The sequence below is a fragment of the Muscardinus avellanarius genome (genome assembly GCF_963383645.1).
Source record: "Muscardinus avellanarius genome assembly, chromosome: 8".
NCBI lineage: Eukaryota > Metazoa > Chordata > Mammalia > Rodentia > Gliridae > Muscardinus > Muscardinus avellanarius.
The window spans coordinates 71,067,996-71,189,891 of NC_137794.1; the positions used below are offsets into that span (position 1 = coordinate 71,067,996).

A 121,896-nucleotide genomic window follows, 5' to 3' on the forward strand; every position below is an offset into this window, starting at 1 on the left:
ATTTCCTCTTTCAAGAGTTCCTCCTATGACCCATTTCTCCCTAACTCTCACATATCAGGGAAAGCATCTGTTTTCTTATTTTTTGTGCCTGACTAGTCTCACTTAGCATAATGTCCTCCAGTTCCATCCATTTCCCTGAAAATGATGTCATTGAGTTTTTTTTGATGGCTGAGTAAAATTCCATTGTGTACATAGCCCACAGTTTTGTAATCCATTCATCTGCTGATGGACATCTTGGCTGGTTGCATCGTTTGGCTGTGGTGAATTGTGCAGCTATGAACTGGTCTTTTCTTCTTTACTGGCAATTGAAGCCAAGGGCATTTGCCTCTGAGACACACCCCCAGCTCTCTTTACTTTTCACTGTGAAGCAAGGGTTCACTAAATTTCTGAGAGTCTTGCTAGATTGCCGAGGTTATCCTGTAACCTGCTGTCCTCCTGCCTCAGCCTCCCAGGTACTGGGACTGCAGGCATGTGCCGCTATGCCCAGCTTGTTCTTGGTTTTTAGATAAGAGACTATTTATTACTCTAAACACTTTAGAGAGCATTTGATTTTTTTTATGGCTAAACGGTCCTAGTATTTATTTATTTATTTTTATTTTTTATAACAATTTTTATTGAACTTAAATAGTCTACATTTACACTATATTTGGTGCCATCTCCCCCCCCCGCCCCCATCTTCCCTTCCCACCTCCCACCAATGGTTGTCCAGGTTAACCATGTCTTATTCATAATTTTACACATGTTCAGGTGTAGACCCTCATTAATCAAGACCAGCCTTCCTCCTCTCCTATCTTACCATCCAAACTTAGCTAATATTTCCCCTTCAATATCTGGAGTCCCACTGGTATTCTTTGTGTTTCCTAGTTTGGGCATGTTAGAGGAAACATATGTATCTTCTTCTTCTGTGCTTGGCTGATCTCACTTAACATAATGTTCTCCAGGGCTTTCCATCTTCTTGCAAATGATATAATTTTGTTCTTCTTTATGGCTGAATAGAATTCCATTGTGTGTATTTCCCACAGTTTTGCTATCCATTCATCTGTTGATGGTGATCTGGGTTGGTTCCATATTTTGGCTATTACAAATTGTGCTGCTATGAACATAGGTATGCATATGTTGCTGTAGTTCTCTGAATTCAACCCCTTTGGAAAGATACCCAGGAGTGGTATAGCTGGATCATATGGTGGATCTATTCCCACCTTTCTTAGGAATCTCCACACAGATCTCCATAGTGGCTGAACTAGTTTGCATTCCCACCAACAGTGTAAAAGAGTTCCTCTTTCCCCGCATCCTCGCCAGCATTTGTTGTTATTTGATTTCTTTATGCTTGCTACTCTGACTGGGGTTAGATGGAATCTCATTTGATTTTTAAAGTTTATTTAATGACCATTTCAAGGACGACTAATCACAAAAGAAAATATATAATACAATATATCCAGAAGACATGGCAACCAGAAACGAGACAAAAACAAATACTCATATTAATTAAAACCAAAAATGGATAGGTATAGCCAAGCGTGGTGACACATTCCAGTACTTGTGAGGCTGAAACAGGAGGATCACAGGTTCAAGGACAGCTTCTTCAAGTAGTAAGACTCTTATGAACCTAACAAGACCCTGTTTAAAAAAATAATAATAATGTGGTGGTGCACACTTGTAACTCCAGCATTTGGGAGGCTGAGACAGGAGGATCGCTGTTTGCAGACAGCCGCAACTACTTAGTAAGGCCCTTTGCAACTCAGTGAGACCCTGTTTCAAAATAAAGAGTTAAAAATAGGGCTGGAGGTGTAGCTCAGAGGTAGAATGTCCCTGAGTTCCATCCCCAGTACTGCAAAAAAAATAAATAAAATAATAAAAGGGGGCTAGTAATGCAGCTAAATGGTAGAATACCCCGGGGTTCCATCCCTAGCACCAAAAACAAAAAAGAGGCTGAATATATAGCTCAGTGGTAGAATTCCCTGGGTCCAATCCCTAATACTCCAAAAAATAAAAACAAATAAAAATAAAAATGAACAGGTGGAAATAAGGAAATTTACAAATAATTATTTCTTTTGAAATAAAGTGTTATTCTACAATGCCCCTGTACCTGCTTCCTTGGCTACCCAACCCCCTACACATTAATTCATCCACAATAGATATACTACTATTGGTCTGAAACTAGAAGGTTTACCCTGCAGCCAACCCCATCTCATATCTTTAGACAAATATTAATGACTTTGCAATCAGTTATGTTAAATGGAATATTTGTAAAGTGTGAAAAATTGATTCCATTTAAGCCTCCTTTACCTAATCCCTGTACTCTCACCCCCCCTAAAAAAATATATGACCAGATAACAAAGGAATGAAACAGCCTGCCTTATCTTCTGCAACTAGGAATATGTTTAACTTACTTCCTAAATAAAACAATCTACCTTGCCTTCCTAATAGTTCAACATGAGGAACGGCTTCATGAAGACAATTCTATCGATTATAACAAGCAGAACGTACGCTCTACTTCCTGCAAAGACAAATATTAGACCAGTGAAACTTACCAGGTTGGTCACACAGGACTTTAAGCAGCTGTTTAAAACTGTGCACCGAGCCTCGGGAACCCATATGCAGCCCAAAGTCACGAAACTGGCGAGTTCCAGGATCAGCCTGTGGATGTTCCTCATCCCTTCACCAATGGCGGATTTTCAGAAGGCTGGTCTTCCGATTTTCTCCATTTTGCTATATAAATTCTTTAGGCTTCATCACCTTGATGGCAAAAGTGGCTAGCGGGTTGTTGTTGTTATTTTGCAATGTAAAAATGTAAAAATTATTGCCTTTTGAAATAATATTTAGATCTTTTAGTTGAGACCTTTGAATCCTACTAGCGGGGAGCAATCACGTAACAGCTATTCCATGACTTAGCTTCCGCTCACTCCCTGAAGGAGAGTCACTCGCTGACTAAAGGTTGGATATTGGAAGAGCGCTTCTCATGGAAAGCAAACAAAGCCCAAAACGTGAATTGCGCTTCAGCAAGCCTCTGACACACGCGCAGTCTGGGATCAGAGTGCTTCAGTGGCCGTCCACACTTTTCTTCTTTGGGGTTGGTTCAACTATGCGGGAAACTGGGCTTTGACCATCTATGCTTTAGCAAACAGTTAACACTATCATGATAAAGAATTGCTGAAAAATCAGAAGCATCCAAATCAAGTGATGCATGAGAGAGGGGAAACAATGCTTTGAAACCATATATATACTTGAGAATTGAAGAGCGGGCAAAACTGAAATTAATTCTCTGAGGGTGAGTTAAAGACAAGGAAGTTCATTAGAGCACTCAAACTTCACTACATATTAACTGAAACACTGTCTTATCAGGTCTATTGAGACAGAACCAGCCCCCAGAGAGACCTAAGATACACACGAGTGTAGCTGCTCTGACAAGGAAATATTGTACACAGCTTCAATTAATCTAGCATCAAGATAAAGTTAGGCTGAAGCATAAATCAAAGAATTTCCCATCTACAGGGTACAGAAGGGAGTCTGGGCAGCTTCTCTTTGAATTGCAGAGTTAGCCAGGCGTGGTGGCACACACCTGTAATCACAGTATTTGGTGAGACAGAAGGATCACAGGTTTGCAGACGGCCTTAGCAAGGACTGAGGCTCTCGTCAACTTAGTGAGACTCTGTTTCCAACCAAAAAATAAAACAGGGCTGGGATAGAGCCTGGAGGTAGAATGCTTCTGGGTCCCATCCCCAGTACCACAATAAATAAATTGCAAAGGCTTAACTCTTTAAGACCAGACTTTTTGTGATACTGTTCATTTTAATGACAAGATCTCAAATAAACTTCCTTGTTTTCTTAAATAAAGGAGAGCATATATAATTTCACTTTCATGAGCCTCTCATTCTAACACATGCATAAGGTTTGTCTTGATCAAACATGGTTTAGTAAACACTGACAAATGGAGTGCAACATGCGCATGAATGTATGCAGAATTCAGACTTACCCTTAACTTTTATCTCCCCCTCAAAAAAACTTGTCTTAGAAAAATTTCCCTGCTGTCTACCTGCCTTTTGTTTACTTTTTGCATTTTGAAAAAAGTAGATTAAAGAATATACAGCTATTTGATGCCTTAATCAGAGGTATCTGGACATCTTTTTACAAAATACACCTTTAAGTCAGAGAAACAAATACCTTGCCTAAGGGATTTTCACATTATAATAAAATATATCTTCTTTGGAGGCTGAGACAGGAGTATCTCAGGTTTGAAGTCAGCCTTAGCAATTTAGTAAGCCCTCCGCAATTTAGTGAGATCTTGTTTTAAAATAAAGAATAAAATGAGGCTCAGGTGTAGCTCAAAGGTAGAATGCTTGGAGGTTCTATTCCCACTACCACAAAAAAGAAAAAAAATTATCTTCTTCACTGTGGTTGTCAGTGCCTTCTGTCCTGTTAGCATGAGTAATGTCTGTAACTTTTGCTTCACTAACAAAATGGACCAACAGATATGCTCCGTGATATTTAAATACATTCTTTTATCTCACTTATTTTAATTTTATTTTGGTGGAGTGTGAAAAAAAAGTAGCCTTCCAATTTCAAGATTTTATAGCTGTGCATGGTGATGCACTCTTGTAATACCAGCACTTGGGAGACGGAGACAGGAGGATCTAACGTTCATGGCCAGCCTTGGCTACTTAGTGAAGCCCTCCACAATTAATGAGACTCTGTTTCAAAATGAAGAATAAAAAATAGGGCTGGAGGTATAGCTCAGAGGTAGTATGTCACTGGATTCGATCTCTAGTGCCACAAAAAGATTTTCCATTTATTTTGGTTTCTAAAACTTAACCAGGACATAAATTTGTATTTGTGCCAGGTGAAATATATTCAAAGATATTTGTTGTGGAATTATTTATACCAGGAAAATATTGGAAAATCCCCAAAATACAACAATGTAATACTGGATCAATCTATTTGCATAATCTTCATAAAATTTCCCCATGTGAGCTCCTTTGAATTTCTTCACAGTGTGATGGTCTCTGAGCAATAAGACTGCTTCTAGGGTGGTATAGAGCTAGGTGAAAATGTGTTTCAGCTTTCAAAACATGAGCTGAATTGTCTTTAGAAATCAGTGTAGCCAAGTGTGGTGGTGCACGCTTGTAAGCCCAGCATCCACAAGGCTGAGACTGGAGAATCGCAGTTCCCGAAAAGCCTCAGCTACTTAGCGAGGCCCTCCATAACTTAGTGAGACCCTGTTTCAAAATAAAGAATAAAAAATAGGGCAGAGGGGTGTGGCTCGGAGGCCAAATGCCCCTGGGTTCCATCTCCAGACCTGCAAAAAACAAAAACAAAAACAAATCAGTGTAGCCAGGCATGGTGGCACACAGCTAGGAGTGGCACACACTCCTAGTTCTTAGGAGGCTGAGACAGGAGGATCACAGGTTTAAGGACAGCCTCAGCAAGTAGTGAGACCTCTATAAAACTAGTGAGACCCTGTTTCCAAATAAGAAATAAAATAAGGCTGTAAGTATAACTTGAAGGTAGAATAGCTCTGAGTTCAGTACCCCCCCCAAAAAAAAATGTCATATCTGCTGCATTCTACTGGCTTCCAGGGAGTTTCAAATCTGCCTGGTTTCAAGAAGAGAGAGGTATCCCTTGATTTGGGAGGCAAAGTTCTAGAAGAGCATGTGGGTTGCAGATTATTGGAGCCACTTTTGGAAAATCTCATCTGCCATCATAAAAGCAGTCATCATTTGCATGATTCTCATACGCAAAAATCTTAGTCATAGTTTTGTTTTAACACCAGTTTCCCAACATTTCAAACTTTGTCTTTTTTTTTCAGGTTGGGGCTAGGGATTAAATTTAGGGGCATTCTACCTCTGAGCTACACCCTCAGCCCTTTGAATTTTTTGTTTTGAAACAGGGTCTCACTAGGTTGATGAAAGGCTTGCTGTATTGCTGAAGCTGGCCTTAAACCTGTGATCCTCCCTCCTATCTCAGCCTCCTAAGTACAGAAATTACAGGTGTGCACTGCCATGCCTGACATAGAACTTTTGTGTGTGTGTGGTACCGGGGATGGTACCCAGGGGCATTGAACCTCTGAGCTACACCCCAGCCCTATTTTTTTGTCTTTTTTTTTTTGAAACAGGGTCTCACTGAGTTGCAAAGTACCTTGCTAAGTAGCGGAGGCTTTCTGTGAACTGCGAACCTCTGGTCTCTACCTCCTGAATGCTGGGATTGAAAGTGTGAGCCAACCATGCCCGGCCTCTTCAAACTTTTATTTTTTTTTTTTTTTTTTTTTCATTTGGAACAGGGTCTCACTGAGTTGCAAAGGGCCTCACTAAGTAGCTGAGGCTGTCTACAAACCATGTTCCTCCTGCCTCAGCCTCCTGAATGCTGGGATTATAAGTGTGTACCACTATGCCCAGCTCAAACTTTCTTAACTGTAAATAATTGTTCAAAGTGCAAACCTTTCAGTTATCTCTTCAGCTCTCAAATCAGACATAAATCACACAAATAGCTATCATGATCAGAGACGATCATGTCAGTGATTGATCATCGAACATCTGCTAGTCTCTTCATTCACAGGGAGCAAAGCATGTAGTTGTGTTGCCTTTTCCTCTCCTAGCAGTACCTATTACAATTTGCAAAATGACATTTAGAGAAATGGGTAATTGATGGCTGGGTGTGGTGGTATACGCCTGAAATCCCAGTGCTTGAGAGGATGAGACGGGAGGATTGCAGGTTGGAGGCCAGTCTCAGCAACTTAATGAGGCCCTCAGGAACTTAGCAAGACTCTTTCAAAACAAGTCTAGCCAGGCACGGTGGTGCACGCTTGTAATCCCTGTGCTTGGAAGGCTAAGACAGGAGGATCGCACAGGTTCGAAGCCAGCCTCAGCTACTTAGTGAGGCTCTCGGCAACTTAGTGAGACCCTGTTTCCAAATAAAGTATAAAATAGGTCTGGGAGTATGACCCAGAGGTAGAAAGCCCCAGTACCACCAAAAATAAAATAAAATAAAATAAAACAAGTCTAGAGATATAGTTCAGAGAAAAAATACTCCTGGGTTCCCTTCATATTGAAGGGAGGAAAGAAGGAAGGTAGGAAGGAAGGAAGGAGAGAAGGAAGGGTGATCATCATTATCATTATTAAGCTCTGAGTAAGATTGAGAAATTCCAACAATGACCTTATTACAGACACTGCAAAACCATAAAAATAAGAAAAAAAAAAAGCTGGGCGTGGTGGCGCATGCTTGTAATCCCAGCATTCGAGAGGCTGAGACTGGAGGATCGCGGTTCGCAGACAGCCTCAGCTACTTAGTGAGGCCCTCTGCAACTCAGTGAGACCCGGTTTCAAAATAAAGAATATAAAAAAAAAAAATAGGGCAGAGGGTGTAGCTCAGAGGTAGAATGCCCCTGGGTTCCATCTCCAGACCCGCCAAAAAAAAAAAAAAATGAAAACCCTGCTAATTATATCATTTATGACTGTGTACCATGTTTATTTATTTATGTGTTTGTGGGAAGCCATTAAAGTTTTCCCCTAAAAGAATATTTCTGACTCAGCTGACTGTCCTTTGCCCAGAGTCAACAAGGTTTGGGGTTATGGAAAGTTCAAAGTAAAAGGTTTGAGAGAAGATCAGGTGGTGACGGCACGAGGGTACTGATTAACCTACCTGTAATGTATGTGCTTTGGATTGGTCTCTATTGTATTCCGGTGGTGATAGCACGGGGATGTTGATTGACCTGTAACTGTATAAATACCCCAGGAGTGGAGAGGCCAGGGGACAGAGATGATATTGACCCAGAAGTAGGTCGGCCAGTAGGTCGGCCCGAGAGATGATATTGACCAAGGAGTAGGCGTCAGCCAGTAGAGATTTTGACCAGTAGAGATACTGACCCAGGAGTAGGGGTCGGCCAGTAGAGATGGTAGGCTGGCGCACCCCCACACACATAGAATAAATAAAAATTTCTTGGAATCAAATTCTTCATCCTCATGCCTCTCTTTGGAACCCATACTTTTGCCGGCTAGCTCTGGAATGTGTTTATTTATTTATGTATGTATTTATTTTGGTACTAGGGAATGAATCCAGAGGCATTCTACCTCTGAGATACCCCCAGCCTATTTTATTTTTATTCTTTAAAACAGGGTCATCCAGGTGTGGTGACACATGTTTGTAATCCCAGTACTTGGGAGGCTGAGACAAGAGGATTGTGGCTACCTAGTGAGGCCCTCCTTAACTTAGTGAAACCTTGTTTCAAAATAAAGAATAAAAAATAGGGCTGGAGGTGTAGCTTGGAGGCAGAATGTCCCTGGGTTACCACAAAAAATGAATGAATTAATTAACGAAGCAGGTCTCACTGGACTGATGAAAATCTCACTACTTGCTATGACTATCCTTGAGCCTGTAATCTTCCTGCCTCAGCCTTCCAAGTACTGGGATAACAGGCATGTGCCACCATACAGGGCTAACTGCACTATTTATGACTAATTGGCCTGAGCACAAAACAAATTAACTTTTTTTTTTTTTTTTTTTGGTGGTACTGGGGTTCCTGGAAGCCCTTCTACCTCCGGGCTACACTCCCAGACCTCTTTTTACATTTTATATTTGGAAACAGGGTCTCCTAAGCCAGCGCGCGCGGCTGGCTTCGAACCTGCGCGATCCTCCTGTCTCTGCCTCCCAAGCGCAGGGATTACAAGCGTGCGCCACCACGCCCGGCCTACAAATTAATATTTTTTATGTGTGTGTGGTCCTGCAGATTGAAACGAAGGGCATGCTACCTCTGAAGTATACCCCCAGCCCTATTTTACTTTTTAAATTTGAGTCAAGTTCTCACTAAAGTTGCAGAGGGCCTCACTAAATGGCAGAGGCTGGCCTCAAACCTGAAAGCCTTCTGTCTCCATCTTCCAAGTACTGTGATTACAGGCATGCCCCACTGTATCTGGCTATTCGGGAACTTTAGTATGTATGGAGCGTTTATTCAGAGGTAGAACATGGTGTTAGGTGCTTCAGTGAACTTGTCCCTCTTATCCCACACAGCAGGTCTCTAATGTCAAAGTCCTTTCCCTTTCTACTGTTAAATAAAAACTTAAGCCAGGTGTGGTGGCGCACGCTTGTAATCCCTGCGCTTGGGAGGAGGAGATAGGAGGATCACAAAGGTTCGAAGCCAGCCTCACTGGCTTAAGAGACCCTGTTTCCAAATAAAAAAATATATAAAATAGGTCTGGGAGTGTAGCCCAGAGGTAGAAGGGCTTCTAGGAACCCCAATACCACCAAAAACAAAAAAACTTAACCATGTTTTGTTAATATATTTGGCGTTGGGGAGTTGAACCCAGAGGCATTCTACTTCTGAATTACACTCCTAGCCCTTTTTTTTTTTTTTCTTTTTTAAATTTTAGAGCAGTGTCTCTCTAAGTAGCTGAAGCTGGCCTCCAACTACTATCCTCCTGCCTCTGCCTCTCAAATACTGGGATTGCAGATATGTACCACCACACCCAGATAGCTATTTATATTTAATGAAAAGATTTCTCATTAAGTCTAAATACTTTTAATGAGAGCACTCTGACCACTCGAAAGTTAAAACCAGGAGTGAGAACAAAGTGCTGGATTTTATTATTATTTATTATTATTATTATTATTATTATTATTATTATTATTATTAGTGGTGGTCCTGGCGTTCCTGGAAGCCCTTCTACCTCCGGGCTACACTCCCAGACCTATTTTATATTTTTATTTGGAAACAGGGTCTCCTAAGCCAGTGCGCGCGGCTGGCTTCGAGCCTGCGCGATCCTCCTGTCTCTGCCTCCCAAGCTCGGGGATTACAAGTGTGCGCCACCACGCCCGGCCAAAGTGCTGGATTTTAGAAGTTCTCATTGCTATTGTCATGATAGAAGCACTGTTAAAATCCAGAAAAGATGAAGAACCAGGGCGTACCAGAACAGAAGATTTGGAAAAGATCTGCCTTTCTTCCTTCAATCAGCTAATCTGCATTTGCAAATATTGCAATGGCAGGTTTCAAAGTTTCCGATTGTATCCTTCAGTACAAAGAAATTTCAGAATGTAAAACATTTGCAAAACCCTTCTGCTATAGAACAATGCAGTGTTTACTTTGCTATTTCAAAGGCTGTCCTTGGAGAAGCAGGTTGGTTCCAACCACAGGCCGCAGAACACTAACAAGAATATACACAGTGCAGAGCCAGCACTGAGGGGTCACCTATGTCAAGGTCAACGAGGGGAAGGACCTGCCCTTGGTTGCGGCTAGTTGAGCAGAAAGTGAACTGGTTTGGGGCCTCTTCAAGGTTCCCGCTTTTTTTCTTTTTCTTTTGGCGGTACTGGGCATTGAACTCATTCTACCTCCAAGCTACACCCCCAACCTTATTTTTTATTCTTTATTTTGAAACAAAGTCTCACTAAATTGCAGACGGCCTCACTAAGTAGCTGAGACTGGCCGAGAACCCGCGATCCTCCTGTCTCAGCCTCCCCCAGTACTGGGATTATAAGCGTACGCCACCACACCCAACAAGGTCCCTGATTTAAAAGATTGTCATTGTTGGCAAAAAAAAAAAAAGAGTCTACAATAGTTTTTGAAGATAAACTATTTGGACTGTCATATAATACATCAAAGTTTAATTCTTCTGTTTGAGGATACATATAGCTTAAAATTATTGTGATGGCTTCTACCCAGAGCTCTGGGTAGACATGGAATCACAACTTGAAACCCACATACAGAGGTGGGCTTGATGGCACAAGCTTATAATCCCAGTATTTGGGAGGCTAAAACAGGAGAATTGCAGGTTCTCAGCCAGCCTCAGTTACTTACTGAGGTTCTCAGCAACTTAGCAAGACCCTGCTTCCAAGTAAGAAATAAAATAGGTATGGGGGCCTGAAGGTAGTAGAAAACCTCTGGGTCTCATCCCCAATACCATACACAAAAAAAGAAAGAAACCCCACTGATAGTAATTTTTCTTGTAGCACTAGGGATTGAACCCAGGGGCATTCTATCTCCAGGCTACAGCCTACAACCCCAGACTTATTTTATTTTATTTTATTTTATTTTATTTTATTTTATATACTGAGGGTTGAACCCAGAAGCATTCTACTTTCAAGCTACATCCTTCAGTTCAATTTTATATCTTATTTGGAAACAGAGTCTCTCTAGGTTTATTTCATTCTCACTACTTGCTGAGGCTGTCCTCAAACCTGCAATTGTCCTGTCTCAGCCTCCCAAGCACTGGGATTATAAGTGTGTGCCACCACTCCTGGCTCAGCACATTCATTTAACTATCACTTCATGAGTGATAAGTTGGGTCCCTCCCCCATGTGATCTCGCAGTGAGAACAGGAGTTAGAACCCTGGAAGCCAGAAGCGAAGATACCACGAGAATCCGCGAGAAAATCGGCATGCCTATAAAAGATCGGTGCCTCTGATCCACCATGTGACTCAGCCGGCTGATCAGAACTATGCGCAACTCTCCAGATGCGTGGCCCATTGGTCCCTTCCCCCACGGCCGGCTGACTCTCCAGAGGGGCCGAGTCTGAATAAAACAGTGGTCGCTGATAACCCGGTTGGTGTTTTTACCTCCCTCCTAAACTCCTTAACTCTATTTTTAACCATTCAATGAGTACTGTGTGCTATATACTGGAAAATTCTTTATGAGTATTATCATGTTCCATTATCTTAAGACTCAGTAAAATAATTGTCAGCAGATACAGTTTATACTTGAGGCTAAAGCAGTTACAGACATTTCTCAGGTTCACACAGATAGTAGCAGCAGGATGGGACTAAAATGCAAATTTCAGTAACCCCCAAATGGATAGGTTATCCTTAACACCAGCACAGAACTGCCTTCAGCCAATCAATGCTGTAAGGGGGTCAGCAGCACTCCTTTCATCTTTTGGGGTTGGTATGTATCAGTAGGATATTCCTGAGCCTGGCGGTGTGATGGCCCGTGCTGAAATCCAGTACTTGGGAATCTGAGACAGGAAAATTACAGGTTCAAGGACAATCTCAGCAACTTAGTGAAACTTTCAGCAAGCTAGCAAAAGACCTGCTGCAGGTGCCGCAGACACAACCTGGCCGCACACCGGTGCCAGCGCGGGTTGCCAGCCCAAACTACATTCCCTGGTCCTGACTGACATCACCGTGGCAAAATAATCCAAGAGTCTGAAAATGGACATAGAGCCTCATCTTAAGCAGTGAGCGGCACCCGAGCCAGAAGCCTGTGTGCTCACCAAAGATGGGACCACAGCGGCACAGTGAGTCCTTCAGCCACTTGGATCAAGGAAGCCAGGTATCTGAGTGCATACAGAGAAGTTGCAGGTCTTAGCGTGCGCCCCAGGTCCGGCACTGGCCCTGGGCGCCTGTCCCCTACCCCAGAACCCAGCACTGTCCTCGTGCGCCCTGCCTGTGCCCCAGGACCCCCGCTAGTTGCCTGTGCCACCCACATCCCTAAACTCAGTGCTCACCTTGTGTGCCCCGCCAGAGCCCGGGCATTTACCTCGCGGGCCCTGCCTGTTTCCCAGGCAGCCATAGCTCTGTGTGCCCGTGAGATATCCTGGGACTCCCAGCCCATGCACCAGGTCCAGCATCAGTGTGTATGCCCACCACACGCCCTGGGCCCTAGTGCTACTGTCGTGTGCCCTGCCTGAGCCAGAGACCAGTACTGGACCCTGTGCTATGCCTGCACCCCCAGACCCGTGTGCACCCTCCCCGCACCCCTGACCCACTGCTGGCTGTCTGCGCCTGCCCCGCAGCTGGAGACTCAGTTCTAGTCTAGAGTGCCCAGCCCACAACCTGGGTCAGGCTCCAGCCCTGTGCAACCTGCCCGAGCCCAGGACCAGGCACTAGGTGTCTGCTCCCACTCAAGCTGCGGTCCAGTAATAGCAGTTCACCCAGCCTGTGCCCTGGAACCTGGCAGCGCTCTGGTGCTGGAGTCCAGCCCTAGCAGAGTCGGGGTTCATGTGAAGGTGAGGGGGAAAACCGAGGCCGATGAAAGAAGATGACACACAATTCAGATTCAATCTTCTCCCTTTTATTCAGGATTTGTTACAGTTTTTATACTTTATTTTTTGGCAGAAAAGCAAGAGCATAGTCATGCAAGCAGGATTGCCAAGGACAGTAAAAATTATTATTTTCTATAAAGTTTAGGGCAAGGGTGCTGGACATAGTATATTTTGTCTCACTTCACAAGGCTGTCTCAAACTTAATTGTATACAGTGGCTCTAACTAAGGTCAGTTTGAACTTAATATTTGGCCCAATATTTTTATCCTTGGGAAAATATCTTTGCCACCTGAGTCTCTCACAAGCCTCTCCCCATCAGTTTTACTTATAATGTTTATACATAAAATTCCAATTATACACATATTAATCCAAATAATCCTAAAATAATTTTATGAAAGAAAGGAATGCCAGACATACTTCATGGGGGATCTACGCCATTGCGGATCCCCTGATCAAGCTTTCTCAAGATCTGCATGAAATTGCTGTGGCACTCTGGCAGTAATTGTGTGTGCCCTAGGACCCTACAGCATCCCTTTGCCCAGGGAGTATCTTGGAACCCACGGGCCAGCCCAGTTAGAATTTCCAGAGACACAGGAAAAGTCATGAAGAAGCAATACCTGCACAGGATCTCAGGTGGAGGTTACAAGTCTACTTCGGACATCCTCCACCCCTGCTGTAGGGAAGCACAGGCCAGAGTCTAGGGTGGTAAGTGCAGAGGTGCTGACTACAGGCTGGAAATACACAGAACCTGGGAATTGTACAGAATTTATTAACAGTGACACCAGACATCCTGACATCTAAACCCAAAGCTGTCAAAGGAAAGAAAGGTGTCCAAACACCCAGAGAGTGGCTTAAGAAGCTGAAAATAGAGTACAGAACAAATTAAGAGACATTGGATTATATTCTGAAAGCTACCACAGCAATCAGACATTCAAATATTTATGGACCCGACCCCATATTTGTAAATAAGTAGGACTGTTTTTTTGTTGTTGTCATTTTCTTTCTTTTCTTTTATTGCTTTTGTTTTGTTATTGTTGTTGCTGTTTTTTTTCCCATCCTTCTTTTACTTTTATTTGATGATAGTTTGCTTTGTTTTTTGGTTTCACACAGTCACTAGTTCTTTTTATTTTATTCTTATCCTTTTCTTTTTGCCTCTTTCTTCCTCTTTCTTTTCTTTTTTCTTTTTCCTTTTTTGGTTGGTTTTTTCTTTGATTACATAATAATTAGGCTTTGTATCTTGTGTCGATACTTTATTTATGTTTGTTTGCTCCTCCCCCCACCCCTCTTACAAACTTCCCCACACTAACCTATCTACTCTTTTCCCTCAAAAACTTTTTCCTGTACTATACCTCCTTGTTTAATATTCAAAGTACTTCATATCTCCATACTTAAATATTCTACTAACTATAAGAGTCCTACTAATTAACTCTCTCTCTCACTCTCAACAATATTACCTTATCATAATTCTTTCTCAACCTAAACATTTCCTATACCTAATCCGACTCCTATACCCATCACCCCAGCTCCTCCCCCATCACCCAACCATCAACATTGGAAAAGCACTGCTGACCTGCTGATACCTCTAAACTCCTAATACTAAGATTGGATTAAACATAATACTCACAAACAATGGGTAGAAATCAGAAAAACAGGGCTGAGAATGCTGAAAATAGGAGAACCAGGAATAATGAAGAGTCAACAGAAATCACGAATACTGACCTACAAGAAATGCAAGAAGGGGAGTTCAGAATCTTGATCTACAATATGATGAAAGACTTTAAAACACGTCTACAGGAAATGAAAGAGGAAATAGAAACACTAAAAGAATCAGAAAGAGGTCTGGAATGAAATGAAAGAGTCAATAAGTGAAATGAAGACAGCAATAGAAAGAAATTCTGGAAGATTAGATGAAATGCAAAGTACAATATCACTGTTAGGAGACAGTTCATTCAAAACCAAAAACACAGTCAACAGCATACAGAAGTCAGTACAGCAACAAAACCTAAGCATCCAGTAACTTTGGGACAATATGAAGCATCCTAACTTATGGATAAAAGGCATTGAAGAAGGGATAGAAGTACAGACCAAGGGCATCTGTAATCTCTTTAAAGAAATAATTTCAGAGAATTTTCCAAACATGGAAAGAGACCTGGATCTTCACGTTCAGGAGATATACAGAACACCACTAAGACAAGACCAAAGAAGAACATCCCCACGTCATATAATAATCAAAATGACCAATATAGACGTCAAGGAAAGAATCTTAAAAGCAGCGAGAACAAAAGGACAGGTAACATATAGAGGCAAAACAGTAAGAATCACTCCAGACTATACACCCCAAGTCAGCAAGCTAGCAAAACTCTGTTCAAAAATAAAAAATAAAATAGGGCCAGGGGTGTATCTCAGAGGTAGAATGCCTGAGTTCAATCCAGTAAAACACACACACACACACACACACACACACACACTCCACTCCTATTAATGAGGAAATATGTTTCATTTTTCTTTCTTTTTTTCTTTTTTTTTTTTTTTTGTGGTACTAGGGATTGAACTTAGGGGCATTCTACCTCCAAGCTACTACCAGCTCAATTTTTTTAGTTTTTATTTAGAAACAAGGTCTCGCTAGGTTGATGAGAGTCTCACTACTTGCTGAAGCTCTTCATCAACCTAAAATCCTTCTGTCTCAGCGTCCCAAGTACTGGGATTACAGGTGTGCACCACCACATCCAACTTGTTTCATTCATAATTACCAATTTAAAGTATAGAATAAACTCTCCATTGAAATAAACAAACTCATAATCAAAAAAAAGGAGAGAATAATCCCTATGGCTAGTCTAGGTATATGCACCTGTATTCCCAGTACCTTGGAGGCTGAGACAGGAGGATTGCAGGTTTTCAGCTAGCCTCGGCAAGTTAGTGAGGCCTCCTCAACTTAGTGAGACCTTGCTTCAAAAGTAAAAGTAGAGCCGGGCATGGTGGCACATGCTTGTAATCCCAGCATTTGGGAGGCTGAGACAGGCAGATCGCAGTTTGCAGACAGCCTGAGCAACTTAGTGAGGCCCTTTGCAGCTCAGTGAAACACTGTTTTAAAATAAAGAATAAAAATAGGGTTAGGGGTGTAGCTTGAAGGTAGAATGACCCTAGGTTCCATCCTCAGTACTTCTGAGCTACACCCCAGCCCTATTTTTGACTCTTTATTTTGAATCAGGGTCTCAGTAAGTTGCAGAGAGGCTCACTAAGTAGCTGAGGCTGCTGCAAACCTGCTGTCTCAGCTCCCAAGTACTGGAATTACAAGCGTGTACCACCATGCTGGGCTAAGCTTTTTTATTTCATTAGGTTTCATAGAGTTTTATTTTTTAAAAGTAAAATACAGTAGCAACTGGGGTTCATAGACATTTTTTCAAACTTAATTACAATAGCAAATTCCAAAAACAAGTCTTATTAGAAATACAAGTTCAACTGGTTCTTTCCATGGCTTTGATCTTAGGTCAATTTTCTATTCTGCTGAATTTTTTATTATTATTATTCTGGAAAATTAACCTCAGAAATCTCTCAAGTTCTATGCCTCCCTGGCAGGAAAGTTTGCATGACTTCCTTGTGACCTACGGAAGGAGAAATCAGGACCACATCTAGAATTTGCACTGCTGCCACCACAGCCCATTCCTTGGCTAGAAGTGGACAGAGCCCCTCATTTTCCCTCCTCAAACTGACTGAGCCATTTAAGACTGGTTGGTTCTCTCACCAAAGAACTCCTCTCAAAAAAAGTTCCAAGTAGCATGTCTAACTCCACAGGACTCCTCCAATTCAAGCACAGCACACAACTGGTGGTTTGGTGATTCTGAGTCCATGGTATCTGAGCTGAGACCATGCTAAAGTGTTTTAAAACATTTGATCATATTCCTCCTGTAGATTTTCCACCCAAGAGACTTTGAATGAGGGAAAGGTTAAAAAAAAAAGGCTGAGCATGGTAGTGCATGCTTGGAATCCCAGTACTTTCAAGCTTGAGACAAAAGGATCTCAGGTTTGCCGCCAGCCTCAGCTACTTAGTGAGACCCAAGGATTGAGGTTCGGGGACAGCCTCAGCTACTTAGTGAGGCCCTCCGCAACTTAGTGAGACTCTTTCAAATAAAGAATAAAAAATAGGGCAGGGAATATAGCTCAGAGGTCAAATGTCCCTGGGTCCCATACCCAGACCTGCAAAAAAATTAAAAAATTAAAAAAAGGAATAAAATATAGGGCTGGAGCCGGTCATGGTGGCGCACTCTTGGTGGAGACCAGAGGATCGTGGTGACTGTTCCTGGGTTTCATTCCCAGTACTGCAAAAAAATAAAAAATAAAGCAGTGTGTACACCACTCTCTTATTTAAAAAAATAAAAATTAAATTTAAAAAGTTTTAAGAGAAAAAAAATTTTAAATAGAGTTGGGAGGGTGCAGCTCAGAGGTAGAATGACCCTGGGTTCCATCCCCAGTACCACATGTTGAATTTTCAACATGTATATCTATTATGTTATTAAAATAATGGTAATAAAAAAAATAATAAAGCAGTGGCCTGATGTCACTTGTATTCCCACACACTTGTATTCCCAATACTTGGGAAGCTGGGACAGGAGGATCGCAGGTTCGAGGACAGCCTCAGAAAGTAGTGACACTCATAAACCTAGCAAGACCCTGTTTCAAAATAAAAAATAAAATAAAATAGGGCTGGGGGTGTAGCTTGGAAGTAGAATGTCCCTAGGTTTTGATCCCCAGTACCCAGTACCAAAAAAAGCAATAATTTAATGATATAGAGAAAATAGGAATGAGCAAAAAGAAGGCGACTACAAGAGTGTGTTACTAAACTTAAAAACCTTTGCTAGTTACCCATGGTTTGAAGTACTAGAAAAAAAGTGCATTTTTAATATAGAGCACAAGCCAGGCGTGGTGGCGCACGCTTGTAATCCCCGGACTTGGGAGGCTGAGACAGGAGGATCGCACAGTTTCGAAGCCACCCTCAGCTACTTGGTGAGGCTCTCAGCAACTGAGTGAGACCCTATTTCCAAATTAAAAAAAAAATTTTATATATATATATATATATATATATATATATATTAGGTTTGGGAGTATAGCCCAGACGTAGAAGGCCTCTGGATTCCACCCCCAGTACCACCAAAAATTAAAAATAGAGCTGGAAGGTTACAGCTCGGAGGTAGAATGACCCTGGGTTCCATCCCCAGTACCACAATAAGTAAGTAAGTAAGTAAATAATAAATAGCACAAGATAACATATGATGGCAAGAAAAAAACAAATACGAAGGGAGAACAGATGGTGTAAGAGGGAAGGAGCAGGTCCTTTAGGAGGAAGATTCTTTTTTTGTGTGTGGTACTGGGGATGGAACCCAGAAGCTTTCTACCTCCGGCCTGTACTCCCAGACCCATTTTATATTTTTTTATTTGGAAACAGGGTCTCATTAAGTTGCTGAGAGCCTCACTAAGTAGCTGAGGCTGGCTTCGAACCTGTGCGATCCTCCTGTCTCAGCCTCCCAAACGCGGGGATTACAAGCGTGTGCCACCACGCCCGGCGAGGAGGAAGATTCTTGAGATCTTCGTCCTTTGTCCATTGTCTGGCCTTGGAGCTGCCTGAGGTCCAGGCCCAAAATATCTGGCCCTCCCAGGGAGCCTGGGACCAAAATCTCTCCCCATAAAGATCTACAAATATCGCTTCTGATGGATAGCAGCGCTGAGGAGCTGAGCCACCTTCCAAAGAACAAAGCCATAGCATGGCTTCAGTGGAGAGACTTCTCCCAGACCCAGCACTCGGTCGGTGCCTGGCAGCAAGACAAACCGACAACAATAAGGAGAGCAGGAAGTAGGATGCTTGTGAACAAGAGCAGCTGTGATCCTGCAAGACCGCCCCGCGCTTTAGTCCCTCCAGTGCAACTCAGTGAACGCTAGCATCAAAACCATTTCATGCCCAGTACTGCAAAAAATAAAGACAAAAAAAAAAAAAAAGAACATTTTACAGGTAGTGGGGAAACTGAGATTTGAACAGCTCCGTGACGGGCCAGGCGTCCGGCCCAGAAGCATCTGGCACTAAAGCCAGATCTTTGTGCAAGCAAAGGTTGCATCTGAAATGGGTGGTTACCTTAAGTCCCTTCAAGTTAACTGATTCTACCGCTTATAGAGAGGAAAGGAGTTCATCGTTCAAACTTTGACACACAAGTTAGTTTTTCATATATTACCTTCCTAGTCATCTTTTTTATCTTTTTTTTTTTTTTTTTTTGTCTTGGGGATTGAATCCAAATGCATTCTACCCCAATTCACACACCCAGCCTGTTTTTAATTTTTTTTATTTTGAAACAGGGTCTTGTTAGGTGGCTGAAAGTCTTGCTAAGTTGCCTCAGCCTCCCAAGTGCTGGGATCCCAAGGATCACAGCCACGCTCAGCTCGTCATCCTTCGTGCTCAGTCTGTAGTGAGAGCATGACACCAAGGATCTACTTATTTGTAAATGGCTTTACTGAAATTTAACTCGGAACCAATGACTGTATTGGTTTCTCCAATGACTTTTAGTGTATTTACAGTTGTACAACCAGCACCACTTCCTAATTCCAGAACATTTTCATCATCTATAAAGAAAACCTTATCCACTAACAGCTAACCCTTGTTGCCCTTCCCTCCAGACATGGATCTACTGTCTGTCTCTTTTCTTTCTTCTTTCTTTCTTTCTTTCTTTCTTTCTTTCTTTCTTTCTTCTTTTTTTTTTTTTTTTTTCTTTTGGTACTGGGGATGGGACCCAGGGGCTTTCTACCTATGGGTTATACCACCAGATTTATTTTATGTTTTTTCTTTTGTTTGTTTGTTTTGCGGGTCTGGGATGGAACCCAGGAGCATTCGACCTCCAAGCTACCCCGCCCCCCAGCCCTATTTCTTATTCTTTATTTTGAAACAGGGTCTCACTGAGTTGCAGTGGGCCTCACTAAGTAGCTGAGGCTGTCCGCGAACCCCAATCTTCCAGTCTCAGCCTGCCGAATGCTGGGATTACACCATGCGCCACCACACCCGGCCTATTTTATGTTTTTATTGGAAACAAAGTCTCCCTAAATTGCAGAGGGACTCACTAAATTGCTGAGGCTGGCTTGGAACCTGAGTTCCTCCTGTCTCAGCCTCCCAAGTACTGGGATTACAGATGTGTACCACCACACCTGGCTCTATTATCTGTCTCTATAAATTTACCTATCTAGATATTTAAAATAAATTATACAATATGGCTTTATTTTTATTTTTGTTTTTGGTACTATGGATTGAGCCCAGGGTCATTCTTCCCCTGAGATATACCCACAGTCATATTTTTTATTTGGAAACAGGGTCTCCCTAAATTGCTGGGAACCTCTCTACATTGCTGGGGCTGCTGAAAACCTGTGATCCTCGTGTCTCAGTATCCCAAGACTTAATATTGCAGGTGTACGTCACCATGCCTGGATTATTAAGTCCATTTATTTATTTATTTATTTATTTATTTAGTGTGTGTGTGTGTGTGTGTGTGTGTGTGTGTGTGTGTGGTACTGGGGATGAAACCTGGAGACATTCTACCTCCGAGCTACACTCCAAGGCCTATTTTATTCTTTATTTTGAAACAGGGTCTCACTAAGTTACAGGGGTCTCACAGATTGCTGAGGCTGGCCATGAAGCTATGATCCTTCTGTCTCAGCCTCCCAAGTACTAGGATTACAAGCATGTGCCACCACACCCGGCACACAAAATAAAGAATTTTTTTATTCTTTATTTTGAAACAGGGCCTCACTGAGTTGCAAAGGGCCTCACTAAGTAGCTGAGCCTGTCCGCGCAAACTGCTATCCTCTTGTCTCAGCCTCCCAAATGCTGGAATTATAAGCGTGTGCTATCCTGTCTGGCTCAGGAATCCCAGCATTTGGGAGGTGGAGACCGGAGGATGGTGGTTCCCAGACAGCCTCAGCTACTTAGCTACTTAGCTAGGCCCTTCACAAATCAGTGAGACTCTGTTTCAAAAAAAAAAAAAAAATAGGAATAAAAAATAGGACTGGGAGTGTAGCTGGGAGGTAGAATGCCCCTGGGTTCGATCACCAGTACCGAAAAAAAAAAAAAAAAAAATAGGGCTGAAGGTATAGCTCGGAAGTAGAATGCTCCTGGTTTCTAGCCCCAGTAGCGCAAATTAATTAATAATTAATTAATAATAATTAATTAATAATAAATTAATTAAGAATTAATTGACTATTGATAAATAAAATTTTCTGGGCATAAGAACTTTCAGTTTGAAAACTGGGAAGATTCCAGGCAAGCTGTGCAGAATTAATTCCCTAAATCTGACAGGTATTGCTGTCATGCATAGGGATGTTAGCCTTATTTGTTTTTAGTAATTTTGTACAGACTTAGGGAGCTTTTCAGGGCAAAAGCAGTAACCTTTATAGGGCAAAAGGAGAATTTGATGAATAAAAAGTAAATGAACCACATAGGTGTGGTGGTACACACTTGTAATCCCAGTACTTGGGAGGCTGAGACAGGAGGATCACACATTTTAAGGCCAGCCTCAACAACTTTGCAAGCCCCTCAGCAACTTGGCGAGACTCTATTTCAAAATAAAAAATAAAATAGGGCTGGAATGCCTCTAGATTTAACCTTCAATACCAAAAACAAAACAACAAAACAAAAACAAAGTAAATGGATCTAATATCATTGGCCACGGTAGTTATGATAGCCCAAAAAGTGGAAATAACCCAAAGATTTCCCAGCTGTTTGTATGGCTAAGTAAAATAAGGCATATTCACACAGTAGGATATCACTCAACAGTAAAGCAGAATGAAGTGCAGACATGCTTCCACGTGGATGGACCTTGCAGGCGTGATACTGCCAGAAAGAAGCCAGACACGAAAGGCCATGAACTGGGATGGGTGAGGAGACCACACCTGTAACCCTAGTACCTGGGAGAAAGGATGACCAAATGTTTGAGGACAGCCTCAGCAACACAGTGAGGCTCACAGGAACCTAGTGAGACCCTGATTTTTTGGGTTTGGGGTTTTTTTTGTTGTTGTTGTTGGGGTTTTTTGGGGGGTTTTTTGTGTTTTTTTTTTTTTGTGTGTGTGTGTGTGTATTATAAGGGGTGGAACCCAGGGGCTTTCTACCTCCACCTATACTCCCAGACCTATTTTTATATTTTATTTGGAAACAGGGTCTAAGTAGCTGAGACTGGCTTCGAACCTGTTTGATCCTCCTGTCTCAGCCTCCCAAGTGCGGGGATTACAAGCGTGCGCCACCATGCCAGCTGAGCCCTGTTTTAAAATAAAAAATAAAATAGGGCTGGAATGTAACTCCAAGGTAGAGCCCCTAGTCCCATTTCCAGTACCAAAAACAAAAAAGGCCTGTAAAAGCTGAAAACCTCATGTCCACCGGGTGGCAGTGTTAACATCCCACAAACCCAAATAGAACTGAAATAAAATCTGTATTAATAAAATCTCATCTTTTGTTTGAAAGATGTAATTTCATGGGGAAATGGATAAAGCCAATCAACTGTTTGTGAGATCCATGGCTTCATTTTATCCTGATACACATCCCAAGGAGTTCTCTACTGATGTCTCCAAACCACGTATTCAAGACAAGAAATGGAAATTTGACCAAATAGTTCAGTGGCTATTGATTCAGACATTTATAGAGCATTCTTTAAAAATTGCTTCTGGGCCGGGCATGGTGGCGCACACTCGTAATCCCCGAGCTCGGGAGGCAGAGACAGGAGGATCGCACAGGTTCGAAGCCAGCCGCGCGCGCTGGCTTAGGAGACCCTGTTTCCAAATATAAAATGTAAAAATAGGTCTGGGAGGTAGAAATAGCCCAGAGGTAGAAGGGCTTCCAGGAACCCCAGTACCACCAAAAAAAAAAAAAAAAAATTGCTTCTGGAATAATTATAGAATCTCGGAACCTTAGAAATCATAATATTCAATATTTTCATTCTTATTGCCACCAAAATAAAACAAAACAAAAAAGTGTTACATATGTGCAAGACATTTCATGAATTAGAACTTCAGGGTGGCTATCAGGCCCTGAAGTGCAGCCTGGAAGAGGCTGAGGATGCTGTCATAATATCCACCACACAAGTAGCTTTAAAGCTAGATGTCTAATCCTCACAATCTGCAAAGTGGTTTTGTTTGTGGTACTGGGCATTGAACACAGGGATATTCTACCTCCAGGCTATAGACCCAGCCCTATTTATTTATTTATTTATTTATTTATTTATTGTGGTACCGGGGATTGAAACCAAGGCTGTTCTATTTCTGAGATATACCCCCAGTTCTATTTTATTGTTTATTTTAAAACAGGGTCTCACTAAATTGCAGTAGCCTCCTGTTGCTGAGACTGGCCACAAACCTATGGTCCTCCTGTCTCAGCCTCTCAAATACTGGGATTACAAGCAAGTGCTACCACACCCAGCCTCTTCTACTTTTGGAGAGGGTGTGGTACTGAGGGTTGAATCCAGGGGCATTCTACCTCTGAGCTACAACCCAGCCCTTTTTATTTTTTTTATGTTATTTATTTATTTATTTATTTTGGTGGTACTGGGGGTGGAACCCAGAGGCTTTCTACTTCCGAGCTATACTCCCAGACCTCTTTTTATATTTTATTTGGAAACAGGGACTCACTAAGTTGCTGAGAGCCTCACTAAGTAGCTAAGGCTGCCTTTAAACCTGTGCGATCCTCCTGTCTCAGCCTCCCAAGCGCCGGGATTACAAGCGTGTGCCACCATGCCTAGCTAGTCTTAATGGGGTCTCACTGAGTTGCAAAGGGCCTCACTAAGTAGCTGAGGCTATCCGTAAACCACGACCCTCCTGTCTCAGCCTCTGGAATGCTGGGATTACAAGCATGCACCACCACCACGCTTGGCTTCATTTTTACTTTGAAACAGGATCTCACTAGGTTGCTGAAAGTCTCTTTTTAACTTGCTGAGGTTGGTCTCAAACCTTCAAGTCTCCTGTCTTAGCCTCCCATATACTGGGATTACAGGTGTGTATCATCACACCTTGATTTTCTACTTACTTTTACCCAGCTCCACCTGATACACCAAGAATTTTAGTTATAAATTAAGAGGAATCATTTTTTATCTTTTTTTTTTTTTTAAGTACTGGGGATGGAACCCAGAGGCACTCTACCTCTGAGCTATACCCCCAGCCCTATTTTTATTCCTTATTTTGAAACAGGGTCTCACTGAGTTGCAAAGGGCCTAAGTAGCTGAGGCTGTCCACAAACTGCAATCCTCCTATCTCAGCCTCCCAAATGCTGGGATTACAAGCATGCACCACCATGCCTGGCTTATTTATATCTTTTTTTTTTTTCTTTTGGTGGTACTGGGGGTGGAACCAGAGGCTTTCTACCTCCGAGCTATACTCCCAGACCTATATTTTATATATTTTTTGGAAACAGGCTCTCAATAAGTTGCCGATAGCCTCACTAAGTAGCTGAGGCTGGCTTCCAACCTGTGGGATCCTCCTGTCTCAGCCTCACAAGCACTGGGATGTTAAGCATGTGCCACCACACCTGGCTTTTGTTTTTTTTTTTTTTTTTTTTGGCGGGTCTGGGGGTGGAACCCAGGGGCATTCGACCTCCGAACTACACCTCCTGCCCTATTTTTTATTCCTTATATTGAAACCAGGTGTCACTGAGTTGCAGAGGGCCTCACTAAGTAGCTGAGGCTGTCCACGAACCGTGATCCTCCAGTCTCAGCCTCCCGAATGCTGGGATTACAAGCGTGAGCCACCACGCCCGGCTCACACCTGGCTTTTATCATTTTAATGTACTTAAAAATATAAAATGAGCTGGGCATGGTGACACTTGCTTGTAATCCCAGTATTTGGGAGGCTGAAACAGGAGGATCACAGATTTGCTGCCAGCCTCATCTTCTTAATAAGGTCCTCCACTACTTAGTAAGATCCTGTTTCAAAATAAGGGGAAAAAAATAGGACTAGGGGATGTAGCTTAGAGGTTGAATGCACCTGAGTTCAATTCCTAGCACCACATGCATACACATACACACGCATACACACAAAAAGCCAACCTCAGCAAATTAGCAAGACCCTGTTTCGAGAATAAAAAATAAAATAGAGCCAGGAGTATAGTTTTGAGGTTGAAGAGGTAGAATGTTCCTGGGTTCAATCCCTAGTAACATACACACACACACACACACACACACACACACACACACACATACGTGCACTAATTTTTAAGACTAATTTTTAAGATTTTGTATATATTAAAGACCCAAAGAACTTGATCATAACCATGCCAAAGGTATTTCTTGTCCGAGACAATCATTGTTTTCATCAAAATATAAGCTGTATGCCAGTAAAAGTTGCCTTTTTTTACACAAAAATGGTAAAAAAAAAAAAAAAAGTAATTTGTCCTAGATTTACTAAAAGCAAAAAATATATAGATAATGCAAAAATGTTTCACCAGGTGTACAGCAATTTTTCATAAACCTAGACTGAGCCGGAAATATTATAGGAACCAAGAAAAACAGGTCCAACCAGCTTTTCTTGTACAAGAGAATGGAATCTGCAATGAATTATATCTAACAAAAGAATTCTTCAAAGTGCCTATTATAACTTTATATACAAGCCGGTTGTGGTGGCACCTGCTTTTCATATCAGTGCTTGGGAGGCTGAGACAAAAGAATTGCAGGTTGAAGGACAGACTCAGCTGTCAGTGAGGCCCTCTGCAACTTAGTGAGACCGACCCTATTTCAAAGTAAAAAATAAAATATGGCTGGGAGTGTAATTCAGAGATAGAATGCCCCTGGGTTCAATCCCTAGTATGCAATAAATAAATAAATAAATAACTTTACACACATCAAACCAAATTTTATCTACTTTTAAGAACTTTAAACCAGGCATGGTGGCGCACGTTTATAATCCCAATGCTTGGGAGGCTGAGACAGGAGGATTGCACAGGTTCGAAGGCAGCCTCAGCTACTTAGTGAGGCTCTCAGCAACTTAGTGAGACCCTGTTTCCAAATAAAGTATAAAATAGGTCTGAGAGTGTAGCCTGGATGTAGAAGGCTCCTGGGTTCTTTCCTCAGTGACCCCCCCCCACAAAAATCTGTTTAGTCGGGCAAGGTGATACATACTTGTAATTCCAGTATTTGGGAGGCTGAGACAGGAGGATCACAGGTTCTCGGCCAGCCTCAGTTACTTAGTGAGGCTCTCGGCAACTTAGCGAGATCATGTTTTAAAATAAAAATTAAAAAGGGATGGGGTTGTAGTTTGGAGATAGAATGTTCCTAGGTTCAATTCCTAGTACCAAAAAATTAAAAAATTTTTCCAAAAAATTTAAAAAAAAAATTAAAGCTGGGAACTGTGGTGCTGTCTTTTAATCCAAATACTTGGAGGCTGAGACAGAAAGATCACAGGTTCAATACCAGCCTCAGGAACCTAGTGAAACCTTGTTTAAAAACAAAATGAAGCCAGGCCTGGTGGTACATGCTTATAATCCCAGCATTTGGGAGGCTTTGACAGGAGAATTGTGGTTCAATGCTCAGCTATTACTTAGTGAGGCCCTTGTAACTCGGTGAGATCCTGTTTCAAAATAAAGAATAAAACAATAGGGCTGAGGGTATAGCTTGGAGGTAGAATGGCCCTGGGTTCCATCCCACTGCTGCAAAAATACATACATACATACATACATACATACATACATACAAAATAAAAAAAGCCGGAGTGTAATTTGGAGGTAAAATGCCTCTGGGTTCAATTCCCAGTACAAAAAAAAAAAAAGTTACAACACTATGTTCCATACTTCTAAAATGTTTCTCTGTCTTAAATAGACACATTGTTTTCATTTTAAGCAAAAATAATAATTTAAAATTGTGTTTATGAGCTGAGCATAGAGGTGCACACCTATAATTCCAGGATTTGGGAGGTTGACACTGGAGGATCACAGATTCAAGGTCAGCCTCAGCAGTGTAGCAGAACTCTCAACAAACTAGTAAGACCCTTTTTCAAAATTATAAAAGGGGCTGAGGATATATCTTGGAGGTAGAATGTCCCTGGGTTCAATTCCTAGAACTAAGGAAAAAAAATGTGTTAATGTTCAGTTTCTGGAGTTTATGTTCTATATGAATAATTCCCAGCAGGTTTCTTCTCTGTATGATAAAGATGTCTACCCATTTTTTATTTTTATTATTATTATTATTATTTTTGCGGGTCTGGGGTGGAACCCAGAGACATTCGACCTCCGAGCTACACCCCCTGCCCTATTTTTTATTCTTTATTTTGAAACCGGGTCTCACCGAGTTGCAGAGGGCCTCACTAAGTAGCTGAGGCTGTCCGGGAACCGCGATCCTCCAGGTCTCTGCCTCCCAAATGCTGGGATTACAAGCGTGCGCCACCACGCCCGGCCTGTCTACCCATTTTTATATTGATACCTCCGACACATCCGAGTGAAGGTGACCGTGGCAGAGACCAGATCTGTGTCTCTAATACTGGATGTGTATGTCTAATGACATTAGAAACATTAATGCCAGCCACAGATTTCCTCAAACCAAAACTGGAGAAATGAAAAGTTAAAAGACATTATCATTCAAAGTTGGACAAAACGTTTTGCAAGCCCAGCTATATATGTAATCTAAATGTGTTACAGAAGACTACTTAGCTATGCTTTCCCTGATCAAAGTCTGCAATCACATAATATAAAATGCACATACCGCCAGTTCACAGCCTTCTGTAGAGCAATAGAGCGTTCAGTACGACGGCTTAATTGAACACACTTCTTTGTTTAAAGCACTTACATGTTTAACTGCTTTTAGAAAAGACCTTGGAGGTATAAAGGATCCATAATGACAAACTTGATTTTATTACTTAGATGATTACAGAAAGGGATAGGTACATATTTTTGTAAGAATGGAAAAAGTAGACTTTATGCCACGTACAGTGGGCACAGTTGTAATCCCAGTACTTGGGAGGCTGAGACAGGAGGACTGCAGGTTTGAGAAAGCCTCAGCAAGTAGTGAGACTCTCAGGAACCCAATGAGACCCTGTTTCAAAACAAAAATAGAAAGGGTTGGAGATGTATCTCAGAGATAGAATGTCCCCGGGTTCAATCCATAGATTCCATACAAAGACTTTTTTTGTGTGGCCCTAGGATGGAACACAGGGAGTAGAAGAGCAGCTATACTCCCAGACCTATTTTATATTTTATTTGGAAACAGGGTCTCACTAAGTTGCTGAAGGCCTCACTAAGTAGCTGAGGCTGGCTTCGAACCTGTGCGATCCTCCTGTCTCAGCCTCCCAATCACTGGGATTATAAGCGTGCGCCACCACGCCCAGCTCAAAAGTAGACTTTAAATATGCATAATTATTTTAAAATAGTAATATAAACTCATCATCTGTTTGCAGTACTGGGGAATGAACACAGGGGTATTCTACTTCTGAGCTACACCAACTCTATTTAATTTTTTTTTTTGTTTGAAATAGGGAGGGTCTGTCTCACTAAGTTACAGAGACTGGCTGTGAGACTGGCAGTGAACCTATAATCCTCCTATCTCAGCCTCCCAAGTACTGGGATTACAGGCATGCACCACCATGCCTGGCTCATATCTCATTTATTAAAGAAGACTGGGAAGCCAGACGTGGTGGCGCACACTTATAATTCCAGCATTTGGTTTTGTTTTGTTTTTTTGGTGGTACTGGGGGTGGAACCCAGAGGCTTTCTACCTCCGGGCTATACTCCCAGACCCATTTTATATTTTATTTGGAAACAGGGTCTCACTAAGTTGCTGAGAGCCTCACTAAGTACCTGAGGCTGGCTTCGAACCTGCGTGATCCTCCTGTCTCAGCCTCCCAAGCCCGGGGATTACAAGCCCGGTTTAATTCCAGCGTTTGGGAGACGGAGACAGGAGGATAACGGTTAGCAGACAGCTTCAGCTACTTGGTGAGGCCCTTTGAAACTCAATGAGACCCTGTTTGAAAATAAAGAATAAAAAATAGCACTGGGGGTGTAGCTCAGAGGTAGAATGTTTCTGGGTTCCATCCCTAGCAACACACACACACACACACACACACACACACACACACACACACAAAATACTAGGGAATTAAGTGTTCCACATTACTAATTCCTTAAATAGCTAAATTTAACTATTTCATATGTCTTCTTTTTTCTTTTGTGGTACTGGGGATTAAACCCAGGGGAGTCCTAGCTCTGAGCCACACCCCTAGCATTATTTTTTATTTTTATTTTTTTTTAGTTTGAAACAGAGTTTCACTAGGTTGTAGTGAGTCTCACTACATTGTTGAGGCTATCCTCAAACTTGTGATCCTCCTGTTTTAGCCTCCCAAGTACTGGCTTTACAAGAGTGCACTAACACTCCTGGCTGATGTCTTTTTATTTATTTACTTACTTACTTACTTACTTACTTACTTATTTTGATAGGGGAGAGTACCGAACATTGAACCCAGAGGCATTCAACCTCCAAGGTACACCCCCAGCCCTATTTTTTTTTTTTTTTTTTTTTTTGTAGGTCTGGGGATGGAACCCAGGGACATTCAACCACTGAGCTACACCCCCTGCCCTATTTTTTATTCTTTATTTTGAAACAGGGTCTTACTAAGTTGCAGAGGGCCTAAGTAGCTGAGACTGTCCACGAACACAATCCTCTGGTCTCAGCCTCTCGAATGCTGGGATTACAAGCGTGCGCCACCACTCCTGGCTCCCAGCCCTATATTATGTGTGTGTGTGTGTGTGTGTGTGTGTGTGTGTGTGTGTGTGTGTGTGTGTGTACATATATATATATATATAAAATTTTTTGGTGGTGGTGGTACTGGGGTTCCTGGAAACCCTTCTACCTCCGGGCTACACTCCCAGACCCATTTTGTATTTTTATTTGGAAACAGGGTCTCTTAAGCTAGCAAGGCTGGCTTCAAACCAGCGTGATCCTCCTGTCTCCACCTCCCAAGTGTGGGGATTACAAGCGTGCGCCACCACGGCCGGCTTATACTTTATTTTGAAACAGGGTCTCACTGAGTTGCAAAGGGCCTCACTAAGTAGCTGAGGCTGTCCATGAATCGTGATTCTCCAGTATCAGGCTCCCAAATGCTGGGATTACAAGCGTGAGCCACCACGCCCAGCTCCTATTTTATTTTTTATTGGAAGCAAGGTCTCCCCAAACCACTGAGGCTGGTCTTGAGCATGTGATCCTCCCAAATGATTACCAAGCATAAGAGACCACATCTGGCTGGGTGTCCTCTTTTAAACTGACAACATATTGAAAACAAATTTGATATCTTATTTAATGAGCAGAATATATTGAATAGAAGCTACCTTTGTCCTGAGGTTAGAGGCCCCGAGTCATTGTGTGCTGTGAGGCCCTCCATGCTTGCTAAGGTTTCCTTTTCCTTTTTTTCTTTCTTTTTTTAATTTTTCTTGATTGTTGAGGGGGTTTTGTTGTTGTTTGGTGTTTTTTTTATTTGTTTTGTTTTTTTGCGATAGAATTGAACCCGGAGCTACATCCAAGCCCTGTTTTTTATCCTTTATTTTGAAACAAGGTCTCACTAAGTTGCAGAGAGCCTCACTAAGCAGCTGAGGCTGTCCACTAACCCTGAGCCTCCTGTCTCAGTTTCCCAAGCACTGGGATTACAAACCTGCGCCATCACTCTCTCTGCGGCTGAGGTTTTTGTTTTGTTTTGTTCATGGTGCAGAGGATGGAACCCTTGGGCATTCTACCTCTGAGCTCCACCCCCAGCCCAACTCTTTATTTTGAAACAGGGTCTCACTGAGTTGCAAAGGGCCTCACTAAGTAGCTGAGGCTGTCCTTGAACTGTGATCCTCCCGGCTCAGCCTCTCAAATGCTGGGATTGCAAGGGTGCACCACCAGGCTCGGCTGCTGGGGTCTTAGGCGCTCTCTTGCTCTCTCCTTTGCTCCCTGTGCTTCCCAGCAGGCCCACAGCTCTCTTTTTATTTTCTAATAGGCCACACCCTAGTCACCTAGTAATAATTGAACACATCCTGCTGCAGCCGGGTTGGTGAGCTTGTTTGATATGTAAACTTAATTTTACTCACAAACCGGAGTCAACAGGTTCTGATAAGGGCTACTGACTGCCCATCCGCCTCCAGGAGGCAGAACGAGAACGCGACCTTTATCCCTCACTTCAATGCTAGGTCCAAACTGAATCTTGATCCAGGTAGACAGGCTGGCAGGGGAAACTGGCACCAACTAATAATAACAGTTTAAGTTATCTGCAAGCCTATGAAAGCTGCATTCCCAGAGTACTCCCAAGCCAGGCATGATGATGTATGCCTGTAACCCTACTACTTGGGAGGCTGAGATAGGAGGATCACAGGTTCAAGGCAGCCTCTGTTACTTAGTGAGACCCTATTTCCAAATAAAAAATAAAACAGGGCTGAGGGTGTAGCTTGGAGGTAGAATGCCTCTGGGTTCAAACTTCAGTACCAAAATAAGAAAATGGAAGCCACTAGTTAAGCTCCTTTAGGAAAGAGGGGACCCAGTTTCGTCTACTGGCTAAATTACTGAAGGGAAGATTTGCCTTCCAGTTCTAGCAGCCCTGAATGGTGCTTCCCACTGGAAAGAGGAAGAACTGCGCCGGGCACACTTCCTGTCCCTCTGAGTTGATGTTCACCTAGCCTTGCACAGCTCTGAGTTCTGTACCAGTATTGGGAACGGCCTAGGAAGATTTGGGAAAGCTCTGATTATTAATATATTTCAAAAGAAAATAATTGATATATTTCAAAATAGTTGTGTCAAAATGGCGGCAGACTTGGGTAAAAGAAAGGACTTGATTTCTGCCTAAAACAGGCAGCTATTCCAATGTAAATTAACCTAGTTCAAAGTAATTAACCAGTCAATAGGAGAGGAGAACTAGGCATCTCTATCTAAAGACAGATCTTTCTTAAGAGAGAAGTAGGCCTTTATCTAAAGACTGATCTACATGATGATCTGGGAAAGAACACACAAACGCCAAGTCTGTTGATGATGCTTCCTTTAATGCTTCTTCTCTAATGCGTACAGCAAGCAAATATATATCAGTCTCATAACCCCGCCCTCATCACTCCACCAATCCCAAGCTTCCCACAGCTAGGGCATGCACATTTCTAACCCTCTCATAGGCGGGCTGGTGGTAGCACGAGGCGCTGCATCACTGATCATCTGTAGGGCACCTGATAGGGCTCACTGCGCAGGCTCAGGGCACCGCCAGCCTCAGCCTCGTGAGCCTCGTGACTTGGTAACATGCCTAGGCGCCATCTTGAGCCAGCACCCCATCCTGGTCTAGCCGAGTGGGCCCGGACAGTCGACCTTCATGAAAGGAGACACCTCACCACACCTTGCTAGGGGAGGTACCTTACAGGGTAAGGGGAGGTACCTTACAGGGGCATTCACTATGTCAGAATTACGTAAACAAGATGGAGGTCATGAGTATAAAAGGTCGAGTCCACATGTGATCCCTTTGGTGTATTCATTTCGAGTCACCCCCCCCCCCATGCCATTTTGGCATGGGGCTGTATTTCTATTTTCTGTATTTCTATCTTTCTAATAAACTTCTCTAAATCTTCAGCAACTGTCCAAGCTATGCATATTTATTCTTAGCTTAGGACAAGAATCCAGGGTAATTTTCTGTTTTGGATCGTTTTTTGGCTTTTGTTATGGGTTGGGGGAAAGTGTGTCGGGACCCTAGCAGGGGTTCCCAGGGAACAATTTTCCCACAACCACATTCTCCCAATCCATAACAAGTTCCACACAGGCAGTTTTCCCTTTTTCAACTCTTCCCCTTTAATCACCGCAAGTGCCAGGGCTGAGCTAATTGTACCCATTTGAAGGCAGAGTATCCTCAAGTGTCTATATAAAGTCTTTACCTGTAAACTTTGCCCATTATATTATTTGCAAAATGTAAATTCTTGATGCATGTGTGTGTGTGTGTGTGTGTGTGTGTGTGTGTGTGTGTGTGTGTATTTTTTTTTTGAGGGTCTGGAAATGGAACCCAGGGGCATTTGACCTCCAAGCTATACCCCCCTGCCCTATTTTTTATTCTTTTATTTTTGAAACGGGGTCTCACTGAGTTGCAGAGGGCCTCACTAAGTAGCTGAGGCTGTCTGTGAACCATGATCCTCCAGTCTCAGCCTCCTGAATGCTGGGATTACAAGCCTGTGCCACCACTCCCAGCTTAATGCATATATATTATCCAAGCTATTTTGGTTTTTTTTTTTTTTTTAATTACTGAAGAGGGTACCTGGGGGGTATTCTACCTCTGAGCTATACTCCCAGTCCTATTTTTTATTTTTTATTTGAAACAGAGTCTCACTGAGTTGCGAAGGACCTCACTAAGCAGCTGAGGCTGGCCAAGAACCAAAATCCTCTGTCTCAGCCTCCCAAATGCTAGGATTACAAGCCTGGGCCACAAATCCCGGCTTCTCCAACTTTTCTTTTATTTGCAGTACTGGGAATGGAACCCAGGGACATTTCTACCTCCAAGCTACTCCCCCAGCTCTGTTTTTTATTCTTTATTTTGAAACAGGGTCTCACTGAGTTGCAAAGGGCCTAAATAGCTAAGGCTATCTGCGAACTACAATTCTCCTGTCTCAGCCCCCCGCCCCCAATACTGGGATTGTTATCGTGTGGGCTACTGGTGATTTCCCCCCACCCCCAATACTGGGATTGTTATCGTGTGGGCTACTGGTGATTTCCCCCCGCCCCCAATACTGGGATTGTTATCGTGTGGGCTACTGGTGATTTCCCCCCGCCCCCAATACTGGGATTGTTATCGTGTGGGCTACTGGTGATTTCCCCCCGCCCCCAATACTGGGATTGTTATCGTGTGGGCTACTGGTGATTCCCCCCCGCCCCCAATACTGGGATTGTTATCTTGTGGGCTACTGGTGATTTCCCCCCGCCCCCAATACTGGGATTGTTATCTTGTGGGCTACTGGTGATTCCCCCCGCCCCCAATACTGGGATTGTTATCTTGTGGGCTACTGGTGATTCCCCCCGCCCCCAATACTGGGATTGTTATCGTGTGGGCTACTGGTGATTTCCCCCCACCCCCAATACTGGGATTGTTATCTTGTGGGCTACTGGTGATTCCCCCCCACCCCCAATACTGGGATTGTTATCGTGTGGGCTACTGGTGATTCCCCCCACCCCCAATACTGGGATTGTTATCTTGTGGGCTACTGGTGATTCCCCCCACCCCCAATACTGGGATTGTTATCTTGTGGGCTACTGGTGATTCCCCCCCACCCCCAATACTGGGATTGTTATCTTGTGGGCTACTGGTGATTCCCCCCCACCCCCAATACTGGGATTGTTATCTTGTGGGCTACTGGTCATTTCCCCCCACCCCCAATACTGGGATTGTTATCGTGTGGGCTACTGGTGATTTCCTAGTGCCCACCAGTCCCTCTCCTTCCTGTTTACCTCCCCCCACTCACCAGGAGCCACGCAGATGGCGGCTTTAATTCTTCCTGTCCCCAGGTCTCTTGCCCTGCCCCAACACCACCCTAAAGGGGCCCTGGGATGCTTCATTCTAGAGCAGAAGTCCTAGAGCTCTTCAGCTTTTGATGGGTGAGCAAGAGCAGGGCCACCCTTTGTCTGTGATCATTGGGCCCAATAGAACAGTTGCCAGCTGTCAGTCTTCTGCTTGCCATATATGGCCCTGTCTGATCCTTTCTTTTGTCATGGGGAAAGGGTTGATTCCTCAACTCACAATCAGTGGGTTCCTTGATAGCACACAGCAGAGACATAAACGGGAGTTTATTTAGGAAAGCAGGAAGAAGGGAGAATGTAGGCCATCCCAAAAGCAAAAGACCCCTGTGTGTATAGAGTGTGTGTGTGTGTGTGTGTGTGTGTGTGTGTGTGTGTGTGTTACAAGAAATTGAACCCATTGGCATTCTACATTCCACTTATACCCTCTCCCTACCAGCCTCCTTTTTTTTTTTATTTTTTATTTTTTTTGCTACAGGTACTCACTAGATTGCTAAGGCTGGCCTTCGGTCTTTCATTCCCCTTATCTCAATTTCCCTGGGGATTGAACACTCAGGGGCATTCTATCTCTGAGCTACACCCCCAGCCCTTTTTTTTTTTTTTTTTGCTAAGTTGCAGAAGATCTAAGTTGCTGAAGCTGGCAGTGAACCTGTGATCCTCCTTTTTCAGCCTCCCAAATACTGAGATTCCAGTTTTATACAACCACCTACCACACCATGCTTCTTGGGAATTTTTTTTTTTTTTCTCGTGTCTGAGGATGGAACCCAGGGGCATTCGACCTTTGAGCTACACCCCCTGCCCTATTTTTTATTCTTTATTTTTGAAACAGGGTCTCACTGAGTTGCAGAGGGCCTCACTAAGTAGCTGAGGCTGTCCCCAAACCACGTTTCTCTGGTCTCAGCCTCCTGAATGCTGGCATTATAAGCATGAGCCACCACATCTGGCTCCCAGACCTATTTTATACTTTATTTTGAAACAGGGTCTCACTGAGTTGCAAAGGGCCTCACTCAGTAGCTGAGGCTGGCTTCAAACTTGTGTGATCCTCCTGTCTCAGCCTCTCAAGCGCTGAGATTACAAGTGTGCGCCACAACCATGCCCAGCTGGGGGGCCCTTATTTATACAGAATTTTTGTGGTTTTTTTTTTTTTTTTTCTTCCAGTACTGGGGATGGAACCAGGGGCATTGTTCCTCTGAGCTACATCCTCAGCCCCATTTTTTTATTCTGTTTTTTGAAACAGGGTCTCCCTCAGTTGTGGAGGCTGGCCGGGAACCTGTGATCCTTCTATTTCAGCCTCCCAAGGTAATATTTTTCCCTAATGTGCCCTATTATGTCTCTTAACTAAAAAATCAGGTGGTTTTGAAGCAACTACAGAAAGCTTTTATTTGCTCAAAGTAACCAGTACTACTACTGATGCAAAACAAAAACCAGAGCCGGGTGTGGTGGCGCACGCTTGTAATCCCAGCATTGGGGAGGCTGAGACCTGGAGGATCACCGTTCGCGGACAGCCTCAGCTACTTAGTGAGGCCCTCTGCAACTCAGTGAGACCCTGTTTCAAAATAAAGAATAGAAAATAGGGCAGGGGGTGTAGCTCGGAGGTCAAATGCCTCTGGGTTCCATCCCCAGACCTGCAAAAAAAAAAAAAAAAAAAAAAAAAAAAAACAACTAGCAATTCGCCCAGTGCTACTTTCAAAACCATATTAAACTCGATTTTCATTACAATATAGTTATTTTTTCACACTAGTAAATAAAATACAAAGACTCAGATTATATACATGCAAACAATTACTGAGCTTCATCTTCTAGACAAGAATGCCAAGTGAGTCTTCATATAAAGCAATTCCCATCGAGGACACTTCATGCTGGCCTCTTTTGCCAGCACCACGTCATCTGAGTCTCTCCATTTCATGAGGAACATCTCCACTCAGGGTCAAGACCTCTGGCAGAGTTCCAGGTTTGTCAGCAGCATCTCTTTTCTTCTTTGATTTGCTATCATCAGATTCACTGTCAGACAAAGATTTCTTTTTTGTACCATTTTTTTTTTTACCAGCTTTTTGAGAATTAAGAAATGCTTCAATTAATTCTGGACAATCTAAATTTTTTCAGGTTCCCAAGGATCGTCAGTATCTGTAAATTCCTTTTACTTCAGGGAATACTCTACCTTTCAATTCACTGCACGCCGATCCAGGGCTTTTTTCCACTACCAATTCTTCAGGTTCTGCCTATTCAGCTTTTTTACTCTTTCCATTCTGTTTCTTTCCCTTTCTTGCAATGTAGTGTTTGTTTGTTTGTTTGTTTTTGTTTGTTTTGCGGTACTGAGGATGGAGCCCAGAAGCATTCTATCTCTGAGCTACACCCCCAGCCCTATTTTTTAGTCTTCATTTTGAAACAGGATCTCACTGAGTTGTAGCTGAAGTGTGAATCCTGATCCTCCTGTCTCAGCCTCCCAAATGCTGGGATTACAAGCATGCGCCACCATGCCTGGCTTGCGATGTAGTTTTATATGAAGCCATTTTTACTGCAGACTTGAAGAGCTGCAATACTCTGGGTCGTGGGTCTGCAGGGTCTTCTTTTATTTTGAACCGAGGTCTCACTAAATTGCTAAGGCTAGCCTCAAACCTGCTATCCTCCTGTCTTAGTCTCCCAAGTTCTGGGATTACAGGCCTCAATATTAGTATTTATAGAGGAACAATAGCCAGGGGCTGACCTTGAGGTGGGGTTGGGGCAGAGTTACACAATTTCTGAACCAGTTTTCTCTGCGATAGTGCCTGGGTTCCTCTCACTTCAAGCTCCTGACAAGGACCTGGCCGAGGGTGCAGGCAGAGCTAGACCGCTCAGGAGTTGCATTTTTCGCACTTCAAAGGTTCACAGGCACTTCCTGCATTCCAGCAGTTTCCCAGCTAGTCTCCTTTGAAACTCAGTATCTGTTTCTTTTTCTGTGTCCCAAAATTCCTATCTCACTTTCACTGAAAATCAGGACTGGCTTGGTCTTTCAGGGAGGATTTAGTGACTAAGGTTGTGTTCTAAGCCTCAGTGGTAGTCAATAACTGAGAGGAAGGGAGAAGACTTAAGAATACGGGCAAAGGATATCATGAGCCATCAGGCCCCGAAGCTGATGAATGGTGGTTAATTCCGAGATCCACTTTCAGTGAGGAAGAGGGCCAAGCTTTCAGAGGGAGCCTTAGTGAGAGTGAACCTGTTCACCCTCAAGTAAACACCAAAGACCTTGGTTTAGGAAATAAGACTAGACTGATGTTGTGAGTCTTCAATAGCTCTCCTTTAAAAATAAGTCTCTACTTAGCCTGGCGTGGTGGCGCACGCTTGCAATCCCCCGCACTTGGGAGGCTGAGACAGGAGGATCGCACAGGTTCGAAGCCAGCCTCAGCTACTTAGTGAGGCTCTCAGCAACTTAGTGAGACCCTGTTTCCAAATAAAATATAAAAAAATATAAATAAAATATATTAAAAAAAAGAATAAAAAATAGCTCGGAGGTAGAAAACCCCTGGGTTCCATCCCAGTACCCCCCCAAAAAGTCTCTACTTAGCTGTAATCAATTACCATCTCAAAAGATCTATGTGCTATTTTTTGTTTGTTTGTTTGTTTTTTTAGTGGTACTGGGGTGGAACCCAGAGGCTTTCTACCTCCGGGCTACACTCCCAGACCTATTTTATACTTTATTTGGAAACAGGGTCTCACTAGGTTGCTGAGAGCCTCACTAAGTAGCTGAGGATGGCTTCGAACCTGTGTGATCCTCCTGTCTCAGCCTCCCAAGCACGGGGATTACAAGCATGTGCCACCATGCCTGGCTAGATCTATGTGCTATTAAAAAAAAACTCTGAAAAATAATTCATAAATAAGAAAGGAGAGCCGGGCCATTCAGGAGGCTGAGGCAGGAGGATCCTGTTCACAGACAGCCTCAGCTAGGCCCTTTCCAACTCAATGAGACACTATTTCAAAATAAGGCTGGAGGGCAGGGAGTGGTGGCACATGCTTGTAATCCCCGCATTCAGGAGGCCGAGACTGGAGGATCACAGGAGACTGGAGGATCACAGTTCACGGACAGCCTCCAGACTGGAGGATCACAGTTCACGGACAGCCTCAGTTACTTACTGAGGCCCTCCGCAACTTAGTGAGACCCTGTTTCAAAATAAAGAATAAAAAAATAGGGCAGGGGGTAAAGCTTGGAGGTCGAATGCCCCTGAGTTCCTTCCTCATATTCACACACACACCAAAAAAGGGCTGGGGGTGTGGCTCAGATGTAAAAGCTCCTGGGTTCCATCCCCAATACTGCAATAAATAAATAAATAAATAAATAAATAAATAAATAAATAAGGACCAGAAGTGGTGGTGGCAAACATGCCCCTGATCTCAGTGCTTGAAAGGCTGAAATTAGAGTGTCAGAGGTTTGAGGCCAGCCTCAGCAACTTAGTGAGACCCTGTTTCAAGATAAAAGAATAAACAGGGCATGGCCACATACACCTGTAGTCCCAGTACATGAGAGGCTGAGATCAGAGGATTGCAAACCCATGGTCAGCCTTAGCAAGTTGCTAGACTTTCAGCAACTTAGGGAGACCCTGTTTCAAAACAAATATAAAGCTGGGTATGGTGACACACACCTGTAATCTCAGTTCTTGGGAGGCTGGGATTGGAAGGTCACAGGTTGAAACCTCAGCAACCTTGTGAGACCTATTTCAAAACAAAAAATAAAATGGGGAGCCGGGTGTGGTGGTGCACGCTTGTAATCCCCACGCTTGGGAGGCTGAGACAGGAGGATCGCACAGGTTCGAAGCCAGCTTCAGCTACTTAGTGAGGCTCTCAGCAACCTAATGAGACCCTGTTTCCAAATAAAATATAAAAAAGGTCTGGGAGTATAGCCTGGAGGTAGAAAGCCTCTGGATTCAACCCCCAGTACCACCAAAATAAATAAATAAATAAATAAATAAATAAATAAATAAATAAATAAATAAATAAAAATGGGGAGGGGCTGGGGGTATAACTCAAAGGTAGAATGCCCGTGGGTTCAATCCCCAGTGCCCTCCCCAACACACACACACACACACACACACACACACACACACACACACACACAGCAAATCCTGTCTGTTCTTTAACAAGAAGATGCTTCAATTCTTCACATATTAAGCTAAAGAAGGAACTTTTCTTTGGATATGACTTGTACAACCAGAAGATAAAAGGTTTTAGAGAAGAATGTGGTTGAAGATGCCTGTAATCCCAGTACTTGGGAGGCTGAGACAGGAGGGTCACAGATTTGAAGCCAGCCTCAGCAACATAGACTTTCAGCAACCTAACAAGACCCTCTTTCAAAACAAAAAATAAAAAATGACTGGGGGTGAGCCAAGCATGGTGGTGCATGCCTATAATCCCAGTATTTGGGAAGCTGAAACAGGAGGATCACAGGTTCAAAGCGAGCCTCAAAAACTTAGTGAGACCCTGTTTCAAAATAAAGAATAAAGGCTGGGGGTATATCTCAGAGGTAGAAATCCCCTAGGTTAAGTCTCCAGTATCCATACACACACACACATATACACAAAGTGGATTATATCCCAGCATTCGGGAGGCTGAGACAGAAGGATCCGGGTTTGCGGACAGCCTCAGCTGCTTAGAGAGGCCTTTTGCAACTCAGTGAGATCTTGTTTCAAAATAAAGAATAAAAAATAGGGTTGGGGGTATAGCTAGAATCTCCAGTATCACTCACACACACACACATACACACACACACACACAAAAAAAAAAAAAAAAAAACCCTATAATCCAATTTTCCTTTTTTGCTGTGCTGGGTATGGAACCCAGGGGCAGTCCACCTCAAAGCTATATCCGCAGCCCTATTTTTTATTATTCTTTATTTTGAAACAGGGTCTCACTAAGTTGCAGAGGGCCTCACTAAGTAGCTGAGGCTAACCGCAGACCTACAATCCTCCTGTCTCAGCCACCCAGGTACTGGTATTACAAGGGTGCATCACCATGCCCGGCTCTGGATTATAGTTTTTAATTAGGAAATTTTACTTTTAGAACAGTTGAGGTTCACAGTGAAACTTGGGGGAAAGTACAGTTCCTGCATACTCTATGACCCAGCACACACAGACCTTCAGCATTACCAGCCCCACCTCCCATCAGGGTGGCTCTTGCATGGACATCCCTCAGCTGCGTCAGGCTTCACAACCACCTCACCATGCACATGGGTTCGTGACTATTTCCCAGGATGTCCTCCCACCCATCCTGGTTGGTCCAATAGCTGCTCCGGAACCTCGGCAGTCCGAACACCTGCTGGTCACAAGGAGGCTTTGAAAGCAATTCTCCCACAGAGGCTTGTGTGTTGTTGTTTTTCTGTTTTGGTTTATATTAATGTTTTAAGCTTTCAGGAATGTTTCCCAGAGATTCCCAAGAGATTGCCTCTACTTCCCTGGAGGCTCCCCTGAACACCAGGACAGCAGCTGCAAAGCTTGGAGTGTTTTTGTTTTTGTTTTTGTTTTTGTTTTTTGTGGGACCGGGGATGGAACCCAGGGACATTCTACCTTGGAGCTACACCCCTAGCTCTAGTTTTTATTCTTTATTTTGAAACACGGTATCACTGAGTTGCAAAGGGCCTCACTAAGTACCTGAGGCTGTCAGAGAACTGCGATTCTCCTGTCTCAGCCTCCCAAATCAAGTCCAACCTCCTTTTTGCAGAAATGAGTAAGTGGGCCGGGCGTGGTGGTGCACACTTGTAATTCCAGCATTTGGGAGGCTGAGAGAGGAGGTTCGCGGTTCACTGACAGCTTCAGCTACTTAGTGAGGCCCTCCGCAACATAATGAGACCCTGTTTCAAAATAAATAATAAAATATAGGGCAGGGGTGTAGCTCGGAGGTCAATGCCTCTGGGTTCCATCTCCAGACCTGCAAAAAAAAAAAAAAAAAAGTAAAGAAAAGAAATGAATAAATGAAGGTCCAGAAGAATTTCTACCAGGAAGTTGAGTGCGTGGAACCCAGTTCTCTAACTCCTTGTCCAGGGCTCTCCCCTGTCTCACTGATCCCAGGAGCATGGCGGTTTGGTACAGGGATAAGGATGTGTTAGAGGACATTCATTCTCCTGTCTCTTCCTTGCAGCCTCCCTGGCTCTGATCACACAGGTTTTATATTTATTTATTTATTTATTTATTTATTTATTTATTTTGTGGTACTGGGGGTGGAACCCAGATGCTTTCTACCTCCAGGTTATACTCCCAGACCCATTTTTTATATTTTATTTGGAAACAGGGTCTCACTAAGTTGCTGAGAGCCTCACTAAGTAGCTGAGGCTGGCTTCGAACCTCTGCGATCCTCCTGTCTCGGCCTCCCAAGCCCGGGGATTACAAGCATGCGCCACCATGCCCGGCTAATCACACAGGTTTTAATCTCTCAGTGGTCACAGCATAAAGGTATAACGTCAGCCTGGGCCTCAGCACTGGAGCCCCCGCTGTGTCCGTGCAGGCCCAGGGGCCTGTGGTGCCCTCTGCCTGCTCATTTTCTCCCAGGCGCTTCTCCAGCTCTTCCAGCTAGGTTCTAGGTTCTAGGGTGAGGCCCTGGGACCTGTGAGCTGATTGCCCTAAGACTGGGTTTCTGGTTTTAGTACTTTATTGCCATTAGAATGAATTGAAGGGTTTTCCTCCTTTTTCTTGGGGGTTCTGAATGACAGTTGTACAATCACAGAAAAACTCCAGGAAGATTCTCCCAGAGTGCAAGGACCTTGGCTTTGCCTGTAGGGAGGAAATTAGCCTCCAAGTTCCACTCCTGGAGCAGGGGAACGGTCCAGGGCACAGGGATCCTGCCTCTCAGAGTTAGAGGTGGCGACTTCCAAGGCAGCAAAGCTGAAGCTCTCCTCCAGCTCCTTCCATCCAGCACTCTGCACTCGCCTGTCTGCCCCTTCATCTCAGTCTTACAGTTACAGAAAGCAGGACATGCCATGGAGCTGGGAAGCCTGCAGCATGAAGCACTGCCACCCTGCGTTGGAAACAAACAAAAAAACAAAACAAGCAGGGCTTGGTGGTGCATACCTGTATTCCCAGTACTTGGGAGGCTGAGACAGGAGGATCACAGGTTCAAGGACAGCCTCAGCAAGTAATACTCTCATCCACCTAGCAAGACTCTGTTTCAAACTTTTTTTTTTTTTTTTTTTTGGTACTGGTGATAGAACCCAAGGGCATTCTATCTCTGAGCTACACCCTCAGCCCTATTTTTTTTTTTTTTTTTTTGGTGGTACTGGGGGTGGAACCCAGAGGCTTTCTACTTCCAGGCTATACTCCCAGACCTTTAAAAAAAAATATATATATATATATATATTGGAAACAGGGTCTCACTAAGTTGCTGAAAGCCTCACTAAGTAGCTGAGGCTGGCTTTGAACCCGTGCGATCCTCCTGTCTCAGCCTCCCAAGCGCAGGGATTACAAGTGTGTGCCACCATGCCCAGCATCCTATTTTTTATACTTTATTTTGAAACAGATTCTCACTGAGTTGCAGAGGGCCTCACTACGTAGCTGAGGCTGGCTATGAAGTGGGATCCTCCTGTCTCAGCCTCCCAAATGCTGGAATTACAAGCATGCACCCCCATGCGTGGTTCCCTGCTTCAAAATTTAAAAATATATATATATATATATTTTGGGGGGTGTAGTTCAGAGGTAGGATGCCCCAGGTTTACTCCCCAGTACTGAAACGTTGAAATTGAGTTAGGGAGTTTGTGAAGGAAGCAAGCACCAACCAGGTTACTAATAACGGCTTTAATCAAGAAACCCGGAACCTTTGGGGCAATGTCAGCGGCCATGGGAGAAGGGACCATGTATCCAGAGAGGCAGCTGAGACACGTGGCGGGGCAGAAGTACCCATGTTTTAAGTGGGGGTCTTGGGAGGTGGGTCTAAGTCTGGGAACTTCGATTCTCTCCTGACATCTGGAGCCTTGTGATTCCTGGGATTTGCCTCTCGATGCCTAGGATCTTGCAATGCCTGGGTTCTTGAGGCACCTGGATTCTCACGATATCTTCGCTTCTAGCTTCCAGGGTTCCACCTCCTGTCCCCACTGTGGGGTCATGTGGGGAGGGGGAACCAAGCTATTAAGTACCACATACAAAAACCCAAACCAAAACAACCAAAAGAAATGTAGTTACCTACCTTCCCCCCAAACAAAACCAAACCCAAAAGCAAAAATGAAAACAAAATTTCAAGTCATTTGGGAAATGACAGGTTTAGTAAATAAGTTTTATTTTACTCTAAAAAAATAATCTTTGCTAGATATGGTGGTATAGTCCTGTAACCCCAGTACTTGGGAGGATGTTCACGGGTTCAAGATCTGCCTCAGCAATGTAGTGGGACTCTCAGCAGTCTAGCAAGACCCTATTTAAAAAAAAAAAATAAAGCCGGGTGTGGTGGCGCACACTTGTAATCCAAGTACTTGGGAGGCTGAGACAGGAGGATCGCACAGGTTCGAAGCCAGCCTCAGCTACTTAGTGAGGCTCTCAGCAACTTAGTGAGACCCTGTTTCCAAATAAAATATAAAATAGGTCTGGGAGTGTAGTCTGGATGTAGAAAGCCCCTGGGTTCCATCCCTAGTACCACACACACACAAAAAAAATAAATAAAAATAAAAAGGGCTGGGGGTGTAGCTCAGAAGTAGAATGTCCCTGGGTTCTATTCCCAGTACTACCCCACACACAAAAAATAAGTCTTGGAAAAACTTTTTTTTTTTCCGGCACTGGGGATGGAACCCGGGGACATTCTATCTCCAAGCTGCACCCCCAACTCTTATTTTTTATTCTTTAGTTTGAAACAGAGTCTCACTGAATCGCCAAGGGCCTCACTGAGTAGCTGAGGCGGTCCTTGAACTGCAATCCTCCTGTCTGGTCTCCCAAATGCTGGGATTACAAGTGTGCGCCACCACGCCTGGTTTTGAAGAACATTAATGTATTTGATTTGAGTTAGTTCTTATGACAATTCTAGGACACTTCCTTCCTAATTGTGTTTCCCAGGGAACAGGTCATCCTCATGGGGAGATTTATGAAGCACACTAAAGGCTGGGGAGCTTCGTAGCAAAGGGTGTTTATGTTATATTGTATAGCTGCATGGTTGCTTCATGTTGTTAATTTTCTATCTGCTCAATGGTTAGAAATCCTTGACTGCCGAGTTATAGGAAGGGCCCTATAGTGAAGCAACCAAGGTGACCAATCAGAGGGTATGGAATAGGGGAGGATGGAGCCTCTTTAAAACGCAGGAGGTACATAAACAAATGTATCAAAGTTAATCACCAAACAAGCATGGGATGGAGGGAGGGGGAGTGAATGGGATGGGGGCTGGATGAGGGCTAATTGGATGAAATGTGCTTGTATATCCTCTCAAGTCTTGTACTCCAATGTGATTGATATATGACTACAATGCACCAATTAAAAAAATAAATTAATTAAAAAAAAAAAGAAATCCTTGACTGCTTTTGCTGTATTTAGAGTCAAGCCTGATCCTACCCATTACCCTACCCTTCACATCTACTGCCACAGCCCTGTGTAAAGGCTATCTATCATTTTTACCAGTCTCAGAATATGGAGATTGAACCCGGGATCATTCTACCTCCAAGCTACATCCCTAACCCTTATTTATTTTTTACTTTGAAACCAGGTCTCAGTGGGTTGCTGAGAGTCCAAGTTGCTGAGGCTGGTCTCAAACCTGCGATCCTCCTGTCTCAGTCTCACAAGAACTGGGGTTACAGGTGTGCACCACCATCCCAGGCTCAAATTTTCTTTATCAGGGTAAGGAAACGGGAAGGATCTAGTTTTCTTACTTTGTTATCGTCAAACATCAGAACCATTCAAATAATCTGTCCGCTTTTCTTTCATGCTCACCTAGTAAACTCTGACATAGATTCCAAAATTTTTTCTCAGGCAGCCAAGCATGGTGGCCCATTCCTGTAATCCCAGTACTTGGGAGGCTGAAACAAGAGGATCAGAGGTTTGAGACCAGCCTCAGCAACTTAGTAAGACTTAGTGAGACTTAGTGATGCTGAGACAGGAGGATTGCAAGTTCCCAGCCAGTCTTAGCAACTTAGTGAGACCCTGTTTTTTTGAAATAAAAAATAAAATAGGGCTGGGATGTAGCTCAGAAGTAGAATGCTCCTAATTTTAATCCCCAGTACTGAGAGAGAGAGAGAGAGAGAGAGAGAGAGAGAGAGAGAGAGAGAGAGAGAGAGAATAGATGAATAGATTGTCGATCAATTTGATGAAGTAGCAGTTTTATCCTTTCGTGGGGGGGGTACTGGGGATTGAACTCAGGGGCATTCTACCTTCAAGCTACACCCCCAATTCTATTTTAAAATTTTTATTTCAAAACAGGGTTTTACTAGGTTGATGAAAGTCTCACTACTTGCTGAGGCTGTCCTTGAACATGAAATCCTCTGGTCTTAACCTCCCAAGTACTGGGATTACAGGTGTGCATCACCTGTACTGGGACAATCTCCTTTGAAGTTCTCTAACTACTCTGAAATTATAATAACCTAGCTGGTCATCGTGGCGTGCACTTGTAATCCCTGCATTTGAGAGGATGACACAGGAGAATCGCAGTTTGCAAACAGCCTCAGCTACTTAGTGAGGCCCTTTGCAACTCAGTGAGATACTGTTTCAAAATAAAGAATAAAAAATAAGGCTGGGGGTGTAGCTTGGAGGTGGAATGTCTCTGAATTCCATCCCCAGTACTCTTTGCATAAGCAGGGTGTGGTGGTGCATGCCTGTAATCTCAGTATTTGGGAGGCTGAGACAGGAGAATCACTGGTTCTCAGACAGCCTCAGCTACTTAGTGAGGCCCTCCGCAAATTAGTGAGACCCTGTTTCAAAAATAAAGAATAAAAAATAGGGCTGGGGGTGTAGCTCGAAGGAAGAATGCCCCTGGGTTCTATCCCCAGTACTGAAAAAAATAAAAAATTATAATAACCTTGTGTGGTGGTACAAGTCTGTAATTCCAGTATTTGGGAAGTTGAGACAATAGGATCACAGGTTTGAGAACAGCCTCAGCAAATAGTGAGACTCTTAGAAACATAGCAAGATCCTGTTTCAAAACAAAAAGTAAAATTGGGCTGGAAATGTAGCTCAGAGGTAGAATGTCCCTGAGTTCAATACCTAGTACCATACACACACACACACACACACACACACACACACACACACACACACACACACAATCATACTAGGCTTGTAGCTCTATTTGAATTCTATCTCATGTTATCTTACCTATCTTGTTATCTTCAGCAAGACAGAACAATATTTTACATATAAAATCAGGCAGGCCCAGACCAGCTCTTATCTGTTTCTATAGAAGAGCCAGCAAACATAAGCATACATTGCAATAAGATATGCAAAATAAAAAGTGGCAGCAGCGGTGGTGGTAGATAGCTTTGTAATTCCAGTACTCCGTAGGCTGAGAGGAGGATTGCAGGTATGAGGCCTGTATGTGGTGTGGTAATTTAGGGAGACCTTGTTTCAAAAAAATAACATAGGACTAGTGATGGAGCCCAGATAGAATACTCTTGGATTCAGCCAGGCATGGTGGCGCATGCTTGTAATCCCAGCATTCGGGAGGCTGAGACAGGAAGGATCGCTGTTCACGGACAGCCTCAGCTACTACTTCATGAGTCCCTTTGCAACTCAGTGAGACCCTATTTCAAAATAAATAATAATAAAAAAATATAGGGCTGGGGGGGGGTGTAGCTAATCTCAGAGGTAGAATGTCCCTGGGTTCCATCCCCAGTACCGGAAAAAAAAAAAAAAAAAAGAATACTCCTGGTTAAATCCTCAATACACAAAAAAAAGGATAAGTGGGGGAGGTGTTAAATATGAAATAGCCTCATGAAAACCTCTTCCCTACATATGTTTCTCATCTTAGTATGTAAGATATTTGTGTGTATATATATATATATATATATATATATATATATATATATATATATATATATATAAATTTGGTGGTGGTACTGGGGTTCCTGGAAGCCCTTCTACCTCCAGGCTACACTCCCAGACCTATTTTTTTTTATTTTTGAAAACAGGGTCTCTTAAACCAGCGCGGCTGGCTTCGAACCAGGGTGATCCTCCTGTCTCTGCCTCCCAAGCATGGGGATTACAAGCGTGCATCACCATGCCCGGCTTTGTGGATAGATCTTAATAAGTTAATTTTTTAAATTTTTGTTTTTTTGTGGTACTGGGGATTATACCCAGGGGCATTCTACCTCCAAGCTACACCCCCAGCCCTGTTTTATTTTATTTTGAAACCGGGTCTCACTAGGTTGCTGAGAGTCTCTGCGGAGTCTTGGCTGAGGCTGGCTGTCCTGGAATCTGTGATTATCTCCTCTCGGGACCCCCAAGTAATGGGACTACAAGCACGGGCCACCACGCCTGGCTCTTACTGTTTTATTTTGCATTCTGGCTCAATTGCTGAGGCTGACCTGGAAACCGTGATCCTCCAGTGTCAGTCTCCCGAGATTACAGAAATCCCAAGATTACAGGCGAATGCATCACATCAGTTTACTATGGTTTTCCTAACTAGAGATTTTCTTTTGCGTTTCAAAGAAGGAACAATATAATGGGACCCAGCTAGTTTGATGTCCTTTCCTCATTCTTACCAGATCCTAAACCTCTCCGCTCACCAGGCTCAAGATTCCAGGTAGAGAGATAATGGCATTCCTATCACGGTATTGACTGCGGTGGAAAGCCACCCTTGGGAGCGCCCCGGCCTCCTCCCTCTCTGAATTCCTCTCCGTGGGTGGGTGGATGACAATCACTCCCTGCTGTGCTGCCTCGCCTTAGCGCACACAGCCAGACCTGCTGGCGGGTAGCAGCTGCCCAAACTCACTTTCTTAGAAAGAATGAAAAGCATTAAGTAAAAGTGAAAGCTGGAGTCAGTAAATGGTTTAATATTTCTAAGTATCTTTTTCTGTGGTGTGTGTGTGTGTGTGTACGTGCTCACCCATGCAAAAATATTTATTCAGTATTTTCATGGGAGTGAATTTACTTTTTTTTTTTTCCGGTACTGGGGGTGGGACCCAGGTGCCTTCTACCTCTGAGCTACACCCCTAGCCCTATTTTTTTTTTATTGTTTATTTTGAAACAAGGTCTCACTGAGTTGCAGAGGGCCTCACTAAGTAGCTGAGGCTGTTCACAGACCGCCATCTTCCTGTCTCAGCCTCCCAAATGCAGGGATTAACAAGCGTGGGCCACCACGTCCAACTGTGAATTTACTTTCAATATAAGCATGGTAAAAACTATTTGTGCTTATCTCCTTTACATGCTGAAACTTTATAAACATTTTTATTTTGTCTCTGCAACGACAAGGAGAATTGGTTTTTATACTCCCCCAATAAAAACAGGCCCAGAGAATTAATCCCAGTCTGTGGCTAACTCAGGATTCAGACTTGGGTGGGCTTCATTTCAAACGCCAATTTCTCCCCTCTGCCTCAAAGGAAACAAAATCCCAAAGGCAAGCCCCCTTTTCAATCTCAAAAGTTAAAAAATAAAGACAGAAGGGGGAAAAAAGAAACGCATGCCTGCCAGCAGTCCATCCCGGGGGAGCCAAAGATCCCAGGTCGGGCCTGCGTTTGGCCCGGAGGGGCCGCGGCTTCCTCCGGGCCCGCGGTACCTGCCCCGGCGCGCCCGCGCGGTGCGGGGCTCGGCTCTGAATGAATGAGCACGCCGACGATCTGTGTTTTCCCCGGGCCGCCATCCCAGCCTCGGGGCACTCCGGGTGCCCCCGCGCGGCTCCCCTGGCCCCCAGCCCCGGCGGGTGGACGAGCCGAGCCCGGGTCCGGCCGCCAGGTGTCCTCGGGCGCCAGGTTCAAGAGCGCGGGCAGGTGGCGGAGGGGACGGAGGGCGGGCGGCGGGCGAGGCGCCCCCTGGGGGCGGGACCTCGGGCGCCCCCGCCCGCCGGGCACCGGGCCGCCCCAATGGGGATGGGAGCGGGGCGGGCGCGGCGCCCGGGCCCCGGCGTTGCAGGGCGGCGGAGCGCAGGCCGAGCTGGAGCTGGCGCCCGGCGGGGCCATGGTGCCGGGCGCCCGGGCGGGGGCCGCGGGGCGCGGGCTGCTGGCCCTGCTGCTGGCGCTGTGCGCGGGGCGGGCGCTGCGGGCCGGCGAGCCGGGTGAGTGCGGGCCGGGGGCGCGGGCGGGGGCGGCCGGGCCGCGGCTCGCGGGGAGGGGGTGCGTGGCGGGCGCCCCCACTCGCCAGAAAGTCAGCCGGACGCCTCTCCACGACCCTGCGCGCTCTGGCCGCCGCGATCGCTCGGTTCCCCGAGTTTCTCCTGCCTCTGCCGGTCGCGGGGAAAGTGACCCGGCCTGGGGGGGGGGGTGTCGGCTCGGGTCGGCCCTCCCCAGCCTCCGAGGCCGGCCTGGGGGCGGGAGGCCGGCCAGCGCCGCGCCGCCTCCGCTCGGGTCCTGCCTGCGACCCCAGGTGGCTGGAGCCGCCTCGGTTCCTGGAGGGACTCGCCGTCGACCCGCCTGCTTTCCCTCTGCACCGGGTGCTTGACTTGGAGTTGGTCTCATTAGTGCACAACCGAACTTAATCTGCGGCGGCCCACCGGATTCAGCCCGAACACTGGTTATCAGCCCGAGGTGGCTCTACTTGATTAGTCCTCCTAGGGACAGCTTTCTGCAGAGTGTTTTTAGCTTTTGTCTTTCCCCTCTCCTCCCCTGCTTCTGCTCCTAGATAACTGAGGTCACTTAACAAGAGCGAGTCTGTGCAGAATCGTTGACAGCTCCCCTCCACCCCCATTGTGCTTTTTGGTGAAACAAGAATCAAAGTTAAACAAATGCTGGCATTTTTTTCCCCACTGAACCATGCAAAAGTTTTAGCCTAGGACTTTGATACTTAGAATGTTGGTAGTGATTTCTAACTTCGCATACCAATTTGTTAGAAATATCCTGAAGTTACTTTGTCAAGAGTCACTGTAGCACTCTACTAGCATATGGTAAAATTGTAATAAATATGTGAAGTTTCACTAAATATATCGAATTTTTATAATGGATGTTTAAATTTTTTAAAATTTCTTAGGCCACTGCTGGAAAATGCACCTTTAAAATAATGCACCTTTAGTACTGTACATCTATGCAATCATCCAACAATGTGTTCTAATCTGGCCAAGGCTGTCATCTGTCTTTCCATGAAGTTTCAGATTTTCTATGGTCATTCATGCTGTTCCCTGAGCACTGTAGAGCAGTTCTCTGAGAAATATGGTTGATTGTTTAGATTATTGTGTGTATGTTGGTGGTGATTGAACCCAGGGACATTCTACCTCTGAGTTACACTTCAGCCCGGTTTATTATTATTATTATTATTATTATTATTATTATTATTGTTGTTGTTGTTACTAAGGTACTAGGGATGAAACCCAGGGGCATTCTACCTCCGAGCTACATCCTCAGCCCTATTTTTTATTCTGTTTTTTTTTTTTTTTTTTTTTTTTTTGGCGGGGCTGGGGATGGAACCCTGGGGGCATTTGACTTCTGAGCAACACCCCCTGCCCTAGTTTTTTTCTTTAATTTGAAACAGGGTCTTACTGAGTTGCAAAGGGCCTAAGTAGCTGAGGCTGGCCGCAAACCATGTTCCTCCTGTCTCGGCCTCCCCAGTGCTGGGATTAAAGCGTGTGCCACCATACCCAGCTAATTATTTTTATTACTAATTTTTCTTGAAAACAAGGTCTCACTAAGTTGCTGAGAGCCTCACTAAGTTGTTGAGGTTGACTTCAAAGCAAAGATGCTCCTGTCTTAGCCTCTCAAGTACTGGGATGACAGGCATCTATCACCACCCCTGGCAGATTGCCTCGCTGGCATTGAACCCAGAAGCATTCTACCTCTGAGCTGTACCTCAGCCCTGAGGCTAGCTGTGAACCTGTGATTCTCCTGTTTCAGCCTCCCAAATACTGGGATTACAAGTGTGTGCCACCATGCCGGCTAAGGTATTTTTTTTAAAGGCCAATAAAGAAACCAGGCGTGGTGGCGCATGCTTGTAATCCCTGTATTTGGGAGGCTGAGATAAAAGGATAGCAGTTTGCAGCTGGCCTCAGCTATTTATTGAGGCCCTCCACAATTTAGTGAGACTGTTTCAAATAAATAAAATAGGGTTGGAGGGATAACTTAGATGTATAATGCCCCTGGGTTCAATCCCCAGCATACACACACACACACACACACACACACACACACACACACATACAATAGGGAAGTAAGGAGTCAATCACACAAAAGTAAAGCCTAGCCAGGGTAGCCAGGGGTGGTGCCTCAAGTCTGTAATCCCAGTACTTGAGGGAGGCTGAGACAGGAGGATCACAAGTTTGCAGCCAGCTTCAGCAGTTTAGTGGAGGCATTCTGCATCTTTATGATACCCTGTTTCAAAAATAAATAAGTGAGTAAATAAATAAAATGGGGGCAGGGGTTTAGCTGAGAGGTAAAAAGCCCCTGGGTACCCTTGGGTTCAATCTCCAGTACTACACACACACCTCCAGTGCTGGTAATTCTTAGGTGAAAAGACATATTAGTATTTTTGTTTGTTTGTTTTGTGATACTGGGGATTAAACCCAGGGGCATTTGATCTCCAAGCTACATCTCCAGCCCTATTTTATTATCTTATTTTGAAACAGGGTCTCTAAGTTGCAGATGGTCTCACTAAGTTGCTGAGGCTGGCTGCAAACTTGTGATCCTCTTGCCTCGGCCTCCCAAGTACTGAGATTAAAAGCGTGTGCCTCCAACCCCGGTTTACACCTGTGGTTTTCCTAACACAGTTGTTCGTGTATTTTTCAAGCATTCATAAATGCAAGCATGTCCACCTATTTTAGGTGGGCATTGGGGTCATGTGTATTTGGTCAGACATGGGATCCGCTGCTATCTGATGTTTTAGCTGAGTGGTTTTAAAAAGTAAGTACACGTTTATTCTGGCACCTTCTGTACCCCTGTGAGCACTCGCCCTGGGGATTGTCTGATCTTATCTGCCCAGGAGAAAGTGAGAGACCCTTGCCATTCCTGCAGATTGCAAGGTTCTGAGAACAGTGATGGGACTGGTTTCTCTGTCTTTCTAGCATCTGATAAAGGGGTTTGATAAATATTTCTTGAGTTGAACTGAACAATCTCATTGTGTCCAGGAGATATTTTCAAACTATTTCCTAATTAGTGGAAACTAGGTAATAAAGTGCCCACTGAAGTCCTTTATGAAGGTGCATCTGCAGCTTCCACTAATTAACTTGATTTACCAGCCCAGCTCTCTTGGCACGTGTGCCTCTGCACGGAAGGGTGCCTTTTAAATGGAAGAGCTGCAGAAAGGAAGGAACTTGCCCAGAGAACAATATGTACTGTATCTGCAACACTCAGAATCATTAAGTTATATATACAGTTACATCTCAGAAAAGAAGTTCTGTTCAGTGATTCAGAAAACAAACCCAAGGATGCTGTTAAAGCAGGATTTGAATGCCAAATAATGTCCTCCACTGCACTACCTTTTCCTCTGATAATTTGAACCTTTGACCATGTGGTACTGAAATAAGACTTGAACATCACGTGGGGGGGGATGCATGGAAACAAAGAAGACACCTGACATGAGTAATTATGTTTTTATATCTGAATTAATTAATGTTGTGTATGTGTGTGATACTGGGGATTGAACCCAGGGGTATTTTACCTCTGCGCTACATCCCCAGACCTATTTTATATTTTTTTATTTGGAAACAGGGTCTCTTAAGCCAGCGCGATCCTCCTGTCTCAGCCTCCCAAGCGCAGGGATTACAAGCGTGGGCCACCACACCTGGCTTTATCTTTCATTTTGAAACAGGGTCCCGCTAGGTTGCTGAGATTCTAAGGTTCTGAGATTGGCCTCAAATGTGCAATCCTCCTGTCTTAGCTTCCAAATACTGGAATTACAGATGTGCATCACCATACCTGGCATTTTTATCATTTTATTTTTTATTTTTGTGGTACTGGGGATTGAACTCAGGGGCATTCTACCTCTCAGCTATACCCCTAGTCCTATTTTATTTTTATGTTGAAACAGAACCTTACCTAAGTTGGGAAGGGCCTAGCTAAGTTGCTAAGGCTGGCTGAATACACAGCTTTTTTTTTTTTTTTTTTTTGTACTGTAGGCTGAATTCAGGCATTCTACCTCTCAGCTACACCCCTAGGCCTATTTTACTTTTTATTTAGAAACAGTCTAAGTTGCTGAGGCTGGCTCCAAACTTGCAATCCTCCTGTCTCAGTCTGCCAAGTACTGGGATCACAGGCTCTGGCCACTATCCGGTGGACAGAGCCTCCTAGGTCCTCACTAGCACCTGGTGTGGGGCCTGGCAGCCTGCAGGCTCCCAGGCGCCTCCTGAGTCAGCAGTAACACTTGCTGAGTCAGCCTGTCTCACAGGCCTGCTGCGGAGGAAGGTTGAAAGGAAGAGGTGAAGGCTGATTCTCTAAGCTGTTTTCAACAGAAGTTGTATACAAGACTATTATGAAGTCTCGGGGAACACTGGATGTGGATTCAAGAAAATAACTAAATTCAACTCTGAAAAGGGTTGGAAATCGCAGGGGGTCCTTCCAGACAGCAGGAAAGCAGCTGGGTGCTGGCGGCCTTGAGGGTAGCTGCACTACACTGATCTGAACCCCTGAGGCTCAGGGCCCCAGGGGCCCGGCTCACCTCCAGGGTAGTTTGGGAACAGTATTTAGGTGTTCATGACTTTGGCACCATGTTATGCCGGGTGGTCATATGTGTACACTCATGCACTGTCTGTTGTTCGTTTTTGTTAAATATTAGATCAGAATTATTTATAACATATCTGTAAGATAAAGAGAACATAATACTTAGGTACCCAGTCTTATACATCGTGTGCATGTGCTTTTATTTGAGAGGCGATGTGTTTATTTTTATTTAATTTTTCAATTACTGTATATTAATTATATAGATGTACATTCTTTCATATTCTATTTTTCCAGCTTAACATCTTATCAAAAGCTTCTAACCATATTATTGGGAAAAATTCCACATTGATATTTATTTTTAGAATTTACCTTTAGCTAGGCTGGGTGGTGTACACTGATAATCACAGTCTCTTTCGAGGACAGCCTCGGCAATTTAGAGAGTCATTCAGCAACTTAGCCAGACCTTGTTGCAAAAAAAGCTGGGCATGGTGGAGCATACCTATTATCCCAGTATTTGGGGAGCTGAGACAGGAGGATTGCAGGTTTCAAACCAGCCTCAGCGATGTAGTGACACTCTCAGCAAAATCCAAAAAGGGTGAGGGGTATAGTTCAGAGGTAGAATGCCCCTGGGTTCAGTATCCAGTAACACACACACACACACACACACACACACACACACACACACACACTTATACACACTTACTTTAGTTAAGCAAACTTTCATTTCAAAGTCATTTTTGGCAACTGAGGAGTACCCAGTGGCAGAGTGGCATATTTTGTACTGGCTGACATGTCAGCTGTGAGTCCTGTCAAGAATTTTGTCTTTACATTATTCAAATAATTCTTGTAATCCCAGTACTTGGGAGGCTGAGACAGGAAGATCATGGTTCATGGATAGCCTTAGCCACGTAGTGAGGCCCTCTGCAACTTAGTGAGAACCTGTCTCAAAATAAAGAATAAAAAACAGGGCTGCAGGGGTAGTTGAGAGGTAGAATGCCCCTGGATTCCACCCCCAGAACCACAAAAAAAAAAAAAAAAAAGAAAGAAAGAAAGAAAAAATAACCCTTCCTTGCTTATGAAGTCAGGGGTATTTGCTTATCCATACTTTGAGAAAAATACGTAAGTATACCTTTAAGTGTATTAAGCATCAGAAAAGTAATCCCTTTTAGATAAGAGTCTTAATTTATATTAAAGAAGTCATACTTGTCAAATATTAGACTATTTGCAGTTTTTCTGCCCTGAGAACATTTGTTTTTATATTGAGCATTTTCTAACTCAAATTATAATTATTATTACGGCCTTTTTATCCAGTGACCACCACATTTTCATCTAGCTAAAGGGAAGAGAACAGTCTTTGTTTTATTTCATCACAAAACGAAAACCCTTGCAAGTTTCATTATATGATTTCATTTGGCAATCAAGCATGTTTAGTGGATGTGCCTAAAAATTGTGTGTAGGTAATTTTTTTATGAAACACTCTATTCTTGGAAAAAAAGAAAAGAAAAAGAACTTTATTTCACTGTTATTTCTGACAAAGAACAAAAAATGGATATTGAAAGTTTAAAGTTCAAGCTGGGTGTGATGGAGCATGCCTGTAATTCTAGTATTTGGGAGGTCGAAACAGGAGGATTGTAAGTTGGAAGACAGCCTCAGCAATTTACCAAGATCCTGTTTCAAAATGAAAATAAAACTGGTACTGGAGATTGAAAAGTGTGTGGCTTAGAGATAGAGCACCCCTGAGTTCAACCTCCAATACCCCAGAAAAAAAAGTTTGAAGTCTAGTTAATTTTGAATTCCTAATACACAAAAATTTCTTCAACAGGGAAAATAAGCAATATTTGTCACTGAATTTTTATTTTTATTTTATTTCTTGCGGATCTGTCCGGGGATGGAACCCAGGGGCATTCAACCACCAAGCTACACCCCCTGATCTATTTTTTATTCCTTATTTTGAAACAGGGTCTCACTAAGTTGCAGAAGGCCTCACTAAGCAACTGAGGCTGTCTGCGAACCACGATCCTCCAGTTTGAGCTTCCCGAATTCTCGGATTATAAGCGTGCGCCACCACACCCGGCTGTCACTGATTTTTTAAATGGCCCAGTAGGCTCAGTCCAGCTTTGTTATTGTATCTCACAAAAGCAAGTTCACTTCAGATTGAAAAGTGGCTGGTTTCAGCCCAAAGGAGACAACTGTGGAGACTCAGTAGCCCTTGAGATCACTGAAACATGAGATTCTCACATTGAATTGTACCTACATCAAGGACTTCAGAGTGGAGGCTGCTTGAAAATAACATGAACCATGATTTACTCGGAAAGCTCGTGCTTTGTCAGTGGAGTTAGGAGAAGATCTGAGTTTGTAGATTGAGAAGTGGTCCTGTCCCTGTTGTCAGTGCTAGCTCAGAGGAGCTAAAAATCTTTTGAGACTTCAAAGTCTATTTATTCATTTATTTATTCATTCATTTATTTATTTGGTACTGGGGATTGAATCCCCTTGGGCATTCTGCCTCTGAGCTACACCTCCAGCCCTTTTTATTTTATTTTATTTTATTTTATTTTTTCAGTACCGCAAAAAAAAAAAGTCAATGTCACTATTACAACTTTATCTGAATAATCGGTGGTATCTATACTTAATATGAAACCAAGGTTAAAAAGACAGCATGCTCCAGAGACAGGAAAGATTTCTCAATTTATCTTCCAACTCTAGCATCAGCAGCTTAGACATTGCATCAGCATCCTGACATTATTAGTAAAGGTCAGCTGCCACTTTTCTCTGACTTCCCTATTCAGAACATTTATTCAACATAGATACAACAGTTGTCTTTGACTTGTTTTGCTATATAAACAAGTTTTTTTTTCCTTAAAATTTCATCTGTGAAATGAATAAACTTCTAACCAGTGTGTCCAATTTATTGATGGTGTCCCCAGAGCACTTGTAACTTAGTAACAGCAGTGGGAAAAGTCCTGCTTTTGAATATCAAATCACATGATACAATTTCAGTATCATTTTGGGAACTCTAAAGTCTCCTTCTCTACACTGGATCTTTAGTCCCAGAAGCCCCATTACTGGATCTCTCTGGGTATCCCATTCGTGAGAGCGTGGTTCAGAAGTTCACCAGTGTGTTCCACAGAATGCAGCTCCCAGGAGGAGCCCAGGAGGCAAAAGTTCCCTGGGAAATACTGGAGCTGCAGCACCCCTTAGAGCTTCTCTGTGCACGCCGAGGGCTTTGAGATGTCCTGTGGTGGGGGGAAAGGAGTTTTTTGTTTGTTTGTTTTGTACTAGGGACTGAACTCAGGGACATTCTACCTCCAAGCTACACCCACAGTCCTGTTTTATTTTTTATTTTGAAATAGGGTCTCACTAAATTGCCCAAGTTGGCCTCAAACCTGTGAGCCTCCTGTCTCAGCTTCATACTGGGATGATAGGCACCCGCCACCATGCCTTGCTACCCTTGTAAGCCTCCCAAGGACTAGTACTAGAGGTCCTAGTGCTTTAGCTGTGCTGGTCTAGCAGTAAATGGGAACTAGATAAGTATTGGGGAATGCATTCTAATTAATTAGACTTTTCTCAGCAGTTTAAAGCATTGAGCTCACACAGCCTCATTCATTTTTACCACACCCAGTTAAGGGTGGTTTTTTTTTGTTTTTTTTTGTTTTTTTTTTTTGGTGGTACTGGGGGTGGAACCCAGAGGCTTTCTACCTCCGGGCTACACTCCCAGACCTTTTTTATATTTTATTTGGAAACAGAGTCTCACTAAGTTTCTGAGAGCCTCACTAAGTAGCTGAGGCTGGCTTCGAACCCGTGCGATCCTCCTGTCTCAGCCTCCCAGGCACGGGGAGGCACGGGGATTACAAGCGTGCGTCACCACGCCCGGCTTTTTTTTTTTTAAATGAGGAAGAATGATAACATGATAAATGGTTAACTTCTTAAACTGGGCATGGTGGTGCATGCTTGTAATCCCAGTACTTGGGAGGCTAATTCAGGAGGATTGCGGTTTTTGGACAGCCTCAGCTACTTAGTGAGGCCTTCTGCAACTTAATGAGACCCTGTTTCAAAATAAAAAATAGGGCTGAGGATGTAGCTTGAAGGTGGAATGCCCTGGGTTCCATCCTCAGTGCCGCAAAAAAAAAAAAAAAAAAAAAGAAAGAAAAAGAAAAAAAAGAAAAAGAAAACTTCTTAAGATTATACAAGCAATGAGTGTGGATTTGGGCAAAGTCTACTAATTTAAAGCAATATTCTTGAGACATTAGTATGTGTAGTATGTTTAAACACTAATAGCAATTTAAAATACATTAAATTCTTACTATATAGTTATCTATGTGCTCTATTTTTTGTTTGTTTGCATTTTTTGTTTTGTTTTGCTTTTGGTACTGGAGTTTGAAACCAGGATGTTTTACCTCTTGGCTATGCTCCCAGCCCTATTTTATTTTTTATTTGGAAACAAGGTCTCACTATGCTGGGGAGGGCCTCACTAAACTGCTGAGGCTAGCTTCAAACCTGTGGTCCTGCTGTCTCAGCCTCTCAAATACTGGGATTACAGGTGCGCACCACCACACCCAGCTCATTTCAACAATTTTTAACTTTTCAGAGGAAGTCATGAGTGTGGAGACAGACTAAAGGTGCAGTGTTTTCACTGAATTTTTTTCTTTTTTTTTCTTTCTTTTTTTTGTACTGGGGATTGAATCCAGAGGCATCCTAATCCTGAACTACACATCTAGCTCTATTTTTTTATCCTTTATTTTGAGACGCTGAGCCCCCCTTTTTAATTCTTTATTTTGAAACAGGGTCTCACTAAGTTGAGGAAGACCTCACTAAGTAGCTGAGGCTGGCTGCAAACCTGTGATCCTCCTGTCTCAGCCTCCCAAGTGCTGGGATTTCAAATGTGCTCCACTATGCTCAGCTGTTTTCACTGATTTACTTGTAGCACCTTAAAGAATAATACTGAATTAGGTCTTCAGATTTTTATTCCCCAAATAGGTATAAATTCTAAATCTCTTTAATATCTTTGTGTGTGCGTGTGTGTGTGTGGTGCTGGGATTGAACCCAGAAGCATTCTACCTCCAAGTTATACCCTCATCCCTATTTTATGTTTTACTTAGAAACAGGGTCTTGTTAAATTGCTGAGGGTTGCTTCATCTCAGCTTCCCTAGTACTGAGATTACAGGCATGTGCCATTATACCCAGCTCTGTAATATTTAATGTGGAAATTAAGTTTGGTATGGTAGCACATGCTTGTAACCCTTGTACTTGGGAGGCTGAGACAGGAGGACCAGAGGTTTGGAGCCCATCTCAGCTTCTTAGTGAGGTCCTCTGCAACTTAGTGAGACCCTGATGCAAAAAATAAAGAATAAAATAAAAAAAATAAAAAAAATAAAAAAAATAAAAAAAAAATAAAGAATAAAAAAGGGGGGCTCGGGGTGTGGCTCAGGTAGAATGCCCCTGGGTTCAATTCCTACTACTGAAAAAAAATATTGATGTTTTTGTACACTGATAGAAGTAATCAAATATTATGTAGGGAGACACTGATAGAAAAATTTATTATATGTTTAATAAAAATTATATATTAAATATACAACTTATTATAAATTATATATTAAGTAACAATAATATATATATATGGGATTGACCCAGGGGTGTTCTTTTTTTTTTTTTTTTTTGCGGTACTGTGGATGGAACTCAGCAGCATTCTACCTCCAAGCTATACCCCCAGCCCAATTTTTTTATTCCTTAATTTGAAAGGTTCTCACTGAGTTGCAAAGGGCCTCACCAAGTAGCTGAGGCTGGCCGCAAACCGCGATCCTCCTGTCTCAGCCTCCCAAATGCTGGGTCTAACTCTGAACTATACCTACCAGCCCCTTTTTTTTTTTTTGGTTTTTATTTTGAAACAGTGTCTCACTGAATTTCTGAGGCTGGCTTTGAATCTGTGATCCTTCTGTCTCAGCTTCCCTATAACTGGTATTAAAGGAATACGTCAATACGCCTGACTCAACTGATTTTTTCAGTGATAACTTTGAGTTGATGGGAAACTTGGGGTTGATAGTTTCCATGGAGAGACCTTTCACAGGTCTTTTGTGTTTCTATTTTTCTTTGGACTGTTTCGTTTGTCTTTCGAATATCTTTCATCTGCTGAGGCAAAATTATCACCTTCATTAGATCATTAGTCATATCATTAGCATCTGTTTTTTGCTTGGTGAGAAGACTATTGAAAGAAATTACTCAACAGTTCTACTGAACTTGGTTTCTGACCTACAGCTGTGACTTCTTTCAGCATAGTAGTAGTGTAATCCATTTTCCTTTCGGGAAAACTGAAGATTTTTGAATAATTGTTCCATTTTATGATCATACCCTCATTTACCTCTTTTTATTCTCATGTAGCACTTGGGCCCTTCTGCCTTTTTTTTTTTTTTTAATTTCTTCTGGCAACACACAAAACGTAAAGTTAAGCACAACTGGAATAAAGCAAGCCAGTCTTAGTGGTACACTCCTGTAATCCCACTCAGTACTTGAACCTGAGACAGGATCGTAGGTTCTAGGCCCGCCTCGGAAATTTAGTGAGACTCTCAGTAACTTGGTGAGACCCTGTCTCAAAATAAAAAATAAAAAGGTGGAGGGTGTAGATCAAAGGCAGATGCCCCTGGGCTCAATCCCCAGTACAAAACTAACTAACTAACTAAATAAATAAAGTAATGGATAAGAGCAGAGTTTGTAAGTGTATGGCTGACACGAGTCCTGGTGGCATATGCTTGGAATCACAGTACTTAAAAGGTTGATATGGAGGCTGGGCGTGGTGGTGCACGTTTATAATCCCAACATTTGGGAGACTGAGACAGGAGCCTCAGCTACTTTGTGAGTCCCTTTGCAACTCAGACCCTGTTGCAAAAAAAAGTTGATATGAAAGGGTTGCAGGTTCAATACCAGCCTTACTTGCAACTTAGACTCTCAGTACCCTAGCCAGATCCTGTTTCAAAATTTAAAATATAGAAAGGGTAGTGTAACTTGGAGATAGAATGGCCCTGAGTTTAGTCCCAGTAACACACACACACACACACACTAGGGCTGAGTATGGCTGACTGTGGAATTAGTGATACCTTGGGAAATCTGTCTTACCATCAGACAGAGAGCCCTGTAGTAATTGCAAGCTCGCCTTTGTGGCTGAAAAGACTATAGTCATCAAGAACTCACTTGATCTTAGACAGGGGAGGAGATTTTCTCACGCCCACACGTGGATGATGGAGTGTGTGCTGGGACCTGCCGTAACTTGAATGTGAGAAGAGCAAAGATGCAGCTGTAATGAAATCCTGTTTCTAGAAGTGCTTTAACTCCCGTGACACTTAGAGAACTCCTTCCCAAAGTGCTGGTGGGAACCCTTTCGTGCGCAATGAAATCCATTCCACAGACACGACCAATATGCTTTTAACAAATAATGCAATGGAAGCAAATAGGAAATACAACAGCACTCTGCATATAATAAAAGAATTGCATCATTAAACGTCTGTGTGCTGTCTATGCATGTGCCCGTGTACACGCTGGATGATGATGAAAACCCTGTGTTCTGACTGTGGGTTATCATCGGAAAAGTTCACGGCTGCTGTTTTACCATGGGGACTAGTTAATAATCCAAAAATACTTTCTGCAATATTCGTTGTGCCCTACCCGAATAATTTTTCTACAAGTGCAACTCAGTAAAAAGGTCTCTTTTAAATCCTAAGTCATGCCTTCTGGGGAATGCAGAACCGAGTCCACACTAGGTATATCTTATTTTGCTTTTCTGTTAGTGGAACATGATTTCTTATCAAAAGGAAATAGTCTTTTAAGGAAGTTATTGTTTACCTTTCTTGGTGGGTGGAATTAGAGTAGACTAAATAAAGGGTTGTCTCATGAAGACAGCATCTAGGATTCACTCTAAGCTTATGTATTTATGTATTTATGTATTTATGTATTTATTTATTTTGTGGTATTGGGGGTGGAACCCAGGGACTTTTGAGCTCCAGGCTACACTCCCAGACTTATTTTTTTATATTTTGTTTGGAAACAGGGTCTCACTAAGTTGCTGAGAGCCTCACTAAGTAGCTGAGGCTGGCTTCGAACCCGTGCGATCCTCCTGTCTCAGCCTCCCAAGTGCTGGGATTACAAGCGTGCGCCACCACGCCCGACATTCTAAGCTTATTTAGAAAAATACCATATTAATACCTCCTAAATAGCCTGTGTTAAAAGGAAGAGCCATATCCATTCAGTTCAGGAATTTGGAAAATAGATATTGAGCCTCTTTCTTCATCTTTGTACCCGCCCCTTTATTTTCAAGAATTACTTGTTAGTTGGATGTGGTGGCACATGTTTGCAATCCCAGTGCTTGGGAGGCTAAGACAGGAGGGCCACAGGTTTGAAGCCAGCCTCAACAACTTAGGCCCTCTGCAACTTAGTGAGACTCTGTTTCCAAATAAGAAATAAAATCAAGCTAGGGTTTTAGCTTAGAGGTAGAATGCCTCTTGGTTCAATCCCCAGTGCCACAAACAAACAAAACAATGCAGAAGCCTATAACCCCAGTATTTGGGAGGCTGAGATAGAAGGATCATAGGTTTGAGGACAACCGTAGCGAATAGACTCTTATCACCCTAGCAAGACCCTGTTTCAAAATAAACATAGGTCTGGGAGTATAGTTCAGAGGTAGAATGCTTGAGTTCAATCCTCAGTACCAATAAACAAAGTACTTGTGAATATGTCTCTCATGACTGTGAGCTCCTCGAGGTAAGAATACATTATGCTGAATACCTAGCTGTTTGCTGCATGGGTTTTAATGACAGTTTGAGCATATTGGTTTTTTCTGTCTGTAAGGTTAATGCTGAAAGTAGCTTAATTGTTACAAGGAACACTTAGTGAATTTTATTTTTGTTTATCTAGGTACTGGGGATTGAACCCAGATACATTCTACCTCTGAGCTATATCTCCAACCCTTTTTATTGTATTTATTTATTTATTTACTGGTAGTGGGGTTCCTCTAAATTGCTGGGGCTGTCCTTCAACCTGTGATCCTCTTGTCTCTGCCTCCCACGTACTACTATTATAGGAATGCACCACTGTGCCCTGCTGGTATGTTTAATTATATTATTTTTCTGATTTTGATGCATTCATATTATAGAAAATTTAGATAAATGTATACATAAGATAAAAATCACTTGTAAACTCATACCATAGAAATAAACACTTAAAGTATTTATTACATATCTATATATATTATATTGGTTCTTTTGTTGTTGTTTTTTTTGTTTTGGTGGTACGGGAGTACAACCCAAGGGCTTTCTACCTTTGGGTTATACTCCCAGACTTATTTAATATTTTATTTGGAAACAGGTTCTCACTAAGTTGTTGAGAGCCTCACTAAGTAGCTGAGGCTGGCTTCGAACTTGTGCGATCCTCCTGTCTCAGCCTCCCAAGCACGAAGATTACAAGCGTGTGCCACCACCCCCAGGTTTATTATATTGTTTTTAAATGTTTTAAAATTAAATATTTTAGCCGGGCATAGTGGTGCATGCTTGTGTAATCCCAGCATTTGGAGGATTGCGGTTTGCACATAGCCTCAGCTGCATAGAGAGGCCCTTTGCAACTCAGTGAACCCCTGTTTCAAAATAAAGAATAAAAAATCGGGCTGGGGGTGTGGCTTGAAAATAAAATGCCCCTGGGTTCCATCCCCAGTACCATAAATAAATATATAAATAAATAATAAATATTCTTCTAAAACATGGTTCACTTCCTTATTATCACATTGCTTGGAAATAGAATTTGACTGTTTTCTAATAAAGATTGCTTTCACATGTTCAGAATCAAAATACTTAAATCCTGAGCCAGGCACCATGGTGCATGTTTGTAATCCTAGTACTTGGGAGGCTGAGACAGGAGGATTGCAGGTTCGTGAACAGCCTTAGCTATTTAGTGAGGCCCTTTGCAACTCAGTGAGACCCTGTTTCCAAATAAAGAATAAAAAATAGGGCTGGGGGTTAGCTCGGAGGTAGAATGCCTCTGGGTTCAATTCCTATTACCGCAAAAAGAAAAAAAAAATTTCAATTCTGTATACAGATTGTTTTGAGAGTTCTAAAATATTTATGAGTACTTGAGTGCTAAATGTCACACATCCAATCTTCTGAGTGGTTTTATTTATTTATTTATTTATTTATTTGCTTATTTATTTATTTATTTATTTATTTGTGTGTGGGGTACTGGAATTGAAACCCAGGGGCAATCTGAGCTACACCCCAGCCCTAATTTTGGTCTTTTTATTTTTGAAACAGAGTCTCACTGAGTTCCAAAGGGGCTCACTAAGTAGCTGAGGCTGTCTGGAACCGTGATCCTCTTGTCTCAGCCTCCCAAATGCAGGAATTACAAGCATGGGCCACCACACCCGGGCTCTGTAAGTGGTTTAAAAAGGTTGTCAACCTCTTTGACCAGCAGCAAAGGCTGGCATTTTTTCAGCCCATCTTGGAGGATTGGCTACTGAAATATTCTATAGTGCAGTGAACCTTTCAGTTTAGGGAGAGAAGGAAATGATACAGAGTTTAGTCACCATGTATTTTGGCAATTAAATTACAGTTCAAAGGAAGGGAAAGATAAACACTGTGTAGTAGTTGCTTTTGAAGAGTAGACAGTTCCCTGTGGCAAAACTTCCTCCTTCCCTCTCCCCCGCTGCTTTGATGTCAGGTAGCAGTTTAATCTAGCTCTCACCTCCTCCTGGGTATTACTTCGGCTTTCTCTTCATCCTCCTCCCAACCCTGTGTGGAATTTAATCCTAAAAACATGGTGGGATTTTTTTCCCCATCAGAGATTGACTTTCATTACTTTTAATGTATAGTTTCTTCAGCGCTGTGAATGCTCATTAGGCAGCTACAGCAGCCATCAATGTTTCACCAGGTCTTTTCATTTTTCCTGCTCTTTTCCTTTTTTGCTAGGCGTTTTGAGGCAAATCCCAGACCTCATGTCATTTTAACCCCAGGTAAGTCAGTAAGCATCTATTAAAATGCATTTTATCTTATTTGGTGCTGGGGATTGAGCCCAGGGGCGTTCTCCTGTCAAGCTACCCCCCAAGTCCTGTTTATTTTTTATTTTGAAAAATAATTTGCTAGGGTCTCACTAAATTGCGAAGAGTTGCTAAATTGCCGAGGCTGGCCTTGAACTTGTGATTCCCCTATTTTAGTCTTCTAGATACCGGGATTATAGCCATGTGCCACAACATCCAGCATCATTCTTCTTACATAACTTCAATACCACTATCACAACTAATAAAAGTAATAATAATTCCCTAATACTATTTAATAACATTATTATTATTATTATTATTATTATTAATTTTTTTGCGGTATTGGGGATAGACTCCAAGGGCATTCTACCTCTGAGATACACCCCCCGCCCTACATTTTATTCTTTATTTTTGAAACAGGGTCTCACTAAGTTGCGGAGGGCCTCACTAAGTAGCTGAGGCTGGCCGCAAACCATGATCCTCCTGTCTTAGCCTCCCAAATGCTGGGATTACAAGCATGCACCACCATACCCAGCTCCTTAATTATCTTTTATAGAGTGTGTGTGTGTGTGTGTGTGTGTGTGTGTGTGTGTGTGTGTGTGTGATACTGGGGATGGAACCCAGGGGCCCTCTACTTCCAGGCTACATCCCAGCCCTTTTTTTAAAACATTGTTTTTGTTTTGTCTTGAATCAGGAACTTGCTAGGTTGCTGAAGAGTCTTGCTGTGTTCCTGAGGTTGTCCTTGAACCTATGATCTTCCAATCTCTGCCTCCCAAATACAGGGATTACAGGCATGCCCCATCATGCCCAGTTTAACTTTTTTGTGTGTGTCAGGGATTGAACTCAGGGGCATTCTGCCTGCAAGCTACACCCTTTGCCCTTTTAAAATTATTATTATTATTATTATTATTATTATTATTATTTGGTGGTACTGAAGTGGAACCCAGAGGCTTTCTACCTCTGGGCTATACTCCCAGACCTATTTTATATTTTATTTGGAAACAGGGTCTCACTAAGTTGCTGAGAGCCTCACTAAGTAACTGAGGCTGGCTTCGAACCTGTGCCATTCTCCCATCTCAGCCTCCCAAGCGTGTGGGGGGGATTACAAGCGTGCGCCACCATGCCCAGCTATTATTTCTATTATTTTTATTTCAAGACAGCATCTCACTAAATTGCTGAGGCTGGCTTCGAACCTGTGATCTTCCTGTCTCAGCCTCTTAAGTACTGGGATTATAGGTATGCTCTACCAGGGATTGAACCCAGGGACATTCTACCTTCAAACTATATCATTAGCCCTACTTTATTTTTATTTTGAAACAGGGTCTTACTTGTTTGATGAGTCTTAACAATTTGCAGAGGATCTCCTTGAACCTGTGATCCTGCTGTCTCAGCACCCCCCCAAGTACTGGGATTACAGCCATCTGCCACCATGCCCAGCTGGCTTCCTCGCTCACCAGATTTTTTTTTTTTTTGTATGTGTTGAACTTCTTTATATTGAGATCTTTGTAGATAATATATAGTTGTAAGAATTAGTATATAAATATGTTGTATATCCTTTTCTCTTTCCCAAAATGCTAACACTTTGCAAAAACATTTTACAATAACCCAACCAGGATATTGACATTGATATACAAAATAAGAAATATAGCTGGGCTTGGTAGTGCACGCTTGTAATCCCAGCACTTGGGAGGCTGTAATTACAGGACTGACTAAAAATGGTGCCCTAGGATTTTCCTTTGTCATGATACATAACTCTTTAAAAAGTAAAATTTAGAATAAGTAATCACATGTAGGTCGATTCACATAATTGTCCTTCATTTTATATAATTCTTTGTTTTCTTTTTCTTTTCTCTTTTGTGATACTAGGGATAGGGACTGAACCCAGGTGCAGTCTACCTCCAAGCTACACACCGAGCCCTTTTTGATTTTCTTTGTTTGAAACAGGGTCTCACTAGATTTCTGAGAGTCTCACTAAGCTCCTGAGGCTTGTCCTGTTGTCTCAGTCTCCTGAGTATTTGGATTACAAGTACATGCCACCATACCTGGTCTGTGATTTTTTGTTTTTTTGTTTTTGTTTTTGCAGTACTGAGGATTGAACCCAAGGACTTTCTACCTCTGAGCTATACCTTTAGCTCCCCACCTTTTTATTTATTTATTTATTTACTTATTTATTTATTTATTTTGTCGTACTGGGGATGGAACCCTTCTACCTCCGGGCTACACTCCCAGAACTATTTTATATTTTATTTGGAAACAGGGTCTCTTAGGCCAACGAGGCTGGCTTCGAACCTGTGCGATCCTCCTGTCTCCACCTCCCAAGCGCGGGGATTACAAGCATGCGCCACCATGCCCAGCTGCCCCCCACCCCTTTTAAATTTTGAAACAGGGTCATATTAACTTTCCGAGGGCCTAAGTAGCTAAGGCTGGCTGCGAACCTGCAATCCTCCTATCTCACTCAGCCTTCCAAGTACTGGGATTATAAGGTGCACACTTTTGCGTTTTCTTTTTAAACCGTTTTATCTCTTTTCTTTTATTAAAGAAGAATTTTCATTAAGAGGAGGCATTTCAGATGTTTGGCCAGGCTGTTTCTTGGTAGCCTATAGAGGTTTGATTTGTACATTAGTTAACCCAGGTTTACTTTATCAGGGTGCTCGAAACCAACACTACAAACATAGGGCAACTAGTAGAAATGGGCAGAAAGGAACAAGGATAGGAGGATAAAGGTGTTTGTCTCCTTTAAAGAGACTGTCACCAAATCACAAGCCCTTTGAGAATACCTGCTCCTGTGATTGTCACGTCCTCCAGTTTTCAAGAGAAGTTGTAATTAGATTTTTACTGAAGCTTCTACGAGCAGGCAAATGATACAATTTTAAATAAAAAGCCCTAAGTACTAGTTGCTTTTGCACAATGTGCCTCTCTCTAGAATAATTTTCATTTAATTCTCAATAGCTCTGTACTTACTGACAAAAGCCCAAGGATTTTTTTTCTCCCAGTACTGGCGATTGAACCCAGGGATGCTCTACTGAGCTACATGCCCTGCTGCTTTTTAAATTCTTTTTTATTTTGAAACAGGGTCTTGCTAAGTTGCCTAGGCTGGTCTCAAACTTGCCATCTTTCTGCCTGAGCCTTCCTAGTCCCTGGGATTACAGATATGTGCCATCACACCCAGCTGAACCCAAGGAATTTAGCTATCACCTCGAACTTAACCAGATTTACAACCTTTGCCCCAAACCAGCTCCCTCTCTGGGTTTGCCTTCCTGTTTATATTAACCTCATTTCTGTACTTAAAACTTTGGTGTGTTTTTTCCTTTGGTCTCTACTTATGCAGCTAGTGCAAACCTGAGGTTGCTGTTCTCTGGTCTCTCGCTCTCGCGCTCTTTTAACCTTTCTACTCCAATTCTCCTGTTCCCAGCCTGTGAGCTGCTCTTCTGATCAAATTCTCCTCCTTCTAGTTCCTGGAGCATTATCCAACCAGTATATCATCATTTTCTAATGTCTTTCCTTATCTCTCTACCCAGAAAGTGCTGCTTGTCTTTATTGTCTACCCTGTACTTACACAATTGTCATTGACTTGATCACTTTAACCAACTGGAACAACTTGTTTAATTGACAGACTTCCCTATGGAATCCTGTGGGAGTTCAGATGGATCCTGGAGGTGGTCACCTTTTTTTTTTTTTTGGTACTGGGGATGGAACCTAGGTGCATTCTACCTCTGAGCAACACTCCCAGCCCTATTTTTTTTTTTTCTTATTCTTTATTTTGAAACAGGCTCTCACTAAGTAGCTGAGGCTGTCCACAAACTTTGATCCTCCTGTCTCAGCCTCTAAAATGCTGGGATTACAAGCGTGCACCACCATGCCTGGCTTTGGAGTTGTGTAGCCTTTTTAACTATTTGTCCTCTGTTGACTGGTTTGGCTAGAAGGTTCAGAGCAAGAAGAACGTATACTGAAGGAAGATTCCAGGCACGCCTTCCTCTAGCTAGGGAAGGGGCTGGGAAGGATGAGAGCTACTTTGGGCTCTTCAGATTTACAGTGAAGGCTTCTCAGGGCCAACTTTGGCATGGAGAGGCCTTCTTTTACTACCTCAGAGATTTCTTCCATAGATTTCTGCTATCCTTCACTCCAGCTGAGGTCAGAAATTCTTCCTTTGTTTATGTGAAGCTGTGCTAACCACAGGCATTTTGTAGTCTGAATGCTATATGTGTTCATTCACCTTGCAGCCTTCTCCACTGTACATGCCACTAGATATGTGTCATTGGCTTGATCACTTTAACCAACTGGAACAACTTGTTGTTTAATTGACAGACTTCCCTATGGAGAAGTCTTAAAATGCTAGGCGTGTTGGTGCACACCTGTAATCCCAGTACTTGGGAGGCTGAGACAGGAGAATCACAGGTTCCAGGCTAGCCTCAGTAATTTAGTGAGCCCTTCAGCAACTTAGTGAGACCTTGTTTTAAAATCAAAGATAAAATGAGGCTAGGGGCATAGGTAGAATGCTTCTGTGTTTCATTCCCAATACCAAAAAAAAAAAAAAAAGAAGAAAAAAAGATGCCAGGTGTCATGATGTATGCCTATAATCCCATTATTTAAGAGGCTGAGACAGGAAGTTCTGATTCAAGGCCAGCCGCAGCAATTTAGCAACATCTTCAGCAACTTCAGGAAACCCTGTTTCAAAATAAAATATAAGAGCCAGCGGGTGTAGCTTGGAGGCAGAATGTCCCTGGGTTCAGTCACCACTATCAAAAATATTTTTATTTTTATTTATTTATTTCTGTGGTACTGAGGGTGGAACCCAGGGCCTTTTCTACCTCTGGGCTATACTCCCAGACCTATTTTATACTTTATTTGGAAACAGGGTCTCACTAAGTTGCCAAGAGCCTCACTAAGTAGCTGAGGCTGGCTTCGAACCTGTGTGATCATGCTGGGGTTACAAGCATACACCACCACGCCCGGCTCAAAACAATTTTTAAAAGAAAGAAAAAAAGACAGAAGTCCTAAGATAGTTTGTTGTTTTAATGAAGTAAGGATAATTCACAGAAACAGATTCTCTCTAGCCTTAATCCTTTGTGTCCCCTGTTCGTTAGCCTCCTTGATAAAGCACACAGCACCTGGAATTGTAATTGTTTAAATGTGTGCCGGGCGTGGTGGCGCACGCTTGTAATCCCTGCTCTTGGGAGGTTGAGACAGGAGGATCGCACGGGTTCAAAGCCAGCCTCAGTTACTTAGTGAGGCTTTCAGCAACTTAGTGAGACCCTGTTTCCAAATAAAAAAATATTTAAAAAAAAAGGGTCTGGGAGTATAGCCCGGAGGTAGAAAGCCTCTGGGTTCCATCCCCAGTACCACTAAATAAATAAATAAATATAAAAAATTAAGTGTGTAACTACCTCTTATTTTTCCATTTTGCTCTGAGCCTATGAGGCAGCCTGTGATGCTTTTAAAGCGTCTCCTACAGTTCTACCACGCCAGGTACTTGGCAGGCACTCGATACAGTAGATCCTTGATGTTTTCTAATGATACATTTGGAAAATCACTTCAAATACATTTCACATCTGTGACTGTCATTAACTAAGACATAAATACAGAATGATTGTTAGGCTCAATCCTCAGCTAAGTGACTTACACGTAAGCAAATTAAGCCTCAGATTCTAGGAAGCATGTTGTACACTTTCTTGCTTTCATCCACACAAGTGCCTGAAGTGAATAATAATTATTTTCAGTGTTGGAAATTATTATACGACATTGACTTTTGGGGTGGCTTGGCAAATGTGTGAATGCCAAGGGCCTTCTGGACATGTTTGGGTGGGTAGATAACTAGAAAAAAGGAGCATGAGTGACTGTTTTGTTTCCTAGTCTAATACAGTCGATAGAATATTTTGATCAATGATATTGAAAAGACTAAACTGGGAAACGAGGTGAAATAATTGGAATGATAGATACTACCGAGTAACTCAGTATCCATTGTTTAGATTTTCCTTCTTTCTCTCCAAAAAGAAAAAGAATAAAATACAAACTTGGAGACTGTACTGGACTGTCAATCCTCAGTAAGATTTAATTGCACTTTCTGAGTGTGGGAGCACACGCCTGTGATCCCAGCACTTGGGAGGCTAAGACAGGAAGATCATAGGTTGGAGGTTAGCACACAGCAATTTAGTGAGACCTTGTTTCAAACTAACAATAAAATAGGGTTGGGGTGTAGCTCAGAGATAGAATGGGCCTAGGTTCAATCCCTAGTCCGACTATCAGGAAAAAAAAAATCAATTCCTAATTGCTTTTGCATCTTTTGTCCTTTTTTTTTTTTTTTTTTTTTTTTTTAACCAGGTGATGGCTGTGGGCACATAGTGACCTATCAGGATAGTGGCACCATGACATCTAAGAATTACCCAGGAACTTACCCCAATCACACTGTTTGTGAAAAGACTATCACGGTCCCAAAGGGGAAGAGACTGATTCTGAGGTTGGGAGACTTGGACATCGAATCTCAGACCTGTGCTTCTGACTACCTTCTCTTCACAAGCTCTTCAGATCAGTACGGTAAGAAAAGTGATGTGGGTGTCTGTGTGCATGGAAACTTTTGAGATATGGGGAGAAGGACAAGTGGTGTGCGGACCTAACATGACAGCCTGGAAAAATGGGGTGAGAAACTTGCTGTTTGTAAATTCCTGAAGAAACTGGGATGGGAGCATTTGCTTCACAAGTGAAGGCAACAAAGAATGTCTAAAGAGATGTTAGATGCTGGCCATGTGTATCTCTGAGGCTTTGAAAGTCCATCTTGCTGGGAAGGGAATTAGAGCTCTGTGACATTGGGCTAAGGTACTGAGGCTAGTTTTGAACTTGATCTTTATGTCTCAGCCTCACAGTACTGAAATTACAGGTATGCTCCATCATACTGAGTTTGGGATTTTGTGTGTGTGGGGGGGTGAGTATTGGGGAGTGAACCCAGGAACATTATACCTCCAAACTACATCCCAGACCTATTTTTGTTCTTCACTTTCAAACAGGGTCACTAAGTTGCAGAGGGCCTCACTAAGCAGCTGAGGCTGGCTATGAACCTGTGACCCTCCTGTTTTAGTGTCCCAAGTACTGGGGATTACAGGCATGCGCCACCAAGCCGAGCTCCAGAGTGTTTTTTACGATAGAATGTTCTTAAATGTTTAGTGATATTCAGAATTCTTTTGTGGCTACTTTAAAGATTTCCTTTGTCCCCAAACAGTAACTAGACCTATATTTTAACTTAAAATATAGGCCCCTGGTCAGTTTGAACTTCTCCGAGGAATGCAGGAGGAGGCAGAATTCCTAGTCTTCCTGGCCCTGTTTAGTGAGTGGGTGGCCCTGTGCAGTCACCCAGCCCCGTGGGAGGGTGAAAAACACGTCTGCAGCTTCTGTGGCTCCAGGATCTGTGTGACTTCAGAGATGGCCCTAAGCCCCGAACATGACCCCAGAGATGCATGGCCATATTGCTTGGGCTGGCATTGGAGGGGGCCCGTCTAAAGTACCGCAGGCGGGGAATGTATGTTCTGGAATCTCTCTCATAATTCTGATATATGGTGACTCCTAACAAGAGGGTTGTGGCCGAGACAGCTGAGTCATTTTAGCTCATTCAGCTCAGGAATTTTCATGAACCAGTCAATTGTTAAAACCCACTGCCAAGGGCTTTCAAGAAGCAAAGCTATCAGAATTTTGAATACAGAATTTCAAAGAGCAGAATGAAGTGCTCTGGCACTCGTATTTGTGAGCTCCGCCAAGAGTGGACACACTTGGGGTGTGGTGACAGTCGCCACCGTGAACGTGCTGGAGCGTGTAGTTGTTACTGCCGCATACTTCATCTTTAATGGCTTATCTCCACATCAGTTTTGTTTGAAATATTGGGTTCATATACCGTGGGCATTTATAAATTCCACATTCTTGGTAACAAAATAAACTGTAAATAAGTGTGAACACCCACGCCAGCTTTCACAGTAACCAGGCAAACGTGCAACTTGAGTCCTTGGCGTTAAGTGGTCTGATGCAGACAGGAGAGAATGCTGTTCTTGTGTTGGTCGCGTGTGGTAATTACCTCTGAACTTTCAGATTCGAGCCTCAACTAGAAGAATGTGCTTCTATGTCTGTGGCTGAATTAAGAACCTGATTCTTCAAAATACTCGTGACATACTCAGAAGGCAGAAAAAAATTAATAAAGTTAAATGTGTCAAGTGGAATTTAGAACATGTGTTGTGTTTAAAGGCAAAAACCCAAATTGTTAAAAGATACTTTAAAGACAAATTTTACTTTTGAACTTGTAAATTTTTTTGGGTAGATGAAGTTATACAATGACTTTTGAGATTATGTGTGCTATTGGCCAAAAAAAAAAAAATCTTTAAGAAATGTCCTACTTTACTTGATAGACATTGTTTTTTATTTTGTTTTTTTGTTTTTGTTTTTGTTTTACTATAGCTAAGGGAACTCTGGGCTTTTATTTTATTTTATTTTCAGTTTTATTTATTTATTTTTATTATTTCGGTGGTACTGGGGTTCCTGGAAACCCTTCTCCAGGTTACACTCCCAGACATATTTTATATTTTTATTTGGAAACAGGGTCTCTTAAGCCAGCAAGGCTGGTTTCGAACCCACGCGATCCTCCTGTCTCCGCCTCCCAAGCACGGGGATTACAAATGTGCACCACCACACCCGGCTAGGCTTTTATTTTAGAGACCAGTGTAACTGAGACTTCCTTAAAAATTTCTCTTTTAAAAAATTTCAAAGCAGGGTCTTGCTAGGTTGCTGGGGCTGTTCTTGAACCTGTAAGCCTCCTGTTTTAACTTCCCAGGTACTGTGATTACAGGTGTGAAAAGGGGGGGATGTTGTGGGGTATAGCTCAGAGGTAGAATGTGCTTGGGTTAAATCCCTAGTATTACCGAAAATAAAATTTTATTTAAAAAGAAAAGAAATGCTAATGTTTCTTTTGCTGTAGGATCCAACTCAGGATCGCAAAGCATTTAGTGACGAGTCTTCTCTGCCTTCTTTAATCTAGGATAGTTTCTCAGTCTGTCTTTATCTTTTATGTGGTTTTAGGAGTGCTGACAAGTTATTTTATAGAATGTCTAAAAACTTGAGTTGGTTTGATGTTCCCTTGTTATTAAACTCAGATGATGCAGTAGGTGGCTCAATTTAGCGTGACCCTATTTCAAAATAAAAAATAAAACAGGCTGGGGTGGTACCTCAGAGGTAGAATGCCTCTGAGTTCAATTTTCAGAACCAAAAAGAAAAGAAAAGGAAATTTAGATGATGCATTTTTATCAACATAATACTCTCACTTTGTGTGTGGGGGGGAGGTGAATAATTGAACCTAGGGGATTTATACCCCCAGAACTAACATGCTGGTCTTGAAACTGCCATCCTCCTGTCAGCCTTCCAAGCCGTGGGAGTATAAATGTGTGATACCATCACTTTTGAAATTTGTTTTTTTTTTTTGGTACCAAGAGTTGAACACAGAGATGTCTGCTTCAGAGCTATATTCCTAGTCCTTTTTATTTTATTTTTATTTTTTATTTTGAAACAGGGTCTCAAAAAATTGCCGCAGGTGTCCCTAAGTTGCTGAGGCTGGACTTGAACCTGTAATCCTCCTGTACTTAGCCTCCCACGTACTGAGATTATAGGCATGTACTACTGTATATGATTTGAAAGTAATCTTTAAAAGGCTCTTTTACAACCATTTTCAAAATTATAACTTTTGAGGTTATAGACTTCCCCAATCCCAGAATGGGAACTAGATCTGTATTAAAGCCCCTGCTTGACTTTTCACCTTCTTTTCCGGTGGGCTCTTTCTGTGCATCTCAAACTGCATTGATTTTATCTTATTTCAAATCGAAGTATCTTCCCTGAATGGTTATTTGTTGCTCAAATAAATCGATGTAATAAAAGGGCTCGAATTAAAGGTAATTTCTTCTCTTCAGGACAGTTTTAGAGAACAAGCTCATCTTCCACTTGAACATATAAGATAATGGAAACTTGATGAAGGTAGCATATTGGTGCTAGGACCGAATGCATTTACTTGTAAACCTGGAATTTGAAATTATAAACAAGTAGTCTATTAAACAGCATCTCTTTACATGCTTTGGGCTGGGGAAATAGCTCAGAGATAGAATACTGTCTAGTATGTGTTTGGCCTAGGATCAATACCAGCACCAAGAAAAACAACCCCAAAACCAAAACAAAATAAAAAACTTAGAGCTGACAAATGTTTTGCCAGGAGTAGCGGTGCGCACCTCTAATCCCAGCATTTGGAAGGAGGAGACAAGAGGATCACAGGTTCATGGCCAGCCTTAGCAACTAAGTGAGGCCTCTGCAATTTAATGAGACCCTCTTTCAAAATAAAAAATAAAATAGCGCTGGGTGTGTAGCTCACAGTTAGAATGCCTCTGAATTCAATCATGAATACCAGGGGGGAAGGAAAGGGAAGAAAGAAAAGAAAATATCCAGCTACAAGTATAGTTTGAAGATAGAATGCTTCTTGGTTCAATCCTGAGTATCACCCATACATAAGAAAATTGTTTTATAGGACATTGAAGATGCTGCTTTGATACATTCTCAAATCCCTTTTATCTTCACAATGTAAAATAATAGATTAGTTATACAAAACATTAAAATATTTGAACTTTGAAGAAAATGAGGTGCTGATTCAGGTATTGTGTCATACAGTATACCCAAATTTAAAATAGGGATTTCTAATGTTCAACTAGAGAGGGGAGATGATGAATTCATGCTCATTACACTTGACTTTAGTGCTTTGTAGTACCATGTAACCTTCACTTGCTCTCTGGTTAAGATATTTTTGATCTGGCTGAGCAGAAGGGACCTAGAGATTTGAATTTGCTCTGAGTCTGGTTTGTGCCACTGCTGCTGGCAGGGATCCAGAGGAATTCCATTTTCATTTGCCTGATCTTTCAAGAGTTTCACTGTACTTCTGGAAAATTGCCCTTGCCCCTGTGGATGGGGTTGGGGTTCTCCTAGAATGCCCCAAAAGCTGCTGTAGAAGCCTGGGCAAGAACAGATGCTGGCCAGTCTTTGTAGAACCTTGTTCTAATGGAGACCTCTGGACTTCCCCATCTGGATCACTGTGCATCAGTAAAACCAGGCTGGCCTTGAGTTGGCATTGACCTTTTATTTTATTTTTTGTTTTGTTTTGCTTTAATTCTGGGAATTGAACCTAGGGGGATTCTACTTCTGAGCTATACCCTTAGCCCTTATTTATTTATTTACTCTATGTGTGTTGCTGGGGATTGAATCCAGGGCCATTCTACCTCTGAGCTATACCCCCAGCCCATTTTTTTATTCTTTATTTTGAAACAGGATCTCACTGAGTTGCAAAGGGCTTCACTAAAGAGTAGCTGAGGCTGTCCTCAAACTGCGATTCTCCTGTCTCAGCCTCCCAAATGCTGGGATTACAAGCGTGTGCCACCACATCTGGCTTTGATTTTTTTATTCTTTACTTTGATACAGAGTCTCACTAAGTTTTGGAGGGCCACAGTAAGTAGCTGAGGCTGGCCACAAACCTGGATCCTTCTGTCTTAGCTTCCCAAGTACTGGGATTACAAGTGTGCGGCACCACGCCTGGCTCAGCCCTTTTTTTTGAGGGGGGTCTTGTTTTTAAACAAACAGAAGTGTTGCTAAGAGTCTCACTGATTTTTAATGGACAGGTGTGGTGGCAGAGGCCTATAATCCCAGCAATTGGGGAGAGTGAGACAGGAAGAACATAAGTTTAAGGCCAGCCTGGGTAATTTATTTATTTGTTTATTTTCAGCCTGGGTAATTTAGTAAGACCTTGTCTCAAAAAAAAAAAAAAAAAAAAAGAGCCCGGGGATGTAGCCCAGTGATATCATGCCCCTGGGTTCAATTTCTAGTACTACAAAATGAATGAACAAATGGCAAAACAATACTATCTACCGCATATAAATGACTGAGTGTTTCGTGTGGTTTAAAAGAATGATACCGGCACATCCTAAGCGCTCAGCAGATGTTAGCCACTATCACCTTTGTCCTTCTTCCCTCTCCCTCCTCCCCAACCTCAGGTGACTTTCATATCTCTTCTTGGTCTAAGATGCTCCTTGGTCGTTATCAGCCCAGAGTACTCTCTTCCACTAGCAGGACTGAGCTGCAGCAGCACACCCTGTTCTGCTGCTCTGGGCGTTCCGGTGGCTGGAGAGTTTGCTTGGATCATTCCAAGCCCAGTGGCGGAGGTCCCCTGAGGCAGAACTAGCTCTGTGGACACATTTTCTCCATCCAGCCTCATAAGATGAGCAGAGAACGTGTGTGTGTGTGTGAGTATGTGTGTGAGTGTGTGTGTGTGTGTGTGTGTGTGTGTGTGTGTGTGTGTGTGTGTTTTACTGGGGATTGAACTATCTTTAAGCTACACCCCCAACCCTAATTTTTTTTTTCCAAACAGGGTCTCACTAGGTTGACGAGAGTCCCACTACTTGCTGAAGCTATCCTTGAATCTGTGATCCTTCTGTCTCAGCCTCCCAAGTACTGGGATTACAGGCATATGCTACCATGCCGCTAGAATACATATTCTTTAAGTTGTTTAGTTGTTTAATTGTCTCTTTCTCTTCCTTTCCCTCTCCCCTTCTCTCCCTTTCTCTCAGGGCTGTTATACTTCTGAGATGCATCCTCAGCCTTTTAAATTTTGAAACAAGACCTCACTAAGTTGCTAAGGCTGGCCGAGATCCTGGGATCCTCCTGTCTCAGCCTCCCAAGTCCTGAAATTACAGTGTGTGTCACTACGGCTGGTGGAGTTTTCATTTTTTTCACTGCCACTAACAAACTACATCTCTATCTGCAGGTTAAACATGCTTAGTCTGAAAATGTGATAGCCAAAATGCTCCCAAACTAAACACTTTTTATGCACTAGCATGACACTCAAAACGTTTTGAAGTAGTTCAGATTTCAAAGCATTTTGGCTTTGGGTGGCCAGTGAGGAATAGCCAACTGACAAAGTCAAGTCAAAAATTCCTGAATCTAAAGTCCTCAAAATCTGAAATGCTTCTGGTCCCAAGGGATACTGAGCCTGCGTTTCTTCTTGGGGTGGTGGGGAAACACTCCTAATTTTCCCCTCTCCCCTCTTGCCAGTCTCCATTCCCTCCAAGTCATCTAAGATTATCTTGTTAAGTATTACTGCAATAATTTCTTTTTGTGTGGCACTGGGTATGGAACCCAGGGGCATTCTACCTCCGAGGTACACCCCTAGTCCTATTTTTTAATCCTTATTATTTTTTTAAACAGGGTCTCACTGAGTTGTGAAGGGCCTCCCTAAGTAGCTGAGGCTGTCTGAGAACTGAGATCCTCCAGTTTCTGCCTCCTGAATTACAAGCGTGCGCCACCACGCCTGTCTACTGCAAATAATTTATTTCAGAAGTTAGTTGTGCCCCACTGCCCCTCTATAGTCAAACATTTGCTAATGCCTTTTTTGGGGAGTAATGGAGATTGAACCCAGGTGCATTCTACCTCTGAGCTATGCTCCTAGCCCAATTTTTTATTCTTTATTTTAAAACAAGGTCTCACTAAGTTGCGGAGGGCCTCACTAAGTAGCTGAGGCTGGCCAAGAACCTGTGATCCTCCTGTGTCAGCCTCCCAAGTACTGGGATTAAAACCGTGGGCCACCATGCCCGACTCCCCCTTCCTTTTATTTCTATTTTTTTTTTTTTTTTTGCGGGACTGGGGGTGGAACCCAGGGGCATTCTACCTCCGAGCTATACCCCCAGCCCTATTTTTTATTCTTTATTTTGAAACAGGGTCTCACTGAGTTGGAAAGGGCCTCACTAAGTAGCTGAGGCTGTCCAAGAACCTGCGATCCTCCTGTCTCAGCCTCCCAAATACTGGGATCACAAGCCTGCACCGCCATGCCCAGCTACCCCTCCCCCCTTTTTGAAACAGGGTCTTGTTAAGTTGCCAAGGGTCTCACTCAATTGCTGGGACTTACCTTGAGCCCGAGATCCTCCTGTCTCTACCTCCTAAGTACTGGAACTACTGGACTGTGCCTCTACACCCAGTGCTAGCTGCCCATTCTACCTCTGAGCTAAGCTGCTTCTTCACCCTCCTATTAGGATTCCTCTGAGAGTCCCAATACCATGCCTTTTCTAAACACATCTTACAGTTTCCTCTCCCAGCACACTTTGCACATGTTGACATTGCTCATCTCATGAGCTTTCTTCCCTCCCTGCTCTTCCTTTCCCACCTAGCACGCACACATGTGTGTATTCTCTCTCGCTCATGTCCCAAAGCCAGGACCACCTGCCCTAAGCTTCTCTGCTGCCTGGTAGTTCCAGTCACTCCCTCTCCTGTGCTCATAATCTCTTTCTGAACCTTCAGAGAGTACTGGTTACCCTTGAGGTTATTATGTAGCGTATCTACTAGATAATGGGGTTTCCTGAGCCAGGAAGTGCCTTTTATCATCCTCTGATGCTTCACATAGCCTTGCAATTGCAGCGGCTCAATCAACATTTAACAAACCAGATTGCATAGACCTTGATTTGGGCAAACATAATAAAAATATGGATTTTTAGAAAAGATAACTTTTTTTGTGTGGTACTAGGGTTGGAACCCAGGAGCATTCTACCTCTGAGCTACACTCCCAGCCCTATTTTATTTTTTTATTCTTTATTTTGAAAAAGAGTCTCACTAAGTTACAAAGGGCCTCCTAAATAGCTGAGGCTGTCTCCGAACCAGGATCCTCCTGTCTCAGCCTCCCAAGTACTGTGATTACAAGTGTGGGCCACCATGCCTGGCTAGAAAAGATAAATTTGTTTTTTTTTTTTTTTTTCACATAGATCAATATTTTTATTTTTTTTTTTATTTATTTTTTTTTTTCTGGATTTTTTTTTCACAGTATTTTTTTTTATTTTATTGGTGCACTGTATTCATACATCATAGTGGGATACAAACTTTTGTAGACATACATGCACACATCGCCCAGTCAGCCCCCACCCGATCCCCACCCCATTCTCTCCCCATCCCTCCTTCCCATGCTTGGCTTAGTGGTTGACATCTAGTATTATAGCAATTTATCCAAAATTAAAAATGATAATCTCACATAACAGTTTCATTTGTCTGATACCAAGCATTTGATGATTTAAAGATAACATTTCAATATTTCTTTTTGCTTTCTTTCTTACCAGAGCATATTTTTTTCTGTTTTTTTAGGTGAAACTATCATATATTTATATATTTATTTTTCAGAAAAAAAATCTATCCTAATATGGAATATGAATTCTAGATACCCAAAACAATCTTGAAAAAGAACAAAGCTAGCAGATATATATTTTCTGATTTCAAACCATATAAAGCTACAATAATTGAAACAGTGTAGTACTGTTCTAAAGGCAGATATATAGACCATTGGAGTTAAATACAAGCCTAGAGCTAACTTCTTCCCTATATTGTCAAGTTATTTTTGACAAGGTTTCCACGAAGATTTGGTGGTGGAAATAATAATCTTTTAACTAAATATTGTTGAAAAATAATAATTACATGGAAAAGAATAAAATTGGACCCTTACCTAATCCCACATACAAGTATTAACTCAAACTAGATAAAAGACCTAAATATAAATCTTAAGACTATAAACTTTTAGGAGAAAATCTGGGTCATAAAACCTCACAACATTGAAATTGGCAGTGATTTCTTGGATATGATTTCAATGGCACAGGCAACAGAAGAATATACAAACTCCCTAAAAAATAAAAGAAAATATTGTATATCCAAAGACAATGTAAACAGAGTTAAAAGTTACTAATAGAATTGGATAAAGTATTTCCAAATGCTATATCTGAAGGTATATTAATATTCCAACTAGAAATCGTAAAAATTAACAACAATAAAGGCAAACAATACAATTTAGAGATAGGTAAAAGACTAACATAAATAATGAATCTCCACAGATAACCAATCTTAGTTGTCTGTTGGATGGAAACTCTTGTTTCTCTGGTTCTGGTGAGTGTTACCTATTTCTTCTTTGTAGTTAATCTCTTTGAGTATTTTCTCTAGCGCTGGTTTTGAAGACATAAATTCCTTCAGTTTCTGTTTGTCATGGAAGCTTCTTATTTCTCCATCTAATTTGATAGAAAGTTTTGCTGGGTAGGAAATTTTTGGCTGGAAGTTGTTTTCTTTCAGAGTTTGGAATATGTTACTCCAAGCCCTTCTGGCTCTCATGACTTGGTTTGGGAAGTCTGGAGTGATTCTAATTGGTTTGCCTCTGAATGTCACTTGGCCCTTTGTTTTTGTTGCCTTTAAGATTCTCTGCTTGGCTTCCACATTGGTCATTTTGACAATTATATGGCGTGGGGATCCTCTTCTCGGATCCTGTCTAAAGGGAGTTCTATAAGTTTCCTGGATCTGTGTATCAACCTCTTGCTCTATATTTGGAAAATTTTCTGCTATTACTTCCTTGAAGAGATTGTTGATCCCTTTGGTATCACTTTCTTTTCCCTCCTCTATTCCAATTATTCTTAGGTTAGCTCTCTTAAGATGGGCCCATATTTCTTCAATGTCAGATTCCTGCTGTTGGATATCTTTTTCTAGATTAGAAACTATGCATTCATTTTTGGATTGCTCATCTTCTAAGAGCGAGATTCTGTTCTCCATATGGTCTAATCGGTTGTTTGTGCTTTGAATTGAGGCCTTTACTTCATTAATTGCATCCTTTATCTCTTTTTGGCTCTCTCTGAGTTCTTTTCGAAGCACCTCTATTATTTCTACAGTTATTTTCCTGATTTGATCTTCTAGAAATCTCTGATTTTCTGTTTTATCAGGTTCTGATGTTGTGGGGTTGTGCACATTCATTACTCCAGTGTTATTCCTCTTTCCCATGATTTCGGAGGTTTGTGCCTTCTCTGGGTTCTTCCCTTGGGTCACTATGGCTTCACTTAAGGTGCTCTGGATCTCGAGTCTGTATTATCTCAGACTCCACTACTCCTTTACTGGGTTGTATCACAGAGTCTCCGACCCAGGGAGTCGATAGAGGCTGCTTTAAACTATGGGGGGTGCCAGGTTGCACGCTCTCCTATGGTGTGATATCTCTTCCACCACCACTCCCTCACTGGGTCAAGTCCCAGGAGGCACAATACTGGGATTTCTCCTCTGTGGCCCGCAATTTGACTCACTGTTCTTGAGTACGTAGATGTAGCTGTACTGGACTCGGTGAATTCACTGCTGCTGCCGCCGCAGGTGACAATATGGCGCCTCTGCCACGCCCTCGGCCATGAGGCTGGCCTATTTTTTCTTCTCTGGTTTTGATTTCCACTCTGAATCTCTGCAGCGTGTGCTGAGCTCAGCCACTGGGAGCTTTAAATGCTGTCTGCGCCGAAAGATCCCGCCTGGCTGTTCCGCATCGGCTCACCTCGGCTTGCTGTAGCCGTCCGTTGAGTTCGCCGCTGCCGCCGGCAGTATGGCGCTGCTGCCGCGTCCTCGGGCGCGTGTGTCTCCTCTGTGGCCCTGAGCTCTGTTCTCAGACCGCTTTCTCTCTGGAGCCTAGTCGTTTTTTTGTTTTTCTGGTGATGGTGTTTTCTGGCTATGAAAGGCGCTCTTTTTGTGGTAATGGAGATTGGTTGTTAGCGGGACTCTTAAGCCCCGCTTTTCTCGGTCGCCATCTTCCCGGAAGTCTCCAGAAAAGATAAATTTGAATACCATTATTTATACTGTAGGAAGATTTCACAGTAAGATTTTTCTCTTTATGGACATCCCCTTTACATGAAAGAAAGACTTGGTTTCCATAAAAAAATCGAAAATAGGTCTACTGTGTGTGTGGCGGGGGTGGGGAGAGATTGGAGATTTAACCCAGAGACACTCTACCTCTGAGCTATACCCCTAGCCCAGTCTTATTTGGAAACAGGACCTCAGTAAGTTGTGGAGGGTCTTGCTAAGTTGCCAAAGCTAGCTTCGAACCTGCAGTCCTTTCTCAGCCTCCCAAGTATTGGAATTACAAGCATGGGCCACCACACCCAGCCTCTACACTTGTTTATGGAAAAGACCATGTAGTGTAGTGGCATAGAAGGTGCCTGTGACTAAGCATTCACTGTGTGCAGTACACTGGCTTAGTCACTTCAAGTTGCTAACTCGTTTCAGCCTCCCTCACAATCACTCTGAGGGTAGGTCCTATTACTACTAGCCACTGCACGTAAGGAAACTGAAACTCGAGGTCAAATAAAATCACTTGGCAAAAGCCAGGTGTGGTGGCACATACCTGTGATCCCAGAACTCGGAAGGCTGAGAGAGGAAGATTGTAGGTTTGAGACCAGCCTCAGCAGCTTAGTGAGCCCTTGTTTCAAAATAAGAAATAAAAATAGAAAGCTCTGGGAGTGAGCCGGACATCGTGGCACATGCCTGTATTTGGGAGTCTGAGACAGGAGGATTGCAGGTTAAAGACCAGCCCCAGCAATTTAACCAGACTCTCAACAACTTAGTGACACCCTGCTTAAGAACAGCAACGACAAAAATAATAAAATAAGAAGGGCTGAGCTAAGTGTGGTGGCGCATGCTTGTAATCCCAGTACTTGGGAGGCTGAAACAGGAAGATCCCAGGTCCATAGCCAGTCTCAGCTACTTAGTGAGGTACTTCAAAACTCAGTGAGACCCTGTTTCAAAATAAAAAATAAAAAATAGGGCTAAGGGTGTCGCTCGGAGGTAGAATGCACCCAGGTTCAACCCACAGTACTTCAACAACAACAAAAATCACTTAGCAAGAGTTAAGACCCAAGCGGGCATTTGACTCCAGAGAGTCTGCTCCTACTCACTGCCCTGTATGAGTCATGGCTCCTGCAGTAGGAGGCCTGAGGTGTAGGGGTTGTAGTTCTTTTTTCCCACTTGCTTCTCCAGGCCTTCCCATAGGGGTGTCCTGAAAACAAAATGGAGTTCTGAAGAATCACTCACAAAGTACTGGTCTAATTTTTAAAGCTTGAAAAATGCTTTTTAGTCAAAATACTAAGAGGAGGCAGGGTAGACAGTGATGGAAGGAAATTGTCTCGCTACAGGATCCTCCTACAGTCAGTTAAATCAGTCACATTCCGCTAAGTGGTCCGTGCTGTGGGGAAGTCAGGAAGCTCAAGAATTGTTCTCCTCCATTTCCTGTACCTTCACCTCCAACTCCATGGTGTGTGTGTGTGTGTGTGTGTGTGTGTGTGTGTGTGTGTGTGTGTTTTAACTATTGTCAGTGACTTAGAAATACAATGATATGAAATCAACTGTTAATGTTTATCTTGCACTAGAAACAGGAGAAATGGAAAACATAGGAACTTAATGGTAAGAGTGTTTAGTTATCGGCACAAGATTTCTCTGATCATTTTTTGAATGATGTGCATCTGACATACTGCAATAAAATACTAGTCATTACACCTCTGGATATTTTTAAAAGCCCAAGGAGAGAAAAACAGAGGATTAGAAGTCTATATTTTTAAGTGGTACATGTCTCTCAGACATGTTATAAAGTAGTAGTCGGAGTTTCAAAGATAAAACAAAAGTGTTCAAAGGGATTTCTAGCATAGAAAAGATTATGTCAGCCAGAAGTTCCACTCTTGGTGTGTCATTAACATAACCATAGGTCTCCTCCTTTCCCTTCCTCCCCATTACCTCCCCCAGACACACTGTGGTTAGGTTTCAGCGATTGCCATCATTTGGTGGGAGAGAGATAAAGTCTCAGGTGGGTACCAATCCCCAGCACGGAAGCTCTTGCTGAGCTGGGTCCCAGAGCCCCAAGGAAACCACACCTTTGTCTAGAAATTCATCAGGTTCATTTATCATCTGCCACTGATGTTTATCTGGGAACTGGAGACCAAAACCCTCTAGGGATGCCACTTACATTGTTACGTGACCATGGTTTTAATGACACAGTCCAGGAATATCCCTTTTTTATGCTAATTTCCCTCCTTTTCAAAGAAAATGGCCCTGAAAATTCTGTAATTTTGTACAATGACCCTACTGCAATTAGCAAGGGGGGCCCAACCCTGCCATTTGACTGCATTGAAAAACTAAATGGTAAACGCCACAAATCTAATGACATCTGCTACTTCAGCATTTCTAAGCACAGAGCCCGGCTAGGCAGGGTACCACTTTCCTAGAGCCCATAGTGTGGCTGGCCCTGCCAGTGGCTCCCAGGGAGGGTCACTGGGGCCCACAGGCATGTGCTTATCTGTCCTGAGAAATTACATGTATACTGCAGAAAGGGCTCTATAAAATTAATCAGGGATTCTAGGAGTCTAGGAGGCTTTTGTTGTTCCTTTTTTTTTTTGCAGGTCTGGGGATGAAACCCAGGGGCATTCGACCTTTGAGCTACACCCCCTGTCCTATTTTTTATTCTTTATTCTGAAACCGGGTCTCACTGAGTTGCAGAGGGCCTCACTAAGTAGCTGAGGCTGTCCGCGAACCGCGATCCTCCAGGTCTCAGCCTCCCGAATTCTGGGATTACAAGCGTGCGCCACCACGCCCGGCTGTTGTTCCTTTTAATGTATGTCAAACCTCTCAGGAATTAATTTTTTTTCTGGTGTCTCTGTTTTTTTTTTTTTTGTTGTTGTTGTTGTTTTTACCACTAACAGTGTAGTTATGGGGAGTGCTTCTTTTTTTCTAATGATATACTTTTTAGAGATGAAATACCAACATAATTTAATCACTTTGAGATCAAAGCCAGGTTCCTGCCTAAAATGATCTGAAACAGTTTTTAACTGGACCCTCGTTGACTTGTGATGCTCAGAGACTTGGGCAGACGGTTCACGCAGAGAGGAGAAGTACTGTAAATGGCTGCACAGATTGTCAGATTGCCAGAGAATCCAGAGGATTCCGGGCTTGGCTTGGAGCAGGCAGTTTATTCTTCCATGTAGGGCAGCTCTCTTTATTCATGCATAGAAAGATAAAGCGTTTCCCTCTCAGCTGCTAATGGAACCATGGCCTCAAGCAGAAGATTGCCAAGACTGAACTGGCCTCCTGTGTTCAAAAAAGGCGGTTCCTAGGGTTCCTGGCCCTTTATTCCTTTTGTCCAAGGAACCCATACATTATCTGCTAGTCTTGGTCCCATGTCTAGTGCCAGATGCTGCAATGCTGATGGCTCTTCCCACAGTCCAGGGCTGCCTGTTACATTCGACAAAAAGTAAAAAGTATTTATTCTTCCCTGATTTTTCTGCCTACTAATGAACTGTTTGCCCCAGGCAGATGGGAATTTGTGACAGCAAAGTAAGAGAGAACGTGTCTCACACGTAAGGACAGAGATGAGGGAAGGTGGGAGGTTGGACAGTAGGTCCAGTGCAGTCAGACAGGAAGCACTGTTGTTGTAAAGCCAACATCTCTAAGAAGCATGAGTCTTATTTTTAGGGAGAGGTTGGAGTAGGGTCTGACTTTGAATTGAGGTATGTTTTCTAAAGCAAGAACACTTCTCAGGGCGGAGGATATAATCGCAGTCAAAATTAGAAATCAAAGAGTACTTACTTGGATTTTTCAATGAAATTTATCCGTGTAAATGTTTAAATGTAGATGTAGACCCTTCTTAAAAGTCAAGATGGAGAGTATGAATGGTGAGTCAGGCCACCATCACTTACAGGGTATGTTCTGCGAAATGCGAAATGCAATTTTGTCATTGTGTCAACATCGTCGAGTGTATGTATTTACATGATTCTAGATGGCAGAGGCCAATCACTAGACCCGGCCTTTTGATGCAATCAAGACACAGTAAACCAGACATGGTAGCACTCACCTGTAATCCCAGCACTTGGAAGGCTGAGATAAGATGGCAGGTGTGAGGCCACCCTCAGCAACAAATAGGGCTGGTAGAATGCCTCCAGGTTCAGTCCCCAGTACACACAAAAAAGAGACAGTATATGTGAGATGTATGAGGTGGCAGCTGGTGTCACACGGAATGTTATTTAACAATAACTTTCTATAATATAAATATGAGAAACATATTCTAAAATAATGATAAAAATATGGAATAGTAGCACACACCTGTAATCTCAGTACTTGGGAGGCTGAGACTGGAGGACTGTAGATTTGAGACTAGCCTTAGCAGCTTAACAAAACCCTGTTTCAACATAAAATATAAAAAGAGTTGAGGATGTAGCTTAGAGGTAGAATGCCCCTGGGTTCAATCCCCAGTACCACACATACACAAAAAAGATGTATACATGTAAATATATATCATAAACATAGCCATCATTGCCAAGCATTATACATTATATATAATTGTATGTGCTATACTTTTATAAAACTGGCATCATGGGAATTTCACTGACATTAGCATCACCCCAAACAGGTGAGTAGCACAATGTTAGATCTTACGATGGCTATGATGTCACTAGGCTATAGGGATTTTTCAGCTCCATTATGATTTTCTGGGACGATTGTAATACCCATGGCCTGACATTAACCAAAATATTACTCTGCAGTACGTGACTGTATATCTTTAGAGCAGGTGTGGACTGCAGCAGGCGTGCATAAGAATAGATACCTTCTTCAAAGGTGTTTGGCTGAATCGAGAACAGTGCTGGGAATGGACGCCTCTCAGTGGTTCCCACTGAATGAATTATTGTTTCCTTTCATTGCCAGTCACGTTTTTCTGTTTCCATCTCTTTTTTTCTTTTAACTCTAGGAACGTAGTTATTAACTTCTAGTCTTGGATCAAACTCTACATCTGTCAAGCAATAATTTGGCCTTTTCGCCATAGGCAACCTTGCAGCCAGTGCTCTCCACCCAGCCTGACTCCCTCCCGCCGCCGACTCTTGATCATAATATCTATTTAAAGAGGCTCTATGCTGCTCACGCCAGGATTCGGTGGGAGACAGATTGATGTCTGGGGCATAAGGGTAATAAAGAAGAGTACATTTATGGCCAGATGTGGTGGCACACATCTATAATCCCAGTACTTGGGAGGCCAAGGCAGGAGGATTGCAGGTTTGAGGACAGCCTCAGCAATGCAGTGAGATTCAACAACCTAGCGAGACCATTTCAAACAAAAACAACAACTAAGAAAGGGCCAGGGGTGCAGCTTGAAGGTAGATTGCTCCTAGGTTCAGTTCCTAGTAACACCCCCCCACACACACACACACGAGTATGTTTAACTTTTCTTTATTTGAACTTCTTCCAGAAGTATTTCCATGCTTATCATATACTTTGGGAGGATGAAAGCAAATTAGAATTTTTCTATCTGTGCTTTTGGTGTTGGGAATTACATATATTACACAGCTTAGTATGATAACATATTTGTGTGAAATACAGTTTTTCATTTCAGTTCTTCCATAAAATCTAAAAATTCCCAAACACATTCTTATTGATTATAAATCTAAATTTGCTTGCCTCATAATTTTTATTAGAACTTATTAAAATGCTATAGAAAGGTAAGCAGAGATTAGTATTATTAATACCATTTGGAGAGAAGTAAATATTAAAATAGGTAAATGCATGGGCAAATATTCTTTTTGTTTTGTTTTGTTTTTGTACTGGGAATTGAATGCAGGGGCCTTCTATCTCTGATCTATACTCCCAGCTCTATTTTTTATTCTTTATTTTGAAACAGAATCTCACTAAGTTGTAGAGGGCCTCACTGAGTAGTTGAGGCTGGCCACGAACCTGCGATCCTTCTGTCTCAGCCTCCCAAGTACTAGGATTAAAAGTGTGCACCGCCATGGCCAGCTAATTCTATCATATTAATAGAAACAAGTGACTGGTCATTTCATTGTCATACTTTGGCTTTCAAAGCTAGTATCTTCACCTCTTCCCTCTGGAAAGAACAGAGGCATTTCAGCCATGCAAACCAACCTGAGAGTAATTGGAAAAGTGACCCTCCTGTCTCAGCCTCCCATGTACTGGGATTACAGGTAAGCACCACAATGCTTGGTTTCTACTTTTTAATTTTAAGCTCCAAATCTAATTTTGCCCTTTGGAAGTTGCTTCGGAAGCAACTTCTAGAAACAATATTATATTGTTAACTGCATAATGCATACTATGGCATTGCAAAAGCCCTTGCAGTACAACCCATAAATCCTTCACAGATTATCAATCAGTGCCAAGCAAAGTTCCAGATGGGTAAGAATTAGACTCTTACATATGTGTTTAAAAAGTGAGAAAAAAGTGCCATATAATAATTTTATGTGGTGGTGTAAATTTGAAGTATGCCTCAAGTGTGCTTTATTTTTAGGTCCATATTGTGGAAGAATGACTGTTCCCAGAGAACTTTTGCTGAACACAAGTGAAGTTACTGTCCGCTTTGAGAGTGGATCCCACATTTCTGGGCGGGGTTTTTTGCTGACCTACGCAAGCAGCGACCATCCAGGTATAGCAGAAGAGTCAAAACAAATCCGTAAACCCTATCAAAGAATTCCTCTTGCTACTTATCACCTCTGGACAGAATTGTTATCTCAGATGCAAAATTGTGATATGAGATAGCAGCAGCCAGGTATGGTGGTAATTCCAGCACTTGGGAAGCTGAGACAGGAGTGTCACAGGTTCCATGCCAGCTCTAGCAACTTAAAGAGATCTCAGCAATTTATTGACACTCTTTCAAAATAAAAAATAAAAATGGCTGGGAGAAAAAAACCACTAGAGACCATATCCTCAGTTTTTATTTTTAAACAGGAAAGTCCAGATAACTAGATAATGAATAAATTGCTTTCAACAATTGTCTTTTTTGTTTAAAAAGAAATATTTAGAGTACAAGTGCCCTAATTTTCACTTAGTCTGCTAATGGCAATTTTCTTTATTTATGACAGATTTAATAACGTGTTTGGAACGAGGTAACCATTATTTGACAACAGAATACAGGTAAATATCCCATAGTCTAATAAAACTTTATTTATGAGCTGAGCATGGTGGCGCACGCTTGTAATCCCAGCATTCGGGAGGCTGAGACAGGAGGATTGCAATTTGAGGACTGCCTCAGCTACCTAGTGAGGCCCTTTGCAACTCAATGAGACCCTGTTTTAAAATAAATAAATAAATAAATAATTCGGGCTGGGGGTGTAGCTCAGAGGTCGAACGCCCCTGGGTTCTATCCCCAGTACTGCATAAATAAATAAATAAATAAATAAATAAATAAATAAATAAATAAATAAACTTTATTTATGTAAAAATAAATATTATATTTTTCTGCCATCTTGCTACACATACTGTTTTTCTTAACATGAAACCAGATAAAATGCCCTATTTTTTTTTTTTTTTACTATTCATGTTGTCACTAATGAGGAATATTTGAAATGCTTCCTTATACTGGAAACTTTTTTTGTCAAGAGCCGGATAATGAACATTTTAGGTTTCGTAGGCCACAAATCTCCATTGGATTAATTCCTGCAATCTCAGTTGCTGTTGTAGCAACAAAAGCAAACATAGATGATAAGTAAACAAGTGTGACCATGTTCCAGTAAAACTTTATTTACGAAAACGAGCAGTAGGCTAGATTTGTCCATGCGCTGTGATTTGCATACCCCTGGGTTCCACTATATAACCACTGAGCCATCATCGCATTTAGAGCACACTTTTTTTCCTGGAAAAGTCACTTGGTAGTGACTTTTGTAGTTCTCTTACGGGGTGAAGGCCAGTGTTGGTGAGGAGGGTTAACAGACAAACCTATTAAGAGTAAAGGTATGACAATTGTCATTGCAGCTTTAGCTAGAGAATCTACTTAATCTCTTTGATTTACCTTTCCCCATGTATACATCAAAATGCTCTGGAGCAGGGAACATCTCCAAATGCTGCTCTATGTGCATATGGGATAACTAGTAACTATGCAAGTTTGATTATGACCATGAGTAATTAAATTATTAATTATTAAATGAGTAATTTAATTATTACTCATTTTTACTCTTCATTTTTCTCTGCTAGACTTGATAGCAGTTAACACTGCTCGACCTTAGCACTGCTGGTATTGGGGTTGTGTACTTTATCACGTAGGACCGTTCTGTGCATTTCTGGATGTTTACCAACAGCCCTGGTTTTTACCCTCTGGTGCTGTTTGTGAACCCCAAGAATGTCTCTCAGACCCGGCCACATGTCTTTTTTTTTTTTTTTTTTTTTTGCGGGTCTGGGGATGGAACCCAGGGGCATTTGACCTCCGAGCCACAGCCCCTGCCCTATTTTTTATTCTTTATTTTGAAACCGGGTCTCACTGAGTTGCAGAGGCCTCACTAAGTAGCTGAGGCTGTCCGCGAACCGCGATCCTCCAGATCTCAGCCTCCCGAATGCTGGGATTACAAGCGTGCACCACCACGCCCGGCTTCGGCCACATGTCTTTTGGTAAGCAAAAGCACCTCACCAGCCCAGAGAGCATCGCCAGCCATAACACTAGTGAAAACTAACTCTTTAGAGCGCTTTCTCGGAGGCGCTCTCTACACTTAGCGTGAGCACCTCCTGTGAATGTTCCAACTTGCCTACAAGGTGTGTTCTGTTATATCCTGGAAATGGAGGCACAAAGCAATTAAGCAACCTGCCCAGGGACACATACCTATGAAGTACCCAGGGAGTCAGGTTTAAGGGCCAGTGGTCCTAACTATCTCAGATACGTGAACAGTTGAATGTGATTATTTTATGTATAGAATCAGCTCCAGTGTTAACAAAGATTTGATCTAATATGTAAAAATGAGCAATAATTAAACATTGCCCTGTAGAGTTACCAATTATCTCACATGCACATATTCTAGTATTTTCTCGTTTTACCAGCCATACCTATATGGTTCTAGTGGTGACAGGGCCTCTGGGACTATGGTGTGTTTTTGTTTGTTTGTTTGTTTGGGTTTTTTTGGTGGTACTGGGGATGGAACCCTTCTACCTCTGGGCTATACACCCAGACCTATTTTTTATATTTTTATTTGGAAACAGGGTCTCTTAAGCCAGCAAAGCTGGCTTTGAACCTGCGCAATCCTCCTGTCTCTGCCTCCCAAGCGTGTGGATTACAAGTGTGCGCCACCACGCCCGGCTATGGTCATTTTTGGTCCTCCTCAAGAAAGGCGATATAAAGCCGGGTGTGGTGGTGCACACTTGTAATCCCAGCATTCGGGAGGCTGAGACTTGGAGAATCGCGGTTCGCGGACAGCCTCAGCTACTTAGTGAGGCACTCCATAACTTAGTGAGAACCTGTTTCAAAATAAAGAATAAAAAACAGGGCAGGGGGTGTAGCTCAGAGGTCGAATGCCCCTGGGTTCCCATCCCCAGACCCACAAAAAAAAAAAAAAAAAAAAAGAAAGAAAGAAAGGAAGGAAGGTACTCATGCTCACATGGTGGCGTTATGATGCCAGATCAGCTAAGCTGTAGTCCAGCTGTTTTGTGGTGTTTGAAAATAAGGTATAGCTATTAGTCTGAAACCACAACCCCTCATTCATAATTATGAAATATAAAAAACTTTGGAAGCCTTTGTTATTCTTTTGGTGGCAATACCTGATTAATGTGACCTTAAATTCATTTGACATCAAAATTGGACTACATCAGCATAAGGCTAATTTAGTCTTTATGTATTTTAATCAATTTGATTAACCCTGCATTTGACTGAGCTGTTACTGTTTTTGATTAATATGTGCAGACTCTACAGGAGTCTTACAATATATAGTTATTGGTACCATTTAACTTTTCTGAAATCCAAAACGTTTTGAATGCTGAGATACATCTGACTCTTAGAAAACTGTCTCTAAGAAATTGTGAACCTAAGCTGAGTGTGGTGGCGCACGCTTGTAATCCCCGCGCTTGGGAGGCTGAGACAGGAGGATCGCGCAGGTTCGAAGCCAGCCTCAGCTACTTAGTGCGGCTTTCAGCAACATAGTGAGACCCTGTTTCCAAGTAAAATATAAAAAAAGTTCTGGGAGTATAGCCCGGAGTTAGAAGCCTCTGGGTTCTACCCCCAGTACCACCAAAAAAAGGGGAAAAAAAAAGAAATTGTGAACCTAAGTAGGGAGTTCCCATTATTTTTATTTGTGAATTTCTTGATTACTGCTGCAATGCCAGTATTGAAAGAGGTCACTAAGAAAGAATTATGAAACATTTACTTGGATAGTTTTATATAAGTATAAACAGCTACCCCTCATGTCGTATTATGTTAACACTTGAAGGAGCTAGAGAAGAAGAAACAGTCCGAGTGGTATGCAGATTCGGGATCACACACTAGCGAGGTAGTGCCAGGCCCTGCTCACCTGCCCTTAACCCCAAGACCCTTCAACACCACCACATTCCATAATGCATTTCTAGGAAGTTTCTTGAAAGATTTCTGCTAAGTAACTGAACTCTAATTTTTAGTGTGTGTGTGTGTGTGTGTGTGTGTGTGTGTGTGTGTGTGTGTGTTATTAGGGATTGAACTCAGAGGCATTCTGCCTCTGAGCTATACCCCCTAGCCCTGGTGGTTTTTTTGTTTTGTTTTGTTTTGTTTTGTTTTGGTGGTACTGGGGATGGAACCCAGGGGTGTTCTACATCGGAGATACGCCCCCGGCCCTATTTTTTATTCTTTATTTTGAAACAGGGTCTCACTGGGTTGCAAAGGGCCTCACTAAGTAGCAGAGGTTATACTCGAACCCTGATCCTTCTGTGTTAGCCTCCCAAATACTGGGATTACAAGTGTGTGCCACCACACTGATTTTGTGTTTTTGAAACAGGTTCTCCTTAAGCTGTGGAGGGCTGAAGCTGGCCTCGAACCTATGATTCTCTTGTCAATTTCCTAAATACTGGGATTATAGGCATGTGCCACCATGCTTGGTTCTGAACTCTAACTTTTAAATGCACTTTTTTTTCTTTGTCAAGGTCATTCATATCTTATATAATGAATACTGCTCAGTACCACTGGCAACTTGTATCTATTGAGCACTTAAATGTGACAAGTCCACATTGAGATGTGCTGGAAAATACCTCCCAGGTACTGGAGACTAAGTGTAAGAAGAGAACAAAGAAAAAGAGAGGAAGAAAGAAATCAGTTTCATTGATAACTTTTTTGTTCATTATTTGTGGAAATGAATTGATTTGAGTCAAATAGAAATTATTACTAATTTTGCCTGTGTGTGTGTGTGTGTGTGTGTGTGTGTGTGTGTGTGTGTGTGTGTGTTTTACTGGGGATTCTACTTCTGAGTTACATCACCAGTCTTTTTAAATTTTTAAAACAGGGTCTTGCTAGGCTGATGATAGCTTACTACTTTCTGAGGCTTTCCTCAAACCTGTGATCCTCCTGTCTTAGCCTCCAAGAACTGGAATTATAGGCTTGCAACTCCACTCCCAGCTCCACTTTTTTACTTTTTTAATGTGTCTACTTGAATATGTAAATTTGTATATGTGCTTTCCAATTTATTTTTATCAGGCAGTGCTAGTATAAAGAATGGTTATATTAAAGTAAATGTAACACAAAAAGTGAAAATTCCTCATAGTCCTATACCCAGAGAGAATCTGGAAACTTTTTGGTCTTATTTTTATTCATAAGAACATAAATTGTTATATATCTTAAGCATTTCTTTTTCCAAAAATGAGATTATACTATATAAATGGAATCTTCCTTTTCTCTTCAAAATATTTTCCTGGATGCTTTATAGTCCAAGTACATTGGGAGAGTTCATTGTTTAGTAGAGTTTATGAGCCAAGTGTGGTGGTACACATCAATAATTCTAGTTCTTGAGAGGCTGAGATAGGAAGAGTGAAGGTTGGAGGTCAGGCTCAGCAACTTAGTAAAATCCTTCTGTTTCAAAGTAAAAAAATAAAATAATAAAACAAAAAGAGCTAGGTACAATGTAAAATGTTCTTCGGTTCAGTCCCCAGCATGAAAAAAATATAGAGTTTATGGTGAATTCTTATGTAAAGCAAATAATTATATAAAACTTCAGATTATAATTTTAGATTAATATTAATCTTATTTTTACAAGTAAGCTTTGCAATTTGTCATTAAAGCAAGGTATTTCTGTTTATTCTTTGGAGGAGGGGATATACTTTTAAAATTTAAGTATAGATGAATACTTTTTGGTTTCAGTATAACTTAATAAAATGTAAATTCTTTATTTTTTTTTCTAGCAAATTCTGCCCAGCTGGTTGTAGAGACATAGCAGGAGACATTTCTGGGAATATGATAGATGGCTACAGAGATGTAAGTAATTCATTGAGGGCAATGGTAGTGAAAAAATTGAAAGAGTATTGATTGCTTTGCCTGAACTCATGACTAAATGGAATACAATATAAAACTCAACACAAGTGCATGCTTTTCTTTTTTCTGAGACTAAGTGAAATAATAAGTGCAAAAGCCAAGGTTATCTGTTTTATTATATTTATTTATTTATTTATTTATTTATTTATTTATTTATTTATTTTTGGTGGTACTGGGGTTATTGGAAGCCTTACCTCCAGGCTACACTCCCAGACCTATTTTATATTTTATTTGGAAACAGGGTCTCTTAAGCCAGCGAGGCTGGTTTCGAACCAGCGTGATCCTCCTGTCTCCGCCTCCCAAGCATGGGGATTACAAGCATGCGCCACCACGCCCGGCATATTTTTATTTTTAGCATTGCATATTATAAATGAAATGAAAAACAAAAACCTTCTCAATATGAATTATGTTAGTCAGTTCTCCATTACTGTTAACAAATACCTGAGATAAATCTAGTTAAAAAGAGGACTGTTTTTTTTTTTTGCTCCAGTTGGAGGTTTTTGTCCAGTTGCTGTGGGTGCTGTGTTAGAGCAGAACATCACGGTGGAGCTCATGGTAGAGCGCACTTCTTACTTAGTGACTGCTGGGAAGCAAAGAGAGATAGGAAGCGGGTGTCCCACAGCCCTCTGGGTAGCGCCCTCCCAGTGACCTAATTTCTCCCACAAGGCCCTACTCTTTTTTTTTTTTTTTTTGGTGGTACTGGGGGCGGAACCCAGAGACTTTCTACCTCCGGGCTATACTCCCAGACCTGTTTTATACTTTATTTGGAAACAGGGTTTCACTAAGTTGCTGAGAGCCTCACTAAGTAGCTGAGGCTGGCTTCGAACCCATGTGATCCTCCTGTCTCAGCCTCCCAAGCTCGGGGATTACAAGCGTGTGCCACCACGCCTGGCCTGAGGCCCTACTCTTAAAGGTTCCACTGCATCCCAGTTCTGTCACAGACTAGGGATCAAGCCTTTAATGCACGGTCCTTCGGGGGATGTTTCAGATTTAAATTATTTTGGACACTTTTGAGAGATCATAGAACTGTGTCCTTTTTAATATTTTAATTCGTTTCTGTAATAAAGCAAAATACATGAATATTCACATCACAGAACAGTGACATTGTGTCTGGGCCCAGTGAAGCTGTCAGCCTGCTTTTATGTATTGATCCCCTCTGCCTGCACCCCAAGTTTTTATGCCTAATGAGACTATGTGGATTATACAATGTTCTCAGACAAAAATTAATTTTCAGGAGTAGTTTTCCTAAACTTTGTCTTATGTCCAGATATATAATCCTCTATTTATTTGTATGTATTAATTTCTTTCTTTTTTGGTGGTGGTATTGAGGATGGAACCCAGGGGCCTTCTACCTCTGGGCTATACTCCCAGATCTATTTCATATTTTATTCGGAAACAAGGTCTCTTAAGCCAGCTGAGGCTGGCTTCGAACCTGCATGATCCTCCTGTCTCAGCCTCCCAAGGCCGGGGATTACAAGGGTGCGCCACCACGCCCGACTGTATGTATTAATTTCTATCCTGAAAATCTGGTATTAGTTTTTTTAAATTTATATTACTATTCAAAATAGTTAAGTTTATAGCTTTGTTTATAGGAATTGGCTTGAGTTATTACAAATGTCAAAAATCTATACAGTGATGACACCATTCTGAAAGATAGAATGGTTAGAATTAGTATGTATCTTTAAGCATGGGGAAAATGATCTTTACATATCTTTAAATTTTTATTTATTTTTTTTTATTTTTATTTTTTGTGTGTGGTATGGGGGATGGAACCACCGGGGATGGTAGAGGGGCATTCTACCTCTGAGATACCCTTCCAGCCCTATTTTATTCTTTAGTTTTGAAACGGTCTCACTAAGTTGCTGAGGCTGGCCATAAATCTTTGAGCCTCGTGTCTCAGCCTCCTAAGTACTGGATGACAAGTGTACACCACCACACCCCACTTACACATTTTAAAGAGTGATAATTCGCCAGGCTTGGTGGCACACAATTTTAATCCTAGTACTTGAGAGGCTGACATGGGAGGATCGCAGGTTCGAGAACAGCCTCAGCAAGTAGTGAGACTGATCAACCTAGGGAGATCCTGTTTCAAAATAAAAATAAAATAGGTCTGGGGGTGTAGCTCAGAGGTAGAAGGCCCCTGGGTTTAATCCCCAGTACCAAAAAAAAAAAAAAAAAAAATTCATCTGTGACAGGAGAGAAAAACTTTTTTACTTCAATTTTTTTACTTTGAGCATATTCTGAGAATGATTTTTTATTTTTACTTTTTATTTCTGTTTTTCTATATTCTTTTATTTATATTTTAGACACAGTTGAGATATGATGATTGCAGTTTCAAGACCAGCCTCAGCAATTTAGCTGAGACTCTCAGCAGCCTAGTGAGACCCTGTTTATTTATTTATTTTTTAATTTTTATTTATAAGTGGAACATATTGAAAATGGTGTACATTTAGATTGTGCTTTGTGCCCTTTCCCCCCATTTCCATTTTCCCCCTCCGAATAGAGTATTCAGGTTAACCATGTTATAGTGAGACCCTGTTTAAAAATAAAAAAAGAGCTGGGCGTGGTGGCGCATGCTTTTATCCCAGCGCTTAGGAGGCTGAGATAGGAGGATCACACAGGTTCGAAGCCAGCCTCAGCTACTTATTCAGGATCTCAGCAACTTAGTGAGACCCTGTTTCCAAAATAAGTATAAAATAGGTCTGGGAGTATAGCCTGGAGGTAGAAGGGTTTCCAAGAACCCCAGTACCACCAAAATTAATTAGTTAATTAACTAATTAATTAAATTTAATTACAAAATAAAAAAATCTAAGCGGGGCATGGTGGCGCATGCTTGTTATCTCAGTACTTGGGAGGCGTAGACAGGAGGATCGAAGGTTCCCAGAAAGCCTCAGCTACTTAGTGAGTTATTTGCAACTTAGTGAGACCCTGTTTCGAAATAAAGAATGAGCCGGGCGTGGTGGCGCACGCTTGTAATCCCAGCATTGGGGAGGCTGAGACTAGAGGATCACAGTTCCCAGGCAGCCTCAGCTCAATGCAGGGAAAAATTTAAAGTTGATACCAAAAAAGCCACACTAAAACAAACATCAATTTTGCTTAGGTGAGGGAGTGATTGTGTGTGTGGGGGTACTGGGGATTTAACACAGAAGTAATCTACCTTTGAGTTACACTCCCAGCCCTGTTTTATTTTTATTTTGAAATAGGATCTTACTAAGTTACAGAGGTTGGTCTTGAACTTGTGATCCTCTTGTTTCAGTCTCCCAATGACTAGGAATATGAGCATGAACCACCATGCCTGGCTAGGATAACTTTTTTTTTTTTTTTTGGTGGTACTGGGGTTCCTGGAAGCCCTTCCACCTCCGGGCTACACTCCCAGACCTATTTTTACATTTTTATTTGGAAACAGGGTCTCCTAAGCCAGCGCGCGTGGCTGGCTTCGAACCTGCGCGATCCTCCTGTCTCTGCCTCCCAAGCGCGGGGATTACAGGCGTGCGCCACCACGCCCGGCAAGGATAACTTTTTAATGAAAATTTTGGAAAATAATGAAAAATGGAAGCTGTATTTTTTTTTTTTTTTTACAACCAACATTACGTTTTTCTCATCTTATAGTTCTAACTCTTGTCTTTTCTTTCCAAGTCAGGAAGGGCAGTGTCTGCACCTGTGTCTCAGCAGCCCTTCCTATTTCTTTCCCATTTTAAATTCTTTCCTCTTTTTTGGCTAGCAGTTGCTGCAAAACTGACTTTCTTCACCAAATGTAGCCTAGCTTGGGAAATATGAAGCCTCTAAATTGAAAATAGCAAAAAATTCTGAATTTTATTACAAGTACAATAATTACAAGTTCTGATTTGCCTTATCGGCCCTCCTAATAATGTCACTTCAATTCGAGAGAAAGATTCCATTGCAAATAAGATAAACCGTATAGTCACAACACAGAGGAACTGCTGAGGCAGTTACTGAGACCCACGTTTTTATGCGCGGCTCTTCTGTTTTGGGGCATTAGCTATCAGGAAGGAGTGGAGCATACCTAAAGTTTACTTAGAAAATAAATGATCCTCTCAGCCCCTCCATCCTGGACCCCTCACTGCCCAGGTCTGTGCTGGGGACCTGCAGCTTGGGGGCCCCAAAGAAAGATTCTAATTGTTCCTGCAGCCCTGTTCCCAGTGGAGCCAGTCCCAACCCCATGATTGTGTGTCAATCAGCCAGTCAGTGGCTCCTGCTGGGTTTGTCAGCTCAGCCAGCAGCTGGGGGGAAACCTCCTCCGGAGCCACACAGTGCTGGGCAGGCATAGGCTGGTAGGCTGGAGGACTTCAGGAGAGGAGACTGTGGACTGCGATTTGCTCCTTATCCCTCTAAGACTTAAATTAAGTTTTCTGCTCCAATTCGTGTTACCATTTTAGTTGGTGGCCTTGCTAAATCTCTAACTTAACAAATGAAGCAGTGGCATGGCTCAGATAATATCTAGTTTATGTGTCTGGTAAAGCAGTTCTACAACAAAAGTAGATCTATTATCTTTTTCTGCCTAACAAGCCACTTCAAAATTTAGTTGCTTGAAGCCAGGTGGGGTGGCACATGCCTGTAATCCCAGTACTTAGGAGGCTGAAACGGAAGGATTGCTGGTTGGAGGAAAGCCTTAGCAAGTAGTGAGACTCTCATGGTAGGAAGACCCTGTTTCAAAAATAAAAATAAAATATGGCTGGGGTGTAGCTCAGTGGTAGAATGTTCCTGAGTTCAATCCCTATTACTACCACAGAATTAAAAATTATTTAGTTGCCTGAAGCCAGGTGTTTTGGTGCACATCTGTAATCCCAGTACTTGAGAGGCCGAGACATGAGGATTGCAGGTTCATAGCCAGCCTCAGCAACTTAACAAGGCGCTCCGCAACCTAGTGAGACCCTGTTTCAAAATAAAATAGGGCTGGAGATGTAGCTTAGAGAGAGAATGCCTCTGAATTTAATCCAGAGTACCACACACATACATACAAACTGGGTTGCTTGAAATAGCCTCCACTTGATTTGCTGATGAGTTCATGGGTGAACAGTTTGGGGCTGAGGCATTCTTTAGCTCCCCTAGCGTGGAGTTGAAGGTGGGTCACGTGTAGGGCAGTTGGCAGGGCAAATTTTCACAACAAAACAAAGCAAGCCCCACAACCCAGTTGAGAGTGCAAGTGGGAAGTGATTACACTGAAGCTTTGCCACCAAGAATCATTATTCTTGGGAGGGGGAGGGGACACTATTGTAAATTACCACACAAGCAAAAATGGGAAACTCCAGCCAAATCTTATGTTCTTAAGCTTTGATTGATGTTGCTGTGTTTCAGACCTCTTTATTGTGCAAAGCCGCCATCCATGCAGGAATAATCGCAGATGAACTGGGCGGCCGGATCAGCGTGCTTCTACGCAAAGGGATAAGTCGCTATGAGGGGATCCTGGCCAACGGCGTGCTCTCAAGGATGTAAGTACTTTGCTTTCTGTTTTGAGAGGAAGGTAGTCCCGAGTTCATAATGAATCAGCTCACTGTTATGAAAGGACAGCGGGGATGTGATACCAGTATTTGTTAGCTGGAGAAAATATGTGTGAGTGCTTAAGCAGCATTCATGGTGTCTGTGTCGAAAAAGATAAATGTAGCAATAACCAATCTCACTGGTTATGCTGACACAGAAATCAAAATGGCCCACATGGTGAGTGGAGGAGTTTTTCTACTCTCAGTACTTTAGTGGGAAAGAATAAAGGCTTTTTTCTTTTTGTTTTTTACAGTTTTAGTAAATTACTGGTTGTCTCCAATTTTACCTAAGATACTGAAGGGGATGGGGAACCGAAATAAAACCTCATCGAAGCACTGAGCTCCCCAAGAAGATGCCTACAAATAGTCTCTCGATGATGATTAGTGAAGAAATGGAAGTTAAAAAAAAAGCTTTTGTTGCTGTTGTTAGTTTTTTGGTTTGGTATTATTTTCTCATTTTATTTCATAATAAGAAGGTATGCCATTGTTTAAACATGTTAACCCAAGCTGTCCATACATATGCTCTTGGGCAGTGGTTTTCTCAGTTCTTGTCTGTCTGCCTACCTGCCTGCCTGCCTGTGTCTGTCTGTCTTTCTTTCCTTTGTCCTTTCCTTTTCTTTCCCTCCCTCCCTCCTCCCTCCTTCCCTCCCTCCCACCCTTCCCCCCCTCTTCTTTCTTTTGTGGTACTGGGGATTAAACCCAGGAGCATTCTTCCTCTGAACTACACCCCAGCCCTATTTTTTATTCTTTATTTTGAAACCGGGTCTCACTGAGTTGCAAAGGGCCTACCTAAGTAGCTGAGGCTGGCCACGAACTGCGATCTTTCTGTCTCAGCCTCCCGAATGCTGGGATTACAAATGTGTGCCACCATGCCTGGTGGTTCCTGTCTTTCTAAAGAAAAAATTCATTTGAGAGACATAGAGAGGCTATGCATAAAAGATTCATTTAGCAAAGTGGGCGGACAGTTTTAAGACCATGATAGGAGAGAAGGAATATGCTCCATAGGGAGAGAGTGGTGGAGACGTCTATTCCAAGAGTGGACACACTCAGTGATGGCGTCTTCCACATGGCAACATTTAAATCTCTTCTGAAAACCTTCCCCGTCCTGCATACTGTATTTGGAGGCTGTTACTGCTATTTCGCACCACAACTTAGTAGCTGCATGGTTTCTCCCATGTTGGAAAGTTTCCCATCAGTAACTGAGGGAAACACACAGGCTTAGTGCTCTGCACAAGCCCCAGAGTTGAAAAGCACCTGAGGCTCGTTACACCTGGGCCCTTTAGATTTGAGAAGCAGGATCTGGCCGTGAAGGAGGCCTTTGTGGGGCCGGTGGAGTGACTTTTTTTTGTCACTCTCAGTTGAGCAAGCCTTATCCTCACCCCTTACTCGTTTTCTGCCTAATTGCCGAACTCTTTCAGATTTTCTCAGCGTTTAGAAGGTAGAACACTAGGGCTGTGTTGAACTGAGCGTAAGGCCGGCCTTGTGGCGCAGATGCCCCCAGGTGTGAACGGAAGCCTGAAATGGCCAAGGAGCGCCCCCTGGGATGGACTGCGAGTGAGGGAGACGTGTTGCCTGGGCCTCGTATCTTCTCTCTCACTCCCTCACTCTCTACCCACTCCCTGGAAATGTCTCCTGCACTGCAACTCTGCTTCCTTGGATGGGTATGCACATGGTTTTAGTGTCAAGAATAAGGCACAAGACAGAGGCTATGTGTATTTTGGGATGCAGAAGTGGGGAAGAGAGCTTCGGGACCCAACATCTTCCCACCGCCCACCTGTTTGTGTGCGGGACAATTCCCCCCGGCCCCACTGTCCTGCTTAACCCCTCTCTTGCGTGCAGAAGGGACTTGATCATATTTACTGTTTCACTCTCACAATGGGTTTTCTTTTCTGGTTAAAAAAAATATTATGGGTGGTAGATAGGTTCCCAAATTATCACAGATACAGTAGCTCTGATGTTATTTTGAGAATTTTATGCAATAACTATTCTTCCTTATACTTTTTTACTTAAATGCATTATGCTTTAGCCGTGTCATGAGCCTAATAAAGATCCTGCCCACAGGTTATATTGTATTTAATAGGAAAACATATTCTAAGTTTCAAAAAGTTAATTTATGATCTCACAAGCAAGCACTTGGTGGTAGTCCCAGACAGGGCGATTGTAATTTATGATCTCACAAGCAAGTTTGAGGAATAAAACCCATTTCAAGATTGGGGGTGTTGGCCTGGACTCATAGGAGAGGGCTTTGGGAGCAGCAGCTGACGGAGGAGAGAAGTTGGCTAGGCCACCTGCAGGAAGAAGGTGATCCTGGCGTTTGATGCATTGGAGGCAGGAGCAAGGACTGAAGAGTGATGCCCAAGAGGATTCATTGCGGCCGTTGGCACATCATGCTGCTGCCCCGCAGGCTGCTGTGTGTGGCTGAGGAGAAAAAGCAGGGCCTTTGACTGGCAATTCCCAATTTGAAGTGGGTGTAACAGGTGACGGTGTTCTCAGCTAACTCTTTTACCATCACTGTGAGTAATGCTGTGTGTAAGTCATAAAAGGCTGTCTTCCACTAAGGACAGGTTGCGTGCCGCCCAGTGGACACACAGGTTTACCTCAGAGCCTTTGTTTTCCCTGCCTACCGTGACTTACCTTCCTCTCCTGGATGGGTTTTGTTATGAGAGGCCACCAAGCCTGTTCCTCTCGTCTGAACATCCAAAGATAAATTAGTCTCTAATTTTGTGCCAAAATTTAAAATCTAAGAGCTTCAAAAGAGAATCTTCCCCCCCCCCCCTACGGTGCTGGGGATGAAACCCAAGGGCTTTCTACCTCTGAGCTACACCCCCTGCCCTATTTTTTATTCTTTATTTTTTATTTTTATTTTTTGGTGGTACTGGGGTTCCTGGAAGCCCTTCTACCTCTGGGTTACACTCCCAGACCTATTTTATATTTTTATTTGGAAACAGGGTGTCTTAGGCCATCACGGCTGGCTTCGAACCTGCGCGATCCTCCTGTCTCCACCTCCCAAGCGTGGGGATTACAGGCGTGTGCCACCACGCCTGGCTTTTTTATTCTTTATTTTGAAACAGGGTCTCACTGAGTTGCGAAGGGACTCACTAAGTAGTGGAGGCTGTCCACGAACCTCGATCCTCCGTTCTCAGCCTCCCAAATGCTGGGATTACAAGCGTGCGACACCACGCCTGGCTTGTAATTTATCATGAAAGTGATTGCTTATTAACTCTAGGCCTTTTAATGCCAGCTTTTGACTTCCGAAGATTTGCTGGATGCTGTTCTTCAGATAGGAATAAAGACTTGTCCTTTGGCTTCTGATCTCTTGTGCTCATATACATCCAAATGTTTCTTTTGTATATAAAAAAGTAAAATTTAACTAGAGCCAGGTACAGTGGTGCATGCCTGTAATCCCAGTACTTGGGAGGCTGAGGAAGGAGACGCACAGGTTCATGGCCAGCTTCAGCAAGTTAGTGAGAACTTGTTTTAAAATAAAAATAAAAAATAAAATAAAATAAAATAAAATAAAAATAAAATAAAAATAAAAAATAAAAAATCGGAGATGTAGCTCAGAGGTAGAACACCTTGGACTTACCCTTGGGAGGCAGGGGTCCCATGTCCCTAATGGGTCCAATACCAAAAACAAAACAACAACAACAACAACAACAACACCTATTGAGTGAAAGTAGACTAAGTAGATTTTATTTCTCAGTTACCTCTGCATCAACTGAACTTAATAGAAAACTTTTACATAATTTTAAATTAAATTTCCATGCCAGAAAATGTATACATTTAAATAACTTATGAACTGGAAAAGGTTTTGCTCCATATTGCGTATAGTTATTTGAACAAATTATCTGGTTTGTATTTTGATGGGCACAGGCAGCAGCCCAGAATTATATCAAGGTTTTTTCTTCCTTTTTGCTCTATGACTTTTGTTCTAAGCAAAACATAAACTGTCTGTGAATACGGTCTCCTTCCCTTGCTTAGACTCCCAAGTCTTCAGGGAGCAGCTGTTTTTCTCTGTGTTGTTTTGCTGTTGGGAAGCCACTGCACACGCGGTCATTGAACTCGTGTTCCCACACATGATTGTTTAGTGTTCAGGAAAAAACACAGAAGGAAGCATTGCAGCTGAGGAAGGAGTCCCTAAAGTAAATATCCAGGGTTCTTCTGGGATTCATCCCAGGGTCAGTCAACTTCCTTGATTTGAGGAGACCAGAATGGAATCAGGAAGAGGGACTGACCTCATCCAGAGGATGAGAGCTGTCGCCATCAAAAGGGAAAGCCGTCTTTGTGTTTACACCAGGTTATTCTTGGTTGCTTCTGTCGCCCTCTGGGAGGCTCCTAATTCCTGTAATCTGATTGAATTTGTTCACCCTAATGTGTGAATGCCTCAGAACCCTACCCTCCCTAGGGTGTTTTCCTTTCTCAAAGAGGAGCAGGCTTAGTTACCTCTAGCATTCTCTAAATGGTCACATTTAGCTAGTTGAATAGAGCAAAAAGGAAAACTATTTCAGCGGATAATAGAGGAAAGCCATTTAGCTATTAAAAGCAGAGCCCTGCCTGGGAATCTCTCAGCACTAACTCCAAAGCCATCCCTCTCTTTTTTCATATATTCTCTTTGGTCAAAAAAATAATTAAAAATAAATACCATGGCATGGCAGAGGGAGCCAGTGTAGGCTTCACGGTCGTAGCAAATGATTCGGGTTGCATTTCAGGTGGAGCAAAGCACAGGAATGGTAAAGAATATGGAAAAGTCTGATAGAAGACAGGCTCAAAATGATTCTTAAGTGTATTAGTAAAAATGCTGTGAGGACTGAGTACTGGTCCCAGCTTTGCTGCTCTGAACTTGGGTGGGTTTAAGTTTTCTCATGTGAGAAATTATTGGTACCTGCATTATAGACAGTGCAGAGATTATAATGGAACCATTATATGGAATACCAGAGTTTGTGGAGTCTGCCTAGGAGTAGACAAAGAGTGTGGTGATGTGAAGGAGAAAATCCATTCCAGGGAGTTTTGTTACCTGATACGTGTAAAGAGAGCCTTTGATGGGAAGGTCCTTACATTCTTGAACAGACTGTTTTAGAGTCTTTGTGGATTTCATGATTTAGAAAAATCAATCTCTCTCTCTCTCTCTCTCTCTCTCTCTCTCTCTCTCTCTCTCTCTCTCTCCCTCCCTCCCTCCCTCCCTCCCTCCCTCCCTCCCAGCCCCACTCCTCTTTCCTGTATAGTATATGATTCAGAACTAAAAAGAATTGTAAGCAATATTCTTGGTTTATAAAATAACAGAACCAGCTAGGTGTGGTGGTGCATGTTTGTAATCCCCACATTCGGGAGGCTGAGACAGGAGGATCGTGGTTTGCAGACAGCCTCAGCTACTAAGTGAGGTTCTTTGCAACTCAGTGAAACCCTGTTTCAAAATAAAAAATAAAAAATAGGGTTGGGGTGGACCTTGGAAGTAGAATGCCCCTGGGTTCCATCCCCAGTACCATATACACGTACACACAAAATAACACAACCATAGTGACTACCTTTTTCTCTTTACTCCAGTATCGAGTCTAGTAAGTACTATGTACTTACTAAGAGTAATACTGAGAATTCCAAAATTTCTATTTATTCTCCACCTTTTTCACATCCCTGACTTAGTGAGGGATTTTTGTTGTTGTCAAAGATAAGAGATGGTCTTAGATCTTAGGATCTCGTCTCCACTGAAGGAGGCAATGCAGAAGGAGGCAGGTTGGACAGACTCTCCTGCTCCAGTAGTACAAGCTGGAGAGCTGCCAGGCTCAGGAGGCCAGAGGATCGCTGCCAGGTGGGCAGTAGGACCACCTTGCAGCACAGAGGGCCTTGCTGGGGCCAGATCCGTGGGATGCCGAGTGCACTCCCACCGTGTACTTTGCGTGCAGAAGCAGGAACTGGCTCATGGCTTGGTGCTGGTTGCTAGAGTAGGTGGGAATGTGGCTGTGGGGAGAGTGTCCAGGCAAGGCTGTCCCAGAGCAACACCCTTTGCGGAAACAGTAGAGCAGTCAGTCTAGGGAAGGCAGCTGGACGGGACCTGCTCGTTGTTCTAAAAGGGACCCGGTGTCTTTGTTTCTCTCAATGGTCCTTGATTGTGACAATGAGTGGGAGGCTTTAAGGTGCCCGCCGACGTGAGGGGACATTTCATCCTTTCCGCCTCCATCACCATGAATTAATCACATTGGATTTTAGGGCTTAGTTGCGACTCTGTATCTGCACATTGCTTCCTGATAAATGCGGCGTGAAGGAAACAGCGCAGGATTTGGGTTCATTGTCTCAGAGTCCTGGCTCTCGTCATCTGGATGAATTCATGAAAGTTGTCTACATTCCAGGGGCCTGAATTTCCTGATCCATAAAGTACTGATAATAAAGATTATAATAGTAACCTTCATGGCTATGGCAATGACCACCAAGGCAGTGCATGCTGGAGCCTGGGAGCCCCGTGTCGGTCACTAAGATCTAGCAAAGCAACTCACTCCTCTCTGTTTATCTTTATTGTTTCAGTGGCTCCCTGTCAGAAAAGCGATTTCTGTTTACCTCCAATGGTAAGAATTAAGGTTTTCTTAAGCATTTCATTGTTTAAAATTCTTCAATGAGGCCAGGTGTGGTAGTGCATGCCTATAATACCAGTACTTGGGAGGCGGAGACAGGAGGATCACAGATTTGAGGCCAGCGTCAATAATTTAAAGAGACCATCAGTACCTTAGGGAGATCCTGTTTCAAACTAAAAAATAAAATAGGTCTTGGGGTATAGCTTGGAGGCAAAATGCCTCTGGATTCCATCCCTAGTATATGACTAAATAAAATAAAATAAAATCTTTCATGCCTTTATACCCCACAGAAAATTCCCCCCCTAGGTTATATAGCACTAAATATTCTGTGACAAAAAAAAAAAAAATAGGCCTCATCAGCATTAAGCAGAAAATGTTTTCCTTTATAATCTAACATCTCTCAAACCTCTGCTAAAAATGAAGAATAAAATTACATTTATTTTTAAGATAAATCCCTTTATATTTGATTTTAAGAAAAGCTTTTAAATATAAAAAATTGGTCCATGATTATTATTACTATTATTGTTATTATTACTATTATTATACTGTAGATTGAACTCAGGCACATTCAAACTCTAAGCTACACCACCAATTCTTTTTTTTTTTTTTTTTTTGGAAACAAGGTCTCGCTAAGTTCCTGAGGCTGGCCTTGAACCTGCGGTCCTCTTGTCTCAGCCTCCCAAGTATAGTAGAATTACAGGCATGTACCACCACACTGGGCTTGATCTGTGGTTATCTTGAGTAAGTTCATTTGATAAGACTAATGAAATATATTCTATGTAAATATTCTTCCTCAGCATAAAGTAAAGCATTCCAAGACCATATGAATATATCTTTGCCCAGGGAGAAAAATATAGTCTCTATTTGCTGCTTCCACATAGCCCGGGACATGGTATAGTTCAGGTCTTATGACACTGACCAGGTTTGAAAACAGTCAGTTTATGAGATTGGGCGAGAAAAGCTATCGTGGCGGGGCTCGGGGAGAGCCAGTGAGTGGCTTAGCTTGGCTGGTCATCTTCCTTAACACATCATTGTTACTAATGTGGTTTTTCCAACATCTCTACTCTCTCAGGGAATGACTCATTGGTGTGGCACAAAACAAGTCCAAACACTGACGTTTCAACTGAGAGTAAAGACAAAACAATTACAAAGCCCGTCCCCTCAGAAGAAATACCCACAGGTAGGACAGTTACTGTTTCCCGTTTCATGAGGAGTATAACTGGTGCTCCACCCTCCATTATAGGAGCTTCAGAAAAATGATATTTTTGTCATATGAATGCTGGAGGAGATGCTCCACAGGTTTTGCATATGCATAAAATGATGCCTGTCTATAATTATTCAATTTAATACTGTGAGTAGAAAAAGATTAAAAATAAACTTTTTTGTCCTTCAAACAGTAGGGAAATATTTTATGAAAAAATAAAATAATAGCACATTTAGTCAATGGAATACCCTGCAGCCATAAAAAAGAATGTGTTAGTATTATAAAAAGTTCTGTGAGATATATTGGCAACTTAAATAAGTAAGGTAGCCGGGCGTGGTTGTGCACGCTTGTAATCCTCGTGCTTGGAAGGCTGAGACAGGAGGATTGCACAGGTTCGAAGCCAGCCTCAGCTACTTAGTGAGGCTCTTGGCAACTTAGTGAGACCCTGTTTCTAAATAAAGTATAAAATAGGTCTGAGAGCATAGACCGGAGGTAGAAAGCCCCTGGGTTTCACCCAGTACCAAATAAACAAACAAACAAACAAATAAATAAGGTATAGAATAATCTGTATAATCATTTGTATAAGAGAAGTGGATAAAGACTGAAAAAAAAAATATATATATATATATATTATATTTATGTATTCATTCCACTGTCTTTAGAAGAATGTCCGGAAATGCAGTTTGGGTTTTGTGGAAGAAGAAGTAATAGACATTAGAAGTGCATTTGTGTTTTCAGAATATAAAATAATTTGTATATTAACTTTAGAAAATTGGAAAAGATTAAAAATATAAATATAAGCCGGGCGTGGTGGCGCATGCTTGTAATTCCAGCATTTAGGAGGCTGAGACCGTAGGATCGCGGTTCACGGACAGCCTCAGCTACTTAGTGAGGCCCTCCGCAACTCAGTGAGACCCTGTTTCAAAATAAAGAATAAAAAATGGGGCAGGGGATGTAGCTTGGAGGTCAAATGCCCCTGGGTTCCATCCCCAGACCCGCAAAAAAATAAAATAAAATAAATATAAGAAAATAAGAAAATAAAAGTCAGCCATAAATCAGCATTCAGAGATGATCACCATACCCCACTATAACTGGTCAATTATATTTGTAACTTTAAGTCAAAATGTTAGCATATCTAAGCTGTTCTGTAGCATATATTTTTCAATTAACATTGTACTATGAGCAATTTCTAATGTTGAAAAATATAATCACCAATATCTTTAGGGTGTTTTTTCATGTGAATGTATTATTATTTTGTTAACTTTTTTCTACTGTTGGATGTTTCAGTTGTTAGATTTTACTCAAACCTTCACTCTGTGTGTGTGTGTGTGTGTGTGTGTGTGTGTGTGTGTGTTGCTAGAGATTGAACCCAGGGACTTTCTACCTTCTTGTTACATTCCCAGACCCCCCCCCCCTTTTAAACAAGGTATCGCTAGGTTGCTAAGAATCTTGCTACCAGCGAGGTTGTCCTCGAACCTGCAGTCCTCCTGTCTCGGCTTCTAAGTACTGGGATTATAGCCATTTACCACCATGCCTGGCTCCAAACTTTCACACTCATAAATGACACTGCTATTATTTACATAAATTTTGTTCCCGTCTAAGTCCCCTTTCCTTCTCTTTCCACTCCTGGTCATCCTTATTTTCTTCCCAGGGATCATGGGAGGAAAGGTGTAAAGTGAGTATTCCTGCTTTAGCTCGCGTAGTTTCCACGAGCTCCAGTTCTGTGTCAGTGGCTATTAAAGGGGGCTCCCTTTTTAAAAGGAGGGAGGGTTGTAGGAACACATGGTGTTTGGTGCAGCCAAGTGGAAGTGCTGCGCAAGGTCATCAGGCTACATTTCCTCTCAGTCCACAGCTCCAAAGCTCTGGTAATGAGAATCCCAGGGCCCCCGGTCCTCAGTTATAGTTCCTGTCCAATCCCGCCCACCATCTGGGGAAACTGGATGCTGGAGCCAAACTAGGGGCTCCAGCTGGGCTTAGAGCCTTCGCCTGTCTGGTCTGAGTAATTTCTGGCTCGGTAAGCCTGCTTCAAAGTGTCTCCTTCCAGTCTGATTTTTGGAGTCCAATATGCACCAAGCAACATACTCGGAGTAAATGTGAATCCTTTAGAAACATTGGAAATTGCCTTTGGAGGCGAGGAGGAGATGCATTCTTTTTCCCCAGAATTTTAGCCAGGCCTTTGAATCTTCTCTTTCTGCTTTCTAATATCAGTAGATACCTAGCATGTATTCATTTCCCCCGTCTGTTAGATTGTTGAGGATTTCTCAAATCCGCGTTCGGTTTTAAGACATGAACTTGGCTTACTGGTCATTGTGCTATAACGTGGTGACTTTCCTCTTCTCAGGAATGAACATCACAACTGTGGCCATTCCGCTGGTGCTCCTCCTCGTCCTTCTGCTGGCTGGAATGGGGGCCTTTGCTGCCTGTAGAAAGTATGTCCCTTTACACTTTTAAGTTTTTTTTTCTCTAATTATGTAAACAATCATAAAGCCCAAATATTTACTCTCCCAGATATTCATGTGTAAAAGAGCAGCATGACTTCTTGCAAGATAAAAAAAATGGTAATTTGCCTCTTAAAACAGTTGGGTAATAGTGGAAATTATCCAGGTTTCCAGTTATTGCCATTTAGAAATCTCTGATGAAGGCTTAACAGGTGAGCACCATTGGAGGAAGTATCTGGAAAGGGACACGTTCCTTTCGAAGTGTCCTTCTTTGTCCCACCCATAGAATAGAAAGATTATTGGAATGGGGACCAGGAGGCCTGTGTCCTGCCCTCACGCCCAACCCACGTCGCCAGGCAGCTCCATCAGTCTGCCCAACTCTCAGGGTTCTCATGTACAGGATAGAGATGTTTACCTGGATGGGTGCTGAGTCTCTTCCAGAACCCAAACTCCATATTTATTAAAACAAATGTTAAGAATCGGATTTAAAAAAATGGAAATCATTCCATACTTTTCTCTTCACAGTTTAAACAGCTTCAGAACTTTTGTGTGTATTTTTGCAAATAGAATGAAGAATTGTCTTCCAATGCAAGTAAAGGAAACAAAACCTCTGATTTTAAGCTTCGGATATATTCATGGGTGATAGCGCATTGTAGCTCAGTGTGTTTGTGCTACCTGCTTTTAAAGACACCTGCAATTTGGGGCTTAAGTACAGAAAACAGATGAAGTAAGAGCATGTGGTTATGAATAATTACTTCAGGATTTCACTGACTGCATGAGCTAATGAGAAATAGAATACTGAGGTAATTATTTCTGATATACACAATAAACTTAGTACACAATCTTCTAGTGAAAATAGTAGGACTTATAATTGAGGTAAACTTACAATTCTGTATTTTCGTATGACTTTGCAAGCATGTGGCAGTTGCTCTCTCATTTAACCTTGACAACAGGCCTAGAAGGTAAGTGCAATTAAGATCCTCATGTTCTACAAGGAGACAGAGGCAGATGAATGGCTTATACATATTCAGCAGGCCTTTTTGTCTTCACAGGAAGAAGAAGAAAGGAAACCCATATATATCTGCTGAAGCTCAGAAAACAGGTTGGTTAAAAATCTCATCTACAGTTGTGTTCTATCTTTGAGGAAAAGTTAGGATCTGCTTGTTGAAAGCAAGTAGCCCTGTGGCTCATGGTTACCTTAGAAGTGCCCTTTCATCTCTGTGGGATATATTTCAAGACCCCAGTGGATGCCTGAAACTAGATCATACTGAATCCTATATATACCATCTTTCTCTATACATGCATATCTGTAATAAAATTTAACTTACAAGTTAAGAACAGTAAGGATTAATAACAAAATAGAATAATTATAATAATATACTGAAATAAAATGATCAGCATTACATTCTAAGTAAAATAAAGATTATGCATGGTATAATCCTTATTATACCAGGCATGGTAGCTCACACATGTAATTCTCATACTTGGGAGACTGAGACAGGAGAACTGTAGGTTCAACAACTCACTGAGACTCAGTTTCAAAAGTAAAAAGGGCAGCCGGGCGTGGTGGCGCACGCTTGTAATCCCCGCGCTTGGGAGGTGGAGACAGGAGGATCGCGCAGGTTCGAAGCCAGCCGTGCTGGCGTAAGAGACCCTGTTTCAAAAATATAAAATAGGACTGGGAGTGTAGCCCGGAGGAAGAAGGGCTTCCAGGAACCCCAGTACCACCAAAAAAAAAAAAAGTAAAAAGGGCTTAGCCGGGTGTGGTGGTGCATGCTTGTAATTCTAGACTTGGGAGGCTGAGACAGGAGGATTGCAGGTTCAAAGCCAGCTTCAGCAACTTAGCAAAGCTCTTAGCAATCTAGTGAGACTCTGTTTCCAAATTAGAAATAAAGGCCGGGCGTCGTGGCGCACACTTGTAATCCCCGTGCTTGGGAGGCTGAGACAGGAGGATCACACAGGTTCGAAGCCAGCCTCAGCTACTTAGTGAGGCTTTCAGCAACTTTAGCGAGACCGTTTCCAAAAAAAAAAAAAAGGTCTGGGAGTATAGCTTGGAGGTAGAAAGCCTCTGGGTTCCACCCCTAGTACCACCAAACAAATAAGAAATAAAATCGGGCTAGGAGTGTAGCTTGAAGGTTGAATGGGTTCAATGTCAAGTACAAAAAGAAAAAAAAAAATTAAAAAGAGCTGTGGTGTAGCTCAGAGGTAGAATGCCTCTGGGTTCAATCCCCAGTACTAATAAATAAATTAAAAGTAAACTATCCCTTTTAAGTTAACAAATCTAAAAGAAGTAACCTATTATGCATAGTCTCTTTATATATTTTATTTTTGAGATAGGGTCTTGCTAAATTGCCCAGACTGGGCTCAAACTTGCCATCCTCCTGCCTCAGCCTCTTGAGTAAGAGATTACAGGCATGCACTTATTTTGAAACAGGGTCTTATTAAGTTGTGGAGAGCCTCTCTAGGTTGCTGAGACTGGCCATGAACTTACTGTCACCTGTCTCAGCCTTCTAAGTATTGGAATTACAGGCATGTACCACCACATCCAGCTTCTATATTTTAACTCAAAAATTTCAGGGCCACTTTACTTATATTCCACATCATCCCCATGAGTATCCCCATTCTTACCCCCCGCTTGCCGCCCGAAGTTTAGGCCACCACTTTGTCATCAAGAAGCGGTGGCAGTAGCCCGTCCATGAACTGAATGTGGTCCAGCACTCAGCATTTCCAGACCTCTCTAGAGCACAGCTAACTCATTGCTTAAGCAGCCTGTGTCCTAAGGATTTGCTGAAGGCTACACACAATCCCTGTCTGGTCTTTTCCTCATTTTCATAGAAAATACAGTGGAGGCCTGAGGATGCTGAGTCTAAATGCCAGTGCTGTTGTCCCTTCTGGGTCACGAATGCCTAGATGGTCCACCTAGAGCATCCAGGACATACTGGGTATACAAGTACATTTTTTTTTTTTTTTTGTAGGTCTGGGGATGGAACCCAGGGGTATTCTACCTCTGAGCTACACCCCCTGCCCTATTTTTTATTCTTTATTTTGAAACAGGGTCTCACTAAGTTGCAGAGGGCCTCACTAAGTAGCTGAGGCTGTCCACAAACTGCGATCTTCCAGTCTCGGCCTCCTGAATGCTGGGATTACAAGCGTGTGCCACCACGCCCGGCTCTTCACAAGTACATTTTAAAAGACCAGTGGAAACCATACTTGGTCTAGCATCAGCTCTATTTTATTGGCCTCACACACCTGAAGAGCTGTGTCTGTGTGCGTCGCCATCAGGTATCGAGAGACAGCCCGACAGGCTGAGGAACACTCCCTAGAGCATACAAGTCATCAGACTGTCCACATTCTTTCTCTTGCAGCCTGTTGGAAGCAGATTAAATACCCCTTTGCCAGACATCAGTCGGCCGAGTTTACCATCAGCTATGACAACGAGAAGGAGATGACACAGAAGTTAGACCTCATCACAAGTGACATGGCAGGTAAGTGTCATACCTCCAGGCCAGTGCTGTTAGACAGCAGGGGCTACTTTTTGTGTTTTTGTGGGACTGGGGATTGAGCCCAGGGACATTCTATCCCTGAGATACACCCCAAGTCCTTTTTTTTTTTAAATTTGGAGACTGAGTCTAAGTTGCTGCTGAGGCTGGCCATGAATCTGAGATCCTTCTGTCTCAGTCTCCTAAGTACTGGAATTCAGGCCTATACCACCATGTGCAGCTTAAAAATGTTTTTTTCTTCACCCTGCAGTTAAAAACTGACACCAAGATTTTTTTTTTTCTTTTTGTGGTGCTAGAGATTGAATCTAGAGGCATTCTACCTACTGCACTACACCTCCAGCCTTTTAAATTTATTTTTCATTTTAATTAATTAATTAATTAATTTTTGTATGGTACTGGGGATGGATCAGGGGCTTTCTACCTCCAGGCTACACTCTCAGATCTATTTTATATTTTATTTGAAAACAGGTTCTCACCAAGTTACTGAGAGCCTCACTAAGTAGCTGAGGCTGGCTTTAAGCCTATGTGATCCTCATGTCTCAGCCTCTGAAGTACTGGGATTATAGGCATGTGCCACCATGCCCGGCTTCCAAGGCAGTTCTTAAGAGCCCCAATCAGCTGAGTCTCTTACATCTCCAGAGCACTAATGGCATTACTGGTGATGGCCCTGCAATACCACTTGTATGGAAACTCTTTACCTTTGTTGCCAAAGTTTAATTAAGACACTGAGAAAGAGGGACTAGAAAGACGAATTAAATGAAGTCCCTACACTTGAGGAAAAGGAGATGAATGAACTCGCCTGCTTTAGAATGGCCTCGATCTCCCAGAGAAGCCCTCTGTGTGTCATCTCTCTTTTTGCTAATTATATTTATCAAATTTTGATCTTTTCTTCTTCACTCTGCCTGGAGTTGCCTCTGACTGTGCCAGTGTGTAGGTTTTTATAGACTTCAACCAAACTTCCTAGTGAGGTGCCCAGCACCTCCCATGATCAGCAGAGCATTAACAGCACACACTTGGCATGTGGATTTGAAGGCAGGCCCAACCATGTGACCTGAGAAAACTTAGTCTCACTCTGCTTTGGCTCCCCACTTGTAAAATGGAGTAATAGTCCTTACTGTACTTATTATTTTTTTTAATCCTTAAAGGATTTTTTTAAAAAGTTGTAATTAATCAATATCTTGCTATCTTAGAATAGTGTCTGACAAACTGGGTGCAGCAGTGCACACCTGTAATCCCAGTAATTGGGAAGTTGAGACAGGAGGATCGAAGGTCTGAGGACAGACTCAGCAGCGTGAGACCCCCTTTTTTGTGTGTGTAGTACTGGGGATGGAACCCAGGGGCATTCTTCCTCCAAGCTACACCCCCAGCCTCATTTTTTATTCTTTATTTTGAAACAGGGTCTGAGTTGCAAAGGGCCTAAGTAGTAGCTTAGGCTGTCCGCGAACATAGATTCTCCTGTCTCAGCCTCCCAAATGCTGGGATTGCAGGTGTGCACCACCATATCCAGCAGTGAGACCCCCTTTTAAAACAAAAAATAAAATGGGTTAGGGATGCAACTCAGAGGTAGAATACTCCTGAGTTCAATCTCTAGCACCAAAAACCCTATCTGGCACAGTTTAGGCTCACCAAAGGTGAGCTCCTCCATGGTCCTCAGGGACTTCTGGTGCTCTCACCTGCTGTGTTTTTCATTTCCACTTAAACTCCTCGGCTGCATTCCTCAGCCACATCAAACTCTTATTTTCATGGCTGTTCCCTTCTCTTTCCTCAGTTTTACCTCCATCTCCAAAATCTGACATCTCAAGAGCCTCCAGGAAGCATCCCCCTCCCCTAAGGTTCATAGTCTATTCTTTTCCCAAGTTCCTCGGCCTCTGAGGCTTCCTGGGCAGGCAGGCTGGTGGTCACGTCCCGCGTGTGGTGCCTATGACTCGCATCTCGGGTTCCCAGGGAGCCTGGGCGCATTAGGAACTCAGTGCAGAGCCGAGTGCAGGGGAAGGCAGAGCCCCCCAGTGAGATGCCTGTCCTTGTCCACAATGCACAAATGCGCCTTGTTTTGTTTGGTTTCAGATTACCAGCAGCCTCTCATGATTGGCACTGGGACAGTCACGAGGAAGGGTTCCACCTTCCGGCCCATGGACACGGACATGGAGGAGGCCGGGGCGAGTGCGGAGGCTGGGGGCCACTACGACTGCCCCCTCCGAGCCGGCCATCACCAGTATGCACTGCCCCTGACCCAGTCGGAGCCCGAGTACGCGACGCCCATTGTGGAGCGCCACTTGCTGCGGGCCCACACCTTCTCCGCGCAGAGTGCCTACCACGTGCCGGGACCCAGGCCCGCACACAAACATTCCCTTTCTTCCGGCGGCTTCTCCCCTGCCACCAAGAGCGGAGACTATCAGATGCCACAGAGCCCCAAGCCCGCGGACAGGGCCTACGACAAGCCCAAAGCCAGCAGCTTCTTGGCTGCAGAGAGCAGAGACCCAGCCTCTCAGAAGCCACAGATGAATCCCAATATGAATGATGCTTACTCAGCCCCCAGGGATTGCCTGACGCCGCTCAACCAGACAGCCATGACTGCTCTGCTGTGAACGCAATGTGAAGGACACCTGCTGTGGTACTGAGCGTGGCTGTTGCAAGTCACTAAGTCACTGGAAGAGGGGACCGCTGTTCCAGTTGTGTGTGTGTGTGTGTGTGTGTGTGTGTGTGTGTGTGTGTTGACAGGATCCTAGCAATGACCTCATACTGTTTACAAAACTCTGCAGCTGGTTTTGTTCTGACCCTGAGGGCATGAGCCCTGGGGCTTTGTGGGGCTAGAAAAATGAAAGTTTTCGGGCGGCATTATCATTTCTCGAACTGTGATATTGAGCTGCTTTCGTGTAAAATGTGCAATCTGTACAGTCGTATTTAACAAGAATTAAAGTAACTTAAGTTTGCCTTGTCAGATTTTAGTTCTGCCCGGGGTTAAGCAGAACGCGTGGTGGTTGCAGAAACATAGACAATTGTATGTTCATTTTTTCCCCCCAGGACATTGGATTATGATACTTATGACACTGTGTTAGCAGCGGGTCTGTTTAAACTTGATCTGTGTATTATTGTGGCTCATTTCCTTTACTTTGATAACTAGAATTAAAGGCATTTTTAACATTCTTCTCCTGGAAGAAATGAAATTACTTGAAGAATAAAAAGCACACCAGGGTGGTTGTTTAGCGATCGTGATTATGGACTGAAAAACAGAGGCCACCTAAGCAGGCACTGCTTTCCTTGCACTCTGCTTGGATGGGCTGTGAAGTAGGGTCAGGGCAGCCCGCTCCCCCCAGGGTCTCCCTGGGACTCACTGGCTGCTACAGACCTGAGGGAATGGGCTCTCCCAGGAACCTTCTTCATATGCACATCTGCAAAGCCAAATGCTGAGGCTTCTGGGCAACCCAAACTGTTCACTCTTGACAACTTGTAATGAAGGTGGTACAGCAGCTACTGTCTGAATACTGTGTCAGATGTTTCCTCAGATTAAAAATATTGCTGAGAACTGTGCACGCTTGTAATCCCAACATTCAGGAGACTGAGACCGGAGGATTGCAGTTCATGGACAGCCTCAGCTAGTGAGGCCCTCCGTAACTTAGTGAGACCCTGTTTCAAAAAAAAAAAAAAAATAGGGCAGGAGGTGTAGCTTGGAGGTCAAATGCCCCTGAGTTCCATTCCCAGACCCACAAAAAAAAATTTAAAAATTAAAAAAAAAATAGCCGGGCGTGGTGGCGCACGCTTGTAATCCTCGTGCTTGGGAGGCGGAGACAGGAGGATCGCGCAGGTTCGAAGCCAGCCGCGCTGGCGTAAGAGACCCTGTTTCAAAAATATAAAATAGGTCTGGGAGTGTAGCCTGGAGGTAGAAGGGCTTCCAGGAACCCCAGTACCACTAAAAATAAGTTAAATACATTAAATAAATAAATAAATAAATAAATAAATAAATAAATAAAAATATTGCTGAGATCATAAATCCACACTTTCTATGACCTTCTTCAGGCTTGGTGGTACACACCTGTAATCCCAGTACTTGGGAGCTGAGACAGGATGATCACATTTTCAAGACCAGACTCAGCCATTTAGGGAGACTCAGCAACCTAACAAGACTGTTTCAAAAAAGAAAGGAAAAAAAAAAGAGAGAGCTGGGGTGTAGCTCAGAGGTAGAATGCCTCTGGGTTCAATCCCTAGAAACACACACACACACACACACACACACACAGATGGCCCTGTTCATTATGGTTATAGGGTGCTAGAAGGTCATGGCAGACTATCCACTGATTATTGTGGCAGAAAACCTATTTTCTGGAACATACACAGTATTATGTTCATATTATCTGTAATAAACTGCCAAATCAGAGTGCCATGATTCTCGTTGGTGCCCCACTTGCTGTATTGGGAGACTCATCCTGTAATCACATTCCCATGATGAAATCAACAACTTTTTCCTCTTGTAAGAAGTTGAGCCAATTTCCTTCCCTAGTTTTTTTTTTTTTTGTTTGTTTGTTTGTTTTGTTTTGTTTTGTTTTTTATAGTTATACCCCAGTCCTATTTTTTAGTCTTTATTTTGCAGGTCTGGGGATGGAACCCAGGGGTATTCGACCTCTGAGCTACAACCCCTGCCCTACTTTTTATTCTTTATTTTGAAACAGGGTCTCACTAAGTTGCAGAAGGCCTGACTTAAATAGCTGAGGCTGTCAGCAAACCGTGATCCTCAGATCTCAGCCTCCTGAATGCTGGGATTACAAGCGTGCACCACCATGCCCCGGCTTAGTCTTTATATTTTTTGAAACAGGGTCTCATTGAGTTGCTAAGGGCCTTATTAAAACTGCTGGGATTACAAGCCGGTCTCTGCCTCCCAAATGCTAGGATTACAAGTGTGCACCACCATGCCCGGCCCCTTCCCTAGTTAAAAATTTAAAATCAAAGCACAACTTATTTTCTTTTGAAACTCACTTGGGAAAACTGAAGACCTCTACTAGCCTTACTATAGATAATACTCACATGCATGGTCATCTTTGTAACAACTGTTTTAAGTTGCCCCGTCCCCTGTATTTTTTTTTTTTCCTTTAAAGGGATTTGGAGAAAGTTATGTCTGGCTCAAACAGATTGAAGCCAGGGACCCCTCAACCTGTCCAAGTGTCTGAAGGGTGATCTTTTGATGTTGGAAGGACAGAAAGTTCACCCTGAGATAATGCTAACACTAACAGTAGCATAGATTAGCTAGATAGGAACAAGAATGGCAAGAATTGGAGGAAGATGAGAAGAAAAAGCAAGTGAAAAGTAGCTCCTAATCAGGAACTGACCAGAGGTACACAGTACACAAAAAGCCCCCAACCATCTCCCGTAGAATTATGGGCACAGTGCACACATGTCCCCCAGGTCATGACGCTGCTCCAAGGGTCAGTTGGTGACATATAACCTTCACCCGTGGTGCTAGACCAGAAAGGGCAAAATGACCCAAGTATACGTGTGCATGTCTCCTCAAATTTAACACATCACAGGTTAAATTTGATGGCTTCTCCCAACGAAGCACCAAGCTCAAAGAGGTGTGCTACTTGCCACTCCAGGGTTTTCCACCATTACAAGTGCCTAAGAAGAAAAAGCTTGATGATTATTTCTGGTTGTGGCTCCTGGTGCATCTTCCCATCCCACCACTCTTTCCCTCCAGGGTGTAATTCACTTTCTTTTACTTTTCCCTCACTTTATAATAAACCTACCTTAAACTCTGCCTCATTTTACGTTCCTGTGTTTGTGCTGGGACAACTGTAAACTTAAGCAGTTGCACCTAAGGATGGAGAAAGAAATCACAACGCTCCACCATCCATTATAGAAGTCCTGTAACACGCTGTGTTCTCTGACCATGGCTTTCGAAGAAGAGCCATACTGATTTGTCACCAGGTAATAATCTTCACCTAGAGTAAGCATTATGGGGTGGTACCTCAGTCCTTGCTTCTGGAGAGAATAATTTCAAACAGAAAGGACAAATAAGGAAGATAAGAGGTTTACTTAAAGAAGCAGGGGCACAGTAATAAAAGACTGATAAAGAGAGCTACATTCCAGGGAAGGGTTCACCTGTGCTCCAGGAATGGGACATGGCAGAAGACAGTTGTGTTCCAGAGGGTCTAAAGTGGGCTGCTTCTGGGAGTGGCCTGGAATCTCCCACAGGCAAGCCTCATCCAGCCTGGAAACCTTTCCAATGAACCTGAGGAGGGCACTAAGCACCAAAGCTTAGCGTGTCTGCGCTGGCTTCGCCTGTTGGAGACTTTCTCCAGTGGAGGTATCTCTGAAACAGCAGCTATAGCTCCTTTTTGGTTTTCATGAGGTCTGGTCACATCGTTAATCTCATTTCTTTCCCTTTCCTGCTCATCTCTAACATACTGATTTTGCATGCACAGACCACTCATTATCTCACTTTTCCTGACCTGTAATCACCTCTCCTCACACCTCAGACCAGGTATATTTTTCTCCCATAAATACCCCTACAATCTATACCTAGAGAGGGAGATTGGAGTGCAGGGTTTCCCTGACCTCACTCTTGGCTGATTCATGAACTAAATGCATTTTCATTTGCAAAACTCAGTTGCTTCAGGGATTAACTAGAAGATTATGGGCAAAGACAAGGCTAGTTCAATAACAATCCTCCAAAAAAGGGCATGTAAGCTGGGCGTGGTGGCACATGCTTGTAATCCCAGTACATGGGAGGCTGAGATAGGAGGACTGTGCAAGTTCGAAGCCAACCTTAGCTACTTAGGCTCTCAGCAACTTAGTGAGACCCTGTTTCCAAATAAAATATAAAATTGGTCTGGGAATGTAGCCCAGAGGTAGAAAGCCACTAAGTTCGACCCCCAGTACCATACACACACACACACACACACACACCAAAAAAAGGGGCATGTGGTACAGTGAAAAAGCATGGGCAGCTGGGTGTGGTGGCATACCCTTATAATCCCAGCACTTGGGAGACTGAGACAAGAGGATCATCTGAGGCCAGCCTCAGCTACTCAGTGAGGTCCTTTGCAACTCAGTGAGACCCTGTTTCAAAATTAAAAAAAAAAAAAAAATAGAGCTGAGAGTATAGCTTGGAGGTAAAATGCTCCTGTACTGCAAAGACATGGGTTTAAAAACAGGTAAGTGTTGGTTCCAGACTGAGCTGCCATAAAACAGTTGAGAAATCTTCAGCCAGTTATATAGAACTAAGCCTCAGTTTCCTTCTGGTAGAAAATGGTGTTAACATGCCTTCTTCCTCCAAAGCTAAGGTAAGAATCAACTGGAACAATATCATATTATTTGTTTTACACTGGGCCTTTTTATTCCCTACCTAGACCTTTAGTGGGTTATTTAAAACTTTTTAACATTTTTCCTATTAGTCCATAGAAATAGATTTGGAGCCAGGCATAGTGGCACATGGTTATAACCCCAGTACTTTTTTTTTTTTTTTTTTTTTTTGCGGGTCTGGGGATGGGACCCAGGGGCATTCAACCCCAGTACTTAGAAGGCTAAGATGTTTGA

The 121,896-nt window shown here is 42.7% G+C and overlaps 2 protein-coding genes across 3 annotated transcripts in view; one reads left to right on the forward strand and one right to left on the reverse strand.

Moving 5' to 3' along the window:
• ROS1 (ROS proto-oncogene 1, receptor tyrosine kinase) overlaps positions 1-2,654 on the reverse strand; it is a gene marked incomplete at both ends in the record, with an annotated part of 148,486 nt that extends 145,832 nt beyond the window's left edge. For both annotated transcript variants that reach the window (XM_080700734.1, XM_080700733.1), the window contains one exon: positions 2,532-2,654. In XM_080700734.1, the coding sequence (XP_080556860.1) occupies positions 2,532-2,654 (123 nt within the window). The remainder of the gene's footprint in view (positions 1-2,531) is intronic.
• Positions 2,655-49,463: 46,809 nt separating this feature from the next.
• On the forward strand, positions 49,464-116,957 carry DCBLD1 (discoidin, CUB and LCCL domain containing 1; the record flags this gene model as incomplete). Its single annotated transcript, XM_080700625.1, has 11 exons — positions 49,464-49,560; positions 71,403-71,615; positions 89,221-89,355; positions 89,792-89,843; positions 95,043-95,115; positions 100,489-100,622; positions 107,184-107,224; positions 110,776-110,863; positions 111,925-111,974; positions 114,238-114,357; positions 116,437-116,957. 11 exons carry the CDS (start codon positions 49,464-49,466, stop codon positions 116,955-116,957), a joined length of 1,524 nt encoding a protein of 507 aa, XP_080556751.1.
• Positions 116,958-121,896: the final 4,939 nt, after the last annotated feature.